At 42.4% G+C, this 122746-nt stretch overlaps 2 protein-coding genes across 7 annotated transcripts; both read right to left on the bottom strand.

Annotated features, from left to right (window-relative positions):
• Positions 1-13530: 13530 nt before the first annotated feature.
• Positions 13531-91845, bottom strand: ATG7 (autophagy related 7). The gene is made up of 19 exons (XM_038149150.1): positions 91695-91845; positions 90275-90461; positions 90001-90055; positions 88741-88858; positions 87859-87936; positions 87292-87408; positions 86599-86751; positions 86024-86112; positions 84920-85041; positions 83748-83838; positions 82338-82482; positions 81531-81689; positions 79020-79214; positions 74479-74682; positions 74117-74232; positions 73380-73455; positions 72167-72247; positions 58951-59073; positions 13531-14146 (listed from the first exon to the last, which is right to left on the bottom strand). Exons 2-19 carry the CDS (start codon positions 90441-90443, stop codon positions 14114-14116), a joined length of 2124 nt encoding a protein of 707 aa, XP_038005078.1. The 5' UTR covers positions 90444-90461; positions 91695-91845; the 3' UTR covers positions 13531-14113.
• A 1423-nt stretch (positions 91846-93268) lies between these two features.
• On the bottom strand, positions 93269-103265 carry HRH1 (histamine receptor H1). Of its 6 annotated transcripts, none has more exons than XM_038149558.1 (3): positions 102569-102664; positions 98329-98598; positions 93269-97304 (listed from the first exon to the last, which is right to left on the bottom strand). In XM_038149558.1, exon 3 carries the CDS (start codon positions 97245-97247, stop codon positions 95781-95783), a length of 1467 nt encoding a protein of 488 aa, XP_038005486.1. In that variant the 5' UTR covers positions 97248-97304; positions 98329-98598; positions 102569-102664; the 3' UTR covers positions 93269-95780. The 6 variants fall into 6 exon arrangements, with proteins under 6 accessions (XP_038005486.1, XP_038005488.1, XP_038005487.1 ...); XM_038149560.1 differs by having other exon boundaries at positions 98329-98493; XM_038149559.1 differs by lacking the exon at positions 102569-102664 and adding an exon at positions 100919-102437 and having other exon boundaries at positions 98329-98580.
• Between the last annotated feature and the right edge of the window lie 19481 nt (positions 103266-122746).

The following is a 122746-nucleotide window of genomic DNA, read 5'->3' as shown; positions in this document are numbered from 1 at the left end:
TACATTTTATTTTGCTAAGCAGCAGCTTTCTTAAATGCCAGGGAGAACATCTGTCTTCTCTCCATCACAAAGAGACACAAAGGCATCTGTCAACACCAGGCTGTGTCAGCCAAACGCCTGCAACATTTCATAGTCAAAAAGCTGCTTATCTTCCAAGTGTTCACTCCGTTTGGGGAAATGCTGTGCACACAGAGCCCTTCTGAGAGCCTCTGCTAGCTGGGGAATCAAGGTTACCTTTTTTAATCCTGGAAAACACAAAGCTCTGATCTCCAGCTTCCTGAAAACAGTAAAATTCTCTGGGTTGAGCTGTGTTAATGACATCTGGCTTGTGTGTTAAAATATAAACAATGTACCACTGGGGTTAGAGTAGTTCTAGGCAGTTAAAAAATACAGGATTTTTTTTTTGCTTTCAGAGGAAAAAAACGATTCAACACATTAAAAAAAATATTTCCCAGGCTAAGCCTAAACCTCTGCTCTCACTGCCACACTGCAATATTCATTTATCTGGTTTTTTTTGAGGGGGGAAGTAGAGATGAAAATAGTGGGAAGAGCTAACAATACTCGCAGATCAAAGCAAGGGCTTTTCCTTTTCCTTTTTGCTTCCAAGGGACGAGTTCTTGGACTCCTGCTAAGAAAATCCTACAGAAAATCTCAGTTTATCAACCTCCCCAGAAGAAAGTGTGGGTGACTTCAAACAGCCCCACAGGGAACAAAGGCTTTTCTCTTGATTTCCCTGACATACCTGGAGTGAAGCTGATGCAATTTTCACTCCTCACAGGCTCTGAGGAGTCCCTGGCCCTGTCCTGTTCCACAAACACACCTGCTCAGGAAACACACCCCAAATCAGAGCTGCTAAAAATAAAGTCACTCTCTGCAGTGAAGCTTTTCACCTTAATACCAACCTTTTGTCACTTGTCTCTCCTTCCCAGTGGCTCTCATACCTCCCTCAGGAATTGGAAAATCAAGATTAAAAGAGGTCATTCATTAACCTGCAAGTCCCATTAATAAAGTAACAGCAATGACCAGCTGATCTGGTTGTTAAATGTGAGCAATATTCTCATTTTCCCCCCAGAACTCAGCACATTAATACCCAGGTACATAATTCACCTTTCGCTGTGAGAAAGCCCCAAGGATACATCAGGAAATCCAGAGGAAAACAACATCTAAAAGCACTCCAGACATTTTCTTTGTTCTGCTAAAGATGTGACTGGCTAAGCACAGGCTAAGCACAGGGCTCAGAATCATCAACCACGGAAATCTTCAGCTTTTAAAGATGTTGCATAAATTGTCCCTCCTCTGACAGCTAATTCAGCCTCCAGCTCCCTGGTCCGGGCAAAGTAATTAATGTCATTAACTCAAACGTGGAGTTTTCAGGTGGGAAAATGAAGAAAAAGCCAAGAACTGCAAAGCCACCGTTTAAAACAATCCCAGGGCTTGTTTTCAAGATTTCCTCACGACAGAAAATAATGCTTTGGTTGCTGCCAGGCTTACAAATGCAGGCTGTGAGTCAAGCTCTGACCTTTCAGGATGATGCAAAATCAGCAGCAGTAAATCAAATCATGACTTTGCTGACACGTCTGTACCTCTGAGTGATTAATCCAACAAATAAACAATTTCTGCCTGGAAATGCAGGAAGAGGAGTGTGGGATTCTCCTCCTGCTCTGCCCTGTGGCAGCTGAGCTCTGGATGCAGTTTTGGTCTCACCAATTCTCAGAGGAAATGTGAAAAACACTGGGGCAAAGGATCCAACTCAGTGCAGATCCACCCCTCAGAGATCATTAAAGACAAAGTGAAGGCAGGAAATATTCCCTGTTTGGAGGAAAAGGTGGCTGCTTTTAGCAGTGCCCCATGGCAGATCCATCTCCTCTCCATCCCGTGCTTCTGGGACACATCCCCAAACAAATCACATGGACTTCCCTAAGAGAAATGTCCATTCCACCAGCACAGCTCAACTAGCTCACACATCACTCTGGACTTTTGAGACTTCTTTACACAATTCCCCAGCCATCCAAAAAATTGGCTTTCTGCCTTTCTAAAGCTAAAGAGCAGATACAGAGCGTTGTTTTTGTATTGCTTGCACAAATCTCCACTGCTGCGTGGCTGCTTGCCCTGCACAGACACCCAGGGACAGCAAAAGAGCAACATCAAAGTGCTGCAGCGCCTGCAAAGCTTTCTTGCCATCAGTTATTTGGGTTATAGCTCATGTGAGTGATTTAATTCTAAAGGATATTTAATAATATCCCTTGGAATTATATTTAATAATATCCCTTGGAATTATATTTAATCATATCCTTTAGAATTAGATTTAATAATATCCTTTAGAATTAAATAATTTTAAATAACCTAATAATTAATAATATTTAATTAAATAATTTTTAGTAGTTTAGGAATTCATAAGATTGAATTCTAAAGGATATCTCACAACCGTGTTGTACACTCCCAACACTCAGAAAATATCCCACTCCAATTTTTCAGGAGCGAAATGAAAATCAGGCTATTCTGAATGATGACATTTGGAGTTAATTCTGTTCTTGAGGCATTTAGCTTCACATTTTCAAGTCTTTTTGACACGGCCACAAAACAGATGGGTTCGTTTTGAAATGAAAGAAAAAAGAAAACAGATCCTTGGGAATTGGAGGAGCACAAAACAACAAAACCCCAGCGCTGGGAGAGCAGCAACATTTTGAGAGTTGAGAAAGCTGCAATTTACCCAGACTGGTGAAAAGCAAAGATTCTCCCCTCAGGAAACCTCCAGTGCTGAGCTCTGCATCCCCAAAGTGGGAACCAGCTCCAGTCCAACCTCAAACCCAAACAGTGCCAGAGCTCCCACCCAGGATGGTGTTTGGGGAGCCCAGGAGTGCTCACTGAGCTACAAAATCACAAGCCAGCCCTCCAGATTTGCATTTATTTATTCTGCTCGGGGCTGGGGAGTCTGCCCCAGCAAATCTGTTGCTTGAATTGCTCTGTAGGTACAAATTCAGACCAACATTCCTGCCCTTCCTGAGAGCACCAGAGGAGCTGGGTGACAAGAGAGAAATAGCACTTGATCAGCACGGGGGAGCTGAGAGCTGCCTGGGGCCCTTGGGAGCCTTACAGCCACAGCTCCCTGTAGCTCCACAACATCTGGAAACCCCAAAAGAAAAAAAAAATGATGCTGAGCCTCAGGAGAGCTGCCCAGAGACAAACCCTGGGCAGACAAAGGGACGTGCCAAGGCTGTCAGCAGCCAGGGGGACGAGCTGGAGCTCCCCAAAGCAGGGACAGTACCTGTGCTGGGGAAGCTCCAAACTGGGCTCTATCCTGCTGCTTTTCCTGCCTCTCCTCCAGGTTCCTCTTCTTCTGCCCCTTCACATCTCCCACCTAGAGCTGGAACAAGGGAGGGAAGGAAAACGTGAACATGGAAGGACAAAAGAATTGCTGGAGCTTCACTACAGCAGAGATTTGGGGCAGTGGGTGAGGCTTTCAAAGGATTTTTCAGTTCATTTGCTCTTCTCTCATAATGGAAGTTTTGTACTTTTTTTTTTAGTGAAAAGTTTAACTGGGGAAAAGAGCCAATGACAACACTGGAAAAGGTTTGTAAAACACAGAAATATCAGTAACACCACTGTAGAGCCCAACAAATTACAGGTCATGGCAACTTATTTGCACTTTGTACTGAGTTCACTCAGGAAGTGAACAAATCCCCCTTTTTCCTCTCCTCTGGAGTATATTTATAATATATGATCAGGATTAAGAAATGCTTGTTAATCAAGAATTATTATTAAAAAAAAACCAAAAAAAAACAGGCCCAATTCTTACTTGCTTCTTAATTCTGTTCCATTACCAAGTTGAGGCTCACCAAATGAAGGCAAAGCTTTGGTTCCTGGGGACAGAGCTCTCGATGTCAGTGCAGGCCTGGGAGGACTCGGCCACCATTCCCTGCCCCTCTCAGCCTGTGCTGCTGAGCTCCTAGACCCCAATTCCAGCTGAGTGTGGATCTCAGCCCCTCTGGGATCACTGGGACAAAGCCGAGCTCCTGGCTCTCAGATGGGGGACAAACACCACGAGCCTCAGAACCAGAAACTCCTTTTAAACAAGGGCAGTCGAAGGACATTTCCCTTCCTGATGTCTGTTTTCCACGAGAATAGCAAAGCTCTTTGGGGACTCCTCTCAATTTCAGCTGATTTGTTGCACGAAGCCCAGAGCCCATCCTGGCATTGCCCAGAACACAGCGGCAGGAAGAGCCAAACTGAAACAGAGAGCAGCTGGAAGGTAAGAGCAGATTTCTTTATTCCTCTTTCACACACGTAACATACATGCTTAGGGTAGGATTGTCTTTACACTTGACATCAGACTTCTCTCAGGACTCTGAAACCCAGTTAAAAACACCATCAAAGAGCATCCCAAGCTGGGCATCCCAAACGGAGGCCAATGAGTTGCAGTAACCAGTGTCAGCAACTCCTGCAGCAGCTGTCCAACCTCAGCTGAAGGCAGTGACAGTGAGAGGGGAGGCAGAGCTGCACCACCCCCAGAATCTGCTCTACTCATCCCCTTGCCCAGCTGCCTCCACCGAGCTTGGTCCTGCTCTGCCGAGCCCTCCCAGGCAGCTCAGGCACCCGGGGCTTGCCCTGGCCCCACGCAGCCCAGGGAGCTCTGCCTCCTCCTCCTTCCCGTGGCCGTGGCAGTCACCGAGAGGACAAAGGTGCTTTAAACAGCAGTGCTTTCAAAAAGCCCAGGAATTCATGACATTACGCTCCAAAGTGTGACACCTTGGCTTAGAAAATGTCTGAAATCACCTACAACTAAAGCAACAGAGTAATTTAGAAGCAGCTCTTTGGCCATCCTCTGAATCGTGCTGTGCTGCACGTCCCCATGTCCTGAGTGTCAGCCCCCCGACACCCCGGTGACATTTCAGTCCCATTCTTCTCCAGCATCTCACACCCACAGGTATTTTGTTATTCTCTGCTCCCACAGGACTTTTAGGAATTGCTATCTTGAAGTTATCTCACTGAATCTCTTAATGACATTTCCAAATACTGTCCACAGGAAAAGAAATGAACAGATCCCATCATAGCTGGAAATGAAACCAGATCTGCCCAGCCACGGGGCAAAGCTGTGACCTGCTCCATCCCTGCCTTGCAAATCAGGGCTGAAAAACCCCTGCCTTAGCTTTGTAGTGTTGCTAAACTCGACTGAGGTCATAGGGCAGAATTTACAGCTCAGTCATCCCAGCTACTGGCCAAGGACAGATCACAAAGAGTGCCTAAATGCGTGCGAGAGACATGCAGCAGCAAATGCTTTAATTGGAGGAAAATTGCCTTTGTGCAGCCAAATAGTGGTGATGCTGTCACATTCACACCACCTGCACCTCAGTGTCCCCAGCTTGGTGCCAAAAATGAGAAATCACTGGGATACAGCAATAGGGTCTATCCACTGGGTGGGACTTGAGTGAGAGCTTTTCATTAAAAGTAATTTTTAAGGTAATTTAGAAAATAAAGGACCCAAGGGAAACTCAACAGCAACTTCAGGAAGGTAAGAGGAATTTAAAAAAATTGGAAAAAGTAGAACAAGATGCAAAAGAGATACAGAACATTTTTTTGAGAACTTTGGACTAATGTGTCATCTGAAAAATAACTTTAACTCATAATAATGCCAGATTTTGGCATCACTGGAAGAAAGCCCATGACCTGGAGCAGCCCTGACCCCACTTCCCTTTGAGTTTTGCTTTAATTGCAGCACAGAGGCTCTGCCTGCCCAGTGAGAACCCCCCAGGCAGAGCCACCCCAAAGGCTGCAGAGTTCTGCCAGGCTCCAAAGCTGCTGCTGCTCGAAGCAAGGGCCAAAGGCAGGGATGCTGTGCTCAGCCCAACCACCAACCCAGCCCAGGAGAGCTGCCAGGAGCAGCTGGATACATGGCCTGGCACACACCCGTTCCTGCCATGGCCAGCATTCCTGCCCTGCCTGCTCTGCAGCTCCAGGCAGCTCCTGCTGCAGCCACATTTCTCTGCACAGAGAAGAGCAAGGCACAATTCGTCCCAAGAAAATTTCTGGGTTTCACACTCTCTGAACCTCAGAGAAAGGAAAAGCAATTCTTATCTCATTTACTGCCCCTGTGTTGTTCACAAGTGGAATGCATCGTGGAGGATTGTTTACCTGAGGGGAATTGGTAACTGGATTCTGGTGTGAGTGTTTTGATTCACTGAGCAATTGATCCAGGTGTGTGTTGGGACTGTCAGCTGTCTGTCACCAGATTCTGGGCAGGGGAGTGCAGGGGAGTGCTTGGCAGATTCAGTTTAGGTGTAATATAGTGAAATATAGCACAGAATAACAGAGTATAATAAAGTAATTAATAATAAAGTAATTAATTAGCCTTCTGATAGGATGGACTCCTATTCATCATTCCTCCCACACGTCAGGCAAAAGTATCACCAATACTCCTGCTGCAGTGGCAGTGACAGTGACAGTGGCAGTGACGTGGTGGCCAAGGGCTGCTGCCCAGGTGGAAGCAGCTGCACAGCTGTCCCCTCATCCCCAGGCTCCCTGCTGCCACCACTGCCTTTGGGGACACCCTGCTCTGCGCAGAGCTGCTCCCCAGCCAGCCAAGCACCCCCCTGAGCTGTGCTGGGCAGGAGCCTCTGCAATGCACCCTGCAGGTGCTCAGGGCTGGCAGAGCCACTGCACTGCCCAGGAGTGGGAGAAGAGGGAAAAGACTCCTCTTGTTTGCATTGCCTCCAAAACAACGCTGGGAAACCATGCTCAGACCTTTGCCTCCCTCATCTGCTCCCTTCTCCAGAGCAGGAGGGAATTCAGCCCAGTTTTCAGCAGCAGAACCTCTACAAAGGCCTGATTGCAATGATTTCATTCAGAAACACACGGTGGATCAATAAGGATCTCCCATTTTCAGTCACATTGGCAATTCCAGCAATGCAAAAGGCTAAAATGTGGATCCTGGGAATGGCAGGGCAGCCTCAAGGAATGAAACCCCCTCATCCCTCCCCTCTCAGACACAAAAAACCTCAAAGCAGAGCTGGGAGTATTAAAAGCAAAGGCAGGAGCCCTGTTTAGCAAAGCAGCAGCTCCAAGGGGGATGCTGGTGATGTCATGGCATTTAAACGTGGCCTGAGTCACAGGTTCCTGAGGAAGTGGCAACACCTACGGAATTGCTGGATAAAAGTCAGCCTTGGAAGCACAGAATGAAAATAAAAACACTCCCAGACAAAGCAGAAACCTCAAGGAAAATCGTGCCTGCTTTAAAGAATCCTTGCCTGCTAATCTGGGGGAAATGTGCCACTGGGAACGGAGGGGAACTGGGAATGGAGGGGAACTGGGAATGGAGGGGAAGGGGGGTCACTGGGAGCCCTCCTGCAGGGAGCCTGCAGCACTGGGGACGTGGGCAGAGAGGGAAGGGAAAAGAAAGACGAAAGAAAGGACACCAAACCCCATCAAACCCCAGAGTTCAAAGGCTCTCAGAGCACAGACAGGGAAGCTTCCTTCCTTCCCTGTGAGGAAACAATCCCAGCAGCTTGGCTCCTGGCACTGAGAGGCAAAACCATTCCAGCACGGAGCCCCCAGCCTGCATTTCACATGCCTTGAACCTTGCAGAGCAGGACGCACCAGTGCAGCTCCTGAGAGATGAGGCAGGACCCTCAGAACACCATGAAGACCATCAGACCAGCAGAGAAGTGAATGCAAAACCCTCCAGCTGTCCATTTAATGTCTCCCCTCTCCTGCTTCTGCAGTGCAGAACAGGATTTCACTGAGAAACCAAACAATGAATCATCCTGCTGAGACCTTGCAGAAGTCAAGAGTCCCAGTGCCAAGGCTGAAGTTCCACACGAGCCTGAATTTTTGCATGCTCAGACTACTGAAGCAGCAACCCACAGCCAAGGAATGCAAGAACAGAAAGTAACTGGATGGGAGAGGAGGGAAATGACAAGGAATCGTTTCTGAAAACTCTTTGATTGGGCTTTGATTTGGAGCAGCACAGCCCCGCACAGCTGCTCCTGTCCTTTCCTGTAGCTCACTACAATATTTTGTTAAGAAGCAATTTGACATTTTTTGCATTGAAAATGAAAGGCACGTGTGCACGTGACCTTCACTGCAGAGACAAAGCCCATTGTGCTTCCTATCAATGTCCTACACAAACATCCAGGCAGGAGCAGGAGGAAACAGGCCTTTAGGGAGATGGATGGAGGGATTGGTGCTCCTGCCAGCCAGGAAACACAACCCAGGCTGTTTTCAGAGCTCCTGATTGTCCCTTTCTCCCTCAGCCCAAGGAGCTCCAACGGCAAGGGAGCTCTGGCTTGATTAAGCAGAAGGAACCTGTGCTGGTTAAATTCTGACAAATAACTGGTGGGTTCTGAAAATCTATCCTCAGTAATCCCAGTGCACTTGAGAAAGTGCTAAATTCAGTCACAACAGGCTGATAATTAATTAGTGAGGCTGCAATTAGAGCCTGAACTTAAACACGCTTGGAGCAGTCACCTGCATCCTCATCCTGGGGTGAGATCACCTGGGCTGGGAAAGGAGAAGTGCTGCCCTAAGTCATGGAATCCTGAAGGTGCCTAAAGCACAGCGCTGCCACTCCAGCTCAGAGCTGCTAATTCTTCTGGGAGGAGCTTCAGCCTGGTTAAAGTAATCCTCCAGTGACTCATTCCAGGGATTCCTTTCGAGCTGGACTGGTGGCAGGACGAGCATTGCTGGGTGTCACTGCTGGCCTGAAGAAAAAAGGGGAGCACGAGGCACAGCCTGGTTATTAAGCCTTCAACATGGCCACAAAACAAGTTCTGACCCAGGATAACTGAGACCAAAGCTCAGAGAGATTATTGACAAATTATCAGTAAAAGTAAAATGAGAGAAAAAAAACCCTCAATAAATGTTAGGGTATTTTTACTTCCAAACCTGCCAAGTGCTGCGCAGGTAAGAAAATGAACTTTCCAGAAATGATTGTACTGGAAAGATGAAGAGGCAACAGAGAGGGCAGGTCAGATGAATTTCAAACCTGAAGCATGGCCTGTGGGGTGGTTTTGGGCTCTGGAGAAGACCAGGCAGCTGCAAGGGAAGGAGAGCTGGAAATGGGGCAGGTAGGCAGGGTTTCCATGGGTTAGGCATTTACACCCTGGCACAGTCCAAAGTCCTCCTAGTGTAGTATTTCTGCCTTTTCAAACAGTTAACCCAGGTGCTCTGCAAGAGCAAAGGTGCACAACAGCCTCTGGAAGGAAAGTTTCATTCTGGCAGGATATGCATGAGCACATCAGCTGCACTGAAAATGAAATAAAAAAGGAATTAATGAAGCCAAATGGTAACAGGCTAGAGACATCTTCCAGACTCTGTTTCTTATGCAGTCAGCTAAGATTTCCCATGTAGCAAATTCTTCTTTAATGGCTCTCTTTGGAGTATAAATGCTTACTTGTTTCTAAGGAAAGCCTTGCATTGTTATTTCAAGAAGAAGTTCAAACTCTGGCAGTAAAGTCCCACCACTGAGCTGCTCCTGCTCTCTTTCCCTGTGTGCACCCTGAATGCAAAGTCCCAGAGCAGCAATCCCTGAGCCAGGGACACCCTGAGTGGCCTGGAGCACGTGGAAGGAGAGGCAGGCTGGGGCTGTGCCAGCTTGGAATGGATTTTCTTCTGCAAGAATGTGAGCAATCCTTCCTATTCCCACAAGAATCAAGAGCTGGGGCTCACCTGGAACTCTTAAAATCTGGTTCTTCTTTGAAGAGGAGCTATATAAAAATAAACTCATGGATTGTGTGAGAGGCAGAGTGTCCTTGAGCACCAGCAGTGACCTCACCCATCCCTGGCCCCGGTGAGAATCCTGCACAGCAAAGTCTGTTCCCAAAAACCAGCTCAGAATCTCACTGCTTTTATGGTGTGGCTGGAAAAAGGGGAAGGGACTCAAAGGGAAATTGGGAGCTGGGTGAGTTCTTGTGGCCCAGCAGAGCCCCAGAGCAGTGGGGAGCTGGAAGGGCTGCAGGAACCCTTGGCCTTGATGATCAAAGGGTCTTTTCCAACCAAATGCTTCTCTGGTTCCATCACCAACCCCAGCCAGGCAGGTTAACAGATATTCAGGAAGAACTGCTTCACCAAGAGGGAGAAACAAGCCTTAGCAAATGCTCCACAGAGCAAAGCTCAGGAATAAAACCCATCAGTGAGTTTTCTAAAGAAGAGCACAAGTGAAAAACTAAAACAAAGGGCTTATAGATGGCAGAGTCACTCAATTTTGCAAATACTTCTGTTGCATCTGTTTAAGGTGAGCAGCCAGAGTTTATACAAAGAAACAAGATTAGAGCCATATAATCTTAAAGGGTTGGAAAGGACCTTTAAGATGATCCAGTGCCACCCCCTGCCATGGGCAGGGACATGCAGGAAGTGGGATAAGAATACCAAAGATGACAAAATGGGAATTTTAGTTTACCTCACTGGGCTTCTCTGAGGACACAGGGAAGGGAAAACATTTTTCCAAGCTCAAACTCCATGATTTCAAGGCCTGGAACAGTCACTGCAGTTTCCTTTGCTGTGCCAAACACCTCCAGTGCCGCTGCCTTCTACTGAGGCAGAACCTGCTCAGTTCTTGGGAGCCATCCTGGGAATGGAACTGCTGTGGGTCCTTCTCAACCAACCTGTCTGGGCCACCATGAACCTTCCTCCTGGATCTCAGTGTGATTGGCACGTTTGGGCCTCCCTCCCTTACACGTCCCAGAGCTGAAGGCTCCAGACTCAGAGTGGCCACTCTGGGAAGGGCTCTGGCCACGGCTGTGGGGGCACCAGGACAGTCCCAGGTGTCCCTGAGGGAAACCCATCCCCATGGAGCAGGGCTCCAGGGAAGGGAACTCCCACAGAATCTCCCACTCCTCACTCTGATGGACGTGGCTCCCAAATTCTAAACCCCAGCCAGCAGAACACACTGCAGGGGTGATGGAGAAGCAAAATTCCAGCTGGCAGAAGGGGGAAATCACAACAGAGGCTGTCATTCATTCATTCCATCAGTGTCTTTAATGCTCAAGTACAAAAGTGGTGTCAGAGCCCTCCACTGAGATCTGCCAACAGAATTAAATGTCCCCAGATGAGGCATGGGGGTGTCACAGCTGCAGGCTGCCACAACATGCCAGTAAATTCCATTAGATAATTAAGAATGTGAGCAGGATCCTCTGAGGCCTCTCATTCCCTCTTCCTGACAGGTTTGGTCCACACCTGGACAGCCCTGGCTGGGTCCTCCAGGGGAAGCTCAGGTTCTTCACTGTTGACTGTTTGTGTTTACTGTTTGAAAGGAATCATCAACAGCATTTTATGAACGGGTGACTGGCACCAAGGGAGAAAATGCAGCATTATTCTCTTCACTGTGCCATGGTGGAGGAGCTCCTGGCAGCACAAATAACACTAAAATCCCAGCTCCTCCATGAAGAAAGGGAAAGTTTAGCTTGTCCCAGTAAACAGCAAGCACTGGAGCTGGGCTCTGTGCAGAAATCCTGCAGTCAGTGCATACAAGGCAGCAAATAAATGTGTTTATCTGCTATTAGTATTTGAATGTGCATTCATTCATTCATTCACTGGAATGGATTCTCACTCAGGAAATGCCCAGAAATTCAGTAAAAGCAGTAATTTACAACAGCCTGCTCTGGAGAATCCCTGCCTGCTAACTGGGGGGAAGTCTGCACTGGAAATGAACTGGGAATGGAGGTGAACTGGAATGGAGGTGAACTGGGAATGGAGGTGAACTGGGAATGGAGGTGAACTGGGATTGGAGATGAACTGGGATTGGAGATGAACTGGGGTTGGAGATGAATTGGGAATGGAGATGAACTGGAATGGAGGTGAACTGGGATTGGAGATGAACTGGGATTGGAGGTGAACTGGGATTGGAGATGAAAGGGGGAGTCAGTGAGAGCCCTCCTGCAGGGAGCCTGCAGCACTGGGGATGTGGGGAGAGAAGGAAAGAGAAAATAAAGAGGAATGGACACCAAACCTCATCAAACCCCAGAGTTCAAAGGCTCTCAGAGCACAGACATGGAAGCTTCCCTCCTTCCTTTCCAGTGAGGAAACAATCCCAGCAGCTCTGCTGGAAGAAGAATTCTGGTCCATGAGGAGAAGGAAAACAACATTTTAGTCAGACAAGGGAAGATATTCCAAGGCAGAGTGAAGGGTTTCTGCACATCAGGGGAGCACGTGGCCAGGACAGAGCCCGGCCTGGCAGAGCTGGTGGCACTGCAGTGACAGAGGGAAGGACACATGGCACTAACCCTGAGCCTGAACCCTTCCTGCTCCCTGCACAGACACCTCCCAAGCAGAGTTCCAGGCACTCCAAACAATTATTAATGTTTACCAGGCTCACAAAGATGTGCAGCTTTCAAGTCCCAGATAACCCCAAACTGCAGAGGCATTTACACTCCACGGTCAGCAGCTCCCACAGATAACAAAACCAGATTATTCCCTTGGATCTCTCCTGGCACCAACTCGTGGCTCCAGCTGGGCTATGGCATGGCTAAAAACATGGCTGCAAGGCCAAGATGTATGCAACTGCTTTAAAAATGCAGATTTCAGGGTTTCAGTCTCAGTCTTCAGTGCCTGACCACCAAGAGATGATTTGCTCTGATGACCAGCTCTGATTTCCAAAATATATTGCATTCATATATATTTTTATATTACACTTCAGTTACCTAAACTAGACACTCCCCTAGGTAAGAAATCATGTAAATATAATGATTATGATGACAAATAAATAGAAATAATAGCTATTTTAGACAATAATGGCTACTTTAGACAATAATGGCTCTTTTAGACACTTGGTGCAAACCTCAGCAGGTTTCAATAAATCATTTCTGATCAGAAGATGGGAGTTGCATATTCTTGACCTGACTGAACTTGTTCTGATGAGAGAGAAGCTGGGAAATTCTCTACCAAAACAATCTTCAGAGCTTATGTTAAGGAAGGAACTAAAATAATTGGATTGACCAACTAATTTTCATAATTTATCTGGGAAATAGAGGCTGCTTGGCAGATAAAGTGATTTGCATTTTTTCTAAGTGAGTTAACTCATAAACCCCACAATATAAAGCTATGAAGGGGATTTCAAATTTCCTTCTAAAACCTATTCCAAGCTAAGACCAATAGATTCAATTTTGCAGTAAAATGTACTTTGAGGTTATAAAACTCCATTTTTCTCAAGCTATTCTTTTAAACTCAAGGATTCTCACACTTCTGTTTTTGCTTATGAAGCCGCTTGAAAACATTCAACCAACCAGAAAGGAAAAGAGAATTGCTCTTTTTGAACACCTGCAAGGTTCTGCATGACCACACCCGAGAACAGCAAAGCCAGAGAACAATTTCTCATTTCACTGAAGCATTTCCCTACAGGTTTTGACTGAATCAATGACCCACCACCTCCTAAAGTGATTTTTCACTATATACCAGAGCCTTCTCTGAGCTTCGGGGGAGCCTAATCATGATATAAATGCATTTTGGTCTTTCTTGGGCAAAAATCAGTCAAACCACTTTGTTTCCATAGCATGAAAAGATGGGATCTTCACAGGGAATGACAACTCCATGGACACATCCAGAACAACTGCACCTGAAATTCGTGTTTGCAGATAGTTCCTGTGGTGGAGGCAGCAGGTTCAGGTCCTTCCCCACTCCTCCCCACCTTTGGACATTAAATTGAACTCCCAAGAGCAGAAAATGCTCAATCTTCACAAATTCCAACTGAATTGCCCCAAATCTGAGAGAGATGAAAAAAGCCATTCAGAAATGCTGCTTGGACATGGCCACTGAGAAGCAAAAGAAAACCTGGCCCAAACAAACCACCCAAAGTTACTTAAGCAGCATTTTTATATGTAAGCCATATTTAGAAGCTTAAAAAAAGAAAAAAAAAAAAAAAACCAAACAAAACAAACAAAAAAAAGAAGACAGACCAGGTTTAAACACAAGCACATTGCTGCAGTTATTTACACAATGAAAATGAAAACATGGTGGGTTCTGTCCATAAGAGACTGCTTTTTCAGAGAAGTTATTCATGGCAAAACGTGGGTTCTGTTTGTTTGTCTTTCCAGCAGCCAGGAGGGGTAAGCAATCATTAACTCCTCAAAGCAGAGATAAAAGGCAGGGCTGCACTCCAGAGCATCCTCCTCCTCCTCAGCACCTGATTTCAAACTGTTTCATCATCACTCATGTCCCAGATCTGCAACAAAAAAAGGAGTTTTAGCTTGTGCAGTTGAAATATGCTCTTAAAACACTTTGAAAAATTCACATTGCTGTTTAAAAGCAATAATAAATAGCATTTTATGGACTGCTGACTAGCACCAATGGAGCATTACAGAAAATTCAGTATTTTCCTCTTCTGTTAACAACCACACACCAATAGTTATTTGTCATCTTGGGGGTATTTTAAACATCTACTTTTCAGCCTTTGTCACTTTGGCTATTTATTATCATTTACAGGTAATAAATATATGTGGCTATTTGCTATTTATTATCATTTCTAGTAAGGTTTTTTTTTGTAATCTTGGGGGGTATTTTTAATATTTTAACAAATTTTCAGCATTTTTCACTTTGGTTATTTGGTATTTATTATCATTTACAGAAAATAAATCAATTTGGTCATTTGCTATGTATTGTCATTTACAGATAATAAATAAATGTGGCTATTTGCTATTTATTATCATTTACAGTTTGGCTCAACTCAAACCCCAGCCATTTTGGGTTGGTTTGCTGAATTATTGGCACACACTTCACCTGAGTAATCACTTCTAATAAACAGCTTATTTTACTAAACAATGCAGAGAAGTTTCTAGACATTGATGAGGAATTGATTGGTCCTTTTACACCTAGATATTAGATCTCATAAACAGCATCTTAAGGACAAGAAGTTATCTGGAAATTTGTACCTTTTTACTGCTTAAAAAAGAATTAAACTGCACCATTTTTTTTCTGCTGTATAGCATCATTGTACTTTTACTTTCTGACTTGCCCTTGGCCGGTAAATGGTTCTAGAGTGGGGGAAAAAAGAGTATTTTCCCAGAATATCCAGGTGTCCTTGTGAACACACAGGTGCAGTGGAGGAAATTCCCACCAGGGATTTGCAGAGCTATCTGAGGGGAGAAAATATTCTCATGGTATCCTCCAAGCTTTTCCTTCCTGAGAAACAGGGATGCTCCTAAAACACCTTCTCTGATATTTCAGGGGTTTAGCTCATGGCAAAGCCCCTCTTTGCACCTGGCAGGGTTTAAGCTCAGGACTGCCATGGGTACTGAGCCTCGAGCTGGATTTAATCCCAACAACAGCAAGTTTATGATACATGAAACTGCATCTGTGACTGGGAGCATTTCAAACTTGCCTAAATCATCTGCAACACTTGTGGAGTGCTGCAGATGACACTGACAAGTGGTTTGGAGGAGAAGCACAAAAATGCCATTTCTGCAGAGCACACAGCCCCCAGAAACCCCTGGCCAGAGGAGCAGCAGCATTTCTGTGTCCCAGGGGAAATAAAACTCAGCTCCTCTGTTCCAAAACACAACCTGTGTGCTGGCATCAAGTGGCCAGCTGAGTTATTCTCTCATTTTACATCCTGGCCACTAAAATATATCCAACCCCCTGGCAGCAGAGCATGAGCAGCTCTTTAGGCTGTAAATTCTTCAGGGCACAAAGCGGTGTTTTACACGCACCCAGTGCCTGGACAATGGGGCACTGTTCTCACTGCAGTGGGTAGACAAATAAAAAATACAAATAACCCCTTTTCTAGACAGGCAGCAATGCCTATTGACCTATAGCTTTAATAAACCCTCAGAGGAAAAAAAAATGGACTACTTCTGGAATTTAAAAACGTTCTGAAAAAAAGCTCTTCCAATCCAACCTGGGGAGAGACATAAAATCAAACATTTCTCTGCTGTGTAAAAGGAAAACTCTGAATGGCAAGGTTTTCTCTGTTCCTAGAAGAGGCACAAAATGGTGGTGTAAATCCTTATGGAAAATCCTGAGGAACAGTTTGTTTACAAAAGGAAAAAAAGAGTTTTCATCCTGCCCTAGATGAGCAGCTCGGAGCGTGCCAAGGCAAACACAAATGTCCAGCTCGCCAGTCAGGGTCAAGGATGTGGAAAATAAATACAAAACCCAAAATCTTTAAATAGAGTTTAGGGTATGATTCAAGGCAGAGAAAAGCAGAAATCCCAAGTTCAGAGAGTCCCCCTAGGCCAGAGCCTGACAACAAAGCCCACGGACTGCAGCCCTGACAAGGAAACTCTCTCCTGTCCAAAGCTCAGCTCTCTTCTAGGAGGCTTTGAACAAAAAGGAGGCTTTGAACAAAAAATATTCACAAAAACACTGAAAGTGAGGTTCCCAGGTACTTAACCAACACTCAAACATCCTGCGTTGAGGAGGATGATTTTTAAATGATTGAAAGTATTTTCCCTCCAGGAGAACAGGGTTTTATAAGGCAGTTCACACTTCATGCAATCTCAGAGCCATTAAACCATAGAATGGCTTGGGTTGAAAGGGACTTAAAGCTGATTTTATTCCATGGGCATGGACACCTTCCACTCTCCCAAACTGCCCCAACCCAAATCCAACTTGGCCTTGGACACTTCCAAAATTCCAGCACAGCATTTTGTGTCCCATTTACAAAGGTTGGAAAGAACAAGGTAGATGTATCTAAACAAAGTACACGCAAAGGGAAGAGGAAAACCCAAAACAAAAGAGAAAGATTCAATACAGAAGTTAACAATTGCAATTGACTTCAAGAAAACAAGCTCCACGGGATTGTGCAAAGGAAGTTGTGTGGAATACTGCAGCTGAATTATCACAGGCTCCTGACTAAGAGCAAAAGATGTTTTCAAAAATGATGTGTAAACTTTAACAGATGATGACTGTGCAAACTCTGGGGATGACTTCAAAAGAGTGAACCTTTTAAGAGAGGAAATGAAATACAGAAAGCCAAGAAAGAAAACGTGTGAAATGACTGTCCAAAGAGTCTGGTTTCCAAACCAAGCTGTGAATTTGGATTTTTTTCACGTCTCCTCTGTCCTGCAGCACACCTGAGCGAGGCAAACCCAAACACAGCTCCAGGCAAAGAGAGAAGTCAGAGAGTGAGGAGATAATGAAGCAGCTGCCAGCCCCACCCCAGCCTGCACAGACCTGGGCAGATTATCTGAATGCACCTGCTCCTTCCAATACCTGCTTTTCCATTCAAGCTTCTTGGGAGAGCTTCTTAAATTTCACATGCAAATTCTGGCTATTCAGGAGAAGGGAAGAATTCCCATACTTTGTTTTCTTGCAAGTCCAACTATTATTTTTGTCAATTATAGGAAGAATGGTGGAGGGGAGGGAGCCACAAATTCCCACATTTTGATTTTCCACAGCTCCAGACCGCACTTCCAATAAATCCAATGGAATTGAGTCTTCCATTTCCTCCCTAGCACAGGAACACCTGCAAACTGAATTTCCTCAACAACAGCTCCAAACCTTGTGCTCACCTAGCCAGGCTTTGCATCCTCCAATTAACATCTGTGATTCAATGATTGTTTATCTTCTAAATAAACTTGCAAGAATAGAAATGTACCTTGAGGGGATTCTGAGAAGTTTCTTGCCTCCAAACTGCCAACCAACCAAGCAAGCCCCACATGTGTTGTTTTCTACACACAAGTGAGGTTAATTTACAGACACATGGAGCAAAACACGCTGCTCAGGAGGACCTGGAGGAGATTCTTGATGCAAACCACAGGGTTTGCTGTGTTATGAATGCTTCACATATGGTGGGGAGTGAAGAGTAAAATTCTAAAGGCTGAAAATGAAACGTGTCATCAATCGAACAGCACAGCTGAGATCACATCAGAACAGGGCTGCAGAGTAATCATCAAATCTCACCCTATGATTTAGAAACAATCAGGATTTTTAATGAAAAGAAAGCGCATTCAAGCAACTTTTTGCTACTTTACAGCAATAAAATGTTTTTGGACAGATATGAGGTAAATCATGTTCTAGCTCTGTGCTTTACCACGGAGAGGATACACCAGGGTTCTGGGCAGCCTAAATCACTCTGCAGCGTGGCTATCTGGCTGAACATCCCCAGGTGGGTGTGGACATGTGGCTGAATGTGCTGAGGTGACCTGGCCAGGCTGCACCACCCGCTGTGGGACCCGCTCCATCCCTGGCTGCACCTCAGGGACAGCACCAAAAGCCAAACTGCACCCTGACATTCATTAGATCCCTGCAAGTTCCAACCTGCAGCCCGTGCAGACACACTGAGGGGGGAACTGCAAAGTTCAGCACCCTCCTTTCATCTCTCCCTCTGCACAGGGAGCCCTTCCCTCATCTCCCTCAAGCCCAGCACACTCTGAGTTTTGCACACTCAACAATTCCCTCCCATCCCCCTTCCCCACAGGAAAGAAGCCCCAAGAGGGTGCACCGAGGGGAGATTTGGCTTTGCTCAGCTGCTCAGGGCACTCCTCAGCTGCTCAGGGCACTCCTCAGCTGCTCAGGGCACTCCTCGCTGTCCAAGATCCAAGAATAGAAATAAATGATAAATAATAGGAATATATAAAATAATAAATAATAAGAAGAATGAGGAGGGGAAAGCCCCCAGTTCCCACAGATTGATTTTCCAGACTGCACTTTCAATAAACCCCATGGAATTGAGTCTTGCATTTCCCTAGCACAGGAGCACCTGGTACCTGCAAACTGAACTTCCACAAGCACAGCTCCTAAACTGGTGTCACTCAGCCAGGCTTTATTATTTTCCCACTTTATGATTCCTCCTCTGGTTGCCTGCAGCTGCAGAGTGCACTCCAGCAAGGAGCCACTTCTGCTCCCATCCTGCAGTCATTCCCCAAAGCTTTTTTTTAAAAAAGACCTTCAAACTTCCTCTAATTCACCTACACCCAGAATCAGGCCATAATCTGAACATTTACCTAGCAGGTATTTCATCCTTCAGCTGACACATCAATTCCAAACTTAAACATTCAGAAATTCACCTAAAAAATTAAATCAAATCCAAGGCTTCTAAAACCTGCTTTTCTTTCTTCAAGCTCTTTGTTTAAGCAGCAGGTGCAGAAAAGGATGGATAATTTCTCCAGATCCCTGCACACAGTGGCTCTATCCCAGTGGCTGACAAATCCCTGGCCTCCCTGGTACCTCCACAAATTCTCTTTTTCTGCCTCTGCCCCACAGCCTTCCCTTCACCACCTTGCAATAAAATCAAGTCCATCAGCCTTGCACCTATTTTTTTTTTTTCAGTGCTGGTGCTGACAGCTGCTTGTTTTGCCCTTCCAGCCTTTCCAAAATTCTGTATTTTCAGCCCACAGCCACAGCTTGCAAGGTCAGGGTGATGGGCATTCTCATTTTAATCTCAACAAATAAACTCTTCTACAAGTTCCTCTTGTATGAAATTTTTAAAAATACATGTACAACACTTAAAAGCACAGAATGGTTTGGGTTGGAAGGGACCTTAAAGCCTAAATATCTCTGAAAGCTGTTTTTAAGAACAAAACAGAAAAAGGCAAGTAAACAGCACAGAAAATATTTATTTACAAATAAACCTTTAGCTAGAAAGTCTTTTTAATATCTCCAGTTCCAAGCAGATATACAAGCAGTAGCACCAAGCCCTAATTAGCCCCTCCTGGGTTCAGAGCAGTTTTCCCAGGTATTCATAGAAAACGACATGAAAACATTCACAAAAAGGATTTTTTTTGGTCACGACTAACAATTAACGAAACAATACCAAAAAAAGAGAAACAAATAAAAATGCACACGAGGGTTTTTCTGGTATCAAAATGCCCCAGACAGATTTCCTTCCATTGTTCCTTGTTTTATGAGGGAAGAAAAGTCCCAGAGCACAGCAGCAGCAAACACAAACCCCATTTCTCTCCTGACTTTGGGCTGAAAAGGGCATTTTTCAGGGCAAAGCACTGGAGCTGCTGCAAAGTCTCTAAAGAGGAGACTTTCTACAACCAAGTCTTTTCTTAAAAAGGCTCTTAAAAACTGCAAACAAGTGGGAAAATAAATAAACACACCCCCAAGCACGTTTGATGATGCCATTATTCTGTTTTGGGTGGGATTTTCAGCTTCATTTTACTACCACTAACAGGCAGCTGTCCAAGGGGAACGTGTGCTTGAAGGAAGCCACAATTAATGGAAATTCTGTCACAGGAATGATTAAATCTGATAGAAAGCCTTTGACTGAAATGAAAATAAAACACTGTAGTATTTAATAGTGTATGTTTGAATTCTTCTATCAGTCACCTTCCCCCTTTGATGTGCCCAGGTTTGACATTAAAAATAAAACTCTAAGTTTATAGTCTTCATATTTATAAGTCCTGTAAGAAATTGATAGTACAGATATAAAGGCAAATTTCCTTTCAAGGCTTGTACAGGAAATGAGGATTGGATACATGAATGGATCTCAGAATAATGAAACCATTTCTACACCTGAATTTCTACACCTGCATTTGAATTTGCTGTATTTGTTTTGCTGTAAATCCAGAATTTGCCATGTCCCATTGCATCTTTTTAACTCCCAGGTGATGCAGAACTGCAGTCAGAGGCCTCTAAATGAGCTTTCAGATCATAAAAATCAAACATTTGGTAATTACTGCCTAAAAAAGAGCAGCAGATTAACTCCACATTCTGCAGGAATGAACAACCCAGAAATAATGAAGAGATTGTAAAAGATGGGACTTAAGGGACACTCAGTGCTCTAAGGGGCACAGAATCCCTGAGCTCCAGGACTCCTCTGGAAATCCTTTTGTCCACCCTTCACCCAAAGCAGGGCTCACGGCCCCAGGGTGTTCAGCTCCTGTCGCAGAACCACCCCAAATTCCAGAATGGTTTGTCCAGTTTGGAGTTTTAAACAATTCTCAGATTCCCCAGCCTCTCCAAGAACCCTGCTCTGGTGTTTTCACATCCAAATAGGAGATTAAATCATCTCTTGAAACAAGGATCATCCTGGTTAAATTAGCCCACAGCTAGCACCAATCCATAACTATGTCTTCCATCATCATCACCCTCACCATCACCATCCTCACAACGGTTCTTCACAGCCCCTGACAGAGCAACACCCTTCTGGCACGACCTGTGTCAGGGGCTGTGAAGAACCATTGTGAGGATCCAGTCTTCCCAACCATTGTGCATCCAGTCTTCCCAGCAGCTCCAAGATGCTGAACTCTGGAGTTGTGCTCACCTCAGACAGGCTAATTCTCATTTATTCCCAGGAATTGCCACTGGCTGGCCAGGCAGGGCGCACACTGCTGAGGAACCATCCCAGCAGCCTCCATGGAATTAGGGTTTTGGCTGGGAGAAGGAACTTGGACTGACATCTACAAATCAGATCATGAAGGGACACTGCCCCTGAGAAGTGGGCATATCTTCCTCTTCTTTTAAAAAATCTCCCAAATTCTACAAGGGGAAAAAAAAATCCACAGAAATCCTCGAGGCTTTAGTGACTGATCGAAGAGCACAGATCATTTTCAGATGGGACACAGATTCCCATGCCAATCAAAGGCATTATTGGAAGGTCACCTAACCCTGACTGAGCCAAGTTTCAGCATTTCAAGTCTGATCAATCCCATTCCATCCTCACCCAGTGCAGCTTGGCAAACACAAGCAAAATATACATTATCCTAAATAATGCCAAACCCAACAACAGGGATCCTTTTCAGCTCGATTCCCATTATCAGAAAAGAACATTGGGCAGGAAAAATGAGCACATGTCCCACACGCAGCTGTGTCATCTTACATGTGAATTCTGTGCACAGCTTTAGTGTCACCAGCCTCCCCCTCGTGCACTGGCTGTAACACACGAGGAACAGAAAACTTGAAATGCAATCAAAATATGAATTCATGAAAACTTGGATTTACCCAGTGAGCTCACTAATCTCATCACTGCTTCCATGGAGATCCATGTGGTGTGTACACAACATTTCTATCCTGTGGAGGAGGCAGCAGCAAGGTAGGGAAAACTTCCTCCTCTCTCCTCTTTTACAGGAGGAATGCTCTTCATACAGTTAGAAACTAAATCATTCCTGAAAATATGAACTGAGGGAGTGAAAGAACATGGTTTGCACTGTTACGTGCTCAGAGGATACTGGATTATCAGATTTATTTCATGTTGTATACTTCAGAAACTTAGGGGAGATAAATCCATTTGTTTCAAAATCTTACTTGCCAGTTTCCCTCTGGATTAATCCTGACACTTTTCCCATCAGCTTTAGCAACATAAATATTACTCAGAAAATTGCAAGGGCTGGTATAAAAGCACAAAGAGGAAAAAAAAAATCAGTTATTAAAGGTAAGGTAATGATGTTCTAGAAATAGAGCAGGCAGATCAGGTTTCTGGTCTGGTTTTGCTACAAATAGACAGAAAAACCTGAAAAAGCAGAAGGTTCCTCAGCAGTGAGAGACCTCTGCAAGCACCTTGCCCTGCTCTGGAAACATTTGCTAGGCCCATGCAATAAATTATCAATAAATTATCAATAAATTATCAATAAATTATCAATAAAATAACAATAAATTAACAATAAATTAACAATAAATTAACAATAAATTAACAATAAACAACAGAGGCATCCTCAACTTCACTCAAAAACTTTTGTAGTGATTTAAGACCATATGTCCAACCCAGATTCTGCTGAAAACCTGGGTCCAGGTGTCAGATTTATTCCTGTGACACTTCAATCAATACAGAAATGGAACAAACAAGAGTTTTGATGTGATGTGCAGAGATTTTGGGCCTGGAGGCTCTCGCAGGGATCTGGATTCTGCAAGCCCTTTCAGAATTGCTTTTGATTTTCTGACCACAGAATTTCAACATCTGCTGGACTAACAGATTGTCTGCAAGCAGTTGTGTCCTAGCTATCAAATCTTGTTTAATTTGAATTTTTCTCTGGACCTGCTGTAACAAAGCAGGTGCCCACTTGCTCTGCTGTTGGTTTTTCATTCCCAGGACCAAAGCAATGTTCTCCCAAGCTCCTGATGGAGGCTGAACCTCCTCCCAAAGCTGCTGGAAGAGTCCATCACCACCCCAGCCATGTGGTGTCTGTGGGGGCACTGAATTGTTCAGTGACCCCAAACCAAACCCACCCTGCTGCACTTCCTCAGCTGGGCCCAGAGGGACAAACACAGCCCCTGCAGGGTGATCCAGCTCCAAACCAACCCTGCTCTTCCAGGTTTATTCAGCCAGGCTTAGCAAAGCCCAGCTGCCCTCTGTGGATCCCAGCCCAGGAGCTCCAGGGCTGTCCCAGATGTGCTCCAGCAGAGCTCCCAGCTGCTGACAGGGCAAACAGCTTGTTCTGGCTCAGAGCTCCCTGCTCCCCATCTGGGGTGGCTTTGATCTCCTGGCCTGTGCTGTGATTGCAGCTCCACGAGTTGCTGGGATCACAGAGACCTCCTGAGTCCAGCTGAGAGCGACAGAGTGAGAAGCCACTTTAAAATCTGATTGCAGCAGATAGAGTGAGAGTGGTTTCAAAATGGGAATACAGAGCTGGGATGTTCAATGGATTGGCCATAAAATCCATCCTAAAAAAACAACAGATCTCCTGTACTATGAGAACAAACTTCACTTCTTCATGGCACTAAATCTACATTACCCTAAATATCTCATTTTTGTCACTTCACCTCTTCTTCCCCTGCAAAGAAAGATCTGGAATAGACTTATGAGGTTGTTCCAAATAATTTTGAACAATTAAGAGTTTGAATTCAAACAGAAAATGGTCAAACACTGCAGGGCCCTCAGGGCTATTCCTGTCATGCTGGGATTCCCAGCAGGATGCACAAGCCAGGTGATTCCAGGCTGCATCAGCATTCAGCAGGGACATATCCCAGAGCACCCAGCCCAGAAGTGCCATTCCAGCTCCATTTGGTGCCAGGAGGAGCAGGCTCCACCAGCTCTTGGAGCATAGAATATGCTATGAGTTACACCTTTACAGGTGCCCTCCCCCCAAATTAAATATATATAGAAATAAAAATTTATATTTATTATAAAATATATTTTATATTATTATAATTAATATATTTAAATATATATTACATAAATGATATATTTTATATTTCTATATATAGATATAAAAATTTACACACATACACACACACACATATATATATATATATATATATATATATATATATATATATATATATATACACACACACACCTTCCCCCCCCCCTTAAAGTAAAAGGTTTATACTCTTTTTACTCTTTTGTAAACGTTTAAAATGATATTACACTTCTGGAATCACAGAATCCCAGAACGGTTTGTGTTCAGAGGGACCTCAAAGCCCATCCAGTGCCACCCCTGCCATGGACAGGAACACTTCCACTGTCCCAGGCTGCTCCAAGCCCTGTCCAGCCTGGCCTGAGGCACTGCCAGGGATCCCAAGCTCAGCTCCAGAACCACTCATTCTGACCCTGATTCCACACCAAATCTCCACATCCCTATTCCTGGCTCAATGGAATGTTCTTGCAAAATGCCAGTGCTGCATTCAACTGTTGTGTAATGCAGAGACTTCAAAAAAACCCAAACCCCAACCCAAACAACCGCCTAAAGGACATGGAACACAAAGTACAGTTTTCCCAGGAGCAGGATTCCACCCAAACATCCTCACTGGGCGCTCCGAAAAGTGAATTTTGTGTTTTCAGACCCCCCCTTCTGCATTAACCTTTCAAGTGCTACCACTTCAGCACAGAATTTATTTAAGAGCTGTTATGTACCTCTGATACTTCTCTTCTGGTGTGATAAATAAAAGCACCATTATTCTACTGAAGTTCTTTGCTCTCAGAACTGTATAAAATTTTTATATTGCAACTAAAACCCGAGGTTTTGATTTCCTCCACATCAGGGATGGCTGCTTTTCCCCATTTCGTTTTTTATTATGGGTAGCAGAAGATATTTTCTAATGAGCTAAATCTGAATTAGAGACATTCTTCTCTGCCCCTCTGCACAACGTTTAATATAGTTTAGTTGCATTGTGAAGATGAAGCAAAGTTTGCCTTCATCTTTAAAGTCATGAGCTGTTTCTTCCACGGACAAAAGTCTGTGGTGACCAACACCTAGCACAGGCAACCTTGATGCATTATTCCAGACACACACAGTTGCAATGCAGAGAATAAACTTGTTTACAGGGTGATTTTTACAAATCACAGCTCTATCCGTGCACTCTTTAAGACAAAGCAAGCTTTAAGAATCTTCCTGCTCACACGTAATTCACCTACAGCAATAACTTCTTTTTAAAAAGCAATTTCTTCCTTCTCTAATACAAACTATTCAATGTAATAACTGAGGTCACCAAACAAGTTAAGCTGTGCTGCCATTATGATGTTACTCAAAGGAATCAGTTGTATTTCATGAACAATTTAATCCTCCAGTGGGTTGAGCATCTTAACTGAATTTTTTTTATTTTAAAGCTTATTTCTTGGTGGCAGAGGGAGATTGCTATAGGAAAGAGGGATGGCATTTGTTTTTCACGTGCTGCTCAGCATGCACTGCAGTGAAGCTCCAGCTGAAAAACCTACACAGCAAATTGAAATATTTAACCCAATGCTGCCTAATTATTTCAATTAATAAATAATCTATAATTAGTACAAACTCATGCTTTTTGATCCTTGGTTTGAAAGTCAAGGAGATGTTTTCTGAAGCTGTCCTGTTGTGATGTACTCATTTCCCACTGATCTGACCTTAAACATTGGTCAGAGTGAGGTTGGTGATGTAGGAAGGAACTGCTCATGGAAACTTCTGTATCCCTTTGTGCAGCCCCACTAAAATCCCAACAACAACAACCAAAGTTCCATAACATTAACCAGCAACACCAAACACCACCCAGCCCTTAACAATCCTATCTCAGGTTTGCATCTGCACGCTTCATTTTCTGGGATGAAGAGCAGTCAGGATTTCAGACTGGCTTCAGAAAACTCCTCCAATTACCAGAGACAATGAGGGATGTGAGGGCACAAAGCCCTTCTCAAAATCCCTGTGTGTGTCCAGCTCTGAGCCCTCCTCGGAGCTGAAGGATCCCCCAAACCACACCCTCAGTGCCAGGGCAGCCAGGGGATCATCCCATCCAGCATGGAAAACCTCATTTATTTCTGTCTGAGCTTTAATTAGTGATTTCCCTGCTCCTTCTCTTATTAATTGTGCAAAAGCTGCCCCTGGCTCAGCCTGCACCCCGGGGATGCCACTGCAGAGCTCCAGACTCACACTCAGGAGTCTCCACAGTAAATAAAAACCTGAGCAGAGCTTCTCGGGGTCTCTCTGTGAGTCATGGGGACAGAAAGCTGCTGTGGCCATGAATAAACAGCACTGGATTTTCTGCCTTTGTTCTCACATGAAGCAAGGCCTGCCTGCTTTTGGGCTGTACAAAGTGCTGCTTCCAGGGAATCCAAAAATCCAGAGGCTGGCAGTGAAAACTAAGGTGTTGCTTGAAAAATTTCAAGTTCTTGAGCAAACCCCACAATGAAGAGACCACGAACAGCTAAAATATCTGTGCACAAACTGAAAAACTCCTCTCCCAGTTGGGAACAAGCTGGAACTTGCATGGGGCCCTGCAAACTCCTTAATTGTTGGGAGCAGACAAAGTCTGTTTAGTCATGTCTGCTCAGGGGGAAGGATATTACACCACATCTGCACTGCCTCTTTCCACACAGGTCAAGCAGCTCATCAAAGTTGTTTTTCCACCCTTTCTTTTCCATCTAAGAAACCCCCTCAGCCAGGCTGGCCACACAGCTGGTGACACAGGAGGCAGCTGTGGCCAGGAGCTCCCACCTGAGCAGGGAAAGGACAATCCCCAGCACTGCCAGGGGTTTTGAATTTAGGAATGGCTTGAAGAGATCTCCAGACTGAGCTGCGGTGCCCACTGAGGACCACAGATCAAACTGGGACAGGAACTCTAACTGCTGTCTTCATTGCTAAAGGGATGGAGCAGGTAGCAGGATTCTTTCTAAAATATTCTAGCAAGGTTTTTAATCCGTGTTCCAAACCAGCCAACAGCTCTTCCCGCTCCACAAAGCTGGGTTCATGTCCCTCAACCAGCAAAATATTTAATATTTTGTGTGCTAATACATTAGCACACAAATCTTACTGGTTTGGATTTCTCTGTTTCATTGGCAGCATGGTATGACCAAAGGTGGACTGATTCTGTTGGAGTTTTTATATTTATGTGGAAATGTCCACTCTTCCCTTCAGCTCAATTTTGCATTCTGGAGAATTTTAAGCCTTGCATATGATACAGACACAATTTATTTTACCAAATTCTTAATTAATATATAAAAATATGTTTAATAAATAGTTTAAACTTACTTTGAGCTTCATCCATTTTGAATAAAAAAACTTTGTCTAGGCTTTATGTGTAGTTAAAAAATGGAAGAGGATTTATTTTTCACTAGCAAAACCCCTAAAAGATCAGGTTCAATAAAAGAAATTATTTATCTCCATCAATGTCTCCGAGTTCTAATCTGGGCAAGTGATAACATCAGTGCCATTAGTTTAGAGACAATTGCTGTTTGCTTTATTTAGAGCAGCCAATCAAAAAGGGATTTATCTCCAGACTAGAACTGTTCCCACACCAAAGAGAAATGAAATTCATATGGAGCCCAAGTACAAAGCTGGGCAGGCACATCCCATTATTTCATTGGGGGGAATCTGGTTTTTAAATTCTGGCACTGCTGCTAACAAAAGAAAGGAGTCAAACCCCAACAAATCACCCAAAAGGCAGCACAAGGAACAAGTTATTAGAATTATAAAAGCTCATGCAAAGATGAAAAGTGCCATAAAAACTTATGGAAAATTATGCAGTGAGTCAAGGGTTACTAAAAGACAATGGGGAATGGGGTAAGTGTTGCATTTCTTCATGTTTGTAACAGAGCTCAAAGGACATCAGAGCAGCAGGATCATGGGATGCAATTGTGTTCCTTGACTTATTCACCACGGCACAATTACACTAATAAAGGGAATTTTTGTTTCTCTGAGAAAATGGTGGTGTCACTTTGATTTACAATCCATAAAAAAGGGAAATGAGAAGCATCTCCAGAAAGGGCAGCACCTAAACAGATGAAATCATGCAGCAGTGAGACTGAAGGATAAACATGTTTAGGTTGTCTGATTATTGGTGACAACTCTCTGAAAAAATGAGTTCAAGGAGATTCATTGGAAGTGTTTCATAGAAACTGAGATGAAAGATTTATTGCCTGGGTTCTAAAATCACTGCAGAGAGGAAACATCCTGCAGGAGAAGGAAGGTGTCAGAACACTGACAGCACCAGGGAACAGAGCTCAAAAGGAGACTGAAATAAAATAAAATCATTTTTAGACGAGCTGAGAGTTTGGTCACGAGATGCACAGATCAAAACATGGAGAAGCCCACGGTGACTGACAACATCAAGGACTAAGAGGTGCTGGAATGAAAAAATCCCCTGTGCAAAACACGGGTAAAACACTGGAGAGAAAACCTGCAGGGACAGGGCCACATGGGGCAAAAAAAGGGAAAACCCTGGAGATGGAAAAGTATCAGTGCCACACAAAAGCCTCCTGCAGCAGTAAAGCCACCTCCAGCACCTCTGCCTGAGGAATTAACTGCTCCTCTGGAAGGGCCAAAACAATGAACTGGACCAGCACCTTTGAGAAGTACTGCGATATGTGGGAATATTAGGATTTTTGAAGTTTAATAATCAGATTAAATGAAATAAGTGAGTTTTAGATATTGGGATATATAGGGAATATTATGATTTTTGAAGTTTAAGAACCAGACTGAACAAAATAAGGGAATTTTAAATACTGTGATATATGGGAATATAATGATTTTGGAAGTTTAAGAATCAGATTAAACAAAATAAGTGAGTTTTAAATATTGGGATATATGAAAATATTAGGATTTTTGAAGTATGAGAACCAGATTGAACAAAATAAGTGAGTTTTAAATATTGGGATATGTGGGAATATTATGATTTTTGAAGTTTAAGAGCTGGATCAAACAAAAGAAGTGAATCTCAAATATTGGGATATGTGGGAATATTATGATTTTTGAAGTTTAAGAACCAGATTAAGCAAGATGGGTTAATTCTGACAGCTCTAACAAAGCAGATCACAATTGTTGTGTTCAAGGACTGGTGGCCAAGAGCTCGTCCCCACCCCAATGTAATAAGTGAGTTTTAAATATTGTGATATGTGGGAATAGTATGATTTTTGAAGTTTAAGAACTGGATTGAACAAAATAAGTGAGTTTTAAATATTGGGATGTATGGGAATATTATGATTTTTTAAGTTTAAGAAACTAGGTTAAACAAAATAAGTCAATTGTGAAACACTGTGATATATGGGGAATATTATGATTATTGAAGTTTAAGAACAGGATTAAACAAAAGAAGTGAATCTTGGGATATGTGGGAATATTATGATTTTTGAAGTTTAAGAACCAGATTAAGCAAGATGGGTTAATTCTGACAGCTCTAACAAAGCAGATCACAATTGTTGTGTTCAAGGCCTGGTGGCCACGAGCCTGCCCCACCCCAGTGAGCTCAGCTGACCCAGCAGGGCAGTTTTTATCACTTGTGACTGATCAAAACCTGCTCCAGACTGCTATTCCCAAAGGGCTGCACAATGGGAATTCCAGCCTCCTGCTGAACCTCGTCCTCCCAAATTGCTTTGTCTGTTTTGGCCCTAGGCTGTGTATTAGAAATGATAAAAGTGCTTCTCTCAAGCTCAAAGCAAGGCAGCTCCAGTGCCAGTGTCAACATGACAGAGTGCTCGTGGCTACGAGGGGGAGAAGGAGAAGAGGGGCAGGAGAGAACTCTGCACTCGTGCTGGGCAAGTAGGAACAGAAGTTTTCTCCCTGGCTGAAGCCCAGGCTGATCCCACCATATTTTTAACCTTCTCCAAGGCGACTCGACTGGAAGAGCTGCTCTGGCAGCAGCTGCAAATCAAACTCGTTGTAATTATTCTTACAACACAAAAATGAAGAAACGTCCCTGGAAACAGTGCTGTGCCTTTGATATGCGTTCAGTGCTCTTTTAATCAGGGTTTGCCTCCTTCAGAGACACTGGAAAGAAACAACCAACCAAGAAATAAAGAGCATTTCTTGAAAGGAAGACAAAATGCAATGTTTTATGCTGACCTACACACATGGGCTTCCCCCCGCCTTCAGTGAGTGAACAGAAGTTCAGTTTCAGGAGGAGAATACCTTTTTGACAGCACACACATTAGAATTTGGGACAGACAGACACACAACCCCAACACACTGTAGTGGCTTGTCACAGTACTCAAGAATCACAGAATATTTGGAGTTAGAAGGGACCTCCAGGAACATCCAAATTACACCCAAATAAGACTTTTCACATATAATAATTAAAATCATGACCAAGATCATAGAATCATAAAATGGCCTGGGCTGGATGCACACAAGTGTTTCACCAAGAGGCAGAACAGAGAGTCTGACCAGTCACTTATTTAATCCCGAAGAATTATTCCTCTACCTAAGGAGAAATATTTATAATTGCAGACATTATAAGGCCCACAGAGAATGGGTTTGAGGAATTTGCAAAATTCAAAGGGAGTTCACAACATTGCAATTTGAATTTTTAACTGTTTTGACTCGTGCTGTTATTAAATTTTATGAGCAGAAAACACTCTAATAACAAACACAGTCAAAACATCCTGCAGACAAATGCAGGTAAGATTCAATTTAAAATAATACACTTTTTATTTACATGATGTGCATATCCCTGTGGAACATGGCAAAACTTTCCACAGAGCACAGAGCCCAAAACAAGACTGTGAATGCAAACCCAGCAAGTTACCTGGGTTGTTCCCTTTAAGACTCAAACAAAATGCAGGATTCTTACCTTGGATTTTTGTTTTTGTACAGTAAGCTTCCACAGATTTTATTTATAAACTCTTGCTTGGAATTTTCAATTATTTTATTCCCCAGTGCTTCTCCTTTTATGGCCATCTGTTTCTTCCCATATTTTGCCCCAAGGCACATCAGCTGTCTGCACAGCTGAATGAAATTCCCATCTCTGGCTCAAAGGAAAACTTTATTTTTTTTGTTTATTTGTTGAACTAGAAAGAAGCCACCCCTCAAAAGGAGAAACCTTTACCTATGAATTGGGTCCTGGGATGATGCACACATCCTCCCCACAAATATCTGTATATTCTGACTTTGAAATGCAAGAAAATAAGCAGGTTATTCATTGTGGGAGACCTAACTATTGTTACTAATGTTACAACTGCTCCTAAATGTTTTATAATAGAGTTAATTAGTGAACATTTTCTCTTCAATTCGTGATTCTCAAATGGATCATTTCTTTCATGTATTAACTGAGTAGTGAACAGCAACGTGCAGAAGGAAAAATAATGATCTCAATCAGTGCAACTTAAAAAAACCCTTGGTGCCTGGCTTGGCACAATGCAAGAAAATTCTGTTTAAATTAGAAAATTATAAATGGGCATAGCTGTCATCATTGACTCAGAAGAGAAAGTGAGACACAGGACAGGAGATGTGGAGAATTTGGAAGGAGGAAGTTAACAAATACCTATATTTAGGCTTTTTATCTTAATTTTTCCAGAGAATGCTTTACAGCCAAGAGTCTCAAGATGAAAGAAAAGCTGCTTGAAACAGGAGAAGCATCCAGCTATGAACAGCAAAACAGTTTCTATCAAACCATCCACCAATCCCCACCAAACCAGCCCAAAGTCACCAATCCCCACCAAACCAGCCCAAATCCACCAATCCCCACCAAATCTCTGAGCTCACACTCCTCATTTTGGCCTGACCACCCAATCCCCTCCAGTTCCTGCTGAATTTGAGCCCCCAAACCCTCCCTGAAGGGCCTGGCACTGGGAGATAGAGTGGGAAGGTGACCTGGGAGGAATAAAACCCAAACAGAATCCAATAGCAGTCCTAAAAGGAATGGGGATGGCTGAAGATGGAGCTGTGTGGTCCAACAGTCTCAGAGCAATGAGTGAGCTCCAGCCACCCCAGATTTGGCAGCTATTCCTTGACACATAAATATTCTACACCAAGAGGTTGTTTTGCTTTTCCAGCTACTCAGTGTCCCTGCTACAAGAGATCTCCTTCCCTACTACAAGGTCATTTCCTTCCCTACTACAAGGTCATTTCCCTCCCTACTACAAGGTCATTTCCTTCCCTACTACAAAGTTATTTCCTCCCTACTACAAGGTTATTTCCTTCCCTACTACAAGGTTATTTCCTCCCTACTACAAGGTCATTTCCCTCCCTACTACAAGGTTATTTCCTTCCCTGCCAACCCTGCTGTGCTTGCTCCTTGCCTGCCACTGCTGTAGGACATCCATTGTTCCACGTCACCAACTCCAGCTGAAAAATCAGATTACAAAAGATTGAAGCAAGCACTCATTTGGACAATCGGATCACAGAAGGAGTTTTTTTTGCTCAGTGCAAGCTGTTACATCCTGACTGCTTAACAACAAATCTAAAGAGAGAAACCACCTTTAAAACCAGGCTCAAACCAGGCTGAGGCCAGGCTCCATGTGCCTCCAGTGATTGGAACACTGAGGAATCACTCACCTCCCTGCAGGTCCTGATTCCTGCCTGTCAAACAACCCCTGCCACGTGACCCTCCTGCTCAGGAGATAAAAATCACACTGTGTCTTTGGGGACTGAGATCTTCATTCTGCTTCCTTTGAAGTCAGCCAGAGTTTTGGCATTTATCTCGCTGATGAAGGATGGGATCCCAAAGTGTTTGTTCAGCACTTCTGGAAGGATGCCAGCCTCAATAAAATCAATTGAAATGCATTTTAAAGACACGGCCAATCCAAATATTTATTTGCAGCCTCCCAGACACATCCCAGTATCTGGCATTTCTTTTCCAGCTGAAAGGCACGGCGCTGCTGCTTGGCAGAGGCACGGCCATGCTCCCCACCTTTGGTGAGCCAACATTCCTGTTCCTGCAAGCATTCAACCCAGGAGCTTGTAAGGACTCAGCAGGACTGAAACACTGCTCACGTGCTCAGCTTCACTCATGGAATAATGTCTTTGATAAATCTGGCCCAGCAAGATCTTAACCCTACCGTTGGAAGAGGTTCATGAACTTAGCAAGGTTTCCCCCTGGAGAAAGAATCCTCAAGATAAGCTGTGATATTTATTTTTCCAAGAATTGCTTTTATTGCTCCAATGAAAAACAAGAAGGCACAAACCCCCCCCACCAAACTGAGGGTGTTATCAGCAATACTTTCTAAGAGTCCTGAGTACTAATTAGGGTAGAAAATAATTTTTTCCATGGTGCTGGTTCCCAGCATGTCCTTATATTTTCACCACATACTAGAACAATTTGCTGTTTCCCAGGTTTTTTTAGAATCACAGACTGAATGAGAAGCTGAGCTGTGAGGACAGCTGAAGGTTTCCAGGGCAAAGAGAAAAGGCAGCAACCATTTTCCACACCTGCACAATCTGATGCATTTGCAGAGTGCACAGGTGAAAAGATCCAATGAAAGCAAATCCTCAGCACAAGCACTCCAGGGTTCTGAGAGGTCCTGCATAAACACATTTTTAAAAGACTGACCCCCAGCTATCCTTTTGTAATTTTGTTTTTTTTTCTTTCTGGATTATTAATATGAATTGATTCTCCAGAATTGCAATTTCTACAGTCTTTTGAAAGCTCCAAGATTTCTATAAATATAATTTCCTCATCTTGCTGTCTCCATTATAGGCACAAAGTTCAGCACATATTCTCCATATTTATACTTAATTCAGCTTTCAATCTTTCATTATGTCAAGAATTATTAGAGTTTTGCATAGAATTATAGAAAAAAAATTAGGTTAGGGACACCTGGAGGTGATTTATTGCATGGGAACTTTCTCCCCTGGGATAATGTCTCTGTCTTCACCTTTTTGCTTCCCCACCTCTGACAGAATTTTCTGCTTAGAAAGACAGAAATGTTGTGCTCCAGTGCAGTTCCTTAATTATGGGATTATTGAAAAATAAAATTAAAATAGATAAAAGTGTGAAAGTATGGAATGAAATCACTTTTAAACCCAAACCCATCCCTCAGGATCCTATGGCATTCCCTCAGAATGAAGACCCCTCTGCTTGCACTGGAAATTTAAAATCAAAACCTCAACACTCACCACACTCCTGGGAACAAAACTCAAAACTTCTGCTTTGTAAAATCACAAATATTTATGACTAAAGATTAAAGAATAAATATTTATGACTCTGACAGCAGAGTGATTTTTGTTCAGCCTCACACAAATAAGCCTGTCCTGTAAATTGCCCCTTTTCTTTAAGTTTAACCTCAGTCAGAAACTAGGTTTCACCACCAATTCAAGGACATGACTTCCTCTAAACAATATCATAGCAAACCCTAGAGTAAAGGAAACAATGCACAGGGTAACCTTACTTTTTTAACTATGAGGAAAAATTCAGCCAAACCAAACACTTTAGACATTGTTTTATTTAGTTACGACTAACAAGTCCAAACAAGCTAAAGACACCTCTCAATTTAGGATTATTTTCCTCCTGGCAAAAAAAGGGAAAAAAGTATTTTTACAGTCAAATGACATTTGATTTTTTTTTTCCCCTTTAAATATTAAAATATCCCCCTCAGTTAATTATTAAAATCCCTCAAAAGACAACTCGGACACAATAAAGAACCAATCCCTGACTGCTATATTTTTCTATTTAAGACAACTAAAACAAGGATAGCATGACAGCAGAAATACTTCCAAAATCCAGCACTTTTCAGAGAAGCTTTTTCAGAGCAGCTTTTCCCTGTTAATTTTCAACAGAAAAACAACAGAAGCTTGAGTTTCCATGTGCAAATATATTTTAATACTCTCAATTTTGGTCAGCATCTTACATAACTCTCAGCCAGAGGTGTATCTCTACAAACTAAAACCAAGAATTCCATCTCTATCCACATTCCAAGGCCCACATGCCACAGCTCCAGCTCTGATTCACAGGTAGCTGGAAAATTAACTAAAAAGCCAAAACAGAGCAGAATAAACCTGGGTCAGGTCCTGGCAGCTTAGAATTGCACCAGGACCCTCCAAACATGTGGAGGAGGAGGAGGAAGAGGAGAAGGGGGAGGAAAAGAAGGAAGAGAAGGAAGAAGAGGAGGAGGAAGAGGGAAGCATTTCCTCCTCATGTGCTCCTCACGGAACACCAGGCAGATGGATCTGCAGGAAGTTTCCATCCCTGAATTGCAATTGCTGTTCAACCATGCAGGCACTGCACTGAGCTCATTCTGCAGCCTCTCCCCTTGCCGGGCTGGTGTTGTCAAGTTGCTTTCCTGTGACTCTCCCTGGCGATAGGAGAGGGCTGTGGCATTCACATTCTCTGGAAAAATCCCTTTGCTCAGGATTTTTCTCCTGGGAAGCTGAGAAGCCTCAGAGAAAAAGGAAAACAATATAATCTCATTTGCTTCTCCTGTGTTTTGCTCCTTTGAAACGTGTTTGGAGATTGTTTCCCCACAGGTGATTGTTTCATTCGATTTTGGTGTGAGTTATTTTGTCTCCATTGGCCAATCAGTGCCAAGCTGTGTCAGACTCTGGACAGAGTCACGAGTTTTCATTATTATCTTTTAGCATTCTGTAAGTTTCCTTTTTGTATTCTTTATTATAGTTTACTATAGCATTCTTTAATAGAATACAGTATCATAAAATAATAAATTTGCCTTCTGAGAACATAGAGTCAGACTCATCATTCCTCCCTTCCTCTGGGGGGAACTCAAATACAATATTGCTGCTGTGTGCAGGAGCTGGAAATGAGCAGCCAACCCCCCCCTCTGCTGCTCTTACCCAAATATTTGCTGAGTACCAACATCAGCACCCCAAAGGCTGAATCCCCATGCAGAGGACGAGCCAAGCCAAGCTCTGGCTCTCAGCTTTGGGGTATTTGCCTGACATTTCTGTATGCACAATGCTCTATTTAAATTGTGATATGAGGCTCCACAAACATGAAACTCCAGCAGTTTGGCTGCAGGATCAACAACAAAACCTCCCCTGGAATAACAGCAGCAGGAATGTCACTGGTGGCACAGCTCAGGAGCAGAGTGCATACAAGAGGCACGGTCCAAATCTGCAATTAGGGTTATTTTTATCCCACAAAACCCCCAAAATATCTGAAGATGAGTATTTTAATGCATGGGAATTTTAATACATTTGACTGTTGAATGGAGAAAAATAGATTTCAGCCACTTCCAACAAGAGTTTTTATACTTTGATTTTTCAATTCCTTTCCATAGCAACCAAGCACAACCAAGATAAATACCAATGTGAATTTGTCACCTCCATCTTCACTGCTAGAGTGGCTTCTTTTCTCTCCTAGGCAGCAACATGTGCCAGATTTCCCTAAAGATAAGCATTTCTCAGTGAACTGAAGGAGAAGTTGGAATGCTGGGGTCCCAGTTGCTGAAAACACAATTTTCAAAAAATTTCTTCCTCCTTGGAGAGGGGAATGTGAGAATGGTGTGAAACCATGGACAGTCCAGGCAGGAGAACTGAGCTGAAGTGGGAGACAATGCAACTGGGAATCACACTTTGTCATACCTGCACTCTGGCTAAGTCTGAATTCCTCTGATTTTCCCTAGAGAAGTTCTGGAGGACAGCTGGGAAAAGTCTGCTACACAGGCAAGAGCTCTCAAGACTTCATTAATTTCTGTCAAAACTCCATCATGCTAATTAGGAACTAATTTATAACCTGAAGATATTGACTGGGATTGAGTAACTTCAAGGAGCTCAAGATGCCTGTGTGTGAAAATTCTGATAGATATTGAGAAATCCCCCAGAGGCTTCAGTTCTCAAATTATTCCTTCAAAAAGACACAACTGTACTGCAAGCACCACATCAAGACTTCAGATGTTATCTCCTCTAATTCCCTTCCACAGAACAAATCAAACAGAGCTGCATGTTGTAAAGTTCTCTGTAAATATGGAAATCGTTTGAAATTGTTCAAAGCACAGCCCTTGCAACAAGACAGTGGCTGCAAAGTTAGGACATTAAAGAGAAATACCACTAAATACATTGAAATGATAATTTTTCAGCATTTCATTGTTACTACAGATACCTAGCTTAAATGCAAATAACAGGATCTGCCTGCACTTTGGAATGAACTGCAGGAATAAGTTGACTTTAGAGTTGAATTTATATTATTACAACTAAAAATTCATTTATATTATTACAACAGTTGCCCTTGCAATGGGACAGTGACTGCAAAGTTACTGCTCCTTATGACATCAGAGAAATACCACTAAATATATTGAAATGATAATTTTTCAGCATTTCATTGTTACTACAGATACCTGTATAAATACAAATAACAGGATCTGCCTGCACTTTGGAAAAAACTGTAGGAATAAATTAATTTAAGGGCTGGATTTATATAATTACAACTAAAACACACTTAAGATACTTTAATCAGATATCTACTTGTCTGTTTTCACAAAAAGATTAATGAAGTTGATTTAAATACCTAATCCTACCAGATAACACGATGATTTCAGAGAAGGGAAAACCTAGAAAGCAAACAAAACCTAGTTTAAAATTTAAAAAAATGTGCCAAAACATATTGAGAGTTATGATAACGAAAAGACCTTGCCCTAAACCCTGACTTTATTCTCAATAACCCCAAGAGGAAAGCCTGAATGAGCATTTTTGAGAGCCACAGCCCTCAGCAGCTCTTTGATTCTGATTCTTGAAATAAAACCCTTTTATAAAAGGGCTCGTGGTACAGGTTTTGTGCAAACACCTTCCAAAATCTCACAATATTTGCATAGGAGTGCCTTTAACATATTTGATTAGCACCAGGTTCTTATAAAACCTCTAAAAACATTCTTATTATTGGCTACAATTCTAGATTGCCATATCCATTTCAGAGCTAAAAGGAAGCCAAGTACAATTGAATCCACGGTGAATTTTTGTTGTGCTGCTGTCAGACTGGAACTGCCCATGTCCAATCAAGTGCAGCTGCATCTCCAGCCAAGCACAGAGAACACAGCAATGCTAAAATAGTGACTGGAAAAATGCCCCTCTTCTGCTGGATTACAGAAATAAATGGTAAAAGAATGCATCCCCAACTCACAATATGCAATTTCAATGTCATTGGTTTTCTGTTTGGAACTAGAACTATCACACAGCAAATAAAGATCAACATTTGGTTTTGTTTAGGCGTATTACTTTAAATTTTAAACTAGGTTTTGCTTGCTTTCTAGGTTTTCCCTTCTCCTCTGAAATTATCATGGTATCTGGAAGGATCAGGTATTTAAATCAACTTAATTAATCTGAGTTATTCTGTGAAAGCAGACAAGTGGATATGTGATTAAAATATCTTAAGTGTATTTTAAGTTGTAATGATATAAATCCAACTCTTAAGTGAATGCCCACACAGGATCAAATGCAGAACTTTGGTGGTTTTAGTACCATGCCCTGATAAATGGAGCCCATAATAAAAGATCACCTCAGAATATCCCTGGGGGTCAGATAAATGCTCTGGGGACACTCCTGAATTGATTCAATACAACAGGAAAATAGTCTTATTAGCAGAAATTGTTGCCTTTCAACTCCGTTTTCTCCTCATCCTCAGCAGCTCTTAGGAGATGCTAGCAGGTATAATATGCTATATTTGATATATATTTATTTTACATATTATTTTTGTATTTATTTATTTATTTTTCCTGACCCAGGGATCGCTTGGGGTAATTTTTCTCACAATTCTGAGGGAGAAGGGAGAATTACTTTCACAGGAGTAATTTTCTCTCCTCAACCATAAATTCTCTGTGGGCCAAGCATACATGCCCAGTCCCCCTGGACAAAGCAGGAGTTACACCACAGAGAACCCTAGAATAAAAACCTTCCTGCTCCCTTCCAGAAGAGAGAACTGATAAACATCTGGGCTCTGGAAATCACTTTGGGATGTTTGGATTTTGCAGCAGCAAGCTGCTCTCACACACTGTGCTACATCATCACATGATCCTGCCCTTTTCCAAGAAAAACCCAGTCAAGTGAAAAGACTTCATTAGCATCAACTCTTTTTGCTTAAAACTTACATAATTACTGTGCAATCTCTTAAAAGATCTGGTTTATTCTAGCTTTAATTACTCACTTCAATGAAAGGATTATTTCATAAAATATATCTTTTCACTTCAATAAAAACCATGGGTCTCTTTGTCTTTGCTGTATGTATTTTGTTTACCACTTGCCAAGATGTTATTTCGCATATGTGAAAAGAAAACTGGACTGAGCACATGTGAAATAAACTCTTGGCAAAGGCACTGCAAGGGCTTGCCATTGACAAGATTGCAGTCACAAGAAAAGCCTTCTACTTTTTCCAAAATCAGCAAAGGTATTAAATAAATAAAAAAAAACCCCAAAAAAAACCCCAAACCCTCATAAAAAGGAAAAGAAAGGATTTTCCAGGTAACTCTGGATTTCCAAGTTATTAAGATTTTCCTCAGAAGACCTGAACATCTCAGTTGTGTGTCCACCAGAATGTCAGAGTTCCCATGCTGAGGAAAGGCAGAATTATAAAGTCCTGCTTTTATTCCAGTCTGTGCTCCTCACTGGTTTAACAAGACTGAAAACTCCTGATTAAATAATCAACAACTGATTAGAATTGGTTTTATTGATTACAATTGTTGCTGTTAGAATTCTGATTACAGTTGTGGGAGAAAGCACTTAAATTCTGCACCTTTCCTTGATTTTTGCACCATCTTGAAAACCCACATTATCATCTATTTTAGTCCATTAGAAATGTTTTAATTACTAATTTGAAAGCTCCAATTTGAGAGATGTTAAAAAGCAAATTTCTGACCTCCTGTATGCACAGCTCCTGCAGACCAACACTGAATTGCAGGACAGGAATTTGCTGCACACACAACGTTTGCATCTCTCGAGTTCTCAGCTGGGGCAGAAAATTGTTTCCAGCTAAACAGATGCTTGTAAAATTGAAAATGAAATTATTTCATTTAGCAGCTTCATCTCACCAAATGTGCAAAAATTCAGCTCCCAGGAAAGTTTTCCAGGTGCAGATTTACTAGAAGGTGTCTCAAAGATGGAATTTTAGGAGACACGAGTCCGGGAAAAAAAGTATTGCAAAGCTGGTTGTAACTTCAACATTATAAAGAAATATTTTCTATTATTTATTAAATGATCATGTATCTATGTTAGTTTATCCATAAAATACTGCTAAAATCAGATTAAATTATACCATCAGCTACGCCACACTTGCCCATAAGAGTTCAACTGTGCAGCATGGACAAACTTACATTTATTTCTTTCAGCTTCCCAACAGCCAAAATATAAAAGTAAATGGCACAAACACCCATGAAAAACTCCCTTCTAAAATAATTTTAAGGCAAGCCATTTTCTCACAATTTTTTAAAAACTTTACAGGTAAAAAAACAGTTAAAGTGAGATTGAGTTCCCTGATAAAAAACCCACAAGAACAGAACAATACTCAGAAAGGATTCTAGGATCCCAAACTGCTCCTTTTCTGCAAGAAATTCACATTTCTTTCTAACCTCAAACAAAAAAAAAATAAAAAAAAATCAAAGACCTGAGGAGATTTATGACAAATCAAACTGCCCTTTTATCCCTGTCACAAACCACAGATTTTGGTTCAAACCCAGTTATTACAGAAAAAAAATCCCACTTCCACAGCACAGCACAAAACACTGGCAGATTTAGAGCCCTTCAATGTCTTATTAGCAGAAATTGTTGCCTTTCAAGTCTGTTTTGTCCTCACCCTCAGCAGCTCTCAGGAGATGCTAGCAGGTATAAACATGCTTTCTTTTAATTACAGAACTGCATTATTGCTCTAACTGATTCCCAGCTCCAGCAAATTATAACCAAGTGCCCATTGTGCATAACAATCATTTAATGGCCGACAAACCATCATAAAGAAAGCTTTAATGAAAAAAGCTGGAAAGCTGCCCGAATTTTATGGCAGCACACTCCAAAAGAAAGAGTTACAATCTGTATTTAAGATTAAGAGAGCCTTTTAATCCAGATGGCCAGAATTAAATAAGGCAGTGCAGGGAAATTTTCATCAAAAGCTAGTGCAACATGAAAGTCCCAAAATTCCCCCAGTAAACCACGACTAATTATTTCAAACAGAGGCTGCACGTTCGTTTTGTGTTGGGAAGAACTCAGAGGGAAATCCAATGTGAAGATGTTGCTTTCTCTGTGATAATTCACTTTACCCACTAGCTTTTCTATCATAAAAGAAAGCAGCAAGAAATCTCTGTAGGCAGAACTGTTGGGACAGTTAAATATTAAAATTTTCAAGGAATTCACAAAATAAATGACAAATTATTTCAGATTTTCAGCTTTAAGATACAGCTGACTAGAACTGACTCTCTCCAATTGTTCTTAAAAAGCACAAATACCAATTTTTAGTAGGGCAATAAAGCAGCAAGAGGCTCTGCTTTTCAATGACTCTCTTTTTGCTGCTGGGGGTTTTGTAGAAACCCCAGCGTGCAGAGGTACACAAAGAAGTTGATTGCTCAGCTCCTCTACAAGAAAAACATTTGTCTTTTGCAAAGAGTTTTTATGCTGATGAAATAAAACCTCTGTGAAATTCATCAATTAATTAGAAATCACAGAGTCCTGCCAAGTTTGAACTTGCACAAACCCAGCTTCGTTTTACCTTCCAAAAACACCCAAGACCAGCCCATTTTGGACACCTACTTCTCCTTGCTCTGATGTTTACATCCATTCCTTTGATCTGTTTTTCTGAGGCCAAGCTGGTGCTGAACTCATAAATCACTTTGTCCCAGTCAGAAATACTGATTCAGACAGGAAAATAAGGGACTCTCTTGAGAGTGGGCAAATCCCAGGGAATAATGTTGCTCCACAGCATCCTGCTCCCTCCCGAGCCCCTGAACACCAGAGCAGCCCTGGAAAATGGAGAAGTGATCTGCTTTCTGACACAGGGACTTGCTGCTCTCGCAGAGTTGGAAGGAGATCACGGCATCTTTGATTTGTATTTTTTTCTGTTTCATGATTTTCTGACAGCAGCAAGCTTTGAAATTCTGCCAGGCTGCCCTGAACGAGGAAGGAGTGACAAGATCTGATCACTGATGGCACTGCTGTCCATATTTATATTTTGTGGTGTTCATGTGCACACACAGAGAAGGAACTTTGGTTCTCTCTGCTCCCAGACACACACCAAGGGCTGCTGCAAGCACAAAAGCTGCCAGTTAATCTGCTTTTCTCTGTAAAAAACAGCAACATTTCTACCTCATGGACTACAGAAGTTGAGGAAAAATCTGTTGAGACCGTTGAGTGACACACACAGAGGTTTGACAAAAAGGAAAATAAGACCCAAACATCTGAAAGCCCCGGTTCATCCTGACTGCACAACACCTTTAATTTCCCAATGTTCTCATTTTCCCTCTGAGCTCTCTCAGGGTGAACAAAATATTATTGACACAACTCAAAATCAGAAAAAATACTGCAGCAACTGAGTGTGAGCTGAATCACAAACTGTGCTGCTGGTGGCACCAGCAGCTCCTGGATTATCTGCAGATGGAGCAGTAAAAAGGAAATCCTGTCCAAAAGCAACAATGATGGAACTGCTGCTCCCTGTGGGACAAGGAGCAACCCAGGATTGTTCATTCCCCTTATCCCAATTTTTCCAACAAGGCTCTTGTGCAAAGTCAGAGTTTGTGCTGCTGTGGACAGGAACTGGGCACTTTGTGTCAGGCAAATCAGAACTGCCACTCACAAGGGCTTCCACACAGCAAAAGGCAAATCCAGTGGAGCTGTGGCTGTGGGCAACTATTCAGCAAAACCAGCCCTGAACGGAGAAAAATCAAACAAAAGAAAAGTCACACGTGAAATTTATTAATGAGAGACACGGGAGGAAAATCTAATTGAGGAAAAGAGATCAAAATTACCAAAACAAGATGCAAAAAGAAGTTGAAAGCATCTGGCTTGAACTATTCCAGCTCTTCCTGCAGGACTCAAATAAAGCAGTAAATATCAGTCAGGCCTGGGTCTGCACTTGGGAATTGGCTCCTGCTCCAAAGCCCTGCTCTCTGCTGTACAAGGGAATTCTTAGGATAACTCAGTTAAAAATTACAACATACCATACTGAAATAAACACTGGAGAACAAATAATTATAAAATAGCCATTAAAATGCCCCCCCCCAAATCAATGTATTGTTTATTTGTGGAATGCCTACAATTGTTTTTTTAAGGGAGTCATAAAAATTCCTTGCTCACCAGGAGTCCATTCATGAGGGCAATGAATTTCCAGAAAATCCAATTTTTTATATAGCTCAAGAGAAATATTTTTGGATACAAACTTTAAAAAAAAAAAAAGTGCTTTTAAACTATTAGCTTTATTCCTTAAAATGAACAAAGACTTGTCTGCAACGTAAACAATGAAAATAAAATTAAAAGAAAGGAAGACCACAAGACTTGTAACCTAAACACAATACCCATTGTCTGGACTTCCCTATTTCCATGAAGAACATCTGATTTTCATTTTGGATTAGAACATTCTGCTAAAATTACTAATGCACTGGGATAAAACTTAATTTAAAATTTCCAGATGGACAGCTTCAGCTAGGATCTGATGGCTGCTCCATAAGTGAGAATTCCCATTTAAACTCCAGAACAACGATTAAAATCCAATACTGAATCCTTGCTGCAGTAAGTTTTGATGATCTCAGAGAGAACAGCAGAAAAAAAAAAAAAAAACACATAAAACTCAGATCCACTGGCAGCTTTTGTCAGTGCCTGGCCAGGGAAAGCTTGGCTGGTGGCCTGATATGTTTGTAATTCCAAGAACTTACAGTATTTTTCTGTGAAGAGTTACTCAATTGCCAGGGATAAAATTCGACTTTCAGCATGCTGGAGTTGATGGTGAGAACAAGGATGACAAACTTCTCTCTGATTTTCACTTCCTTGGATTTTCTGCTCAATAAAAAGCTATGGAGAGACCTGAGCTGGACAAAAAAATGGGAATAGAAGGAGCTCCTTCTCCTTTTTGTTTGTGTGAGGGGGATGAAAACAAATTTGGGAACTGTTGGTGATGTCAGCATGCTCTGACATGTTTTTATTTTCGTAATAAAAACACACAAAACCCAAGGGCCCACAGCAGCTTTGCTACAAAAGCTGCAATACAAGAGGTTCAGCCCAGCTTTCCCTTGTGCCCCACTCTTTCCACGGAATTGGGGTGAAATCACAGCAAAATCTCCAGTGAAAATCCAGAAAAAATGAAAAATCCTGACAGAAAAAAAGAGGGGTAGACACAGATGGACCCAGTCTTGTCTGAACAAGGGCACACATCTCATTCTGGCAACGGAAATATAATATTTTTTTTTAAAAAAAAGGTATCTGAGGCCATCAGTATCCTGTGGACAGCCTTGAATTTCCAAGAAATTACATTAGTTTCAGGCCTGAAGAAGATAGAGGAAAAACAAGATTTAAAAAAGCTTTTTTAAATATAAATGTTAGGGTTTAAAGTGCAACTTTTGCTGTTGAATTGTCAAATGTGGACGTAGCAGGCCTTGGCAAGAGCTGTGGATTGGAATAACTCCCCAGGCACACAGGGCAGAGGGAGCCTGCTGACAGGGGGCAATGGGCTGCAGGAATATTTCCCAAAAACGCCTGCTAAATTACACCTGATACTCAACAGGCAGGAAAAACAGGCACTGACAATTTCTTATTGCTCAACGGGGATGCAAATATTGGAAGGTGCATGTTGGTACAAGAAGAATGGAAAATCAACCAGAATATTAAACTGCCTTTATGGGGAGCACAGAATAAATGCTGGGCAAGGCAATCACCTCTCACTGAAGGAGCAAACAGAATAAAACACAGGACCTGAGCCTAACCTTAAATGCAGTTATGTAAAGAACAAATTTAAATATTTAAATGAAAACAAACAAACAAAAGTATAAAAAATTAAGTATAAATCAGTTAAAGCACCACAGTATTACTGATGTAATTCATTTGTCCAGTAGCTGTTTAAAATGGAAGTGTTTGCAAGCATAAATTGAATAAATGCTGCATTACTCCACCAGACTATTGTGAAAGAGCAGAAAGACTGAAGAAAAATTATGTGGTTTAGAAGCATTCCTATATGAGCTTACAAATACCATTAAAACAAACAAACAAAAAAACCCAAAAATAAGAGGAAGCTGCAAGTGTTGATTCTGAGAGTTTACCATGAAATAACCTGAAGTAAGTCTGCAAATCTGGGAGGCGAGAAGATGAACATTTTTATTTAAAATCCAGCATCCAGAGGATGCAAAGGAGTCATTCAAAGCCCATGCAAGGAGGTGTGAACCAAACAGAAATTATGAACAGAATTATGGGAGCAGAAGTGTTGGGATGGATGCTGGGAAATCCAAAGGAAGCAAGAGATGGGCTTGGAGTGAGTGAATGAGACAGGAGAATTTCGTCACTAAATTCACAGCAATGACACATCTGGGGTAACTAAAGCAAAACTGAGAAAATGTTAAAAATAACAGGAAGGGAGGAAGGATTAAACCAAGCTCTATTGGATGGGGCTGGAGCACTCCATAGTAAACTGGAAGAGCACAATAGGAGGATGGGAGGTTTTGAATGCTTAACAGAAAACATTTGTGGCCCATGAATGAAATAGTTCCAGCTCCCAGCAACAATGACAAAATTGTCACAGCAAAAGGGAAACCAGGAAAGTACTTAAGAGCAAAAATAATACCAGGGGTTTGCATAGCAGTAACATCTGTGACTATGTCAATATAAGCACAATAAAGAATGAGAGCTGTCTTCATTCAGCTTTAAAAATACCTTTGGGTGGGAGACAGAGACAAAAAGGAGCTGAGGGCTTGCAGGGCTGGAGAAATCCCAGCTCCTGGGTTTTGTGGACTAACAGATTTTTTCTAATTGCCACTAATTTATAATCTGGGCAAGAGATTATTCCCATTTTTCCCTTCTGCCCTCCAACTCTTTGACATCCAGAACAAACAGATTTTTGCATTTGAAGGTTTTGATTCTGGGATGCCCCTCACAGCACGGAATGAAAAGCCCTAAATTAAAATATTCCAGTGCCACTTGGCCAATGGGCTCTGCGAGCCAACGCTTCAGAGCAGGCCAGCCTTTCCACACAGCTGGCTCTGCAGACTCTGCTTTACCTCCAACGGGTGAGAGACACAGCGCCAAGCTGGCCTGGGTGGGTTTCTGAGCTGCGCTCCTGTAGGACCAGGAATGACGTGTGAAGGACCAGGAATGGTCTCTGCAGGACCAGGAATGGTCTCTGCAGGACCAGGAATGGTCTCTGCAGGACCAGGAATGATGTGTGAAGGACCAGGAATGGTCTCTGCAGGACAAGGAATGATGTGTGAAGGACCAGGAATGATGTGTGCAGGACCAGGAATGATGTGTGCAGGACCAGGAATGATGTGTGCAGGACCAGGAATGGTCTCTGCAGGACCAGGAATGATCTCTGCAGGACCAGGAATGGTCTCTGCAGGACCAGGAATGATGTGTGTAGGACCAGGAATGATCTCTGCAGGATCAGGAATGATGTGTGAAGGACCAGGAATGATGTGTGCAGGACCAGGAATGATGTGTGCAGGACCAGGAATGGTCTCTGCAGGACCAGGAATGATGTGTGCAGGATCAGGAATGGTCTCTGCAGGATCAGGAATGGTCTCTGCAGGACCAGGAATGATCTCTGCAGGACCAGGAATGGTCTCTGCAGGACCAGGAATGATGTGTGCAGGATCAGGAATGATGTGTGAAGGACCAGGAATGATGTGTGCAGGACCAGGAATGATCTCTGCAGGATCAGGAATGGTCTCTGCAGGACCAGGAATGATGTGTGCAGGACCAGGAATGATCTCTGCAGGATCAGGAATGGTCTCTGCAGGACCAGGAATGATGTGTGCAGGACCAGGAATGGTCTCTGCAGGATCAGAAATGATCTCTGCTGGACCAGGAATGATCTCTGCTGAACCAGGAATGATGTGTGAAGGACAAGGAATCATCTCTGCAGGACCAGGAATGATCTCTGTGCTTCCCCAGCTGTTTCCTGGGAATAGCAGTGCCCTGGTGAGCCCCACATGGGTCACACTGCAGGGTGTGTGGGACTCCTGAAAAACTCCTCATTTGGTTTTTCACCAGGCTCCTCTCTCTGTAAACCCCATAACCCCACCGTGCTCCCAGAGCTCAGCCAGCTCCTGCAAATCCTCTGGAATGTGTCCAGCTTGTCAGCCCAGCAAAGCACAAGGTGCACCTGGATCCCTTTGTGCTCTCTGTGTGCTGTAACTGCCCTGGGAGCTGCTCCACAGCCCCCAGAGAGATATTTCCAAAGGTACAAAAGACAGCAGGTATGAGAAATTACAGGTTGTACTCTGCAGGGAAATGATTTATTGATGTTGAGAGCTTAATTTAGTAATCAGACGCTATCTGAGGAGAAAAAAAAGCCCCACTCAGCCATGGAACAGTTAGATGAAGAAGCTATTCCAGCTTTTGATGTAGTTCTGTCCCAAATTCAAAGTTAAAAAGTGGGGAAGAAGTTATCCAATTTACTGAAATCCAATCTCAAACTGCATTTCACCCAGGGCTGTACCTCAAAGGCAAAAGGGACTTAGTCATATTTTTACATAACTAAATTCCTGAGTCACATTACAGAGGGGAGAGTCAAAGGGAGCTCAAGAACAATTTCTGCCATTACATATTTTTTCTTTATAGTATTGCTTGTAAGGGATTAATGTTGTAAGACTTATTTCAAAACTTAAGAACCTTTCATCAATGATTGTGGCTCATTTCTCATTCAGACTCACATTAATTCCCACAGCACTAATTCTGCATTGTGGTATCAAGAGCAAATGATGACTGCTGAGCTAATTTTAAGAAAGCAATAAATAATTTGCAATTAATCATCTGCTAAAGCAATAATCCTTTTGAAACATCTCTGCAGTGCTGCAGACTGCACAGAAAGGAATGGAATGCAGCTGTCTAGAAAGCATTTCTGGATCTCCCAGCACTCTCTGAGCTGGGTTAGGGAAGCAATGTCAAAATGCTGCCAGTTTTATCCAGCTGAGATTAATGAAATGATGCAGTGGATGTGAGATGCACTGAACTCCTAGCTCACACAGAAAAAAAGCCCTTGCAGCAGCCCAGCACACTGCAGAGCTGTTTCAATCTGCATTTCCCCTCTAATTACACCACCCATGACCAAGTTTTGCTGGAAAAAAAGCAAATTTCAGTCCTTTGTTCTAAAGCCACGATTCCCCACTTCCCCTTGCCTTGCCCAGACCCACATGGCCATTGCTGTCAGTCAGCCTTGCTCCCAGCTCTGCAGCTCCCCACGGCTCCCAGAATGTCTGATCCCAGAGATCCAGCCCATCCCCAGCAGCTCAGGCCATCTCCTCCCCCACAAGCTCAGGAATTACAAATCATTTCAGAAATATGATCTTGATCACATCAACTCTGCTGCAGCTCACTGCTCTCATTAAGCTTCATTTCTCTGTGCAAAAGCTGGGTTTATTCCTTTCTGTACATTATCCAGTGATCTGGAGGCCTAAAGAATGCTCCCATAAAATTCATCTGTGGCTCAGTGTCAGTTCAAAGCTGTCAAACCTGCTGATTCATTTCAGCAGCATTTACTGTGCTTCATTAATTCTAGATCTCAATGTTTTCAACAAAATAATGAAGTTATATATAACTCCAAGCAGCAGCACCAATAAATCCTTCAAGCCTTTGGCAACTCCTTTAATCCAAAGTAATCATGTTTCCTTGTATAACAAGTCTTGTGATGTCTGTAATAGCATCTCACTATAGTAACAACAGCCTTCATGTTATAGCTCTCTGCATGCCTCCTGTATTAATCAGGCTCCCAATTTAAATATGAAATTAGAGAACTCTTGATACTCTTCCTGAAACAGATATGCTAATCAGAGCCCCCCCATTCCGCCCAAATTAAAAAAATAGTCCAATAAAGATCAGGCCTGTGGAGTCGTTGATGCTGGAGTCAAAGATTGCAGCTTGCTGGTTATTGCTGCTCTATTACCTCATCCCTTCACATTAAAATAACAATCCCAAACAGCCAGTCTATTCTACAGGCAGTTTTCTCTGCCACAAGCTCTTTTTCTTGGCTTTTAAACAGAAGAATGAAAAAAAAAAAATCTCACCAGAAGGAAGGATTGCAGACTTCATGCTAGAACTGGGAATATCATTCGCCTTCGAATGCAGAGGACACAATGATCAAAACATTTATTCTTCAATTTAGAAATTTCTTAACGAAAGCTACATTCCTGTACTTCATAAGTGAGCTTAAATCCTAGCAATTTGCCAAATACACTGATTTTTTTCCTAGTATTGTCCTGAAAACTCCTGCAGCATCCTCCAGCAGCTTTTACCTGAAGGGATGTTACCACTGACCAACCTTGCTTGAATTTAACCTCACTTAGCAGAAAACTTTGTGACCTTCATGCCTCAACTTAACTAAAATGATATTTAACAGCATTACTTCCTTTTCCCCAATCTCCCACAACCATCTCTCATTCCCACCATATAAAAAGAAAAGTCACAGTCAGCTCCTTGAACCTTATCAACATGTTTGGCTATAATCAAGATTTCACTTTGTTGAGCAATCCAAACATAATCTGCAGGCATAAAGCTCCAAATTAAACCATATTAAATTGCATATTAAATGCATTCAACGGTTTGATCCGAATACTAAAATGTAGATTAAATCCAGAAAGCAGAAGTATCAAATGGAAAGAAGCTTCTTTTAGGGGCTGGAAATAACATTTTATTTTGCATTTGCATCTTCTCTGCCCCTTTTCAGATCTAGTAAGAATTAAAATCCAGCCTCAGTTTCATGAGTGCCTGTCCCTGAAAAGAAGCCCAAGCTATCAGAATTTCTTAGAGGTGAGCCTATTGCCCATGGAGGAAGAGATGCAATGAGTTTTAGTGCCTGAGTTACTCTTGCAGAAAGGTGAGCACAGCAATCCCAGGTACAGCACCAGCAGTGTTTTCATAGGCACCATGTGTGGCAAAGGCAGATCCAGAGATTAGCACACATAAATCACTCACCCAGGGAGCAAAAAAAGCCTCCTCCACTGCCAGCTAAGACAACTAGCACAAAATGCATGTTTTTACAAGGGCTAGTCAAAGAAATAGCATGAGTGGGGAGAATGAGTCACGGGCCAGCAAGCTTCACACACTGCAGCTACTCAGAGGGAGAAGACAAAGGGAATTAGGACTTAGATGATTATTTTTTTTAAATAACCAAGAAGTATTAGCAAAACCAGCTGCTGCACTGTAATATTTCTAAACAGCTTTGTTATGCCTTCATATTCTCTTCCAGTAGGAGTTTTCTCTTTCTGACTTGCATTGGCTTTGCTGTTGTTGGCATGCTGTCTCAGTAGACATTAGACAAATAAACTTTTCAACAACATAAAGACTTTTAAAACTGTATCTCTTAACCCCTATCCCCTTGAGAGGCTGGAAAGTGGTTGCTTAATTCTTTACAGGTTTCCTTGTGCCTCCCTTCTCTATTTCTGTGACTGACTTCCTTTGGTTCCCAAAAAATAAACAAGCCTCTAAGCAGTTATCTCCACCTAAATCACAGTTTGTACCTATTTCCTAACCATGGATTTTTTGTATTTCTTGACAAACCCATTGGATTTCACACTTGACTTGCAAGGGATTAAATTCATTGCCTGGTGGGCTTGAGTCAGTACTTTACAATTACAGGAGTTTATTTTGTATAGAACAAGCACTTCAACAGAACTCTCATTTTCAGATGACAAAGTAATGATGTACTTGCACACTTTAGAGTTTTTCTCCAAATTTATTTCCATAATCTCACAGCTTTAAGGTCATTCAACTAGACCAGTTTTATTCCATTTACATTTGTGTTTTAACTGGAATAGAGTCAATTCACCTCTTGTCTTAGAGAGTCCTGTGCCATTAAATGGCCATTTTGCAGTATTTTACACTTCAATAATCAGACAACATCTGCACATACACCTTCCTGCACAGAGATTGCAGCAGAACTGCTATACACAGACTTCAAATCAGCTCTGGGAGCTGATCCTAATCACATTTTAGCCATGAATTTCCTTCCTACCAGGACCTGCAGCTCAACCTAACTTTTTAAAAGTTCTGTTGTTAGATTGGCAGTTCTAGCATTTTCTGTTTACCAAAACCACTCCTATTTATCCAGTAAAACAGAATTATTTTAAGGTTGCTGTGTAACAATTAAATGACTAAAAATCATCACCACACCTGTAGGATAACAAAAAGTATTCCTGTATATGAAAATAACAAACTCAGAAACTCACAAGCAGCTTTTGCTTTGTGAAATATCACACGTAGGACAAGCTAATATGACATGTAGGAAAAGTTAATATCACATGTAGGAAAAGTTAATATCACATGTAGGAAAAGCTTTGGTGCCCCAGACTCAACACTACAAAATGCAATAACTCAGCACTAATTTAAAGCACACTATTTAATACCTAGAGTGGGGTTTTTAAAGGTTGAGAGACCAAGAAAACAGAAACTCAACTTAAAAATTTCTTTTTTTTTAATGTTATGATCTCCAAGCTTAAAAGTGAGACACTTCCCATGGCTAATTTTTTATTACATGTATAACAATGCAGCCATTTTTGATGTCTCTTCACGAGGTCAGGCACAACTTTAATTTACAATTTGCAAGATTGTCCTTTCCAACTAATTTGACCTTAAATCAACTAAGAGAACTCACTGCTAAGGAGAAACTATCACTGAAGAGATAAGTGAGAACCAATCCTTATCTTCTCAAGCACAAAGTGGCTCATCTTGGAATCAAAGCTGGGTTTTAACTACAGAATTGGTCATTAATTTTTATCACTCTGAAGATATCGGGTGGTTTCTCCAGGACTCCAGCCAATTCCATAAAAACAACTATTCTGCATGGCAGATTTCAGCTGGGAGCCAGGTTTTAATGTGTTCCAAAAAAGTGTTGGAAAAAGGAAACTTCAGGAGAACCTGAACTACAGTGAGGGAAAGGAAACACCAGTACTTTACTGATGTTCATTAAAGTGCAAGCACCAGGAAAATATTCAAATAGAAGAGAGCTCAGGCCAGTGAGAGCTAGGTTAATATTCATTTTAAAGGCTCTCAAATCTGCCTGTTTTATAAATTAGTGTCAACCAAAGCTCAGTAGCAACATGGATGCAAATATTTAAACACTCACCCTGCTAAAATTGTTTCATGGTTCACAAAGGAAGGAACCCTGAGCCATGGTCAATATTTAAGCTGAGAAGTTGCTCACAAACAGTTTTCCATATGAGATTTCCACCTAGGAGCATGTCTTAAAATTGATGTTCTGTTCTTAAAATTTGTGGTGCTTAATTTCCTCTGTGACTTAGCAACTGCTGGCATTGAAGAGAGGCTGTGCTAAAGCCACAGGATTTCCAGCAGCTCTTCACATTTCAGTCGATTTCATTTATTGCCATTTCCTATATTCCTACATATTCCCCATATTCCACCTATACTTACAGGAAAATTGGTCCCTAAGTTGAAAAGAAGATGCTGCTGCTTGTGCAGAGAGGTTTTGGGGTGAGACTCAGCTGGTGGCAGCAACAGAGCACCAAGGCACTTGGGGGCTGTGATAACTGCCTGCATGGGCTCACCCTGACAGAAATGCCCTCAGAGAAGTCCAGGAGATGTTTCCAGGAGAAAGCTGGATTGTCAGGAGCAGGCAAACACGGTTAACAATGAAAATAATCTGGTGGACAACATTTCACAGGCTCCAGGATGACCAGAGCACATTGATCCCTAATGAAGTAACTTAATTAACACTTGAGGGGGTGCTGAGGCAGCCCTGCCCCAAGACATTCACAGCACCTCTGGACAAGGCTACAGCAATTGGTGTTTATTGAAATCTGGCACTGATGTGGCCAGAAGCAAACTTTCCTCTTTTTTTTAAAATTTTATTTGAACAAGCACTCACATACTCTTGGACTGAGATGCACACTGTAGAATTTATGGTCTTAATTAAAGAAGTTCATCAGCGTGTTTGTCTGTGTTGTGTAATTTGTATTCTTCACATGAGAATAACAGAAAGCATCTTGAACAGCCTATTCATTCTTCTTTGTGACAAAGTATATTGGAATGGAAGAGATTTAATCCCTGAATTTCATTACTTCTCCTTTACTGGAGATTTTTTCTTCAAAGGAGGAAGAGTCAACAGAATTTGAAACTCTTTCTCAAAGAGAACTGCTTTCCCAAAATAAAGATTTTACAGCTTCACTCTAGCAGTTCCCTTCAAAATTTTGATGTGCTGTGTTCACGATTAGCTAAAATTACTCTAAAATCTTCAATAAAGTACAATTTACCATCATTTACCATCACAGCACAAATCAAAGCATTACTTCCTCAGCCCCAGTAGTCCTTGTTTAGGTGCTGATCGAACCAGGGCAATGGAAATGAGTCATGAAGAAGAGCAGGACATCTCTGCAACTGGGCTGGAGCTGGATTCTTATTAAAAGAGGAAAGCCCAAAAAGCCCAGAGCCCCCCTGGCAGAGAAAGGCTGATATTGATCACCTCCACTGATCCACACTGCTCACCAAGAGGAAAACCAGCCTGCAACTATTGTCTGCAGGAGCTTCCTGAGGAGCAGAGTGCACATTAATGCTGCTCCACCTTTTGTCCAGGTTCTTCTTGCAAAGCCTCTTCCCCTCACGGAAAAAGCGAGGAGATAATAGATTTATTCCTAGATTATTAAATAGTTAAATAGATTTATTAGCATTTTCCATTTTATAGTTACAGGAGATTGACTGAGAAATTTTTCATGGAGATTTAAACTCTATCAATGTTTTGACACTAAGAAAGCAATTCAGTTAAAAAAAATAGCCCTTAATTGCTAATTAATTTGTGCCTGACCTCATGAAGAGACATCAAAAAATAACCCTATGAAAAAATATATAAACCAACAAAACCTGTTGCTAACCCAAATGCCATTATTCCATTTCTTTCAGTGTTTTTTTTTCCCATATATTTGACATTTCAAACAAAAATGATAACTGTATACCAACCAACTGTGCTTCCCTCAAAAAAAATAAATGTCTGCACAAGCCCCTCTCTGCCCTGAAGGGACAAACACACATTTATTGAGATATCTCATGAAACACGAGTATTTGTGCACATCACTCTGACATCAGTCGCAGGAAGATCATTTGAATATAATTAATGATAAGAGTTGAAATTATCACTGAAGGTATCAGGGGAAAGGCAAGGAGCTCATGCTTTGGTAGCACACAGAGGCACCACTTTACAGGTACTTCTAAACCCTTCCAAAGGCAGCAAAAGGCATCAGCAGGAAAAAAATAAATTACCGTTGTTCAAAGAGCCAGGAAACATTACTTGATAAATGAAGAAAAATGATGACACTAATTGACATCATGAGAAAACTCAAAAAGAAAAAAGAAAGAAAACAAATTAATCTCTTAATCTCTTAAGAAAGAAATTCCAGGGCAGGCCTGAATCTGTCAAAATTAATTTCTCCAGAAATGCACCAGATTAAAAACACAAAGGAAAACAAAAAAAGCTCATAGTCACAGAAAAGTCTCAAATATTAATTTTGGGCTACCCATCAGTAATGATTTCTTTAGGAAGTTTTCATAACACCAAATAAAATTACATTCTGAATAATACTTGGCTAACAGAGAAAAACTGCCAAGTTACAGAATTTGCTGTTACAATATTGTTGTAGCTGGGTTTCTCTGTTTTCCTTGGGTTTTTTTTTTTTTTGGCTCTTCATATGTTATTGTTTCAGCATCAAATACACTCCATAATATAATGCAGAATCAGAAACAAGCAGGATATTTTTAATAGAAAAGCACACTGGAAATTCTGAATTTTCTTCCAAATTAGGACAAGCACAAAGTTCCTTTTTAATACCAGCTGCTTATTCTGCAGCTAAGCTCTGTTCCTCAAGAAATGACTGAAAAATAGCCAGGCACAAACCTCAGATAACTGCAGAAATGGTAAAATTGGGTTGTCTGTATTTTCTCTGAGTATTTTACTAGCATGAATCTTTTTTTTTTTTTTCATTCATTAGGATTGTCTGGGATACAGAAATGGGATTTTGGAAATGCCAAACAGGCCTCATTCACTGGCTACAAGAACTTGTCACAGAAACTACAGATGCCACACTTTTTGGGAGAGACAGAGACTCGAAATACAACATTACTGAGGCAAAAGAACACAGACATAATGACCTGCTGGTACCACACCTGCCCTTTCAATTCACATTCAAATATAGGAACTCTGCTACAGATTTGATTTTTTTTTTCCCAAAGCCCTTTATGACCCTCTTGGATTGCAACTTCTACCCCTTCTTGCTTTTTAACCAGAAAACCAAGTGAAAGTTTTATTTCTGGTGTGTGTTTTATAATCTTTCATCCTGATGGAAGCAGGAAGTGCAGTAAAGCATCCAAGTAATTCAGGAATTGAAATGCAAAGTAACAAAAGTATATTTACACTTGTGTCTTGTTCCAGAGAGAAATGAGACTTACAGAGAATTACAGAGAGCAGTGAGTTGAGCATATCAGCAAAGCTGTGAATTAGGATGAGGAAACTTGAGACTGAATTAGAAATTTCAGAGGAAGAGCATCTTTACATCTGTGCAGATTAACCTCTGCAGGGTTAATCTGGAGCATGTGGGGAGCAAACCAGCTGGGTTTGGGGATGCATTGATATGAACAGTCCTGGGCAGCCCAGGCAAGCTGTGACCTGGAAATTATTCACTTTTCTGCCTCCAACTCCACACCTCCAGCCCTGATGAACAACCCAAGGATGCTCAGGCTGCCTCTGTTTTAAGCCCAGCCATTAAACCTGACTGCAGGGCGAGCAAGGGTCGAGTTGAAAAGTTGAGCTTTGCAGAAAGGAGCCCAGTGATGTGGAAAACAGAAATTCCCAGCTTCCATCAGCCCAGGCAGCTCCCCAGATGAACAGCATCCAGGGGAAACAGGGCTGAGTGCTGACAGGGGAGTTCCCACAGCTCCCCTTGGCCCTCCCAGCCTGGGGCACCACAGCCTGCTGCCCAAGCTGCACACAAAGATCCAACTGGGGAAAAAAAACAACCAAATGTTCCAGAGAACCTAAATTAAAGCCAGATGTAGAAGGAGCAGATGCCTGAAATGTGCTGTCAGTTCAAGACAGGATAGGAAAGCTTACTGGTGTTATTATTTATTAATTTTCATGCTAAGGAAGTCACAGAGAACATTTATGATTTAAGAAATAGGTGTTCTATTCACTAAAAATCCTGCAATTTGTATCAACTTTAAACCTATTTAAATGTATTAAAATTTTAAACATTTAAAAAAATTTATTAAATGTTTAAGTTAATTAAGTTTTAAATGTATTAAAACTTAAAACATATTTAAATGTATTAAAATATTATGGTCAACAGCACAGCCCTGGAATAGGAATTAAACAGTGCAAGTAAAAAAAGATTTTCACTAAGTGAAAGGTCTCTCATATCTTACTGCAGATTGTGTTCCTTAAATCTGGGCAAACACACTTGGTGCTAATAATGGGGGGGGAGTTTTCATGGAAATTCAGGCCATATATCCAAAAATGTTGTATTTAACAGTCACTCCTATAGAACATGCACAACTTATCCAGATTCTCTTTTAGACAAGCTCAAAACTTCGATAAAATTTCTCATTAAAGCACTTTTACACACACATCATGAAAGCAGCAAAGCATTTAGGTGAACTAAAAATAAAAAATATTAAAACAATTTGAAACTTAAGAGCAGCACAACATTTTTTCTGACCACAACAAAACACTCTTGGCAAAATGTTCAATGAAATGCTCTGAGTGAAAGCACATTTGAACAGAGAACCTTTTAAAAATAAACACAAGATTGAGTAGTTCCCCTATCAGATGCAGGTTTATTAGTGAAATATCAGGGATTTATATATGGAATTACAACCCAATTATGATATTACTGGGTAAACAGAAGGTTGGATGACATCTAACTTTACAAGTCTATTTTCTTTATAGTTCTGGATAGATTTTACTAGACAGGAGGAAAGGAAAATCTGCAGTTACCAGAAGCCATTTTATGGCCTCCAAACTCACCAATAATCCATAAAATCTTTCTGAAGAGTTTGAGTGATGAAAAGCAGGTAATTTCTCACCAGAAAAATGAAACATTCCCATCCCAAACCGGGCCATCCACACCTGGTGGAACCTCTCAGTGCTTTTGCTGCAGTCTTTAGAGTGCACTGAGAATATCTCAAATCAAAGGAGCACCAAGCTGAGCAAATCCAATGGCTCAGTTTTGGGGAACACGTTCTGCCAAGAGCAGCTCCACAGCAGCCAGAAACCCAAAAAATCATTTTGCAGAGCTCACAGTCCCCAGCTGCAGCGTGAGAAAAAGGAGCTCCAAACACAAGAGAAAAGGAGCTCAAGACAGGGGAGTAATTCTGCAGAAAAGATATGGAAAGCACTCTCCTGTGCACCTAAAAAATGTAAGAATTGCCCCAGATGATGAACTGAGAGACTTGTGGAGGAGCACAAAACAACCTCTTTGTTTTTCAGAGCCAAAAATGTAATGTTTTTCAGTGGCAAAATGTAACAAAGAACTGGGTTTTAATCCAAAGCAAGCAGGGGTGCTCCAGAATCTCCCTAAATAATCTGCCTGTCAGCCCTTGCCATTCAGAAACACAGACTCACCAAGACTATTTAACTGTTAACTGCTGAAAGAGATGGATTTTCCCAAAAATGCAGCAATCCTAGAGGGAGGAACCAAGCAAGCTCCCTGGTTTTATGGCAGTTCACCTAGTTTGAAAGCACGAGCTCTGCAAATACTTTTCATGTCAGATTTTCCACTTCTGAGTTGTGACTTCACTACACAAACTTCACTGAAGTACCCCAGGATTTTTGAAAGGACACAGATTCTGAGTTTTAAGCAAAACTTTGAACTTCAGTGAGTTGCAGCAAACTCCCACCAGATTCTGTATTTTGTAGAGAATATCTAAAACCTCATTAACAAACACTTATTCTGAAGCTGCAAAAAGGATTTATGGATTAATACCTGCTAAATGAAACACTCCTAATTTTAATTGTTTTTACATTTTACATTAGCAACCTAGACACTGAAAGTCAGGCCTGGCAATCAGACTTTAATTATTCAATTATTCCTGCTGTTAATGAGTGGTATGTGTTAAAGGGTGCTTGTTTTCCCTTCTGGGATCCCTCTCATATATATATATATATAAAAAAGAATATATATATATATGTATAAGAATATATATATATATATATATATATATGAGGTAGATATACCTAGAAATACCTAGAAATTTTTTCTAGGTGTGACCATGCTGATGTCAGAATTCATTAGGCATTTTACAGTTGTTTCCAGCATCTGCTACAATTATTTTTCAAAGGTTAAAACATGAAACAGAGAGCCAAGTCATCATTATCCACCCCAAACTTTATTAAGAAACACTGTGGAGCCCTTTCCAGCTGCAAAAACAGCTCCAGCACTTGCACAGGCTGCAGGGACTGAATAATCACTGCTTCAGAAACATCCCTGGGATACAGCTGTGCCAAAATGAAATGATGATGTACAAGGGTAGAGATATTGGCAGAGGGAGGAAGGAATACAAATCACTGTTAAATAGAATATTAGCAGACACCTGTTTAATTTTTTTATGGAACAAAACTCAATATTGAGTTATCACCAGTGCTGCTGTCCATGAGATCAAACACACTCCCCAGTTTCTGCCCAAATTCCATTTTTTGTCACTGGGCAGGTAAACAGCATTTCCCCTCCCAGCCATTATAACCCATCAAGCAGCATAATTACATTTTCATTGACCTAAAATTGCAATTGATTTCCTCACCCCACATAACCCAACTCACCTGTTTCCTTTAAAAGTAATATGGAAAGACTCAGATACAGCAAGTTACAATTAATTTAAGAGAATGTTCAAATCATTGTGCCAATCATTCTGTAAATGAAATACCACTGCTTAATTCTATCATTTGATCACGTGATTAATTAACATCCAAATTTTATTTGCTTACCTCAGCAGCCTGTGTCTCCTGGTGTAATAAAGTCAGACCTGTCAAGTCTTCCAAGAAGGAATGTGAAGAATTAAAAACTTTGGCCAGGAAATTAAACCCTTCTCGTTCATACTGCTCAAGGACCTGCCAAATAAACAACCAGAGAAGTATTTCAAATGTAATACCCATAATCTGATTCATCCTCGTATTTGGCTCAGAAAATAAAAGCAGAATCTTTCTGAGTACTCGGAAAATGACTGGATACTGCAAACAGGTAAAAATGGCAGAGAACAGAACAATCATTTTCCCCAGCTCAATCTCTAGTGAGGAAAGGTGGAAGCAAGAGGGAAGAGAAATGGGGTTTAAGCTTTCCTCCTTTAAATACATTTTTTAGGACAGATGATAGGGCAAGAAGGAAAACTTGGCTGCACAGCCATGAAAGGAACATTTGAGTGCCACAAAACACAGTAAAGCCTGTTCCAGTGTGTCAAAGCAGGGAAAGAACCATGCTGGGACAGCCTGAAGAATTCCCCAAGTAGGTGTCCAAGTCCAACATCCCCCAGCCTCCAGAGATCCATGATTCTGAGGCTCTTGTATCTTGCTCTATTTTTCTGCTTTTATTTTCCCAGTTAAGTTTTTATTTGGACAATTTTACAAGCTCCTACAAGAACTGTGAGGCTTTAGTTTATATTCCTCTCAAGCCCTGACCATGAAGAAGTTTATTTCAGCTTTAGGGAAGGAGCTGCCAGGCTGATTTCAAGCCAGGGAGATGCAGACTGAGGGAAGAGAAGATAAATATCAAACATGCCCCCAATCCTCCATGTTTTGGGACAGCAGGCAGGCAGAAAATGGAAGGAACTTATGCCTGAGCAGTCCCAGGATCCATTGTTTCCTTATTTTTGTTCCAAGTTCTGATCATTTCATCCCCTGCTCTCAGATGAAGCAGCTCAGCTTGATGCATTCCAAACAGCTTCTCCTGCAGAACTTCAAGGAGCAGAGCAGGATTTATGCAGGGACCTCAAAGCTGCACACATTTAATTAGAAAGGAGCAGAATGTGTGACAGGGAAAGGATCACCAGGATCACCCTGGATCCAGAAGAGGCAGGATTTTCACAAGAATAGAAATACTCCTATCAGAATTCATCAAATCACAACTTACTCTCACAACAATCAGGAACAGTTTAACAATTCCTCATGGTCTCAAACACCCAATTCATTGATAAAACTGTGGGAACTTGCCCAGCCCAACAACATCCTTCAGCAAAACACATCCCATGAGCTCTTACACTGGAATTCAGGCTCATTAAAAACCATATTTATACGTAGCTGACAGGATTCTAAGCTTACGGATAAAAATAGACTGGGATCCTCACTCAGCTCTTCATGCAAAACTATCTAATGCATAATTAGGTTTCAAAAGACACAAACAGAAACAACTGAAACACAACTATGAAAAGGAAGACAGATATAAAAGGTGATTATCAAACATTTGGCACCTTCCTGACCACACTTATTCTTCTAAAATAAACAAAATCAGCACTTCACGTTCTCTTCCTCAATCTACAGAAATTGTTCTTCATACTTTAAAGATTTCTTTTGCCATAGGGGTTTGGTGTGCATGTGCAATGACTGATAAATATAATCATGAATTTAAAAAGAAAAAAAGGATTTTAAAACAATATTGGGAGCAATTCTTTGTATTTTCCTTGATAAATGAAATAACACGAACATGCACAATGCAATACAGAGAACTGAACAACTTCAGCACTTTTTTGGAGATATGTCCTCTCAATATTATCCACTAAATATGGTGGGATTGCACTGAGGATTTACACATTCAATGAGAATTCTGGGTTTCAAAGTCCCACTAAAACAACCCAAGTGCAGCAGTCTCTTGCCCAGACACCAATTCCTAAGCCTGGAGTGTGTTCACAGCCCTGCCTGTGGGAATGCCTCAGCCTGGCAGGGGTTTTTGGCTTTTTCCCCCAAGGTTTTTGGAGGAACCACAACCCAGATTTCTGGCGCTGCAGGACAGATCAGAGTTCATGGCCCACGGAAACCATCCCCAGCCTGCCCAGTGAAGCTCAGCCCTATTTGAAATTATTACAGCACCTCAGAGAAATGCAGGGACAACACCACTGAGATATTTTGGTCTCTTCCCAGGGGCAAAACTTATTAAAAGATGTAAACCACCTTGGGCTATGCAAATATTATGAGCAGAGCGGGGAATTGAGTGCAACCTTCTATATACAGCTCATCCATCAAGCAGCCCTTAAACCTGGCTGGGTTTGGTATTCAGCAAACTGCTTCAATCCTCACTCCCAAAACCTGGGATTTGAGCCTGCAGTGAGAATTGCCAGGTGCTGCTCCCTCGGTGAGTGCACGAATCCAGAGTGCCAGGGTGCTGAGCAGGAGGTGCCCTGCTTCATCTCAGCGATGGGCAGACCTTGCCCAGCCCCTGCCAGGAATTCCTCAGCTCACCCTGGCACCCAAAGTGGCCAGCACTGCCTGGGGATGGAGCACCCGGACCAGCTCTCCTTAAATCCAAGTGCCCTTTGTGCTGTCATCAGTGTGGACAATGCCAGGAAGTCTCTCATTAAGTGCCTTTTAAAGTATTAATATTAATTAAAAACAAAATCATTAAATAGAAATAAAGTAAAACAAATTAAAATGTATGTATAAGTGCACAAAATAAAATTTATATATAAATGCACAAATTAAAATTAATATATAAAATATACAGAATATAAATATTATTAATTATAGAAATATAATTTATTATATAAAACACAATAAAATGTATTGAAATTAATACATATATTAATAAAATTAACAAAATACTAGTAAGGTCGCAGATCCAGGAGTTGCAAGTACATTATTTTTAGATTTTTTTGTACTGCTACACATTAACACGACCAAATCGATTACTAAGGAAAGATTTAAACATTTCTCTTCCCCCTGTGTGGCAGAGACCTTCCATGGTGCCACAATGGCAAATTTAGGTTTGGGTAACAAATCTGACCATACACACAGGATCTTAAAAACCTAAAGCACAACAATAAAGAACATTTTCTTCCCCTAGCATTAACCACAGAAGCCTGAAAAGCTGTATTAAAAAGTGTACTTGCTGATTGTAATGACTTGCTTTTTACAATGAGGACAGCCTGCTGAATGGAAGTATTTGTTAAGTAGTTTTAAATCCAGAATTCCAGGCACATGAGCCAACAAATGTCATATCAGGGATCCAAAAATCCACCTGCAGCAGCACGTTTGCTGCCTGAGCAGGCAGCACTGAAGAAGACACCCACTACAGTCAAATCCTTTTGATAATGGCAGTGACTGGGAGAACATTTTGCCACCGTCAGGGACTTTATTTCCCAACTGAGAGGATGGAAACTTTCCAGTGCCACAAAAAGGGAGGAACTCCACAAACTGCTCACATCTAACCTTTCCTCCCCGAATTCAGGAGCAGCTTTCCTCTGATACATGGAACAGGGCACAGATTTGTTCAGCAGCCACTGACCAGCCCTCAGAAAGGAAAAGAATGAGGCAAAATAATCTCAGATTCCTATGCCAGGAGACCACACAGGGAGTAATCACACAGGGATAAAACCAGTCTGAACAACAAACAGACACAAAATAATTCTCAAAAAATCTTTCCAGATTTAATAAGTGCCCAATTTGTTGTTGCATGGAAAGGAAATTTTCTCCTATTTAATCATGTCCAGCAGAGCCCAAAGGCCCAAGGCTGACATGAATTTGCTTTTACACTTCTGAAGAATTCTCATCCTTGGTCCCACTGAGATCCTCCCAAGGAACAGCTCTACAGGAGCAAAGTACTTGAGAGAGGCTACAATTTGTATGATTCTTGATCTCAAACCAGTTACTGTCTGACCACAGATGTACAAAATCCCACCTGAACTTTTTCAGGAATAAACCCAGTGCTTCAGTGATGTGTCACTATGCAGCAGTTCATTTTCCAAGCAGAAAAAAAACCAAACTATTAAAGCACAAAAAAAAAAAAAGAACCAGAAATACATAATTCTTGCACCCAGCCTGGCACGCTGGAGCAGGAAGGATTCAGTAAGGAACTCTTATCTTTTCCTCACCTGCAGGTCACTTGTCAGAGGTTAGGAGAGGTGGAAATCACCACTTCCTTCTGGATTCCTGGCTGCCACAAACACTGCCAGGAGAACCCACATTTTCACACCACCTCTCCTGACATGCAAATCCCTCAGGCTGATGCCACAACCTTGATTTCAGCCTCCACTTCACAGAGCCAGAGCTCCAGAACAGTTTTTTTTTTACACAATGGCATTTTAATGGAGCAAATCAAGCTGTGGATGCACACCATCCCATCAGGACCAAATCCATGGGCTGCCAAAGCTTTCTGAGGAAATGATACCCAGTAACTCATTTCATGAGCAGTCTTTTCATTCTGGCCTGTTTGCTGAAGTTTAAAAACCCCCAAATCTCATGGCAGAAGGAAAAAAATACAGACTTGGAGTAAAAGGACTTGCTTTGCAATGAGAAACAGATGTGCAGGCTTGGTGTAATATTCTTTTTAACAGCATTCTGCACAAAGTCCTCTCAATTGCTGGGTACAGAGACATTCAGAGAGAATCTGGCTCCAGGATTGCTTTACAGCAGAAAAGTTAATATCTGCTTAAGCAAAAACACAAAAAACAAACTCCAAACCCAAAGAAACTGGCTACTGATGCAAAATTGGCTCTTGTTTTATTTCTGTCACATCAATTTCAAACTTTTTTACCAGTGTTTACATTTGGTTTGGCTTTTTTTTTTTTTTTTTCCTTTTCAAAGTAGGTTGCATCTGCTGAGCCTAAACCAGGGCTGTTTACTTTCCAGGAAAAATAAAACAAGGGATGAATGCTACCAGCTGGATTATTTACACTAAAGATTTCTGGGTAATTTACCCCCCAAACAAATTCCTGGATTATTTACACTGAGTAAGATTTCTGGGTAATTTACCCCCAAAACAAGTTCCTGGATTTCAACGATTCCCTCCCTCAAAAAGGCAGGTACTTCACTAAACATTTGAGAGTCACAAAAAACCTCAATATTCAAGACTCTTTTTAGAAATTGGACAGGCCTGGATATATTTTTACACACTGTTAACTCCCTGCTTATCACAGGCCATGCAGCAAAGGATAGAAAATTACTGTTCACCTGCTGAAAAGACATTTGGAAAATAAGACAGATGTGAAAGAGTCTTGCCAGCTCCATTCTTCAAAATTCAATGTATCTGTGGTTAAAACAGCAATTTTCTGAAAGTTTTATGCTATGAAGAATCCTCCTGAATGAGAAGAGAACAAGCTGAGCCACTGAGTTAATATTCAAAATTTTATCACACAACCCATAATTCTGGTTTCCTTAAAAAAAATCCTCATTCCCAGACTGTTGCCTTTTCACAAAGTTCTCAATTTTTATTGCCATCTGATCCTAAAAAGTCGTCAAGGAAAGTCTAATAAGGTGATGCTGTAATACAGCTATGAAAAAGAAGGCAATAAAATTGCACTTTTGTGAGGATCATGGAATGACTTTTCAGGGCCTTTCAGTTCATGGGTTTGGAACAGGAAAGTCTGACAATATTACATGAAAAAGATAATACTCCAAAATTACCTCAAATGGAATTACCTAAATCTTGTGCATTCACACATGATTAAGTCTGGAGAACAAAGTTCTGCAGAAAGCTGTGCTCCAGGTGTGCACTGAACAAGGCCATGCTGGAAACACTGGAAATTCAGAAACCACGAGACAAAAATGGCATAATTTTGGGCTCGTGTCCAAATCATGAAATCACCCTCTGCACACACACAGTTCTCTCCTTTCCTTGCCATCATCAGTATTAAAAATGAAAGCAAACCAGGATAAAAGCTTAACTAATCCAAGTACAATGTGCTGAAAAATCATTTAAGGAGGAGATTGTTGTTTTAATTCAGAGCAGGAGAGGAGTGATACAAATGAGCTTTGCCTGTTGCTATTTCCTACCCTGATCTTGAACTGCAATGGGCAGCAAATGGAGAATTAACTCACAGAAGAATCAGCTCTGAAAGGTCTCAATGGGGTTTTTTTTAGCCTGGGATGTTTCAGTTTCTTTTGAATCGTGAAAAGGGGGAAAGTAGAGTTCTCAGCAATTTAAGAAATGGCAGTTTAAGCATGGTCTTGTCAACGTTTAGTTCTTGGGAGATGCATGCATTGTTTTCTGAAATAATCTTGATGTGCTTCATCAAGTACCCATTTTCTCTGATAAGAATATCTGATAGATAAAAGTGCAGGATTTTGAATTCAGCTGCTCTTTCCTTTCTTAAATATTTCTCACAACTTTTTTCAAATGCAGCAGCATCCCCAGATTCCAGTCAGTCTAAGGAAGTTTCACTGCACAGCACACAAGCTGAAAGCATTCCCTCCCTGAAAACAGGAGTGCAGAGACATGAAAGGAAACAAAAGGGCCAAGAGAAAAATCAACATCTCTATTTTAGAGAGTGAGAAAGAGGCACAAAAGGGGTTTTTGGTAGCCAGCAGAAACAGATCCTGTGTCCTGACCTCCCTGAGCATGTGGGTACACCCTTCAGTCCCCTCCCTGCTCACTCCACGTTTTCCACAGGATGAATGTTTACAACTTGGATATTTACAACTTCATTTATCCCCACTCTGCTTCCTGTCCAGTATTTCAGCTGCTGAGCTCATCAGCAGTCCCAGCATGCTTGGCTCCAGCTCCATCTGGCATCACTCACCCTCTGCTGCCCAGGGAGGCAGAAATCCCTGATCCTTCCCTGCCCCATCCCAGGAAAGGACAATCTGGGGCTGGACCTGGGGTCAGACATGCACAGGGACAGGCACCTAATCCCCAGTTCTTTGAAGGAGCAGCATCCACTGTCTGCAGAGAGCCCCTAAGGCTGGGAGAGAAGCAAGGGCACTTCCCAACATGGAAAGAAATGATTCTTCTCCCAGCAAAGCAACTGCCTGATGCTGAATGACGCTCTGGCTGCCTGCATAAAGTGTGGGTTTGCCAAAGGCAGGAGTGGCCCAGCTCTGCAGGGTTGGCAGGAGGCAGCCAGCAATGAGTGGGTGCTGCCCAGGAAAAGCCATTTATTCCCTGCAGCCCTCTGTCACAGTCATATTTTCTAGAAAAATCCCTTCGCCCAGGATTCTGCTCCTGGGAAGCTGAGAAACCTCAGAGAAAAAGGAAAACAATTCTTCTCTCATTTGCTTCTCCTGTGCTGTGCTCATGTGGAATGTGTTTGGAGATTGTTTACCCACAGGTGATTGTTGCATTGGATTCTGCTGTGAGTTGTTTTCACTCTTTGGCCAATCAGGGCCAAGCTGTGTCAGACTCTGGACAGAGTCACGAGTTTTCATCATTATCTTTTAGCATTCTGTCTGTATCTCTTCTGTATTCTTTAGTACAGTTTAGTATTCTTTAATATAATATAGTAGCATAAAATAATAAATTAGCCTTCTGAGAACATGGAGTCAGACTCATCATTCCTTCCTGCCACGGGGCACCCCACAAATACAACAGCCCTCCCCTGCCAGCAGCACTTGAAGGAGGCAGATCTGTCACACTGAGCAGCCAGCACTGGCACTGCCTCAGGCACAGCCTGCAGCTGCTCAGGGCTGCCCAAACCCACAGCTCCCGCTGAAAGATCCACATTTGGTGGATTGCTTCACAGCAGAGGGCTTTAGAAGCTGGATGTTCTGCAGTACCTATGGAAAAAGCATTGGAGGAGCAACAGCATTTTCTTCAAAAGCATATTTACTGGATTTCATAGATTTCTGCTATTTTACCATCTCTTAAAATTGAATTCCCTCCACTATTCCAATTTCAAACAAAACAAACAATTCTGTAAGGAGAGATATATCAGCACTGTGGAAAAACTGGAAAAAAAAGTCAAACTTAGCTTAAGCTGTTCAAAAATACTTGCAAACAAAGATCAGCTTTCCCATAAAGCAAAGCTGATGGTTAGCTAAGTTGAAGACAGTGGGGAAGACAGACATCTGTGAAAGACTGCAATGAGAATGCAGGAAAACATCTGAAAAATGAATACAATAATTAAAATAGATAAGATAATTAAAATGAGAAACAACTTACACAATTTAAAATATTGTGTCTCCATGAATATGCACTGAATCCTTGGAATAACTGAATAACTTGGGAATAATAACAACAGAATAACTAATAATAACTGAGTATCTTCCCAATAAACTAGGGAATAGAAAGCACTAGGCTGCAAAAATCTTATGGAAGGAAAAAAGAACAACTACAAATTGCTCCTATCCAGCAAAGCAAATAAATAACTGATCTTTTGAGTTCCAGGTGGGATCCCAGAGCATGAGGGCTGGATTTGATGGTGGGGTGAACACCACCATCATCAGCATCATCACTCCACACATTGAATATTCCTGAATTTTAATCCAGTTCAGTGTTCTCCAAGTTGGCTTTTACAGTTCTTATAGGCAGGTATTTTACAATACAACCAAAGTATTTTAGTTGAGTTTTGTTTTAACTGACAGAAAAGGAATTGTGTACCAGCTTCACAGAGAGATGACAAGACAGCACAAATTATCTCTAATATAAATAATTAAAAATGCTATTCTAGGCATAGGTAGATATTGAATATGTCAATATTAGAAAACTGCCGCGATGCTGTCTTTTTCCTCACTGATGATCCTTTACTTTGTCCTAATTGTAGTTAGAATTTCATTGAATTGGAAGAAGAAATACTGGGAAAAAATCCCACAAAACCCATAAAATTTCATTTAAATGCAACAGAAATACAATCTGTCAGATATTATTCCATTGTCTTAAACAATGGCAGGTTTCCTCTCTCCTTTAAACCCTACTCTTTTGAAATTTAAATGTAACAACAGGAAAATTCATTTTTATTCATTTCCAAGAGAAGTCCTACATGGAACTCAGGATGCTGAAAATGTGCCCAGGTGTATTAACAATTCATTCTTCAAGTCTCAACGAAACCTATCCAATATCAACACAGAGGCTTCACTGTACACAGACTTGTCAAACACTCACACATGGAAATTGAGGAAATAAGGAAAGTTACATGTGGACTCTGTTTCACTGACTTCACAGCATAGCTACAGAAACAACTCTTTTAAAACACTCTCTTACATTTTTGAAACGTTCATTCCTGAAGGACAAACATTTCTCCCCATTCCCTTCATCAATTCTGTAAGCTCTGCAAAGAGATTTTTTCTTTTTTGAGCACAGGAATGACCAAGACTTTTTCCCCCCATGACTTTTCCATCCACACAATACTTGACTTGAGAAATGTATAATATAAAACGATTTAAAGGAGTTTCATTGACAGATAATCCATTGCTACTGGGAGAAAGCAAAGAGGAATGTCTTAGTGCAGTCAGGGCAAATCTGAAGGGCCTGGAATCAAAATCAAAATTATCTCAACTGAAAAGCATCAGTGAGTGAGTGAATGTTGCAGGTTGCTGTGATAAGTGATCAGAACAATTTCAAATAAAAATGCAGGCCCAGCAGTGAGCAGAGGAGAACAATGAGGGCATTGTTGAGGCTCCATGATGACAGATTTCCAAACTGAAGCACTCATAAATAACTTATGCAACCCCAGCACCCAGTAAATGTCACAGCAAAAGGGTTTCATGTATTCCTGAGATGGTAAAAAGGGAAAACATCTGCAAGGCCAGGGGAATATCCTGACTGAAACCAGAGATTGTAACATAATGCCAACAATACCATCCCCGATCCCAGGATCTGCCCCTTGGTGACACGCAACGAAACTGAGGAACATTCAGCATGAACTCGGAGGGTAAAAAACCCCTTCAGCATCTCCAGCTCCCAGCAAATGGAGGAGAAAGTTGCCAAAGAACTTGAAAATCAGCAGAGAACCTTGGACTGATTTTGATACACTTCACAGTGGGGGTAGTTACACATGAGCATGACTGCAGCAGGGGAAGGAGAAATCTCTTGAAGGAGAACAAGGCAGATCTCCAGCACATGGGTGCTAAATTTTAACTCTGGAAGAAATGTGAGCTATGGGTAAAAACAGAGGGTTTCTACATCTTTACGTCCAGGCTGCTTGGTGGCAGTTATCTTTTGCGACATTAAACTCTGCATCTGTAGGGTCTCCTCGTTCATTCCATGATGAACAAGAAGTAAAGGGGAGCAATAAAAGGAAACGTTCATTGCCCTCATGAAAAGAGAAACACCGGTAGTTTTGCATTAAAATATTTTTTCATACTTTTTAAAATGTTAAAATATGTATTTTAACATTCATGATTTAAGGCTTCAAGCAGTTTTCTGCAAGGATCAGATCTGTTTTCCAAGGAATTGCAACACTTCTCACCACAACATAATGAACAAACAGCCTCATTTTGCTCCCAACAGGGTAAACAGGTTAATTAGCCCAGTCGGTAATAAGCTAAATGCTCTCTCCTGTAAGTAAAGCAGTTGTTACAAATGAATATCTGTGGGGAATGGATTCGTAGAGCATTTTCAGAGCTTGACAGGAGGCTTACACAGTGTGTATTTGTATGTAAACTTTGAGATAAGAAACGCTGATTTAGAAATAATATGGAATAGGACAGATATTGTTGAGAGAAATGGAGTTAGAAAAAAGTTTCAGAGGATGGCTTTGTAAATACAATCAGATACTTTAGAGGAATAGAACTGTGAAAGATGTATTGTAGTAATACTTACAAGGGGTAGTTTTAGATGATTGGCTTTCAGGCATCTATAGTATGGTGTGGTAAAAAGCTGACAGGCAAGAAATGCTTACAGTGTTTTTATAGTGTAATTAAGAAATAGTTAACTTCTGATTGTGATAGCATGAGTTATAACATCTGTATCGTCTCACCCTGCAGATGAGACTGAAAATGGAATAAAGGTCTTCAAAATGCCTCTCAGTTGCCTCATCTCTGGGTTAGAAAAAAGTATTGTCCAACAAGTATCTATCCTAAATATGGTCTGACAAATATCCATCCAAATACTGTCTGACAGATATCCATCCTAAAGGGCTCTGGAGTCTCCCTTGCTGGTGCCAGAACAAGTTTGGCACCAGAAGAGCTCTCAGTGCTCACCCAGTTCCCTGGGCTCTGACAGGGATATTTGACATTCCAACACAGCTTCTGCAGGACCAGAATAAGACAGAGGGGGAATCATACAAGGAAAAATTGGCCCAGAATAAAAATAGATTGGTTTCCTGCTGTGACCATCCCAAAATTCCTGAACAATTGCCTGCAGGAAGCGTCTCTGGCACGTGGCCTGGGCAGGACAATTCTGGTAGGGAAAAGTTGGCTGCTTGCATGTCTGGCTTGTGCAGCTTCAAAAGCAGAGAAATGAAGGAATGACTGAGTCCAAATGAAAAGGACTCCAATCTCCAAACATGCAGATCATCAGCAGCTCCTCCTGAGTCCTCCAGCTGGGCTGGACAGCTTCAGCATGTACTGGAACTCTTCTAAAATTCCTAATTCATTTGTTTTGTGCTTTAAGAGTTACAGAGTGACAAGAGCTCAAGAAGGACAATGCTGACAAAAGAAAACCACCATGAACACAGTGCCAGCAAATTCAATTCTATCTGTGCTGAAAGTCTGAACCTCCAGTAATTCTGACATGCAGCAGGATGAAATACTGAATTACCTTATTAAAAAACAAACCCTCACACAACAAACCAACATAGAGACTACAATTAAATCATAATTGGATTTGTCATTTCAAAGCATCAGCATCAGATTTCCACATAATGCAGGGTGACATATTCTTATGCTAATAAATAAAGTTAGCAAAGTAAACAAAGGCTGTGTTTCTACTGTAAGGAAATCCGTGAGCCAATGGAGCAACCTTTTCAGCACACAAGAAATTCAATCCCCAAACCACATGAAAAGTGATCTCTCTGGGAATAGCACAGCTGCTAAAATCCAAGGCACTTTTTATTAAATCATCAAGTCTGTTTATGTAAAACGGGGCTCTCTTAAAATGACCTCCAAGAGGAAATGATTTGCTAAGGAAAAATTGATCCCTGCATTGAATTTATCTGTGTGGATGTACATTTTTATTGTTTTTACATGGCAGTGTTTCCTGAATTGGAGATAAGGAGAAAATAAGAGGAAAAGAGAAAGAAAAAAGCTTCATCTAACAGTTTAAATTCTCCCCCATCAAGGTTTCAGCTACTGCTGAGCTTTCAGCTCTTCAGCAGGGTAGATCCAACTGCTGTTATTTTTAGAAACCCCCAACTTCAGTGCTTCAACTTTTGAAGAGAAAGTGCACATTGAGAGTCCTTCAAAACTTGTCAGATGTACCCAGATAGCCCAGAGGGAAAAAAGGATCACTGGAGAAGAAATATTGTGCAAGTTCTCCAGAAGACGCCAGTGGCCCATTATTGTTTGATGGCTCTGTGGAAGGAGGACGAGGGCAGTGAAGGAACAGAAAGAACTTTCTGCAAGCACTTCCTCAAGGTACAGCAGGGTGAAATAAACTCATGGCACTCCAAGCACTTCAAACCATGAGTCAAAAACCCTCTGAATCCCCCTGCTGAGAGATCCTAGGGAAAACTTCTGGAAGCTGCACTCCATGGCCAGAAAAAGCTTGCCAGAGGGAACTTTGGAAAGCCACAGGAGAGGAAAACAATGCAAGAGCTGCCCCAGAGAGCCAAGAAACAGCTGGGAACTCTGACGTGACTCAGGACTGGCAGCACCAGCAGCAAAATCAACAATCTGCTCAATAAAGAAATAGTAAGAAGCAATTTTTTCCCCTCAATTGTTCATTATTTGTCTGTTTTGTATCACAAACTTGAAATTTCAACAGTTTTGCCTATTTGGAATGACATTAAGACGCAGAAAGCTAAAGGAATATTTATTCAATTTCAGACATCAGAAAGCATTACTTAAATAATACCAATCTCATTCCTTCCTACACAGCTGAAAGACAATGACAGTATTTTTGTGATAAGTATTTTTGTGATTTTTTCAGCAATGTCTTGGTCAATCTCTGCTTGGATTCTTCAGCTGATGCCAGCATTTATGTGGAGATAAAAATTGCAGCATGCTAAGAGGTGATGCCAAAGAAATTTAAAAAACAGCTAAAAAAAGAAGGCTATGAGGGAAAAAGAACTTTTAGCTGAAGTGGGAACATATTCCAAGCCATAAGGAAGTCAGAGAAAATGTCAAAAAGTTCCCCAAAATTGACCTAGAAATATAAAAGTAATAGAAAGCACAAACTCAGCCTTACCTTGGCTGAACAGGCTGTGCACTTATCAAACGCCAGACTGACTGGAAGAACATTATCAAATCTGGATAAAAATCCTCGGATCTAGAAGATGAAAAGAAAAAAATCATGTTACTATTTTAAACATTTCCAAAATTCAACATGAACTGGACATGTACATTCTACAGAAAGAACATCTACCATGTTCTAACAGTCATTCCCAGTAACACTCGTAGTGAATTTATACTAAGCACATATTACTGCTCTTTTCTGTACAAATAATGGCACAACTGCCTCAATGCAGCATTGCTTCACCAGAAATAGAGGCACAGCACCATCTGCAGTTGGCCTTTTCTGACTGCAAAGTTCCGTGAAAAATCAAAAGTCATGGTGTGACAGCTTAAACACATTTTTTTCCCCATCTCTATAACCTATAGTCTGAACATTCAACTGCTGTGCATTCCTCAGTTATGATGTCAATATGATATTATTGACAGGCAATTTTAAAATTCCAGACCACTATTTCTGCTAACAGAGGGAGCTCTGACAACACTTTGCAGCAGGGTTTGATCACTTCAGTTGTGAAATCTTTGGAGTGTTGAGCATCCTTTTTTATTCTGTTTATAATAATGAAGAGATGTCACCAGGAACAGAACTTCAGTAACTCTGCAATATTAATAACAATACCCCAAATTTGAAATTTTGAAACTGAATTTTTCAAAAACTCTTAACACACTTGAAAGTGGAGTTTGGGTTTAGTTGAAGAAAAAGGTGCTGTATGGTACCAAATCAACATGAAGATTTTGTGGTAATAACAGTAAATAGTAATTAATATCAGCCAATTCACATAATAATTGGGAGTTGGCTAATTTGAATTGTTTTCAAACTCTGAAGAGATTTAAAAAGTGGACTTCACGATGCTCATATTGGCAGCTCTGATGGAGAACAGAAAGGTCAGAAATTGCTTTATTCACATGATTTCTGCTCCAAATTCCTGCTCCCAGCAAATTCCTGCTCAGTAGGTAGCAGGAATTTTGTGTCCGTGAGTAGCACAAACACAGTGCCAGGAGCACCCTGCCTGGGCTGTGTGATGGGTTAATATCATTGATATTTATTTTTTAATAAACATGGAGAGTCAGTCCTCTGGGAAATAGAATCAGCATTTTTTTCAGGAGACAACATCTGTGATGACCAGTTCCCAGCTCTTCAACAAAAGGTTTTATCACCAATGATTTACCTGGTGAGGAACAAGCCCAAGGGAAGTGGGTGGTTCATTCATTCTGTCATCACTGCTGCTGGCCACAGCATAACCACTGCCAAAAACACAACAGGGAAAACTAGAGCAAGACAGCACACTCAGAATTTCCAGTCAGCTTCCAGACATTTTGCTACAGCTTTGAATGAGTCAAGGAATCTATGTGGAAAATCTGTTTCATAGGAACCAAGACTCAGCACAATAAATATATATAAATCAGTCTCCGACTCATCTTCAACTCCTAAGTCACTTTTTCTCTCCCAGGTTTTAAAGAGAGAAGAAAAGCCTCATGTTCAAGGTGCAGAATTTCTGAATAATTTCTGTGTCACACTCACTGAGTTTTAAGTAAGATTTGCAACACACTCACACAGTTTTTAAGATTTGCAACTTCATGCGCCTGCCACACCTTACAGCAGCTCCTCATCAGAGGGAAAGGACAGGGAAAAGGGAAGGGAAAAGGAAGAAAGGGAAAGCAAATCCAAGATTACTGATAGCAACATATTCTGCTTTTGAAATATTCTTAATACTTTTCTGAGGCTAAATTCAGAGACACAAGAAAAACTCAAGACTTGATGAAGCAGTTCCCTCCAACACTGCACACTGCAATAATTTACAGACATTACTCCTGACAGAATTGTCCTTCTTGAGGTGTAGTTCCTCCTCCTCACTCAAGATTCTATTAAACTGGTCTGATTTCTCAGAGAACAGCAATGGCTCACCCTTCTGGATGCTGCAGCACAGAAACCATGAGCTCCACTGCCAGGGCTCCAGCCACCATGGCCAGTCCAGGCCGGCTGACCGTGCACTGCTGGTCCAGAGTCCGATCCCTGGTGGACTACAAACACAGACAGCTCTGAAGGGAGGGCAAAAGAACTCCAAAGGAACCAGCTGCCCTGTACAAAACACCTCTAGTGCTGTGCAATTCACATCTGTGATCTTCCAAATAAAAATCTGCTATTTCTTTACCTCATGTGCATCAACACAGAGCAGATCCCTTTAGGAAAGGCCATTAAAACCAAATAAAAATTCAAGTAGCAACAAAGGAGAGATATAATCACCATTTGCATAAAGTTCTACTCACATCCCCTGGTGCCACAACATCATTGCAGAAGTAGCAGCCCAGTTTGTAGCCAGGGATATTTGAGAAAAGTGAGGATCCCAGCAGATCAGAAGAAGCAGAGGCGGTGCTGAAACGTGAATCACCAGATTCTTGCTGCTTTGGTTTCTTTAGGCCGTGTCTCATAACAACAAAAGTGTCAAATCCCAAGGCAGCATTGATGACCAACTGTGAACAATAAAGAGAGAACAACAGATTTTAAGTGAGCCAAAAAGGGAGGGGAAGCAAAAAGCAGCCTCCAGGTTTTTATTCACTATAAATGCCAAAAAACCCACAGGCTGTAGATGGATGAGCAACCCATTAACTGCATATTTACCACCTTAGCCATAAACAACAGAGCTTCTGAAAGGTGCAGAATTCCAGCTGTCAAGGCCTTAGAAAAAACCAAAACCAAAACAAAAGTCTGTTTCAGAAAGTCACAAGGCCTTGTCCTTTTCTGTGCCTTTCAGGGCAATCTGATCCCAATGAATGACTCCCTCTAGCTGTTACACAAACTTGGGACAAAAAAGCAGCAACAGCAGCTTCAAGCAATGAAATGCCATCTGTTATCCAAAGCAATTTCTGCTCAGTAAGGAAAGCAATTAATGATTACTTATGGGCTTCATCTGCATCTGCTTAGTCACATGGGGAGCAGCAGCAGCTGCGCTGTACAATTCCTGCGTCCTCATTTCCCCTTTCTCTCCACTTTGTGGCAAGTGCACAGAGCAATCTGGAGCACAAATATCAACACAGGGATGACTGCAGCCAGTTAAATATAAAGGAAAATGCACTGCTTCATCTGCAGCTCCTGTTGATAGAAATTCTGGTGCAGCACTTCCTCGTTTTCCGCTCTTCCAGCCAGGAATTATTTAAAAGAAGAACTCTGAGGGAAGCTCTCTCAAGAATTAGTCAGCTTAATTAGCAAGCTTTGAGTCTCATCATTGTTCTCAGTATTTCCAATTATTTCTGCATATTCTTTCAGCCTTGTAGTAGTTTATTTTTCTTCAGTCCTGAAGTGGAACCCTGCTGTTGAATCTGTGCAGGGCTACAGCAATTAAAAGACTGCATCTTCTCACTGCATCTACCTGTGAAACCTGAATATGGTGTTCCACTTCCAAAATATAAGTAAGAGCTGCTATTAGCAGAAATTACTAATATTGTTAAACAATTCCCACTGCAATCAACCGTTTCTTCTCAGTTTACAAGCAGGTAACTATTTCATTCTAACTGATTGAGCCTTAATTAAAAAAAATCATCTAGTTTTGATAAAGAGACAATGGAAAAGTACAAGAGACAAATGTATTTTTGGCATGGATTAACAAAAAAAAAAAAAAAAAGCAAATTTTAACGAGTTCCAGTGCTCAGCAGGAGCAGAGATTTAATATCTGACATGAGGATTTAGCATCTGAGGGGCTGGTTTGTCTGAGGTGCTTGTTTTGGGGAAGGACTGCAGGAGTGGCAAAGATCCCCAAGGCACTTGAATGGTGAAGTGGGGAGAAGAACTCTTCCTGCCACCCATGGACCTGGTGCTGTGCATTTCACACAACTCATCTCCTACCATCTTCTTTATTTTCTTTTTTGAGTCCTTCAGGCCCAAACTGTGCAGTACTTGAGATCTGCAGGGGCCACACAAAATCACATTTGGAGCAGAGCTCTCATTGGGTGTTTACCAACATAAAATACTGAGCACTTGTTCGGACACCTCGAGATTTCCCTGCCGTGTTTTTTCAGTGACAGAGAATTCCATCTCCTCAGCTCTAAGGGCGTTGTGTTGTTATGATTTAGTCATGATAAACTGTATGCTGTAAGTTGGATTGTTCCATTCTCCCTCCATTTTATTGTTATGGTTCTACCCCGGCTGTCTCCTCCTTCCCAGGCCCTGTCGGGTCTCTCGTCTCGCCCCCGGTTGCCCTGGTAACCATTGTATCCCCTTGTTCCAGCCCTCCCCAGTGCCCTGTCCGTCACTCGGTGACCCCGCCTCTCCATCTAGAAACTTCTCCCCAGGGCATCGAGTGATTGGCTCAGGGGCTGGGGCCCCGCCCCAAGTCACCTCCCATTGGTCCTCTATGGTGTCCTTCTCCCCTTAGCTGCCCCTCTCTGTCTCCCCATTGGTTGGAGGGCGGGTTCTGGCCCATTCCCAGCTCCCTTTATAAGCTGCTGTCAGCGGTGCCCCAGGGTGCTGTGCCTGTCTGGTCTGCCTGGGTTCATGTCCTGCAGTCAACCCAGCTGTACCCGTGGTCAGAGCCTGCTTTCTCACTCCTGCCTCGGTGGCCCAAAGTCCCGCTGAGGCTCTGTGCCTCAGGTGCTCTCTCTGTGAGGGGCAAAGTGGAGAGGGCTCGCGTGCTGCAGCTGGTGGGGCAGGCCCGGAAGGATGCACTGTGGACCTCATGGGGACACAGTCTCATGAGGGATGCTAGCAAACCAGCCAGCTCTGAGCAGACATGCTGCACCAGGAGTGACAGAGAAATGGCACAAAATGTGTCAAAATTTATCCTCAAAATTACACAAGTGCTGTAAGAACTTGCATAATTGCAAGAAAAATATAGAGGGGCACTGCTGTCTTAGGAAACATGGGAGGGAAGTTTTGGAGATCATAAAACATTTCTCTCCTGATTAAACCAGATGGGATTAATATAAAACATGCACATAAAACTCCACATACTGCTGGAAATGCCCAACCATCATACCACGTGGAAGAGCACGTTGGCCTTGGCATTTCCCAGCTTCAAATTTTGAAACTGAATTTTTGAAAAACTGTTACCACAGTTGAAAGAAGAGTTTGAGTTGAAAAAAAGGGGGCTGTATGGTACCAAATCAACATGAAGATTTTGTGGTAATAATAATAAAAAATAATGATTAATATCAGCCAACTCCCACATTAATTGGGAGTTGGGGGAGTTGGCTAATTAGAATTGTTTTCAAACCCTGAAGATATTTAAAAAGTTGATTTCAAGATGCTCATATTGGCAGCTCTGATGGAGAGCAGAAAAGTCAGAAATGGCTTAATTCACACGATTTCTGCTCGAAATTCCTGCTCCCAGCAAATTCCTGCTCAGTAGGTAGCAGGAATTTTGTGTCCGTGAATAGCACAAACACAGTGCCAGGAACACCCTGCCTGGGCTGCGTGATGGGTTAATATTACTGATATTTATTTTTAAACAAACACGGAGAGTCAGTGCTCTGGGGAATGGAATCAGATTTTTGGTAAGGAGACAAGAAGCTTTGCAAACTTGTTCTTCTTGTCATTTCTGTGCTGTTTTCAAACAGCTACAACAGAAAGCAAGACCACAGGTGGAAGAAAGGTCAGGAGGAGCAAGGAGGAACTGATGAAGTTACGAAGTTCCACACACTTACACCTGCAGTTGGGATTTAGTGACACCCTCACTGACGGGGCTCTGATCTCTCCACTGGCAAAGGAAAACGCATGTCAGCTATAAAGAAAGAAGTGCATTGCTCAGGGCCAGAAATGGATTTAAAATAAAGGGAGAATGAAAGGGAAGGAAGTGAAAGAGTTGGCAGCACACCTTCCTCTTGCTGGCTGCAGTGAGAGCAGGCAGCCAGCAGCTCTCCCTGGTGTCCATCAGCAGGAACACCACGTCTGGCCATCCATAGGGAAGGGGGAAGGGGAAGAGAGAGGAAAGGAAGGGAAGGGAAGGGAAAGGGGAAGAGAGGGGAAGGGAAGGGTGGGTGGCACACCTCCTTTTGCTGGCTGCAGTAAGAGCAGGCAGCCAGCAGCTCTCCCTGGTGTCCATCAGCATGAACAGTACGTCGTGGCCATCCATAGGGAAGGGAAGGGGAGGGAAAGAGAGGAGAAAGGAAGGAAAGGGGAGGGGAGGGGAAGGAGAGGGGAAAGGAAGGGAACGGAAGGGCAAGGGAGGGAAGGGGAAGAGAGGGGAAGGGAAGGGTGGGTGGCACACCTCCTTTTGCTGGCTGCAGTAAGAGCAGGCAGCCAGTGGCTCTCCCTGGTGTCCATCAGCAGGAACACCATGTCGTGGCCATCCATAGGGAAGGGGAGGGAAAGAGAGGGGAAGGGGAGGGGAGGGGAAGGGAAGGAGAGGGGAAAGGAAGGGAAGGGGAAGGGGAGGGAAGGGTTGGCAGCACACATTCCTCTTGCTGGCTGCAGTAAGAGCAGGCAGCCAGCGGCTCTCCCTGGTGTCCATCAGCAGGAACACCATGTCGTGGCCATCCATGGGGAAGGGGAGGGGAGGGAAAGAGGGGGGAAAGGAAGGGGAGGGGAGGGGAAGGGGAGGGAAGGGTTGGCAGCACACATTCATCTTGCTGGCTGCAGTAAGAGCAGGCAGCCAGTGGCTCTCCCTGGTGTCCTATCAGCAGGAACACCATGTTGTGTCCATCCATAGGGAAGGGAAGGGGTGGGGAAGGAGGGGGAGGGGAGGGAAAGAGAGGAGAAAGGAAGGGAAGGGAACAGAAAAGGGAAGGGGAGGGAAGGGGAAAGAGAAGGGAAGGGAAGAGAAAAGGGAAGGGGAGGGGAAGGAGAGGGGAAAGGGAGGGAAGGGTTGGTGACACACCTTCCTCTTGCTGGCTGCAATGACAGCAGGCAGCCAGCGGCTCTCCCTGGTGTCCATCAGCAGGAACACCACGTCGTGGCCATCGATGAGCTCCTCCAGCTGTGCCACGTCCTTCTGAGCCTGGGCCATGGTCACCTCCGAAAAATTCACTGGGTGGCCTGGCATGGGGATGCTCATGTTATAACCCTCGGAGCTCTAGAGAGAGGCAGAGAGAAAATCAGCAGTTCAGAAGGTAACCTTGTGATTAAACAGGTGTAAAATTGTACACAGATCAGAGCACAAGTTCAAGTCCCCGTTGTCAGAATGGCAGCTCTGCCCCTTGCACCTCTCTAGGTGGCAGTGCTGTGCACTGAGGCACAGTGCTGGGGTTTCTCAGTCTGTATTTATGCAGAACAGGCTCACAGTCTTAGCAGGCCTAGCAAATCACTACAAGAACAGAGTGGAACTGCTCCTGATCCCAGGGGTTACAAACAGCACCCCAAAGCCAAGCAGCCACATTCACATATGATTACGATCTGTGATTAAAATTTGTATCCTGATTCTCTTTCCAGCCCCTTTCCACATGATTTTAACAGGTTGCAGTTTGTATTTCTGCTGCTAAATCCTGCCTCAGTCACAGCCATGTGCAGCGTCACACACGCTGCTCCTTATTTTCAGTTCCTCAGGAGGAGAACAGCCTTGGATGGTTTCCCTGTAATTCCCCAGCCATGTGGGAACCTGAGACAGCAAAAAGCACTTGTAAGACTTGTCACTGCAGAGCTGGAGGCTTGCACTATGCAGATGCTGGAGGATTTGTTCCTGTGGCAGAAACATCTCCCTCTTCCAGCCCCTTACTTGGGCAGGACACACCGAGAGAAAATATTGAGCCAAACAAGCATCTACACAATGCATGTACAATGCAAACAATTAATTCACTCCTTTGGAAATGTGTCAGCACAAGCTGCTAGCCATCTGCTGGAAGGGAAGGATGGATCGATCCCTCATTTATGTTGCAGAAGAACAAGCCTTGCCAAAGCCTCCCTGCTTGGCACTGCAGGAAAAATTAAAAACCAAAGTGCAAAAACTGGATGAACCAAGCATAAAATTCCATGGGAAGAGAGGAAAGGAAGGTTGGTGGAATGTGCTTTTGCACAGACTAATTAATTACCAGCACAACTCACAAATGCAGGCGAGTGAAATGACCAGAAGGGTGAACATACAGAAATACCATACATAAACACATAAATCTCCCTGAGGGTAAAAAGAACCAGGCCCATCTAGCAGCTTGGAGAAATGACAGTGGGTAACAGCTGCATTAAGCATAGCAAAGGATCCACCTTTTTTTCCCCTCTGTACCATCACCACAGACATCAGGAAATTACTGGGGCAGGCTTTAATTTCAGTGTCATTATCTGCTCCCAAAGGCTGTGGTGGGAATACAGAACTTAATCCATGCTGTGCCTGAGTAAAGTACTCATGGATAACCCATCAAGCCTGTGCTGCACAAGAGCTGATTGATGAGATCAGCTCAACTCACACTGCTGGTGACTCTTAGGAGGGCAATTTTTTGTTTATTACATTAAAATAAGTAAGCTGGAATTAACTGCACCACAAAATGGTCAATGTGGTTTGTTAAGTACTAAAATCCTACCAGAATTCCAAAAAAAGCTCAATCCAGGCGTTGTAGCTGTAGGAATACAGACAAGTCTGGCAGCTCCAACAATTTTATTTGAACAACTGTCCCTCAAAACAAAGACAGCAGTCACCAGCCGAAGTGGCTGAGGTGCACATTGGCAGCCCAACAATGGCAAAAAGAGCTCAAAGGGCACATTGGCATTATTTTAAAGAGGAGCCAATGTCCATACATATCTCCAAAGAAAGATCTTGCTCATTCCACAGAATCCCAAAATTAGAGGAATCCAAGAAAAGTTCCAAAATGCCTTCAAATTATCCAAATTATTTAGTTACAATCTCATAACATATTAGAAGGACATTCAAAAAAGGGGACTGTATCTCCTTCCCTTCACTGGCAGTTAAAAACTAAGCTATATCTTCTAATGTAGAAAATCAATTTAGAGAAGATTGCACATTTGGGGTCTAAAACATAATAGGAAATCTCAAAAAACATTTATTACTTCCCTCAAGAGCTGCTCCCAGAGTAGACAATTAATAAGTCTGACCTGGCATTACTTAAAGCTCCTTAGGACATCCTAGACAGGAAAAAAATTCACTTCACTCTCAACAAGCTACAAAACAACTTAATGATCCTTAATTATATTTCATTACTAAAAATACTTACCTCAAAAAAGTTACCAGGAACAGAAATTTGAAGTAAAATATTTCAGTAACCAACTGAAATACTTCAGTAACCAACTAAAATACTTCAAAACCCCTGCACAGTGTTTTTAACATTTAACTATTAAAATTTCCAATAGCAATTTAAAGTCACTTTTTTTGTTGTTGGGTTTTTTTTTTTGTTTTGTTTTTTTTTTCTTTCCCCCAGTGATAGCAACATGGAAATACTGATCTTACCACTCCTGGGAAGATCTTCTGCAGCCTTTCTGCTGCTGCCAGAGCCTTGGGCTTGCCCCCACTCAGGCAATCCTCGAACTCGTAGAGCGGCTGCCGCACGGGGTTGGAGTAGGAGATCTTTGCATTGTCCACAAAAGTGATTTTCCTCACCCCCCAGCCCTAAAGGAGAACAAGAGTTAATTAAGATAATTACAGCAGCCTTGGGAAATGTTTTTGAGTAATGCCACTCGCCCAACGTTGAGTTTTGTTCACTTTTTTAAGCTACAAAAGTTTTTGTAATTATTCAAGGTGACTGAAATAAGGGAACAGAAAAATTGGTTGTTAAATATATATACATGTATATAAAATAAATATATAAATATATATATATAAATTTATATATAAATAAATTGGTTGTTAAATGCTAAATTTAGCATTTAACAGAAATCCCTCAAACCCTGCTGAATTCAGTGGAAAGGGGTGAACATCCCTGAAAGGAATTACCAGCACAGTTATTTCAAGTGCTTTCCTGTGAATGTGGTATTTACAATTTGTTAATTTGTTCCAGAATTTCTTTGTTTAATACAAATTCAAAATACTCTGCCAAGGTTCCCTTACTGTCTCATGTCAGCAGAACTTGAGTTATTTATTTCCATTTCCATCTCACTTCTTCCCTTCATTAGTTTATAATATAACTAATGTGCATTCTGTGTATTCTGATGCAGAGAATGCAATTTGTCTCTGATGTGTCACAGCAGCTGGACAAAAAAAAAAAAAAATACAGATTTTATGAGAAGCTGGAGATGATGTGTGAGATGAAGGATTTACCATCAAGGTCCTTGCAACACTACAGCCCAGGGTGCCAGCTCCCAGCAGCAGACACTTGGCAGCCACAATCTTCTCCAGATCCAGAGTAGGCACCAACCTCCAGCACATCAGCTTCAAGTTCAGATCCACAGATGATTCTGCCAACCTGTGCATGGAATAAATAACAACCTCTGAACCCTCCTGTGCTTCTCCAGCAAAGGAATTGCTGATATTTCAGCTGAATGAGTTAATTTTAAACAAATTTTTTAAAATGAGAGAAAGAATTCAGCAGTTTAACACATAGATAATATGAGAAACAAACAGATAGGGGCTTCTGAAAAAGTAACAATCTAAAATTAAAATGTTAGTAAAAAAATAATGCAAATATGAAAATAAAAATGGTGTTGCAGCCAAGATTCTTGTTAAGCTGAGTGCTTAGACAGATAATTTGTCCATACATTTTTGTTTCTTTTTAAAACTTCCTGTATCTAGTTACACCTGCCCTTAACTTGAAATACTCCACTTGTGCCTAAAGCATGTGGGCCCTTCTTTGTGGAAGTTTGAGAAAGAAAATGAAGTAGGAAATCTGTGTTCAAGCAAGGGGCAGATTCTTACACCCATCAGAACACAGGGTGTTACAGCTTTCACCGAGCCAGAGCACCACAGCTCTCAGATTCCTGCAAGTTTCATTCCCTCACGCATCATAAATAAAATCTTCTCAACATCCAGAAAACTATTTGTGCAACAGGGATTTAAGTGGCAGTTGTCAAGGCTGGCATTTTACCAACACCTTCTTGGGAAGCACTTAGATAATTTACACAGGTAAAGAAGGTTAAGAAACCTAAAGAACTAAGAACCCTGAGATGAACCTTACTGAATATCTGTGAAGACGCTCAGAATTCCCACAAATGCTTGACAAAAATGGCTTTGCTTGATGGGCAAAATGTGAACCTGAACCATCAGACCAAGAGGTTTTTCCAAGGCAAGGACACAGATGCAGACACTCTAACCCCATTCTCTTCAATCCATTGCCCAAACAGAATGATAAAAATGATTAAAGTCCCATTTCCTGAGCTCCTTCCTGTCCCACTCTGACAAACCCCAAAGGATGAACTTTCCCCCATGCTCATTTTCATTAACACTCTGCAGGTTACAGAATTCAATGAAATCCCACAGGCCTGCAACACTCTGACCTACACTTCACTCAGTTTTAAATAAATGCATTCAGAATTCTCAATTAGAGTCCAAAATTGCCAAGATTTCTGCAGCAGGCAGTGCAGTGCTCTGTGAAGGTCCTTACCTCCAAAAAAAAGTCCAGACAATATCCAGTGGATGTTTTACTGCATATTCTTACCTACTTCACATTTCAACTAGCTGTGGCTTAAGCCCAAGTAAAGAAAACTATGGGAATTTAAAAGATAAAAACCAAACCTTTTTGGGTCCATGCATTCACTGAGATTCACCATCCTTGGCCCCATGCCTCCCTTTTGGTTTTTCTCCCATCCGACAGCTTTTGGACAATCTGTTTGAAATATTTGAAACACATGGAAAAAAAACAACCAACCAACAAACCCCCCCCCCCAAAAAAAACAAACCAAAAAAAAAAAACCCCCAAAACAACCCAAAAAAAAAAGGAAAGAAAAAGGAAAGAAAGAATGAAAATCTTACTATCCTAGGACAGAAAAAAAGAAATTTTTTTGGACTTGACCCTGTTGGAAAAAAACCCTCATTTTAAACCTGCCAGTAAATAACCTGTACTTTAACAACCTGCTAGACAAACTGTGCTGTTGGCATCAGCCAAAAGTTCCTGGAGAATTTCTTTGCTCTCAGGTGTCCCCTGTGCTGCTTTTTGCCTGTTCAGCTTCAAACCCAGCACAGAGGGGCATCATTCCCCCTCAGATCTCTAATGCCAAGCTCAGTAAATTCATAATTCAGTCAATTTTGCCAATTTCAGTCATTGTTTCATGGTCCCTAGACCCCATCTGCAAATTCAGTGGAGAATTTTGTATCTTAATTATATAGAATGAAATAATTTGCAACAAAGACATCTGAAGCATTCAGAAATTTTTGTCTGAGGTAGAGAAATTTTGTGATGCTGTCCTGTACCTAGAAATTAAATCTGAGATGATGTTTTAACATTTCAAGTCTACTGCTTTAAAATTCACCTGGATGTGTCACTGTGGGTATAAAGGAACAGTTCCACTCTGGGGCAGGTTTTTATCATTTTAGAAATTCTCCAAAAATTTTGCATCCCATAAATTCACTGTCACTTTTTTCCTACCTGAGGGACTGTATACAAATTCGACAAGAAAAAACGAGACAAACTGCTGTTTTATTGTGTTTTCTATGTCACCAGCAGGGCTTTCCTTAGTTTTCAATTAGAAACACAGGAGGAAAAAATTCACGAGAGAATATTCTCTCTTCTTTCTTTGTTGAAAAAGGAACCCTTTCCTTTAGAGATATTTAACAGAAATTCAAACAATTTAAAATCCATTTGAAACAACTTAGCATAAGTAATAATTACGTAGTAGTAATTTATTTTGCCATGTCAGCAGTGATTAGGAAGGAAAAGAAAAGGGGGAAAAATGTTTTTAGTGGATTACCTGGGCCCAGGGGTGCCTCTGGCAGTTTGATTTCAAAGATGATGCTGTGGGTGATGTCTCTCACCCCCTGCATGGTCCTGTCTCTGAAGCAGAGCACTTCAACCGTCTGCAGAGCACTGCCCCTGCCAGCCACATAAAAGAGAAATAGAGACAGACGTGCAACTTCTTTAACAGAAAAGGGACTTGTTTTAGCACCGTTTCACACAGGTTTAGTCCTTTACGGGTTCTGAACGAGGCTTTTTGTCTTGGTACTGAACGTTGTTCTCTTTATCATGTACAGAAAGAGAAACAATTCCTGAAGTGTAAGAAAATGACTGGTTTGGTGTGGCACAGCTCCAAAGCCGTGCCACTGTCAGCCTGTCCTTGCATTTATCCAGCACTGGACAAACTGCAGAATGAGAGGAACAAAAAGCAGAAAAGCACCAGAGCACACATCAGGTGACATGCTGGGACTTGGCTGCAGCACCGAGATCCTCTGAGTTCTCAATATATAGATGGAATTTTTCCTCCTCATGATTCAAACCTCCAAACAACAAAATGAGAATTGTAGTGCCTAAACCCTTCTCAACCCCAAGGCTGTGTAAACGTGACACTCAAAACCATAAAAGTAAAACCTAAGTACAATTTTGTTACAGCAACCCAAATTCATTTGATCATTTAAATCCTTTTTTTCAAAACCCAGAGTGTAAAACTGTCTTGTCTTCTCCCCAGCAAAAAAAAAAAAAAAAAATCAGGTGGTACAAGGAGGAAACCTACTAACATCTGATTTTTAAAATGTAAGTCTGCTATTACTTTATTCTAATTAATTCTGTAAATTCATAGAGTATTTTATATATGATTTGACACAGCTGGAGGGTACTGGCAGGGTGTGGAGCTGGCATTTCCAGGAGCATGCATCCATGTGAGGATTAGGATTAATAAGAATTTGTGACTGGCAGAAGTAAAAAGAGAATAATGCACAAAATCAGAATCACTCCAAGTGGATGATGTCAAAGGAAAAAACAAAATCTCAGGTGGGTGATATGAGTGAAATACCATGGAGAAAATGATCTCATTTAATAGCAACCAATAAATAATCTTGGTGGGAAAGAAAAAAATAGGTACCATTTGTGGGCTGCCAGGATCAGGAAGTTTCTCAGTGGCCATCCTGGATACTGGGATAAATTACAAGGATCATAAACTCCAACTGTCACCTGCAAATCAAATTGTTCTGCATGAGAACTCATCTATCCACAGTCATGCAAAGGGTATTTGGCATCTTTAAATAAAACTTTAGACAGGGCAGGCCTACAGACCCATTTTGCACATTTATAAATATTTAATCTATGGTCACACCAGGTTTTACTCAAGTTTTTGCCACAGCTTTGAGATTTATTCAGTTTGGCCTCTTCAGGGACACTGGATGTTCCCTGCACTAAATGCATTTTCATTACTTTAAAAACACAATTAGGAGGGAAGCCCAGCAATTGAAGCCTTGCTCCAAGCCCAAAATTCTGCACTGATTTTGGGATGATCAAAAAGTGACAGGGCACAGGCCAGCAAGAGAACAAATCAAAGGGAAAACAGCATAAAAATCACTTTACAGCCACCCTCAAGACACAACCAGCTCAGTATTAAAGCCTCAAACCATTCACAGATTAAACATTTAATTACATAAAATTACATAAAATTCTCATTACCTTTCCTTCTTGGTCTTGAAAGAAGCCATCCCACTTTTTCAGCAGGGATATCATGACAGAATTATCATGATACTTGATTAAAAAATAAGGCAGGGCTGTCACCCCCCCCTCCTCCTGGCAGAGGTCATCGTAGGCTTTCTGCAGGGCTTGGATCTGAAAGTGCAAACACAACTGAACTGAACCAACAGTTTTAACAATTCTGCACTGTAATATGAAAGAAACTAAAATTTGTTTAATTTTTTTCCTAAAAAGTAAAAAAATTCACTTATTTTCTTGTCTAAGCATGCATTTTATTAATGATTTTGTCACTTTAATGAGTTGGCTCACTCAGGGGATGGCCCTTTATAAAGGTTGCTTTTAAATGAGTTTCAAAACCAAAGCTATATACATAACTACATACTGATTTTTATATGCAGCTTAACATGTATCTTAAAAATGAATATAAAATATATAGCTTAGCATAATCACCTCTTCAAGGACTGTTTGCCATATCTGCACCTAAACTGAGATAATTTAAACAATCATGGAACAAAAGGTAAACAACAAACCAACGTGGAAATAAAAAGAAGCGAAGTTTTAAAAAGAAATTAGAGTCTACAATTAATTCAAGATGTGGTGACAAAAATACTGAGTTTTAAAGCTCACAGGAGTTCTCAGTACTGCAGAATTCACAGTCTTTAGGATTTTGAATACCTGATTCAGTGAGAACCTGTCCCCAAGGCAGACAGGCTTCTGAGTTATCTGAATTCCATCAGGGAAGCAGAGAGCAGGGTAGCAAAACCAGTAATAGAAATGATACTTCTTTAAATCCTAGGAGAAAAAAACTGTACAGTTAGGTAATAAAGAGACATATCAAAATAAATTATATAATACTAATTAAAATTAATGGTTTATGATTTTAACTATGGGATTCACAGGGGTCTTTGCTTCACAATGATTTTAGAAAATCATACAAATACTAAAAGACTTCCATTCTCTGTATATGTCCTTATTTAAAATTTAAACAGACAATGTGTGTACAATTCTTCAGGCTTTGTTAGCAGGAGCATTTAGTAAAGCTTTCAATTAATTAAACATGAAACAGCTGTTCTACTTCTGATATCTCTAAGGCCATCAGGTAATCTTATACATTTGTAGAAAATAAAATATAAATATATTAATGCAGCATTATTATGAATACAAAATATATGAATATTCCTAAAAAGAAACTACTTTCACTACTTCCACTACAAGTAGAAGACACAAATGATCTGTACTCACTGCAAATGTCAGCAGCAGGAACCTGTTCAGGAGCATTGGGTTCTCCAGAGCAGCTCCAGATTTGATTGATTCCCAGATCTGCCACAGATTGTGGGGACAAGAAGGAAGAAGAAGGGCAGAGAAACACCAAGAGAACATGAGAACAACCGCAAAAATCTGTAATTCTTCCAGCTGCCTTTAAAGTCTGGAGATAAACATTAATTGACTTTTTTTTAAAACAATTTATTCATACAACTGTCTGTTAAAAGGAGTTTAAAGGTCAGAACAGGGAATTACAAGGCCGCAGGAATGCAAACAATTCCTAGTTTGGAGTGAAGATATGCAGGTAAACTTTGTTACTCAAGGTAATTAATTAAAGGAATCAAGCACAGGTCAAATAAAGCATCTTAAATTTGACTTTCATCTCTCCCCAGGCCATGACACTAAATTAACTGCTGACAGTGCAGGCAGACCAGCCCGTCTCACCCATCTTTTTCTTGCTTTATCTCAGGCATCTTGCGGCTCTGGAGCTTCCCCATCTCTCTGTCACACAGATAAATTGGAGTAATCTGAGGTTTAAACCAGGCACTGCTGGTTTTTGGGTATGAACATCCATTTTAAATATGTGCTCTACAGAATTTAAGTCCCTGACAGCTCCAAGAGCATTACAGAGGTTAAAATGTGGTGGAGTTCTCCATGTAGAATTAGTTATCATTAATTAAATTAGGTTCTGCTCTTTTGTAGAGAACAGTAAAAAGCAAACACCAAACTCCTCCTTCTGGAATAAGCTAAATCCTGAGGCTACTCAGGACTGGAGTATCTCCATATTTGGGGCAGAGTGTGAAGCACTTCAAGGGGTAGAAGGGATTTGGAAACACTCTGTGATTTGATTTGAAATCTCACCTCATTTGCTTCCTTGTCCAGAAGTGCTTTCTTATCACAGGATTTGAAAGTCTCAAAAGTGTTGGTGTTATACAACGTTCCAAAAGCAGGACAGCAGCGTGCTGGTATGGAAGCATTTCTGGGAAAAAAAAAGAAAACTCTGGGAATTAACACAGTCATCCTCAGCAGCAGTATCTACCTTAAGGTGTTAACAAAAGTCACATTAATTAAATAAATTAATTAATCTTTATGAACATGGATTGATGAAATAACAACCGGTGCAAACACACATCTCCATCATGGCTTTAAAAACACATCTGGCATCCGTGTTCTCCCCAAGCAGAGTGACACTGCATCAGGGATTGAAGCTTTTAAATGATGATCAAACAGAAGCTACCTGTGACAAATGGGATTTGCACTGGGAAAAACTAACGTGGGCTGAACTTAGATGCCAGTTTTGTACTCACATAAAGAGGTAGTTAAAATTTGATGTTTAAAACACATCCCAAAGGAAACCCAAACCGGACAAAAGATCGAGCAGCTTCTCTAGTTTGTAACAACATCAGCAGGAGAAGTTTCTCTTTGCAATCAGTATTTTATTTTTGCGATAAATTTGGTGAGAATCCTACAATATTCCTTTAATTTACAGATCTGATTGATTTCATTGCCTCCTTTAACACTGCTCTCAAAACCTAGTATTTTTCCAGATAAACTTTGGAAGAGTGTAACAACCAAGGACTGTAAAAACGATTTGAAATCCTAATTAAGCTATAAGGGAAGGAGTCAAATAACTAAAAAAACCTCCCTAATGCAAAAGGCCAAGGGAATGGGGAAAAAAAAAAGGTATTTCATATAAACATACATGCAGAAGGTAAGTGAATCTGAGAATTCAGGATATTTTAAATTCAGCCAGGAGGAGTTAACTTTTTGTGACTCAAAGCAGTCCCTCAACTGTTATAAAGTTCATTATTTATTTATTCAGGAAAATTGCCTTTTCTGACCTTAAAATGTACTAATACACGAGAAAACCTCAGCAAGATCATTGAAAATTGGTCTAAAAAGGATGGTGACTGTAACAACAAAAATCTTTGGTAAAAGGTTTTTTTTTTTTTCATGTACAGTTGTTGATTCTCATGTAGAGTTATTTACTCTCATGTAGAGTTGTTTATTCTCAGGTAGAGGTATTTACTCTCAGGTAGAGTTTCTCTGTCTAATATACCAATGTTATGCCAGGAAAGTGTCTTCACACACAAACGAAGGCAAACCACAGGCTGTACTTACATATCAAAGGCACTAAACTCCAGTGTCAAGCGAGCGGGCAAACCCAAAGGATCACCTGGACAAAAAAGCAGCAACAAAGCTCCTTTTAAACTGAAACATTCAGGTTATTTCCATTCTTTGTTGATGTAAATTACAGTGTAACATACAAAACTCCCAGCCATTCTTTCTAGGGTTTCAGCAAGCATCTGAAATATGCCAGAGGAGCAGAATACACTGAGAGGAGCGGCAGGAGAGTGCTGAATTAGCAGAGCCCGGTGGGTCGCTCGGTGCTCACCGTTGTAGTAGTAGCCCTTGATGACCTTGGGGGTCTCGTCCAGCCGGTACTGGTTGAGTTTCCTCTGGGTCAGTTCGTGCCAGAAGCCCGCGTCCAGCGCGCTGCTGAACGGAGCGAACTGCAGCGGGCACGGCCCGGCTCGGCACGGGGCTGCGCGGGCAGCGGCCATGGCCCGGGGAGCGGAGCCCTGCGGGACAGAGACACCGCGGCATGGGCACGGCGACACCGGCACCGAGCACGGACACGGCACAGGGACACCGGCACCGAGCACGGCACAGGGGCACCGACACCGGCACCGAGCATGGCACAGGGGCACCGGCACCGAGCATGGACACGGCACAGGGACACCGGCAACGAGCACGGCACAGGGACACCGGCAACGAGCACGGCACAGGGACACCGGCACCGGCACAGGGACACCGGCACCGAGCACGGCACAGCGACACCGGCACAGCGACACCGGCACCGAGCACGGCACAGCGACACCGGCACCAAGCACGGCACAGCGACACCGGCACGGCACAGCGACACCGGCACCGAGCACGGCACAGCGACACCGGCACCGAGCATGGACACGGCACAGCCACACAGGAACGGGACCGAACACGGACAGGGACACGGCACAGCCACACGCGAACGGGACTGGACACGGACACGGGAATGGCATAGCCACACGGGAACGAGACCGAACACGGACACGGGAATGGCACAGCCACACGGGAACGGGACCGAACACGGACACGGGAATGGCACAGCCACACGAGAACGGGACCGGACACGGACACGGGAATGGCACAGCCACACGAGAACGGGACCGGACACGGACACGGGAATGGCACAGCCACACGAGAACGGGACCGGACACGGACACGGGAATGGCACAGCCGGCTACAAGCGAACGGGACCGGCCCCGAGCATGGACGTGGCACCGTCCCCGTACATGGACACGGGAACAGCACAGCGACACAGCACCGGCACCGGCCCCGCACAGCAGCACGGCACTGACAGAAAACCGACACGGCACCGGGCACGGACCCGAGCATGAGCAGGGCACCAGCCCCGCACGGCACCGACACCGAACACAGACACGGGCCCAGCCCCGCACAGCCACACGGCACCGGGACCCCCACAGCGACGCGGCACTGACAGGACCTACACGGCACCGGCACCGCGGTCGGCCCCGAGCACGGACACGGCCCCATGCCCGCACACTGACACGGCCCCGGCCGCCCGGCACGGACAGCCCCCGCCTCGTCTCCGTGACTGCAGCGCGGGGAGCCGGTGAGGCCCGGGCACGCCGACCGCGGCGGGGGCAAGGGGCAGAGCAGGGACGGTGCCGGGCTGTGACAGTGCCGGGGGCTGTGGCGGTGCCGGGGCGGTGCCGGCAGGACCTGCCTGCCCCATCCCCGCTGCCCCTTACCGGCTGCGCCGCTCGCTCGCACTTCCGGCATCCCCGGCCGGCGCACAGCGGTGATGTTCCCGCAGCGGGCGCATGTGACGGCCGGGCGGCGCGGGATGATGGCGTGAAAGGCACGGGGGCGGGCCGGTCCCCATCCCCGTCTCGATCCCCATCCCCGTCCCCATCCCCGTCCCGGCGGGATGCGGCGGTGCCCGCCCGCCCTCGGTAGCATCCCCCGCCTCGGGGCAGTCGGGCAGCAGCAGCAGCAGCAGCGCCCGCCGTGCTTGGAGCCGTCCGTGTGTTCCGGTGCCGTGTGCTGCTCCTATTTCCCCGGCACGCAGAAAATTCAATAATTTAGTTTCATTCCATTTTAGTTGGTGGAAAAATGCCCCAGAGGTCTGCCTGCACTGATGTTTCCTCTCCTGGCCGCGGGATTCGCTGCCCGTGTGGGAGAGCGCGATGGAGTTCCCTGCTGGCCGCGCGGCCGGGGCTCGCTCCTGCCCCGCCAGGTGTCCCCGCGGAGCGCTCCGGGAGCAGTCTGTGCCGCTGAACCAGCGCACCTCCACCCCAGCGCGTCCTTGTTAGAGATACATACTATAATACTGGCTTTTCGCAAGTGTTAACGCGGATTCTGTGCGTGTAGTGTTAAAGTAACTTTGTTGTAAAGATACAGTTTTTATTTCTGTTGCTAAATAAGCTGAGTGAAATAGCTGATGTAAGTGTGCTTGTGTTAAAATGCCTGCTGGGATGGGATAATGTAGAAATGTGCCCTCTATGGGACAGAGTGACAGAACCTTCCTCTGTCCCCCAAAAAGGAAAGAGCCCAGAAGTTTCTCCCAGTGATCAGGTAGAAAGTCACTGATAGGACCTTGGGGGCTTCACCTCAAGTTTGGGGACAGCTAATTGGCCATAAGCCAAAAGGTCCCGCCTGGGCCATTTAGTAGAAAAGCACAGAACAAAGAAACCAAATCGCTTTTGTGAGGTGTCTTTACCAGGAGCACAAGCTTGTGGCACCTGGATCGCTTTGAGTTTGTTATTTTGCCTTTATTAAACCTTTTTTGTTCCTGACGCTGTCACATCAGCCTCCTGCTCCTTTTATGCCTCTCGATGAAAGCTGAGCTATTCTGGGGTGTAGTGTTGGGGTGTTGAGAGCTTATCAGATCGGCTTGAAACCCCCCGGGCAAAACGCTACAGGATAACACGCAATGAGCACAGGATGAGGACACCTGTACAGATCTGCCAACTGTCAGCACTCACTGCCTGAAGAAAATATGGACCATACTTTGGACCAGAAATACGGACAGTTATGTACCAAAGCCCATAACTGGAGTGAAATAGGGGTCTCGAGCCAGGTCTCATAAGCTCTTGGAGATCTGTTTCACACCCAGGATAGCTCAGCTGCCTTAGTAGGCATCAAATCAGCAGGATGGCTTCTGTGGCAGTGTTGGAAACAAAAACTTTTAATAAAAGGCAAAATAACAAAACTCTTTACAGAGAAAAACTGAGCCAGGAGCAAGAGGTTCGAATGCTCCTGGTAAAACACCCCACAAAAGCCATTAGTTTCTTTTTCTAGTAAATTGCTTAGGTGTGACTTTTTGGCTCCTGTCCAGTTAGCTGTCCTTAAGTTTGAGGTGACGTCTCCCAGGTCCTATGAGGTGTCTTTTTCACTAATTGAGGAAAGAAACTTCTGGGCTTTTCCTTTTTGAGGAGACAAAGGATAGTTTTGTCACTGTGTCAACAGAGGACACATTCCTATACTGGAGGTGAGAAGAATGGACCAAAACCGCAACCAAGGAACGTGCATGCTCTGAAAAGGTGGAACTGAGGAGCAGCCATGCTAAACAGTTCTTGGAACATGTAAACTAGTTTGGGGAAAAGTTTACTATGCATAATTGTTTGTGAATATGTAACAGGAACAGGCTGATGCAATAGAAATGGTAACTAAAGGGTGTTTCCAAAACAGCAGGTGTGCTCTTGGCTGGGTACCAAGATGCACCCGGCCATATTAACCTTTGCTCTAGGCTCCTCTTGTCCTTTATTAAACTTCTTAAATTTTCACGGGAGAGTGAACATGTTTTTCACAAGAAATCCCCAGACTCTCTTTGTGTTCTCTGAAGCTCCATGTCCTCTGACCTTGGCTATCAACTGGAAAACACTGAAAGCATTTTACAGGAAACCACACCTGAAGTATTCTCTTGAGCCTTGCCCCTCGTTGGTAGGAGGCTTCTCCATTTCTTACCATAATTTGCTGTCCTCTACTCCCTTCACATCCAGAGCCACTGGAACTGCCTGTTCAGTAAAATAAACTCAGGAATTTTCTCAGGTACTTGCTATTTAAAATAGGTACTGTCCCATTTCCAAAGCTATAAAATGTGGTTATCACAAATCCCCTGTCTTTGCTGTTAACACAGTTACACAAAGGCCATGGGTAAAATGGCTTGAGATTTAAAAACATATTCAGGCAGCTTTATTTTCCTGGGTTTAGCTGTTTGAATGTTTATTTTTACCAAAGCTTTTTGTTGTTATACTCACCGTCATTTTTAGACCAATTTTCAATGATTTTGCTGAGGTTTTGTCCTGTATTAATACATTTTAAGGTCAGAAAAGGCAATTTTCATGATCAACAGGACAGATTTCTTGATGACTCTCAGCAGCCCTTGGGTAAATGTGTTTTTCAGCACTAATAACTGTGGCTGACTTTTATTTCCTCAGGGATCATCTAAATTACCATCCATTTTGGCCAGAATTGCTGTTGCAAATCAGAATAGAAAAAAAAAAATTAATGGCTGTGAACCTCAGCAATTGTTTGTGGAAGGCCAGGGTTTAGAGCATGTGTTTCAAAAGGTTCTGTTGTCTACTCCAAAAAGGTGCATTTTACTACTTGTGCAGATGTTCCTCCTGCAGTGGAAAAGTTGTCTGAATGCTGCAATGAATTTTGTTGGTTTGATGTTCTCCCTCTGCATTTTGCCTTATTTCTCCTACATTTAAGATTCCTAATTGCAGTTTTTCCTGAGTGCAACTTGAAACCAAAGTAAATTAATCTGTGAACCTTACCTGATACACTGATATAGCCTGAATTTAAGTTTATTCCTTTGGCATATTTCCCCAATGTATTAAAATGCAGATATATCAGGGCTTCATTTAATATTGAATCCTTTAAATACAGTTAAGAAGCTGTTCAGAATGTGGGAAATTCAGCAGCACAACAAAAGGAATGAGAGGAATTTCTTTTTCCTTTGTAACATCAAATCCAGCCCAGCTTTCAGTTGTACTTCAACACCTCCTTGGTCTCTTTTCCAACACTGAGTATTCAATTATTGTGTTTTTCTCCTGAAATACTTGACAGCAAGATTTATGAAATACAATTAAATATAAAGGGTAGAAAAGGTAAACATATTTAATGTATAATCAGCTGTATTCTGCCAGTCTAGAAACAGCAGCATACCCTTGTGGAGCAGATGGTGACAGTATATTGAGCATGGAAACTCTTTTGGGACATAAAAAATCTACTTTTTTTTTCAGCAAAGTTAATGCACAGTTAATATAAGCATGATATCAAAGAGATACAGTAGGATACACACTAAAACTTGACATTTGATGAAAAGTTTGTGCTTTGGAGGAAGCTATAAATAAATAGGGGAGTTTTTTTAAACAGTTGCAAGTTCTTTCTTTGACTGTGCAAAGTACCTCCACTTGCAAATCTCACTTCACAAGCGATGTGTTTAATGGAGTAAGTTGGAAAAGAAAAATATTTTTGGCCAATGACAGAAATGTGATTTCTTCCTTTTCTGTAGCTGAATAATTTATAATCACTGAAGAGGTTTATTTGTGTCTCCATTTCTGTGATGGAAGCAGTGGTCTCAAATGGTGAAAGGTTGACAACAGTGTAACAGTTCATGTACTGACCTTGAGTTTTTCAGATTCTTGACCTGAAGTTGCTCCTCAAATGTGTTAAAACTATTAAATGCACATTTTCTACTTGTACTACCACTTCTTTACAGATTACAGCTTGCCAAAGTCTTTCACTATACCCATCCTTTGGAACAGGAACATTTTGCTCGGTCGAACTCCTGAGCTGCGTTCGAGCTCCAAAACCCCAGACCAGCATCAATGAATGTGAAGGATCTTTTTAAAAGTCTTCTTGAAATTCTGGTTGCAGAGAGGATAGAGGAATGGGTTTAAGGTGGAGTTGATGTAGCCCAGCCATATGGTGACCCTGTGCAGTTCTGAGAGCTGTTTGTGGTCGTGGAACGTTATCACCATGAACAGCACGAAGTAGGGGATCCAGCAGAGCATGAAGGCTGCCATGATCACCCCCAGCTGCTTGGCTGCCTTCCTCTCCCTATTCCCATGCCGGTGGATGCTCCTGGAATGCCTGTGCAGGGTGTGCCAGGTTTTCCTCAGGAATGTCATTCCCCTGGAGTCCCTGTGCTCAGTCCTTCCCTGAGGACAGCAGGCTCCTTTGGGGCCAGGTTCTGCTCGTGGGGCCACCTCAGTGAAGGTGTGGTTGTCTGATGCCACACTGGAGTCACTGTCCTGGCTGCCAGGCTGCTCCTTAGCCCCAGGTTTTTTTGTGGCACACACCTCCCTATTCCCTGCTTTATCCAAACCAGTCTCAGGCCTTGCTGTGGTGAGAGAGAAACAGCTCCACTTCAGGACCTTCCCGTGACTCAGGGCCTTTGAAGCCTTGTCAGGATGGCTGACATGAAGCTCTGCCTCCACTTTTTGGGGCTCTGGGGAGCTTTGCTTGTCTGCACCAGGATTGTTCTCACCTAAGGCTTGCTTCTGGAGGCAAATATTTTTCTCATCCTTAGTCTTGGTCTGATGCGTGGTGTTTTTTTCCATGGAAGACCAGTAAGAGCCATTGTTGAGCTCTCGGTGCTGGCAGTGTTTTCGAACAGCCCTGAAGATTTTGCAGTAGAACCACAACATCAGCAGGGAGGGCAGGTAGAAGTTGAAAATGGCCGCCAGCACTTTGAACCAGGTGACTTCGAAGAACTCCGTCTCACACTTGTTTTCCTCCACCGTCCTCTGCCCGTTGTTGGCAAAAACGTGCCAGCCCAGGATGGGGATGACCCAGGTGAAGGAGAGCAGCCAGACGCCCAGGATGAGCAGCGAGGCTCGCATCTTGGTGCGGTACTTGAGGTACTTGAGCGGCTGCTGCACCGAGCGGTAGCGGTCCATGCACAGGATGAAGAGGTTGAAAATCGAGGCCGTGCTGGCCACGTAATCCATGGAGAGCCAGAACAAGCAGGCTGCCAGCCCCAGGGGCCACTCGGGGCTCAGCAGGTCCACGATGTTCAGGGGCATCACGGCCGCCCCCACGATCAGGTCGGCGATGGAGAGGCTCACGATGTACAAGTTACCCACGGTCTGCAGCTTCTTCTCCGTTCTCACGGCACACAGCACTAGGATGTTCATGACAATGGTGATCAGGGAAATGCTTCCCAGGAACAGGCCTAGGAGGGCTGGGGGAGCATTGCTGGAGGCCTCTGTGGTGTTGTTGGACATCTTTTTCACGGGCACGGGGAGTGAGAATCGGAGTGGGCGTCCAGGCCTTGGACGTTCAGTCATGGTTTGCACTCCTGGGTGAAAACGTGTTGGGTTGCTTGGGGATTTTTATTTCCAGAACTAGAGGAAAGAAAAAAAAACAACTCAGTCGCTGCAGTAGTAAGATAATAAAGCTAATTTGTGTCTCAGCACTGTCCCTTTTAGGGCTTTCCTAAATAACAAATTGTTACAACATTTTACATACAGGTAATTTGTGTTTTATGAAACCCAACTAACCAATCCCAAACAGTTTTCATAGAGCTTAATCTCTTTCTGATCCCACAATCTGAAGAATAAATTTAATTCCTCACAGTTTTAATTCATCATAGCTCATTAAACAGCTGATCATGAACCATAACATAAACTCCATATTGGCAAACCAATTTCAAATAAGCTAGTAAAAAGCAATATTAACATATTTTGTACAAAATAATTTAAGCAAGCCAGTGCTTATTTACAACCTTCGTCTAACAGTTTGAGAATCCAGCAGTTGGCAGTCAGTAGGCAGTCATTCAAATTATAGGTAATGAGTAATCTCTTCCTACACAATTTAGGTTCACACGGATTTCAAACATTTAAAGATGCCAGGTCTATTTGAGATCAAATGCAAAATAATAGGATTTTTCAGGATTAATAAGCATCTTCTGCTTCCCAACTGCTAACTTCATGTATTGATCCACAGTGCAGGACTGATTAATAATATTTTACATCTCGGAGCAAATGATAACTGACCAAATTCTGCCTCCTGTCCACGATGAAAAACGTCTGTCAGGGTGACACACATTCTGTGCCATTTCATAGCTTGTCTGAGTTTATGTTCTTAAAGCAATAAGGAAGGAAATTGAGACTGTGAATATATTTGCTTAAAGTATTTACACAACTAACATTGAGGTATGCATGGGATTTCTCACCCTCATAACTCTGAACATGGCCAGAGCAATACAATGCAACAGATTGTTCAATAATCAGCATTTCCTATTGAAACTCAGTGATGCAATCCTTCATTTAACTTTATCCTTTTTATTCCAGCAATCAGAGTTTAAGCTCAAATTATTTGTGCTGCCTTATGAGAGCTCAAATTCCTTCTTGCCTGGGCTTTACTCACAGGTGGGTGTTGGGAGAGGAGCTGTGTCCTTGGTGCCATCAGCATCCATAGGCAGAGGAGACAGGAGCACCCTGGAGAGTGCTGTGATCCTGGATTCCTTCAGGCTCTGCCAGGACAGTTCCTCTGTGGCAGCTGCTCACAGCTCTCAGAGCCCTCGAGCATCTCCTGAGAACGAGGACAGAAACTGCTCCATGGATGTTGAGGACAGAAATTATTCCATGGATATTGAGTGTAGAAATGACTCCATGGATGCTGAGGACAAAAATGACTCTGTGGATGTTAAGGACAGAAATTATTCCATGGATTCTGAAGGCAGAAATGACTCCATGAGTGCTGAGGACAGAAGTGACTCTATGGAGGTAAAACCAGCGTGGCTGCAAAGTGGTTACATCCCAGTCTGTGTCTTTGTCTCCGACCCTTCAGGTGTGTTTCAGTGTAGGGGCATGGCCAAGGCAAAGAGCTGATGTCAGAAGCTGGAATGACTGATCTTCACCCCCACATACTTCCATTTAAATGTGTGGCAAAATAAAGGGAGAAAAGGCAGCTTTAACTGAGTCTTTAACTGGAAAAAAAAATACCAGCAAAGAAAGCTGCCTGCTTAGACAGCTCTCCTTGGTTGCATATGGAATGCATGAACTGCATTTGGGCCTGGACTGGATGACCTCCAGAGATCCTTCCAGCCCTAACAATTCTGGGATTCTGTGAATAAAACAGCAGAATACAGTACATGGTGTTCACTGCTTCCCAAACCTTCTCCTTGGCACTGCTGAGGTTGGATAGGGCAGGATTTAGGAAGCAGCTTGCAGAATTGATCAGGGCTGCTCCTGCTCCAAAGCAGGTTAATGTGCCCTTTCTTCAGGAGCTACTGATGTCATTCCTTATCTCTAACTCCGTTGCCAGTAGAAGAAAGCAAGAATAATGAATAAATGGGCTTTAACGTTTGCACAGTTTAATTACACTGAAACAAAGTTCACTAAGAACAGATTTAAAAAAACAAAAAAAACAGCCCAAAACCTTGGATGGCTTTGTGGAGATTCTAAACCCTGACCTCACTGTGAAATGCCTCCTTAATTTTTGCTGTCTGTGAAGAGCTTTTTCTACAGGGAGGCTCAGCAGTCATGATTTGTTATTGTATTACATTTCCAAGGAGCAAGAATCTACTGGGAGATGCTAAGTGGATGCCTCAGTGCCTCATTAGTGCAGGTGCAATCTATTAAGCCCTGACTGAGTGGGAGAAAGTTTCTAGAAACTGGGACGTCTCTTGCTGATACATTTTTAAGAAAGTACAGCTCTTTTAAGAAAGAAAGTACAGAAAGAGCAAAATTCTTGTTCATCAAACTAAATTCAAGCAGAAAGTGAGATTTTGATTCAGATGGCCTTTATTCACTCTGTTATACTTAAGAAAATTATTTATTCATAGTGATTTTCCCCCTAAATTACCCTTGAGTTGTTGAAAGTACTAACGTGCTGGGAGTTTGATTAATTTCCCTCTCAAAAACTCATTTATTTCTCTGTGAGGGAACAGTCCCTATTCAATGCCTGCCAATACTCAAGGAATATTTTTGATAAAAAGTAAATGAAAAAACTTGGTAAACCTGCCTGTTGTTCCCACTCAAATGACAATGCCTCAGTCCAGCCAGGACAGTTTGGAAGTGTGTAGCTTCAGTATCTTTCAAGCAGCATAACCAGTTACTTTTTTCCTAAGTAAATTCATTATGTTTAAGTTTCAGCCTTAACCTGAAATTATCAGGAGATAGATACAGACTTTTTTTTGACACTGGCTGGCATTTTTTAAACAATTCTCTTTAACACTTGGCCTATATTCCATGAATATTAAGAAGAGTTAACAGAAGATGGCCACATTCCAAAGAATGTTTTGGCCTTCCTAATGTAAGCTCAGACTTCCATGAAACTCCTCTTTTAGCAGCTCAATTTTATAGTTTAAGTTGTACTAAATGTCAGTTTTTCCATGACAAGATCCAGTCTTGTTCTTGTGATAGCATTTGCCAAATATGGATTATTTTTACCAAGAGATTGGATGAAAATCTCCTCTTGATTAGAATCCCAAAGCTTCCAGATATGGCATTAATTTTCCCTGCTAGTCTAAACATTACCAATATGAAATAATTGGTCATAAATGTGATCTCTGAGCAACACGGTATTTAAATGTAATTTTCTTTAAGTACTGCTGTGCTGTCTGGTATTCTTTGCTCCATTACTTGTGTGTAAAATGGGAATTTGCTATAGGTGCCAGACCTGTGAAATCACTGCTGTGATGGAGGAGAAGTCCTCTGTGCTGTGATGCAGGAACCAAACCCTTGAGCTGTAACATCCCTTATAAACAAAGGGGAGTTTCCCAGCAATGTGGCTCCTTTAAAGCTAAGCAGCTGCAGTGGTGCCTTTCTGTTCTGCGTTTGGAATCTGTTATCCCAACTCAGTCTAACAGGACATCTTTCCTACAAGGGTAGCAAAAAAACTTTGATTTTTTTGGACTCCACCTTGTGCTGCTGACTCCAATCCCTGACAGCTGCAAACCTTGGTGGGTTTAATCCCTCTGCATCAGAAATACAATTAAAAAAATGTAACTCACCCTGTCATTCAAACATTAAGATCTGCTTCTTTCCAAGTGGCTTGGGAAATCACTACTCACAAAAGTAAAAAACAATGTATGTGAGTAAGAGCTGGGAATCCTTTCAGGAGTGAGGTTGATCACTATGAAAACTCTTTGGGGATTTGCTTGAATTCAGCTCAAGTGAGCTTTTGATGCTTTGGAACTGTATGAAAACCATCACAAAAATGCACAGATTTAAAAATCCTAGAGGGTGTGAGGAGTCACTCTCCTTGTACTGGGAATAAAAGTAAACCCTGTTACTGAAAGGTTTATTTTAGGTCACTTTTTTTTTTTTTCATCTTTAATTTGGAAGCTGTATTTTCAATCTCTTCAAACATCTGGTGAACTCACACAGTAATTTGATGAGTTGCTTCATATTTTAGCAACAAATAATTGAAAATACAAAGTTTTTCCTTTATAGAAATACTTATCTGACTTAAACAAGCTCCTTTTTTTTTTTTTTTTCCAGGCAGCTTTAATGTTTTTTGTTGGATTAAGCAGATGGCAAAGGGGCACAGGGTCTCTTACAGTCAGAGAGCCTGGTGTCTTGCAAGTAAGAACTTTAAAAACATCTTATCCAAGAATTCCCATTCCCACTCTCCATCATTCCTGTCTGTAAAGGAAGGCTCCATCAGGAATGGGTAAGGTTTAGGGCAGGTCATGTCCCTGCTGTAGGGTCAACCCCCTCAGGATGTGCTGGACTTGTATTTGAGGAAAGATCTGTATGAAAACAATGCATTTAGGATTTTTCCTCGCAAGAGCACAATTGTTTTCAGAAGGGGGTGAGGGTTTAAGTTCTTTCTCATCCTCTTTCTTCAGCCAAGCCCCTGTTCTCCTTTAAAGGAGGAACCAACCCCTCCCTGCCTGTTTTTCCCAGCCATGTACCCTTCCCTTCCCTCACCAGAAACAAGACCTTCGATATTTTCTGTGCAGACAGGAATTCCCCGAACCATCTGAGTTCAAGTGTGCCCGCTAAGTACAATGGGGAGCCTGGACTTGATCCGTCCGTTCCCCTTCCCTTCCTTCCCGTGTCCATCTGAGCATCCCCCGCTCTGCCCTTGCTGGCCTGACCCGCAGCGACTCCTCTGTGCCCCGGGGGCAGGGGGCCAGCCTGGGGACCTTCGGGGCTGCTGGATCTGCAGCTTGGACAGGTGTCCTCGGGGGGAAAGCTGGCTGAGCTTCCTACAGCCTCTTGCTGCACTTTGGGGTTTTCCTTCAGCTTGGGTCCCCCTAGGAGACCCTTTGCTCCTCTCTGCTGCTCTGGGCTGGGATGCGCCGGGTGAGGAGCAGCCAGAGTCTGCCGAGGGCTCCTGATTTATGCTGAGGGAGAGTTCTCAAAAGCGGGGTGTGTTTGCTGGTGACTTGTGCTGCTCCTGTTTGCTTTCCTCTCCCGCTCCTCTTGCTGCGCTCAGGGGGGACAAGCGAGCTCCGAGCAGCCGCCTGCGCTCCCCGAGCCTCCAATCCCTGCAATCCCTCCGGTCCCTCCAATCCCTGCAATCCCTCCAATCCCTGCAATCCCTCCGGTCCCTCCGGTCCCTCCAGTCCCTCCAATCCCTCCAGTTCCTCCGGTCCCTCCCGCTGCCCCTCGCCCCAGCTCCGTCCCCGCTGTCCCCGCCGCTGGTCACTCACCAAAGGCAGCAGGAGAGCGGCAGCGGCTGCGGCAGCTCGGGCAGCGCGCCCGGGAGGAGCCGCGGCTGCCGCTGGGCTGGGCTGGGCTGGGCCGGGGCGCGGTGGAGGCGGAGGATGCGATGGGATGGGAGGTGATGGGATAGGGTGAGATGGATGAGATGAGAGGCGATGGGATGCGGTGGGATGCGATGGGATGCGGTGGGATGCGATGGGATGCGGTGGGAAGCGATGGGATCCGATGGGGTGCGGTGGGATGCGATGGGATGCGATGGGAAGCGATGGGATCCGATGGGGTGCGGTGGGATGCGATGGGAAGCGTGGCAGGCAGTGGATGCAGTGGGATGCCCGTCCCGTCCCGCCGCGGCGCTCCGGGACGCTGCCGAGGATGCTCTGCTGTCTCCCGGGGAAGAGCCCCGGGCTCTGGCGCTCCGGGACGCTGCCGAGGATGCTCTGCTCTCTCCGGGGGAAGAGCCCGGCTCTGGCGCTCCGGGACGCTGCCGAGGATGCTCTGCTGTCTCCCGGGGAAGAGCCCCGGGCTCTGGCTCTCCCCGCCCTCCGAAGAGCCCCGGGTGATGCCGCGAACCTGTGGAAATGTGAGCTGGCCGCGGCGGGGAGCTGACGTGGGGGCTCACCTGAGGTAACCCGAGAGTCTGCGGAGGATCCGACCCGGTCTGGGACCATCCCAGCCTCATCAGTCACAGGGCTGTCACCCATCTCTGGTCACCAGCACTGCGGCTGAAGTAGCAGTACCTGGAGTTTCTTTTAGTAGAGCTATCTTACGCAACTACTTGAAGACCCAGAAAAATCCCAGATGTGTAAAACATTGTTGCATATTTAGCTAAACTGATGTTTTTGTGATTCACGTAGGTCCAGTGCATCTGCTCTGTGTTAAACGTGCACACAGGGTTTGGGGGATTTTCTTGCAACTATCTTAGCAATATTCATTCCTTTCTCTAAGATCATGCTTATTTTTCCCTCATTTTAAAAAACGTTTAGAAATGTGTTGCACAAAACTCTCCGTGGGTTCAACGGGGGAATTTTGTTATGTAGGTCACGAAGAATTTGTGCAATGATGTTGCTGCAAGCAGCATTGTGCGGCACTTGGTAACTTCATTGTTTGAGAAACTGGTGGAGAGGAATGGTAAACTTTGCACAATTGCTCTCCACCATGAGCAAACAGGAAAATACAGGAAATCCCCATGTTCCTGCCCTCAGTCTAAGAGGAGAGCATCCATTGCCAAAAAGTGCAACTCTCAGCGAAGCATTGCATCCATTAACTCCTTTCTTGATGTTACTAAGGCAGTCTTTCTGCTCTTGAATCGCTCCCTGTCCCATTGCAATTATGATAAACCCAGTTTGGGATTTGGGACCCAGCTTGGCTCCTGTCTCTGGGTGTCAGAGCAGGGACCAGGCTCTGCTCAGTGGCGCTGGGAAATAGAAGAGGCCCAGGAACTGGTGCCCAGGAAGCTCCACCTGCACAGGAGGCAGAACTTTTCCCCTGGGCAGGGACCAAGCACTGACCAGACTGTCCAGAGAGGGTGTGGAGTGTCCCTCCCTGGGGATATTTCAGAGCTGTGTGGACACAGCCCTGTCCCCGTGCCCTGGGAAGGCCCTGCTGGAGCAGGGAGGTGGCACCAGCTGTGGTCACTTCCAGCCTGAGCCGTGCTGGGATTCTGTGCTGAGAGGCTTTGCCCTGGAAGATGGTTCTGTGAGAGGTGAAAGTCTTTCCTTGCTGGTGGCTGTCACACAGGACTTGAAGAGCAAGTTGTGTTCTCCCAGCCCCACTGCCCACCCAGGGATGTTTCTGCAGCAGTTTCCTGCTCAGCCTCCTTTGCTGTTTGACCTTTTTGCTGAGTGCAAACAGGTTTCAGGTAGCACACTGTAACTCAGGGATGTTTATAGCTTTTTATATAACACTGATTTGCAACGGCTCCGTGTGTTTATTCTCCTTTGGACCTCTTCCATGCAGACGAGGCTTCCTGCAAGCACCACCAGAGATGGAGGCCTTAACCCCCTGCTGAAGGGCTGCTGTGAGATGTTCCTGTCTCCCAGCAAAGGTGTTTGTTCCAAACTGGATTTAACCTCCTTCACAATGCCAGAGGCTCTGTGCTGCTGAAGGCAGAACTGGAATTTACATTTATATAGAAAGGACCGAAGTAAATCACAGAGTCCCAGCATGGCTCGGGCTGGGAGTGACCACAGGGCTCAGCTAGTGCCACCTCCCTGCTCCAGCAGGGCCATCCCAGGGCACATGGATGGCATTGTGTGCACACAGCTCTGGAATATCCCCAGGGAGGAGACCCCACAGCCTCTCTGGTCTCTGCTCAGGGCTGGGCAGAGGGGCAGGATCATTCCAGATGTGCCTCACAGGCTGGGCAGGTGGGCAGGATCGCCCCGGATGTGCCCCCAGGGCTGGCCAGAGGGGCAGGATCATTCCAGATGTGTCCCCAGGGCAGGCCAGAGGGCATTCCCTGACCTGCTGGGAATGCTCTGCCTGATGTCCCCAGGATGCCACTGGCCTCCCTGTCCCTGGACACCCCACTGGTCACACAGCTGAAGAGCCCCAGTTGTCACAGCAAGGAGCTCGGGGGATGTGCCTCCATTGTCTCATGCCCAGAGCTCTGCATTTATTTTGAAATTGTAGTTTATATTGCCAGGCAAAGCTACAGAAGTTGTCATAACGTGAACAAACTCACAGAGGCTTATGGTAAGAGTTTCACAAAATACTCTCACAAATGTAGCGGGCTCTCACAAATGTGGCAGGCTCTTACAAATGTAGCAGGCTTTCCAAGCTTCCTCTTAAAAACCTTCCAAGCCAAACTCCTTTTGCTGGAGGATTCTGAAGAAATCCTGTTTCAAACAAGCTCTGATGGAATTTCAAACAAAGCAAATGGATTATGGTCGGAGACATGGAGCCCTCTTGATTTACAGCACCTTTCTTTTTTATTTGGGAAAGCTGAGCAACAGGCTAATAATAGTGCAAGTGTTTGAGTGTTTGTCAGGGTTTTTTAACTTTGTTTAAATGTTCATTGTGTCTGCATGCCCACTGTTCTTGTTTTTAATTCTACCTATTAAACTTCAGAGCACTGCAAGGAATTATTAAAGTAGATTTTTGACTGAATTTGCAGATTAGTCTTTATAATACACAATAAATAATAATTAATGAATAATAAACCATTAAATAGAAATAATAAATAATACATAACAAATAACAAATTAATCTGCCCTTGCAGATGAGTAAATCTTTGTGAATTCTTTTTGGTGCCCTTTATGCCAAAAGTACTAATTAGTAATATCTAAAATATGTGCTGGGGTTGTTTTTCTGTATTTTCTTCTAATGATTCTTTTGGATGCAAGCAATCTTCTGTTGCCAGCATGCATGTGAAATATCTGTAAGCTTTATGTCTTTAATGATCTCCATGACTTGCTGCTTCCAATGCACATAAACCATTGAGTTATTGTGCATAATTTGCCAATTTAGGAGACTATTAATATCACTAAACTCACTTAAAAGGCTTTTTTTTTTTTTCCTCATTAAAAATCTGCCAGTTGAATTGGCTTTATCCCCCTCTCTCTCTTTTGGTTGTCTCTCTTTTTAAAATTACTAAAACATTTAGCTCACATTTATACTCTTTATATTTATATTATTTATATTTTTTATATTTTTATTTGTATTCATATTCATATCAAGTTGGGTTTTTTTCTCATTGAAAAACTGCCTGTTGAATTGGCTTTATCCCCCTCTCTCTTTTTTGGTTGTCTCTCTTTTTAAAATTACTAAAACATTTAGCTCACATTTATACTATTTATATTTCTATTATTTATATTATTTCTACTATTCCTATTTTTATTTGTATTCCTATTCATGTTTATGTGGCTATTCCTGAGTGAGCACAGTAAATGTGAAGCTGTGCACCTATAGACTCTGGGAGCAGAAAATGAAGCCCATGTTTCTCAGTCTCAAATTAAACATCTGCAAAGCAAAAGCTGAGCTGCAAAAAATCATCTTAAGAACATGCCAAGCATTCATGGAGCTGCAGAAGGAGGCAGGTGGGTCCCGGCCCCATTTGTGCAGTTATAAAAGTTTTTATCAATGAATTTATAATGGGCTCAGCCATAGCCCCTTTCAGGGGTCAGGAAATGAGTCCGGCAGGTGAGGTTTGATACCCCCTGACCAGGAGTTCTGCTTTGGGCTTTGAACTCTGACTCCACATTTGTTTTGTGCTGCTTCTTCATCGCTTGGGTGTTATTTTTGTCCTTAGGGGGTTGCTTGGTTATCAGTGGATCCATGGCATTGCTGTATAAACAGGAAGTGTTTAATACAGGCAATTTCTCTGCTGCTGCCTTTAATAATGAATAGAGGTATAGTGGATATTACGGTGTCTTTGCTAATCTGTCTTCAATGATTTCTTTTTTTGTTTGGGGTTTTTTTCAACAGTCTGGTGGGTGTTTTGTTTGGACAGTGCTGGGCTCTGAGAAATGGAGCTCTGGGATGTATAAATCATATAAAAATCCAATTATAAAATAAAATTTTATCCCATATAAAATTGCCATTATACTTTCAACATGCCAGGTACCTCTGGAAAATCTGTTTAAGTGCAGGTGAATGCCCTACCTGCCCATTTGGGTGGTCAGTTTTTCAGCCATAGGTCAAACACATTCACATGGAAAAGTTAACTCCAAGTTCCTGAGCATAATAACAGCAATTACACCCTTAGAGATCTCTGATGTGGTAAAATTTCCCTAGAAATCTCAAAATAGTTGTCTTCTGCAAACACTTGAGAACTTGGCTTTTGGGACTGAAATTGCCTGATTCTTGTCTTGCAGATTGTGAGAGGCCCTGCTCCAGATAAACAGGGAGATTTATTCTATTTTATAAATACGCTCAGTGTTTCTTTGCACTTACAGTGAGGGATTTATTCTGGCACGGGATAAAACACTGCTGCCAGGGAAACTGCGCAGCAAAGATAAACCAGTGGAGATAAGAAACAGCTTTCTACCCTTCAAAGGGCTCTGTTGTGTCACAAGGGCTGAATATATATTAACCATAAGCAGGGAGGGGGGGAAAAAAAGGAGTTTTGGTGTCTGAAAGCTCCTTGGTTCTGGAATAGGGGAGGAAGAAAAGTGCTGAGGGACAAAGGTTTTGTGTAATCACTCAGCTGCACATTCCCAGATATCCAGAGCTAACTGCTCCTTCTCTGTCTTCCACCTCCAGTGGATTGTTTGAGCTGGGTTATCACACTCTGATCTCCCAATTCCAGCTCTTCCAGGCAGAAATCCTGTGGCTTCTGCTTTGCTCTGCACAGTGTGGAAGAAAACACCTAATCCAGACTCTGCCCCTTCTGGAGCTGGCCAGCCCTGGCTCTGTGTAATTGTAGGAAAAGATTTCCCTTCCCATTCCAGGGATGGGAATTCCACCTCCTCTCCGTGGAGGCCACTCTGTGTTGCGCTGCTCCCCTAATGTGAAGCTCAGGCGCTGCATAAATGAGATTATGGGGTAAGACACTAAAAAGGGTTGTGGTCGTCCTTTAGGGTGGGAATTCATTCCAGGGAATTCATTGGGAATGGAAGTGGAGGAATGTGGCATTCGCATTTTCTGGAAAAATCTTTTTGCCCAGGATTTTTCTCCTGGGAAGCTGAGAAGCCTCAGAGAAAAGGAAAACAATAATTATCTGATTTGCTTCTCCTGTGTTTTGCTCCTGTGGAATGTGTTTGGAGATTGTTTACCCACAGGTGATTGTTTCATTGGTTTTTGCTGTAAGTTGTTTTCACTCTTTGGCCAATCAGTGCCAAGCTGTGTCAAGACTCTAGAGAAAAATCACAAGTTTTCATTATCATCTTTTTAGTCTCTGTAGGTATCCTTTCTGTATTCTTTAGTGTATTTTAGTATAGTATTCTTTAATATAATACAGTATATAAAAATAATAAATTAGCCTTCTGAGAACATGGAGTCAGATCCATCATTCCTTCTTTCCATCGTCAGGGCACCTCAAAGATACAACAGAGGAAGGAGTGAAGTGGGCAGCCTGGAAATAGTTTGAACATTTTTTAACACCATAAAATAAATCTATTATGGCAGTGCTTATATTTAATAAACCTCTGACATTTTAACCAAGGGAATAAGGCTAAGAAAATGTCATTACAAATGCCTTTTAAAAATGCTATTTTAGTCATTCAGTTTAAATATAAAAAGAAGAATTTTTGGTGTGGGAAATCATACTTTCATCCTGAACGCACTGTTTGCATCTGTGGTTTAAATCCCTTTGCATGGTTTGGGGGTGGCTGTGAGCCAGGGAACACTGCCAGCCTACAAATTATGATGGTCATGGGTGTGAGGTTGAGTCACAGAACAAGCCAGTGTGGGAAGGATGGACAAAATTTCATTATCATTCCTTTCTTTGGGGTCTTTCAGCTCAGCCTGAGCTTTTCCACATAGGGATACAGAGGGTAGAGAGTGAATCTCTGGTGAAAATAAACGATCCTCCTTCCAGACCCTGCAGCTTTCCTGTTGTGAACGGAACATAATCCAAAAACTAAAAGGTCATGTCCGTGATTAATGGCAAATGAAGAAACCAAATTCAATTTTCTAATGCAATCAAAGTCAATATTTCCTAGTGAAAATACTTCCATTTCTCCATGCATGGATGTTGATATGCAGAGTGTTCTCCAGTGGAGATGAGTTTCTTTTTTTTTTCAGATTGCGATGAGAGACAAGAAAAATCAGTTTCCAAAACATGGGAGCATGGTGGAAGCTCCTGAAAGGAGGAACTAAAGGAACCTTGATCTATTTCAGATCTGTGACTCTGCAATGTTTTTCTTATTATAGCTTTTGTAAAGAATGGAGACATGTCGTGGGGGGAATGTTTTTGGGATTTCCTTGGTTTGTTTGTGCTTTCTAATGTTCAGCCACCACATAAACAGATTATTCTTATTAATGCTTCTCCTAAGGACTGTTCCAGCATCTCTGCTTTTGAGCTTCTGAGAGTTGGCTGTGCTGGAGATTCCCAGAAATTCTGGACTTTGTTTGCTGTTTTCCACTGTCTTTCTTTACTTCTGATGCTGTCGAGTGAGTGTTTGCTTTATATTGCTGTAATTTCCAACACAAATGTTATTTATATTCCTGCCTCCTCAGGGGAGCTGTTAAGGTGGGTAATGGCCCATGAATTTTGGACAATACTGGCTGATTGTCTCTGTGGATGAACAGAAACTGGCCAGGAAGAGGATTCTGTTCTTTCTAATTCCATCTGTCTGCAGGAGATGATCTGCTTTTAGCTGGAGCTGAAGGGTGAGCCAGGCACTGATACAGAGATGCCTTTTAAAAACACACAAGTGCTTTTTTAGTGAACCACTGAGCTCTTTTTTAGCCATTAAGCCACCATAAACCACAGAAAAGGGCTCATAAGTCTGGCACTTACACTTCTAAAATATTAATTTAAATCTGTGTCCTATTGATCCTAGAAAACATGAGGAGTTTTGTGTCCTGAAAAGCAGTCTGGGGGAATGTGCAGTCTTGAGAAACTTCACCTTTCCTGGTCAAAAGTCCTAAGTTTTAGATACTTAGGGAAGTTATTCATGTTTGGTAACTGTGTTTTGTGAAGGATTTCATGTTCAAGATAAAATCATGCTCAGCCCCTCTGTATGGCAGGAAGGTGGTGGAAATGAGAACATTCAATTGGTTTGCACTGGCAGGGGGCCAGGGGCAAGAGGAAAGGAAATTATTTTAGATCCTGAAGAGACTTGGAGGAGCTGAGACTTGAATTTGGCCTTGACTGAATTCAGCAAAGAGAAACTGAGTTGTTTTCACAAATACATTTGAGTTTTTAGCATGAAAAGCTGCTTCTTCCCCCTCCCCACATTTCTTCATTGGGAAGATTTTGAAAGACTTTTCATCCTGAAAATTGCCTCAGGATTGTCCTTGCCTCAGGAAGTCCAACCCATCCTGGATGCGCGTGTGTGTATGTGGACAATATATATGTTGGATATTAATGAACCCACGTTACTTCTGGGTGACATATTCACGATTAATCATGTAGGGAATGACATGGACCTGCCAGGAGAGCTCCCTGATTTATGATTTAGTGCTTCAGACTCTTCTGGGATGGTTTCAGTAGGAAGGAACAGTGGCTAATTGCATTTCCTGTGCAAGATCCCACACAAATCCTGAGCTCAGCTTCAGGGAATTCTGGAGCTCAGTATTGAAGGGAAATAAGAAATGAATCAGTGTTGAGGAGCTACTCTCCTTTGTGCCTGCAGTGGTCACAGAAGGAGCAGTGGAGGGAAGAGTTCACATTTTCCCTGTTTTTGGTGATTCTCAGCAGGCTGTTCCTGAGCTGTGTTCACAGTTTCTTGTCTCAGCACGTGGAGTTCTCCTGTGAAGAGTTCTTCTGGTCTCTGATGGAAAATAGTTAGTGATGCTATTTTTGGTGATGCTGAGAAACACCCTGAGAAGTGGAAATGTGCAATTTTCATTGGCTAGATCCATAATTCCTAATGAATGGGTATATTTATAAACATTTTATTTAGTGTGTAACTGTGAGGCTATTCCTCTGTGTGGCTTTATGTATGCCAGAAGGATATGAGCACGGTTTTATTCCCATTACATAAATAAATGTAGTCATTCTCCTGTTATTTTTTCCCTCAGGGCATCCTATTTTTCATATTTAAGTTTCTTCCTAAGGTCAGCTCACAGGATAAGAAGCAAATGTTACATGTATGAATTTATGACTGCAAGTAAGTGATGAGAGGTAATATATATAATATTTAATAATTTGCCCATACTGACTTTTTTCACACACTCCATTATGATTCCTAATTGCATTTTCCCTTCTGCCCCATTTCCACATGAAAATATAAAACCTGTGGCAATGCAGAGTGGGTTTAACATTGATTTTGCAGAGATGTGAGTTGGGTACCACTTATGGGGTGGTTTTGGGAACAATCTGGTGCTGTGTCGATGCTGTGGAGCTGATCCTGGAGATGAGAACACTACTGAGTTTCCTTTTCAGTTCACCAAACCATTTTCCTTGGGTGTTCCTCAAGCCAAAGGATGCTTTGTGCTGGCCACAGGAGCTGCATTCCAGGCTGGCTGTTTCTGACCCCTGAAATCCCATTGCAGGCAATAGATGCAACCTTGTCTAGTTCACACCTCAAAGAAAAGCTGTAAGAATTTAACAAGTCCTGGCCAATAACTCCCTCCCACTTTAGCAAAAGCCAGAGTGCCCTTTATAGCTGTACAGGTGCCAGCTGGATGGTTAGCATTCCAGCTGCCTGTAACTATCCTCTGTTTCTTGTTGGATTTTATATTTGTCGCATTCATATTTTCTGAAAAATCCCTTTGCCCAAGACTCTGCTCCTGGGAAGCTGAGAAGCCTCAGAGAAAAAGGAAAACAATTCCCATCTCATTTGCTTCTCCTGTGCTGTGCTCATGTGGAATGTGTTTGGGGATTGTTTACCCACAGCTGATTGTTTCATTGCATTCTGCTGGGAGTGGTTTTCACTCTTTGGCCAGTCAGGGCCAAGCTGTGTCAGACTCTGGAGAGAGTCACGAGTTTCATTATTATCTTTTTAGCCTTCTGTAAGTTTCCTGTCTGTATTCTTTAGTATAGTTTAGTATAGTATTCTTCAATGTATTATAGTAACCTAAAATAATAAATTAGCCTTCTGAGAACATGGAGTCAGATTCATCATTCCTTCCTTCCTGCCATGGGAGTCCCTGCAAATACAATAGATGTTATTAATTTTTTTCCCTCCTGTGACGCTGGGTAGTTTTTGTGTATTTTTCACTCTTCTGAGCCCTCTAACAAGCTGTACAACACCCCCTTGCCCTGCTCAGGTGAGACCCCACCTGCAGAGCTGCCCCAGCCTGGGCCAGCACAGCAGGGACCTGGAGCTGCTGCAGAGAGCCCAGAGGAGGCTCCAGGATGAGCAGAGGATGGAGCAGCTCTGCTGGGAGGAAAGGCTGGCACGGCTGGGATTGCTCACCTGCACAGGAGAAGCTTTGGGGTGACTGAACTGTGGCCTGAAGGAGCCAACAAGAAGGATGGAGAGAGATGATAAGTGACAGGACACAGGGAATGGCTTCCCACTGGCAGAAGGCAGGGTTGGGTGGGATATTGGGCAGGAATTGTTCCCTGGGAGGGTGGCAGGCCCTGGCACAGGTGCCCAGAGCAGCTGGGGCTGCCCCTGGATCCCTGGCAGTGCCCAAGGCCAGGCTGGACAGGGCTTGGAGCAGCCTGGGACAGCGGAAGGTGTCCTGCCATGGCAGGGACAATTTAAAGTCCCTTTGAACTCAAACTGTGGGAAATAGTAAAGGTAAGAAGATTTTTTAGAAAACTGTAAAGGCAGGCCTCAGAAACAGAAAGAACAGTAAATTTAGGGCTAGCTGCATCTGCAAAGTCTGAAAGTATAAAAGTTACAATCACACAGCAAGCAAGGACATGAAACAATAGCTTGAGTTAGGCTTGGCTCAGACAGACCTTAAGATTGCAGGAAAAGAAGCTTAGCAAGATAGTTGAAGGTGTTAAGTTTAATACTGGAACATTGTGTATTGTTAATAGAGAGCAGGCAAGCCAGCATTGCGTGCAGCAGGTGAGTGTGTGCTTTTAGTGATTGGCTAGAACAGCTGTCTGTGAGCTTTAGCAATGTGCTGTTGGCTGGAAAGTTTTTAAGATGCTCTGCAACAAAGAAATCTTGGGCTGCTGCTGGCTGTATGAGAGCTTTGCCATCTTCCTGATGTCTCCACCATTGAATGAGCCTGGTGCTGCAGATAAAGCTCAAGGGATGCCCCCCAGCAGTCCTGTGCTGTTTGTGAAGTAACCACGCCAGCACAAAACCAGGCAGTATCGTGCAAAACAGGTTTTCTCTCAGGTTAGCAGATGCTGCAGTGAGAAACTGCTGTGGGAATGTGGCACAAATCAGGTCTCTTAAGGACCTTCAAGGCACTAATTGCTCTCCAGATCCACATTTGATGGCTGAGAGGTGAATCAATTTCAAAATAGCAAATGCACTGAAATTGCCTCACTTCCAAGAACTGAAACCTTAGCTGGTTTTAATTTATCTGAAAAGCAGAGAGACTATTATTCTGAAAATATTATTGTGAGTCTGAGTGCAGTTTTCTGTGCTTGGTGGATGAGTGCTGTTGTGACAGGTTCTTAGTGCTGGGAATCTTTTTTTTTTTCTTCTCATTAGACATTTATTTTCCATAAACCAAGTCTTTAAGATCTGATCAGCTCAAATCAGGCTGCCTTTCTAATAAATGATTCCACATGCTTCCAGTTCTTTTATCTGACAGAGCAGAGAGCAGGAGATCCTTGTCCTTGAAACACAGAAAAGATTGGATTTGTTTGGAAATTGATGGGTATTTTAATATTTGTAGAATAAGAGTTGATTCAACCCAAGATCTGCAAAAGTACTCATATTTAACTGGACTTACCAAAACAACTTTAAATTAATTTTTATACTGGATGTGATTCCAAAAACTTGCAGATGTTTTGAGTGAGAAAGTGAAATCTGTCCACGCTAAGAATTATGGTTAAAGCCAAGATGCCTTCCTGACCAAACCAACAACTTTTCTGAGGAAAAAGATTTTATACAAGCTCTGAATATGATCACTTGTGGGAAAGGTGCTGTAGCTGCAAGAGGAGTGATTAAAAGGAAGCACTCTGGATTATGTCAGATCTCTGTAGTTTCCTAAGTGCAGGGTCCAAACCTTGAACCACTAAAGCTCTGATTATTTCCCCCCTTTAAAATTCTTTTTCCCCCCTAATTATTACTTGGCTCTGAAGAAGCAATAGGAGGAAACCTGACAGCCAGAACAAAATATTCATATTTTAATTTTCCATTAGGCTGTTTGTGACAGAGGAATAAATGTGTTTGTGCCACTTAAAAGGCAGCTGCAGGTGGCACTCAGGGACATGATTTAGTGGTGGACTTGGCATTTCTGGATGTGATTGAGGTCTTAGAGGTCTTTTCCAACCTAAATGATTCACTGATCACACATTTGTGCCTTAAAAATGCTTTAAGGGGAGAGAAAAATGAACCAAGGTGTTTGAAAGGTTTCAATAATGCTTCTTGAGGGTGGTGATGGCCCAAAAAGCATCTCAAGAACCTCAGTGCAGGTTGGCATCAGCTCCATCAGCACTTGGGAGAACACAGAGCTGGCAAATACCTTTATTTTCAGCTGACATATCCTTCACAGAAAATGTATGAAGAAATACTGAAGGCAAAGCCAATAAAAATTCCAAAATCCCTTTTCAAGAGAATTAAACTTCCAAGGAAAGTGTGAATTTCAGCTATTCTCAGGGTTGTTTTGGAACTTTTGGAGGCAGAGATTGTTTTCCTCTTTGTTTTTGCAGCCCTTAGAAGGAATCTGAGTCACTTTAAGGCTTGGTTTTGGCAGCATTTTGCATATTTCTTTTGCAAGTACTGTCTTTGGGAATAGTCTCTTCCCATCAGTGAAAATCTCCTTGTGGCTGCTCCTCATAAACTTTTCAGGGCTGAGAGGTGATAAAATGCTAGAATATTTCCAAGTGGTTTGTATCCAAAGCATCTGAGCTCAGTTGTGGTGAATTTGACCAAAATGACACCAAAAATCTGGTGCCAGGTTTCATTTAACATCCTTGCTGGTCCTTACAGTGCTCTTGAAATGGAAAAATGCAGAAAATGTAGATAATGGGTAGAAATTTTTTCACAGATCCTTGTGCTGCAGCCACAGAAATTCACTTTTCTAGGTAATTTAGGGCTCTTCTAGTAAAATACATAACTTAAGTTCAGGATAATATGATAATATAAGGTGGCATCCATGTGGCTTGAGCACTTCTGGGAATTCTCCTCATGAGTCAGACTGATTTTCTGTGCTATGAGGAAGAGCAGCCAGGCCACCCAGGAGAATCTGTGTTAAACAGCTCAGATTGTAATTGTGGGGGGAAAAAAGGACACTGAGAAATGCCTTACACTCTTGAAAAACATAAAAAATAGCACCAGAAACTGTTGCAGTGTTTTGCTGCTGTTTTCTGCACAAGGTGTGGTGTTTGTGGAATTCATTGCCCTGCCTGGGTTTAAAAGTCTCTTTAAAAACCATGTTGCCCTGGGTATAAAACCTATGTAAAAAAATAAATATTTATGAGTGATAAAAAGGGTTATTAATAATTGCAAGATGGATTCAGGGAGACAGGAGGGCTTTCAGAGGCAGATTAAGTGCTTTTGGAATCACTTTATCCATTTGATTTCCCCTTCTACTGCATGCACTTTTTATTATTTTGCTTCAAATAAAAAGTTGGTCTCATCTGTGCACTTATTCTTGCAGCCCTGGAGTGGAACTGGGAGGGGAGTTCAAGGTGAAAACTTCTCTAGAGCAGCTTGAGCTGAGCTCAGAAAGGGACTGCTGGAACTCAAAATTCCATTCCTCCCCTTCCTGTGCCCTGGTCTGTGCCTTTATCTGACGTTATTTTGTTATTTCTCTGTTCATACGACTTACATTAATGCTGTCCTCACAGAAATTTGTTTTGAGGTAAAGTTCAGCAGAGTTTTAGTAGCGGAAAGCATTCTGAAAAAAGGGTGCTTTGAAGGGCAAGAAATTAAATTTAACCTAAGCTTGGCCTACAAACAAGTTTATTTTATATATATTTTCACATATATATATATATATATGTAGACACACACACACACATATATGTGTATATACATATATATATATATATATATATATATATATGTGTAAGAAAATTATCCCAGGGGAAGAAAAAGCCACTAAATAAACCATTTGTCCACTGCTGACAGGTATGCATTTGAACATTATCACATTTAATGTATACCATGGCATATGGGGAGCTGTTGCATTGCCAGCCTCTCCAAGTTCTTCAGAGAGTTCTTCAGGAGAGGTTGAATTAAAGCCTTTAGAGAAATTAAGATCTATTAAGCCCCATAGATATGAAATAGAAGGGTAAGTTTAAGTTTTAAGTGAGTGTCAAGTGTAAGTTATATTTTTAAGTGAGGAGAAATACGTTTTAAGTGCCTTAAGAAGCTGTGTTAGCTATAAGGGCCCTAAGGCCCAGTTTAAAGTTCAGTAACTTAGCTCCAGGCAGAACAAAAACATAATAAAAACTCTGCTTACATCTCTAGAACAGATAGCACTATATGTGTAAATAAATATAACTGTTCACGTAAATAGATAAACTTATATACATAAATTTTAGGCAAGAAAACAGGACATTTGCATGAATAGAAAATACTAATATCTATAAGAATTAGATTATTTATTTAAATATATAAATTAATATAAACAATTATTTATGGAATTATTTCAATTTATTAACATAATTAATTATACAGTGTATATAATTAAATCTATATTAATTTAATAATAATTTATTATAATTTAATATATTAATTTAATTTATATATTTAAATCTATATTATTAGGTAAGAACTGACACTACTTTTGTACTACTTTCACACATTAGAATTAAGTTCAGATTAGTTTAGAAAGAATATATTAGAATTGTGCTTTTAGCTGATTGGTTGTTTTATGTATAAAAATCCCCTCGTATTAGAAGGATCTTTAGCTTTTAGCATGGATTTTAATAGTTTAGCCCAGACTTTAACACCTTGAACTCTTTGCCTTTGAGACTGATGTATTCATGCAATAAAGAACCTTATAGCAACCAACAACTGCTCGTGTCCCTCTGAAGACCCCAGACCCAATTCCAGCCTGGACAGGGAGCAAAATCCAATATTCCTGAGCTCTTCTGCCTCTGTGTGAAGGCTGGTCCCACTGATTGCTGCCTGCAGGTTGGTGTAAAGGTTTTGTGTTGTAAAGGGCTGTTGGAATTGAAAGGTTATATAAAGTTAGCAGCCCTGCGGAAGAGAAAAGCTGAGGGCATTTGCGCATGTTTCTGCGCAAACAAAGTGTTAAAATCTGGACTTTACTCCAGGAACCTTTGGGCTGTCACAGGTGAGCCGAGAGCTGCAGTGGCTGGGGTGACATTGGAGATTTGCATTCCATTCCATTCCATGTATTCCATTGGGGATTTGCATTCCATCCCATTCCATTCCATTCCATTCCATGTATTCCATTGGAGATATGCATTCCAATCCATTGCATTCCATTGCATTCCATTGCATTGCATTCCATTGCATTCCATTGCATTCCATTGCATTCCATTCCATTCCATTCCATTCCATTCCATTCCATGTATTCCATTGGATATTTGCATTCCATTCCATTCCATGCCATTCCAGTATTCCATTGGAGATTTGCATTCCATTCCATTCCATTCCATTCCATTCCATTCCATTCCATGTATTCCATTGGAGATATGCATTCCAATCCATTGCATTGCATTGCATTGCATTGCATTGCATTGCATTGCATTCCATTCCATTCCATTCCATTCCATTCCATTCCATTCCATGTATTCCATTGGATATTTGCATTCCATTCCATTCCATGCCATTCCAGTATTCCATTGGAGATTTGCATTCCATTCCATTCCATTCCATTCCATTCCATTCCATTCCATTCCATTCCATTCCATTCCATGTATTCCATTGGAGATTTGCATTCCATTCCATTCCATTCCCTTCCATGCCATGCCATTCCATGTATTCCATTGGAAATTTGCATTCCATTCCATTCCATTCCTTTCCATTCCATGTATTCCATTGGAGATTTGCATTCCATTCCATTCCATTCCTTTCCATTCCATGTATTCCATTGGAGATTTGCATTCCATTCAATTCCATTGCATTGCATTCCATTGCATTCCATTCCATTCCATTCCATTCCATTCCATTCCATGTATTCCATTGGAGATTTTCATTCCATTCAATTCCATGTATTCCATTGGAGATTTGCATTCCATTCCATTCAATTCCCTTCCATGCCATGCCATTCCATGTATTCCATTAGAGATTTGCATTCCATTCCATTGCATGTATTCCGTTAGAGATTTGCATTCCATTCCATGTATTCCATTGGAAATTTGCATTCCATTCCATTCCTTTCCATTCCATGTATTCCATTGGAGATTTCCATTCCATTCCATTCCATTCCATTCCATTCCATTCCATTCCATGTATTCCGTTGGGGATTTGCATTCCATTCCATTCCATTCCATTCCATGTATTCCATTGGAGAGTTGCATTCCATTCCATTCCATGTATTCCTTTGGGTATTTGCATTCCATTCCATTCCATGTATTCCATTGGTGATTTGCATTTGATTCCATTCCATTCCATTCCATTCCATTCCATTCCATTCCATTCCATGTATTTCATTGGATATTTGCATTCCATTGCATTCCATTGCATTCCATTCCATGTATTCCATTGGCGATTTTCATTCCATTCCATTCCATTCCTTTCCATTCCATGTATTCCATTGGCGATTTTCATTCCATTTCATTCCATTCCTTTCCATTCCATGTATTCCATTGGAGATTTGCATTCCATTCCATTGCATGTATTCCGTTAGAGATTTGCATTCCATTCCATTCCATGTATTCCATTGGATATTTGCATTCCATTCCATTCCATTCCATTCCCTTCCATGCCATGCCATGCCATTCCATGTATTCCATTGGAGATTTCCATTCCATTCCATTCCATTCCATTCCATTCTATTCCATGTATTCCATTGGAGATTTGTGTTCCATTCCATTCCATTCCATTCCATTCCATTCCATGTATTCCTTTGGAGATTTGCATTCCATTCCATTCCATGTATTTCATTGGATATTTGCATTCCATTGCATTCCATTCCATGTATTCCATTGGAGATTTTCATTCCATTCCATTCCATTCCATTCCATTCCATTCCTTTCCATGTATTCCATTGGAGATATGCATTCCATTCCATTCCATTCTATTGGAGATTTGCATTCCATTCCATGTATTCCATTGGAAATTTGCATTCCATGTATTCCATTGGAGATTTGCATTCCATTCCATTGCATGTGTTCCGTTAGAGATTTGCATTCCATTCCATGTATTCCATTGGAGATTTGCATTCCATTCAATTCCGTTCCATGTATTCCATTGGAAATTTTTATTCCATTGCTTTCTATTCCATTCGATGTATTACATTGGAATTTTGCATTCCATTGCATGTATTCCTTTGGAGATTTGCATTTCATTCCGTGTATTCTGTGGGAGATTTGCATTCTTTTCCAGATATTCCATTGGAGATTTGTATTCCATTCTATTTCATTCCCTGTATTCCTTTGGAGATTTGCATTCTGTTCCATATATTCCATTGGAGATTTGTATTCAGTTCCATGTATTCTTTGGAAATTTGTATTCCGTTCCATTTCATTCCCTGTAGTCCTTTGGAGATTTGCATTCCATTCCATGTATTCCCTTGGAGATTTGCATTCCATTCCATGTATTCCATTGGAAGTTTGTATTCCGTTGTATGCAGTGAAATACACAGTAGTGGTAGTGCTCGGTAATGAAGGATGATCCACCCCCAAAGCCACTTTTCTGCACATAAAATCATAATAATTGGAAAAGAGCTCCAAGGCCAGCGAGGCCCAGCTGTGCCCCCAGCCCACCTTGTCCCCAGCCCAGAGCTCTGAGTGTCCAGGAATCCCTTGGACACTCCAGGGATGGGCACTCCAACCCCCCCCCCCGGGCAGTTCCAATTCCTGAGCTCCCTTTCCATGGGGAAATTCCTGCTGCTGTCCTACCTGGGCCAGCCTGAGGCTGTTGTTCCCTCTCCTCCTGTCGCTGTTCCCTGGGACTGGATCCCAAATCCCCCCGGCTGTCCCCTCCTGGCAGGAGCTGTGCAGAGCCAGAAGGGCCCCCCTGAGCCTCCTTTGCTCCAGGCTGAGCCCCTTTCCCACCTCAAAGTACAAAAACCCGGGACCCGTGGTCCATTTTTGGGTGTAGCCCCTGGGAGTCTTCATCTGCCCTAAATGTTGCTGCAGGCCCTTCAATAAATAGAACTGCTTTTATTGCCCTAATTCTGGCTGGCCTCTGGCCGTAGGTAACCCAGAAGGCATCACCTCAGCCTCTCATGGGTCTGACATCATCACTTCATAATTCCACTTTGCACCTCTTGCTCTAAATCCAGAATATTTACAAATTAGGAGCTGTTTCCCTGAGCGTTGTCCTTGCTCTCCCCCAGTAAATTAGCAGGGATAAATCACCTCACTTTTCCAGCCACAGAGCTTTGGGCTCCCAAATTAATTAATTACTGGCATTAATTTCCTTCCTGAGAGCCTTCCAGTCCCGTTTTCTTCCTGGGCACTGTGAATCAGAACAGGAGCAGAAAACAAAGGAGCTCTGGGCTTGCCCCCAGGGAAATCATTGTGATCCTTTGACAAGAAATGATCTCCTGATTCTGGTGGGTCACGGGAAAGGTGGAAATGTGTTTCTCTGCATATATTTAGGTAGCTAATTATAGAATGCTCTCATTTATCGAGGAGGGCACTGGAAGAGGCTTTGAATGGTCACTAATTCCATCAGGTGTTCATGGAGCCCCATTATACGGCAGCATTAAACTGCCCCACGGGGTGCTGCTCTCATCTCTTCTTTATAAACACATTATTTCCCCGGCAATACAAGAAATTATCATTATAATTATAATTGTAAGATGTCATCAGCAGCAAATACTGAGAATTTTTAATTATAGGCAGGAAATCCCTCAGGGGATCTCTCAGAATAGAAATAAATCAGGTGTATAATTCCCTTTTCGCTGCTTTCTTGGAACTGAGGCAACATCTTTACAGGAACAGGAGGATTTTTACAGGATTTTTACATCTTTACAGGAGGATTTTTCCCTTTTTCCATGAGAAGGAATTCTTTGCTAATGCTCCACCCAAACTGAATTGGTATAAAATTTACAAGAGCAAATTACTTTTTGGAAAGATTTACACAATAAATAAATAAAATATATCTGTGTAAGTGGATTTACGTCATGGAAATAATCAGGAAAAGCTGAAATAAAGTCAGAATCCTGGTCAGGACGGCATGGAAGCAGTCTTGCTGCTGTTCCCACTTTTAATGGGAGCCATGCTCAGTGCAACACAAATCCTGTCCCAGGGTTACCTCAGGATCTGTAAAAATCCACAGCTTCTCCAGAGAAGGGCTTCTCAGGGCTCACCTGAGTTCTGTTGGTGTCTTTAAATTGGCCATTTTTGGCTACTCTTGGGTGCAAAGAAGGAGAATTTTGCCTTTTTTTAAATTTAAAATAAACCTCATTTCTTCCTTTCTCCATTTGTCATGTCATAATGATGATGAAGACATGAGAGGAAGGACGAATTCTGGGAAAACAGAGGGAATGGAAAGAAAGAAAATTACAGGAAGCATCAAGAAATAGAAATAGAAGAATGTATTATTATTATTGTTATTATTATTATTAGTCTCTGTAACTACCAGCTTCAATGAGGTGACAAATTCAAAATAAAGAGTGGCTGAAGGGTTTCTTTTGAGTTTAGAAGAAGAAACAGCCCAGGTCTGTTTGGTTTTTAGAGCAAACAAACCGAAGTGTTGGTAGTGAAAGGAAGTAATGGGCTGTCAGCAATGTCAACAAACCCAGAAATGTGGTTTGCCACTGCTGCTTTGAGTCAAACAAAGAGTATCTCTAAAACCTGCAGAACTGGAAGGCCTTTAATGCTGTGACCTTGAAGTCTTGCAGGTAGAAACCTGTGTGTGGGTGCTTTTCCTGGTTTTTGCGGGGTCTGTTTGGGGCAGGTTGGTATTACTGAAGAGCCAGCCCTGATGCCTTGTTCTAGGGCTGCCCTAGAGCAGAGGCTGGACAGAGCTACAGAATAAAGCAGGGATTTATTGAAAGGATCTCCTCCATGGATGCACCTTGGGCAGCACAAGAGCCCAGCCAGGGCTGCACCCAAGAGGAACCCAAATGGTCCCAAAATGCACGAGCGCTCCCGGGGGCTCTCCCTTGGCTCAGCTCTGCTCCATTTGCACCTTGCAGTTCATTGTCCCGTTCCAGCTTTAGCCCAGGCACTCCCACCCTGCTTGTTTGTCTCTCTCCAGCCCACGCTGTTTGTGCTCCTGGGCTGAGCTTTGGATCATTTGTCCTTGGTGCCCAGCTGGAGCAGGAATTGTTTTGTCTCCCTGCTCTGTGCAGAGAGCTCAGCATCCCCTGATATGAACCCAGACCTCACACTAAAGCAGCACAGAATCTGAAAACATAAAAGCTAAACCTGAGGCATCAGC

The sequence above is a fragment of the Motacilla alba genome, chromosome 12, assembly GCF_015832195.1.
Source record: "Motacilla alba alba isolate MOTALB_02 chromosome 12, Motacilla_alba_V1.0_pri, whole genome shotgun sequence".
Taxonomy (NCBI): Eukaryota; Metazoa; Chordata; class Aves; order Passeriformes; family Motacillidae; genus Motacilla; species Motacilla alba.
This window is presented reverse-complemented; position numbering and strand designations above follow the sequence as displayed.

What these genes read in the sequence shown, in the direction of transcription:
- HRH1 (XM_038149562.1), bottom strand. Translation starts at nt 97,247, where the DNA reads ATGACTGAACGTCCAAGGCCTGGACGCCCACTCCGATTCTCACTCCCC.
- ATG7 (XM_038149150.1), bottom strand. Translation starts at nt 90,443, where the DNA reads ATGGCCGCTGCCCGCGCAGCCCCGTGCCGAGCCGGGCCGTGCCCGCTG. An exon ending in ATCCTGGCAGCCCACAAATG is followed by an intron (nt 85,042 to 86,023) that starts GTACCTATTTTT and finishes TGTGGCTGGCAG; the next exon opens with GGGCAGTGCTCTGCAGACGG. An exon ending in GTGTTGCAAGGACCTTGATG is followed by an intron (nt 81,690 to 82,337) that starts GTAAATCCTTCA and finishes GTTCTCCTTTAG; the next exon opens with GGCTGGGGGGTGAGGAAAAT.